The sequence below is a fragment of the Eumetopias jubatus genome, unplaced genomic scaffold (assembly GCF_037043125.1).
Source record: "Eumetopias jubatus isolate StellerSeaLion01/CBP00866 unplaced genomic scaffold, mEumJub1_p1.0 scaffold_4, whole genome shotgun sequence".
Taxonomy (NCBI): domain Eukaryota; kingdom Metazoa; phylum Chordata; class Mammalia; order Carnivora; family Otariidae; genus Eumetopias; species Eumetopias jubatus.
In genome coordinates, this window is record NW_028274810.1 from 24249308 (window position 1) to 24393486 (window position 144179).

Sequence of the window (144179 nt, forward strand, 5' to 3'; positions counted from 1 at the left end):
GAACACATCATTAAGATTCAAGCATATACTATGATCTAACATGACTCTTCTCTATTTTATCACAAAGGATGGTCCAGAATGAGCTAATCTACACTTTTACATTTTATTTTCAACTTATTTTAGAACACTGTTGTTTAAAATAATGCTAATTAAAACAAACACCTCATTTTATTTCAGCTTCCTCTTCATTTTCACTATAAGGCTTTATAACATAGTAATTGAGAGTGCTCTGAGTGAGATTGTCTGGCTTTGTTACTTCCTAATTCTGGGACCTTAGTCAAATTACTTGATCTCTTTGTGCCCCTGGTTTCTTATATAGATAAAAAAGGAACAAATAATATGATTTATTTCTTAGGGCTGTGCTTTATGAAATAAAATATGTTAGGGGTTATAAAATTGACTGACACAAAAGTAATACCTAATGAAATTTGGAACTCATTATTACTCCGAATTTATACAAAATGTTCAGTTATACATTGTTGTCATATTTGACAAAGAAAAAAAAAACACTGTTAGGAAGATAATTCTTTCATTCACTCAGTACGGATAAATTGAGAACTTACTCTCTGAGAGCACAAGGGCAGTGTGCAAAGTGTTGGAGGAAGGATCAAACACTGTTTCTGACTTAAAGGAGGTCACTGGTGTGGGAAGACACGTGAGCAGACAATATAGGATGGTCACTGCTAGGATAAGATAGAGCAGGGATCGGCAAACTCTTTTCTGAAAAGAGTCAGAGAGCTAATATTTTTGGCTTTGTGGGTCACACAGTTTCTGTTGCAAGTGGTCAAGCAGCCATAGACCATTTGTAAGCAAACGGGCATGGCCATATTCCCCTAAAATTTTATGGATACTGAGATTTAAATTTTGTATGATTTCCACGTATCTTCTTTCGATTTCTTTTTAAACCATTTAAAAATATAAAAAACATCCTTTGCCCAGGGACTATATAAAAAGTAGTAGGTCAGATTTGGTCCGTAGGCCATAGTTGGGTGACCCCTGAGACAGAAGATTAAGGTTCTTGTGAAAAGTGATTGTAAGGGAAGACTTCCTGGAGAAAAGTATGACTAGCTGAGATTTAAATATCATTTAGGGGATAATTCAGGTGAAAATGAGTGAAGGAATAACATTATAAGCAGAAAATAGCATGTGTAGCCTCCAGTAATAGTTGCCCAAACTGGGTATTTGTTTTGTGTTATGCACTTTAGATAAATTATGTAATTTACTCACACCAATATCCATATAAGGTAGTCATTATTACATCTATTTTGCAGAGAAGAACACAGACTTAAAAAATTAAGTATCTTGCTATGGACATGTAGATAGTAAGTACCAAAGTGGTATACTGAAACCAGAGCTAAATGATTCCATGCACGAGCCCTTAAATATTATATTAGATGATCCCATTAGATTTTCAGCTATTTAGAAACCAGCAAATACCATGGCCAAAGTATTGAATGGATTTGAGTTTGTAAAAACAAAAAAAAAATGGGGCAAGATCAATGACCTTTAATGAGTTTGGAGTTTATTCTGAGGGTGAAAAAAGAACTATTACAGGATTTTAAGCAACAAAACATCCTAAGACTGGTGTCTTAGAAAAATGATTCTAGCAACATGATGGAGAAAAACACCTTGCCAAGCAAGGCCTCCAATCAATATCTGTTAAATTAAAAAAAAAAAGCATATTAAAAGTGTTGAAACAGGATACATGAAAGGCAGTTGGAAACTACAGCAAATCATCTAGGCAAGAGGTGATAAGGTCCAAATGTAGACAGTGACTGGGGAAAGGGGAGACATATCATGGTTCTCAAACTTAATTCCTAGCATAATTACTGTGATGCTTTTAAAAATTACATCTAGTTAATCTCATCCCTGGAAATTCTGATTTAATAGATCTAGTTGAGTACTAAGCATCTGCATTTTGTAAAGCTTCCATGGATGACTCTGTCAGCCAGCACGGAGAAGCAGGTACATAGGAACTAGAATGAGGATCACATAAATAATGGCACATTTACTAAGATTAGGAATAAATGAAGGGGAAAAAGATAAGTTAACAGATTTATAACTGAGTCACTGGTTGCATTCAAATGGTGACATATGACAAACACTAGATAGAGTGGCCCAGAACTCTGGAAGAGAGCCCGACAGCGGATAGTGAGAGGGAAGTCAGTAATCATTCATAGAAAGGGGATGAAACACGTGTTCTTTGAGTTAAGTAATGTTACATGCTGAATTCAAGATCAGAATAGCTCAGAGGGTAATCAGACATTTGAACTTAACGCCTATTTGCTTCCTAGTATCTTTAAAACACTTCACATTTCAACTTTGGGTTTGTCCTTAATTAGGGTCAGCAAGGTTCTGCATGCCAGCATGGCACCATCAAATTTCCAGAAAAGAGGCATTTTCTAAGACTGTCGTCAAACACGAAGTATCAGCTGAGTTGGCCAAGAGGAGACAATCAGCAGCAGCAATAACACTCAGTGCATACCTGATAATCAGCAGCACCCTGGGGAAGGCAGTTGCCACTTAGTGAAACTTATTGCAAGGCCGAAGCAGAAGCTGGTATGAAAGAGAATGGGCTGCACACTTAGTCAACACCTACAGCAATTTCTAAAAATGTTTCATTTAGTAGAAATAGTCCATGCTGTCAGTATGAAGGAGAATATCTGTCTTTTGTTTGAGAGAAAACATACATCCAACTCTCATGAAGACAACTAAGACTGTTTTGATTAAAAAAATGAGAAGCCACAGCAGAGACAGGCCTGGACATTTCCACAGTTTGGACATCATCTGTCTTGAAATGCTTGATACTGAGACAGATTAACAATAAGCTTTTGATAATTCCTCTGAGGAAGCATTATCGAATTGCATTTCCATACATTGTGGCTCAAGGACAATTATCTAGTAAATCAGTGAGTGATGGTGGATAAACGAATGCACAAAAAGCCTTTATTTATTTATTTATTTATTTATTTATTTATTTATTTATTTATATTTTCCACTCATTTGATTCACAAAAGAATTTGAGGTGGCTTACACTAAACATGCTTATAAGCATATTTTAAAATAAATTTTTAATATGATCATAGTTAAAATGACAAAGTCAGTGTTAAAGGGTCCTCTCTGCCTTATCCTTCAGTTCTTCTCTTCAGGAACAATCATTTTTCAATATTTCCCATTTGTTCCCCCAGTATCTGTATCTAATACACTTCTGTTGCTATTACTTGGCTTGATTTTTAATATATCATTAACTTCATCTTATATTTGTTCTTCTATCCACATTGATTCTCCTCTGCATCCTTTTTAAAAATAGCTATATCACAACATTTGATTAAGTCAGGAGGCCGTGCCGACCTCATGTTGATATGCAATTCTTTTTCATTTCATTTACTTTAAGTGTGTGTTGCTAATTCTTCCCAATAGCACCAATACGTTCATATGGCTTTCCAAATACTTATACAACTAATCTCTCTCTCTCTTTCTGTGTCTGAGTGTGTGTGTGTGTGTGTGTGTGTGTGTGTGCGTGTGTGTGTGTGTGTGCCCTTTCTTTCCAGAGAATGTCCTCTAGACCTTTCCATTTATCCTCTATTCTGGACAGGTTTAATCTATTGCACCAATGCCCCTCTGGGGACTTCTTTTTCTACTCTCCTGCTTTAGGTCCCTGTTTTCTGGATCCCACAGTTTCCTCTTTGTGGATTAGTGCCTTCTTTTTCTAGATGACATCCTTCACTAGCTTTCAGAGAAACAGTGCATGACAAAGTAAATTTCTTAGTCTTACTTTTTTGAAGGTGTTTTTTGCCATTCCATGGAATTTAAAAATTCTGGTTATATTTTTAATTTCCAAGTGCTTTGTGTGTGTGCGTGTCCCTGTATCATAGCATCTTTTCTGTGCTAGAAATGAGATAAATCTTATCTTTTTTTGGTGATATTAATTGTAGTGATTTGCTAAAGTTTTCTTATTTCTTATCCCCATGGAAATGCTGCAGTGTAAGCCCAGAAGGTAACAGGTGGTGGCTAGAGGGTGGGAAGGTTTAAATTGGCCTTACAGAAGGAGTACGGTTATTAGTAAAGCCAAGAGAACAGTTAGCTGAGACTGGGTTGAGGGCAAGGCAGTGTGACAACTGTGCATTGTTCCCTTTGTTCTTTTCCCAGATGATTCTGTCTCCAGCCTTGGGTAATTTCCTCACGTTGATCTATAGTCCTACAGAATTCTGTGGGAACTTCTGTGGATTTCCCATGTTCTTTACCTGTGCAGTTCTCACTTTTCTGTCCTTCTGCCCCACAGCTCCAGCTGCCTTAGTGTTTCCAGGCTTCAGTACTGCCTTCTCAGCTCAGGGAATCAATAGGAGTCTGCCTCAGTTCCCCCTTCAAGCACGGCCTCCCAAAAATTCAAAGCAGTAAGCTATAGCAATTGCAGGGCTCATCTCTCGTTTCCCACCCCTTTGAGATCACTAGCCTTTGTTGTCTGGTGTAAACATACATTTTGTCTGTTATTTGTTTCAAATGGGGGGAAATATGGTCCCTGTTACTCCATCTTGACTGAGAGTAGAGGTCGCTTGAGGATATTGGATTGCACAATATTTTGAAAATTGAAAACAGAACAATATTATTAGGTGACTGCTTAAGAATCAGAGGACATTCTGCTGAGAGTGCTCAAAGGAGTCTTGAAACATGGCCTGATTTTTATCCACAATGTATAGAAAAGCGAGTCCTATTTGTTCAATGTAAAAGTGAGCACAAGTAATGTAGCAGGGGGCATCTGGATTATGTTGCTTGAGCCTGGGTGCACAATTTGAGAAGTGGTTTTATTTTGGATGGTATATGTAATTTAAGTCTACTGGATGTAGAAAAGATAGAGAGAAGGTGGTTAACTGAATTCTAATCAGAATTCTTAAAGAAATATCATCTATCTTTCATCTATCTATCAATCTATCATCTATTTATCATCATCATCATCACCATCATCACCACCTATATAATCTATGTATATCATACCTGACCTATATTTTTGGTAAATGAGTTGGGATATTTCCCCCTTCTGCCCTTTATAAAATATTACTATGCCTATGTTCTACACACACAAAAATAATTTGTATGTCAAATTTAACAAATTCTTCTTCTATAACTTAGTTTTTCCTACTTTAGTTAAGGAAGGCTTCCTATTTTATGTGCATAAAATTAATCTCATATTTTTTCAATTATTAAAAATTTCTTTGGCTAACTGAAAATAATAAAAAAATTTCTTATATTTAGGTTCTTAATCCAGCTGGAGATTACTTCTCTCTATAGTGTGAGGTAATGCTGTGATTTCACTGTTTTTTTCTGTAGAAAAAGCCAACTGGGTCAATGCTTTTAATGGAATATAGTCTATTCTTAATTAATTTGAAATGTCCCATTTATCTCAGAGCAGGTTTTACAAGAGTTTTTTCTCTTTCCGGGTTCTCTATTCTCTTCTATTGATCTACCTACGTACCCCTGTGCCAAAAATACAGTTTTAATGCTTGTATTTTGTAACATATCCTGATATATGGTAAGTTCCTTTTCCCCATTCCTTTCAGAACTTTCTTACTTTGTGTGAATTTTAGAATGATTTTTGTCAAGTTCCCTCAGAATTATTCTTTGAATTTCTAACAAAATGGCACTGAATTTATGAATTAATTTGAGTGAACTGACATCTTTACAGTATTGAATCTTAACATTCATGAAAAATGTTTCTTTCAAGTTACTTAGATCTTTTTATATTACTTAATAAAATTTTGTAACTTTCTTTATAATGTTATTATTAGTTTATAGTTTTTATTGCTAGTGAGTACATAATCTTTATTTCTATTACATTTTCTATGTGGTTATTGCTGGTATATAGGAGAGGTATGCTTTCACATCCTGATCTATGCTCAAAAATCATGCTGAACTCTCTTATTATTCCATAGTTTATGACTTTACCAGCATTTTCTATTTGGAAATATATGTATATTACCTGCAAATAATGGTGATCTCGTCTTTTCCTTCCCAGTCCTTTTGACACTTATCTCTTTATCCAGTTTTTATTGCATCAGTGAGGTCTGCCAATATACTACGGCCTTGCATCAGTGTTAGTAGATATTTTTGTCTTATTTCTCATTTTAAGGAAACTGCTTCTAGAATTTCACCAATAGGAATGATATTGTCTATATGTTTTTCAAGTTGTAGAAATGCTCTCTTCTCCTAGTTCGTTCAGTGTAGTAGACCTGTCCTATTTCCTTGGGTGTTACAATTTCTAGTCACATCAGCAATACATCAGACTTCCAGCATATACTCCGTTTGTTCAAGGACTTTCCCTCTTTTTCCAGTGTTTATGGCAAATTGGGAGCACTAGACATTGCTAATATCGGGTGGCAACCTTCTACCAATGACTGATAGGAATTGATAAATAACTATCCACATCTCTTCTCCCGTAAGTAGGCTGACTTTGAGATAGGTGTTCTGTCACACCTCCCAGAATTTCGTTGTGAAATGCAGTTCAAGATGCCCACAGCAGTAACTTTTTTGATTATACAGAATTTATTGGCTTGCTTCATTTTCTGTCACACTTCTCCATTCCTCTACTGGTGTTTTCTGAGATCCTCTAAGATTTCTACTTAAATATTTGGCTCAGGGTTCTTCAAAGGGAATCTAAACTAAGATGCAGTAAATATCTTTATATGTCTAATAACTAAAAGGGATTTGAGTTTTAGTAAATACTCCTTCTGATTTTAATGAGATGATAATGTCAATATACTGAATTATTTTGGTATATTTATGTCTTAAATCTCCTTTTAGGGACTAGAATTTCTTTTTTTATAATAAGATTTATTGAAGTTGAATATACACTTGATAAGATTCACTCTTGTTGGATGTAAAAAAATTCACTCTTGTTAGTTGTATACTTCAATGAATATTGAAGAATACAGTTATGGTACTATTATTGTCATAACCAAGAAATAGAACATTATATTGTCCCAAAAATTTCACTTGTGACCCTTTGTTGTCAATTCCTTCCCTGCTTTTTAGTCCTTAACAATGACTGATTTGTTTTCTGCCCCAACAGATATTCCTTTTCCAAGATGTCATATAAATAGAATAATAAAATATACAGAATATTTGAGTATAGTTTTTTTTATTATGTCATGTTAATCACCATACATTACATCGTTAGTTTTTGATGTGGTGGTCCATGATTCATTGTTTGCATATAACACCCAGTGCTCCATTCAGTACGTACCCTCTTTAATACCCATCACCAGGCTAACCCATCCCACTAACCCCCTCCCCTCTAGAACCCTCAGTTTGTTTCTCAGAGTTCATAGTTTCTCATGGTTCATCTCTCCCTCTAATTCCCCCCCTTCATTTTTCCCTTCCTACTATCTTCTTCCTCTTCTTTTTTTTAACATATACTGTATTATTTGTTTCAGAGGTACAGGTCTGTGATTCAACAGTCTTAACACAGTTAACAATGCTCACCATAGCACATACCCTTCCCAATGTCTATCACCTAGCCACCCCATCCCTCCCACCCTGCCACCACTCCAGTAATCCTCAGTTTGTTTCCTGCAATTAAGAATTCCTCATATCAGTGAGATCATATGATACATGTCTTTCTCTGATTGACTTATTTCGCTCAGCATAATACCCTCTAGTTCATCCACCTTGTTGCAAATGGCAAGATTTCATTCTTTTTGATGGCTGCATAATATTCCATTGTATATATACATACCACATCTTCTTTAAACATTCATCTGTCGATGGACATCTTGGCTCTTTCCATAGTTTGGCTACTGTGTACATCGCTGCTATAAACATCAGGGTGCATGTACCCCTTTGGATCCCTACATTTGTATCTTTGGGGTAAATATCCAGCAGTGCAATGGCTGTGTCATAGGGCAGCTCTATTTTCAACTTTTTGAGGAACCTCCATACTGTTTTCCAGAGTGGCTGCACCAGCTTGCATTCCCACCAACAGTGTAGGAGGGTTCCCCTTTCTCTGCATCCCCCCCAACATCTGTCATTTCCTGACGTTAATTTTAGCCATTCTGACTGGTGTGAGGTGGTATCTCATTGAGGTTTTGATTTGGATTTCCCTGATGCTGAGCAATGTTGAGCACTTTTTCATGTGTTTGTTGGCCATTTGGATGTCTTCTTTGGAAAAATGTCTGTTCATGTCTTCTGCTCATTTCTTGATTGGATCATTTGTTCTTTGGGTGTTGACTTTGCTAAGTTCTTTTTTTTATTTTTATAAAGATTTTATTTATTTATTCATGAGAGACAGAGGGGGCGAGAGAGAGAGAGAGAGAAGCAGAGGGAGAAGCAGCTCCCAAGGAGCAGGGAGCCCGATGCGGGACTCGATCCCAAGACCCTGGGATCATGACCTGAGCCGAAGGCAGACGCTTAACCATCTGAGCCACCCAGGTGCCCGATAAGTTCTTTATAGATTTTGGACACTAACCCTTTATCTGATATGTCATTTGCAAATACCTTCTCCCATTCTGTCGGTTGTCTTTTGGTTTTGTTGTGCAAAAGCTTTTTATCTTCATGAAGTCCCAATAGTTCATTTTGCCCTTGCTTCCCTTGCCTTTGGTGGTGTTTCTAGGAAAAAGTTGCTGTGGCTGAGGTCGAAGAAGTTGCTGCCTGTGTTCTCCTTTAGGATTTTGATGGATGCCTATCTCATATTTAGGTCTTTCAACCATTTTGAGTCTATTTCTGTGTGTGTTCTTTTATAGAACATAATGCTTTGAGACTTATTCATGTTGTTGCATGTTATCCATAGTTTATTTCTTTTTATTACTCAATAGGCTTCCATTGTATGAATTTACATATGTTTATTCTGCAGCTGATGGACAATTTAGGTTGTTTCAAGTTTTTAATGCCTGTGAGTAAAGCCACCATAATTATGATCATACAAGTTTTTATGTGAAAATATGTTTTCATTTGACTTGGGTTAACACATCTTTTGGGGATTGCTAAATCAAATGGCTTTTAACTTCGTAAGAAATCTACAAACTGGACTGAGGAGAAAAAGATGGTGGAAGAGTAGGGGACCCTATTCCAACTGGTCCCCAGAATTGAGTTGGATATCTACCAGACCACTCTGAACACCCACGAAATCAGCCTAAGATGTAAGAAGATATATTTGGATCTCTACAAACAGAATACCCCAGGCAGTTGGTTTTGAGGTATGAAGAAGGGAGCCGTGATTCTGTGGGCAGATATCAGAAGATAAATGGAAGGGGGAGGGAGCCGAGGGGATCCTACACCACCAGTGAGTGACAGTCTCCTATGCTGGGGACAGGGCACAGACTCGCAGACCGCTAGTGGTGGGGAAAGGACTTTAGGGCAGCCCCCCCAGAATGAAACCTGGAGGGGTGGGACCCTGTGTGCAAACTGGGCACAGTTGGTGGTTTTAGAAGGACAAAGGACAGAGATGTGCCCCAGGCTCCAACCTGGAGGTGAGGACTGGGAGCCCTGCTGAGGGGCACACAACCCAGGATGCTGCCGTTTATAGCAGCACAGACAGAAACGGAGATGGTGTGGCTTGGAGAGCTTACTGAAAAACAGACTGCGATCTCTCTGCTCTGAGGCAGAGGGTTGGAAATGATCTCTTCTGCTCTGAACCTCGGAAGAGATGCAGAAAGCAGCCAGAGAACAAAAGCCCCCCCATAAATGGTTTTCACTGAGCCCATACCCCCCCACAGGGCAACTCCGCCCAAACAGGGTTTCCCAAGTAACAGTGTGGCAGGGCCCTCCCCCAGAAGACAGGCTGGGAGAACAAAAGGCCAACAACCCCAAGGTCCCTATAAAACAGGTGCATCTTGCTTGGGTTCTGGTCAATAATTTGGACTCTGTACATTCCCTCAGCCACCCATCAATAGAATGACTAGGAAGAGGAACCCCCAAAATAGGAAAGACTTAGAGACTGTGACTTCTGCCACAGATTTATTAATGGATACAGAAATAACCAAGATGTCGGAAATGGAATTAAGGGTATCAGTTGTGAAGACAATAGCTAGAATGGAGAAATCAATTAATGGCAACATAGAGTCTCTAAAGGCAGAAATGAAAGCTGAACAGGCAGAACTTAAAAACGGTATCAATGAGATCCAATCTAATCTAGATAATCTAACAGCTAGGGTAAGCGAGGCAGAAGAACAAATTAGCGATCTGGAAGACCAATTCAAAGAAAAGAGGGATAAAGAGGAGGCCAGAGAGAACAACTCAAAATTCATGAAAACAGAATCAGAGAAATAAGTAACACCATGAAACGTTTGAATGTCAGAATTATTGGGATCCCTGAGGGGGTGGAGAGAGAGAGGGAGGACTAGAAGACGTATTTGAGCAAATCGTACCTGAGAACTTCCCTAATCTGGGGAATGAAACAAACATTCATGTCTTAGAGGCAGAGAAGACCCCTCCCAATATCAAGGAAAACAGGCCAATGCCCCAGCATGTAATAGTAAAACTCGCAAATCTTAGAACCAAGGAAACCATCTTAAGGGCAGTTGGGGGAAGAGATTCCTTACATACACAGGGAGGAACATCAGAATAATGTCAGACCTATCCACAGAGACCTGGCAAGCCAGAAAGGCCTGGCAAGACTTATTCAGGGTACAAAATGAGAAGAACATGCAGCCAAGAACACTTTATCCAGCAAAACTGTCATTTAGAATGGATGGAGAGATGCAGAGTTTCCATGACCAGCAGAAACTGAAAGAACATGTGACCACTAAGCTGACCCTGCAAGAAATATTAAGGGGAGTTCTATAAAAGAAGACCCCGAGTGATATAGAACAGAAATTTACAGAGACAATCTATAGAAACAAGAACTTCACAGGCAACATGATGACAATAAATTCATATCTTTCAATAATCACTCTCAACGTGAATGGACTAAATGCTCCCATAAAACAGCACAGGGTTGCAGATTGGATAAGAAGACAGGACCCATCCATATACTATCTACAAGAGACTCGTTTTGAACCTAACGATACGTCCAGACTGAAAGTGAAGGGATGGAGATCCATCTTCCATACCAACAGACCTCAAAAGAAAGCTGGGGCAGCAATTCTTATATCAGACAAATTAGATTTTAAGCTAAAGACTATAGTTAGAGACACAGAAGGACACTATATCATTCTTAAAGGGTCTATCCAACAAGAATATCTAACAATTGTAAATATCTATGCGCCCAACATGGGAATAGCCAAATATATAAGCCAACTGTTAACCAAAATAAAGAGTCATATTGATAATAATATGTTAATTGTAAGAGACCTCAATACTCCACTCTCAGCAATAGACAAATCATTTAAGCAGAAAATCAACAAGGAAACAAGAGCTTTGAATGACACACTGGACCACATGGATGTCATAGATATATACAGAACATTCCACCCTAAAACAATGGAGTACTCATTCTTCTCGAGCGCACATGAAACTTTCTCCAGAATAGACCACATACTGGGTCACAAATCAGGTCTCAACCAATACCAAAAGACTGAGATTATTCCCTGCATATTCTCAGACCACAATGCTTTAAAAGTGGAACTCAATCACAAGAAAAAATTTGGCAGAAATTCAAACACTTGGAAGCTAAAGACCACTCTGCTCAAGCATGTTTGGGTCAACCAGGAAATCAAAGAAGAACTTAAACAGTTCATGGAAATCAATGAGAACGAAAACACATTGGTCCAAAACCTATGGGATACTGCAAAGGCGGTCCTAAGGGAGAAATACATAGCCATCCACGTCTCATTCAAAAAAATAGAAAAATCCCGAATTCACCAACTAACTCTACACCTTAAATAACGAGAGAAAAAGTAACAAACGATGCCTAAGCCACGCATTAGAAGAGAAATAATTAAAATTAGAGCAGAGATCAATGAATTAGGAACCAGAAACACAGTAGATCAGATCAACGAAACTAAGAGCTAGTTCTTTGAAAGAATTAATAAGATTGATAAACCACTGCCCAGACTTATCCAAAAGAAAAGAGAACAGACCCAAATTAATAAAATTATAAATGAAAGGGGAGAGATCACGACTAACACGAAGGAAATAGAAACAATTATTAGAAAGTATTATCAACAACTATATGCCAATAAATTAAGCAGCCTGGAAGAAATGGATACCTTCTTGGAAATGTATAACCTCCCAAGCCTGAAACAGGAAGAAACTGACAACATGAATGGGCCAATAACCAGTAATGAGATTGAGGTAGTGATCAAAAACCTCCCCAAAAACAAGAGTCCAGGGCTTGATGGATTCCCTGGGGAATTCTACCAAACATTCAAAGAAGAAATAATATCTATTCTCCTGAAGCTGTTTCAAAAAATAGAAACAGAAAGAAAGTTTCCAGACTCATTCTATGAGGCCAGCATTACTTCAATCCCCAAACCAGGCAAAGACCCCATCAAGAAGGAGAATTTCAGACAGATATCCCTGACGCATATGGATTCCAAAATCCTCAACAAAATCCTAGCGAATAGGATCCAACAATACATTAAAAGGATCATCCACCACGACCAAGTGGGATTAATCCCCGGGATGCAAGGGTGGTTCAACATTTGCAAATCAATCAGTGTGATAGAACACATTAATAAGAGGAGAGAGAAGAACCATATGGTCCTCTCAATTGATGCAGAAAAAGCATTTGACAAAATAGAGCATCCTTTTCTGATTAAAACTCTTCAGATTATAGGGATAGAGGGAACATTCCTCAAGTTCATAAAATCCAGCTATGAAAAACCCACAGAGAATATCATCCTCAATGGGGAAAAATGAGAGCACTTCCCTTAAGATCAGGAACACGTCAAGGATGCCCACTCTTGCCACTATTGTTCAACATAGTATTAGCAACAGCAATCAGACAACAAAAAGAAATAAAAGGTGTTCAAATTGGCAAAGAAGAAGTCAAACTCTCTCTTTTCGCAGACGACATGATACTTTATGTGGAAAACTCAAAAGACTCCACCCCCAAATTACTAGGACTCATACAGCAATTCAGTAATGTGGCAGGACACAAAATCAATGCACAGAAATCAGTTGCTTTCTTATACACTAACAACGCAACTGTAGAAAGAGAAATTAGAGAAACGATTCCATTTACAATAGCACCAAAAACCATAAGATACCTCGGAATAAACCTAACCAAAGAGGTAAAGGATCTATACTCTAGCAACTACAGAACACTCATGAAAGAAATTGAAGAAGACACAAAAAGATGGAAAAATATTCCATGCTCATGGATCGGAAGAATAAACATTGTTAAAATGTCTATGCTATCCAGAGCAATCTATACCTTCAATGCCATCCCGATCAAAATTCCAATGACAGTTTTCAACGTGCTGGGACAAACAATCTTAAAATTTCTATGGAATCAGAGAAGACCTTGAATCACCAAGGAAATGTTGAAAGAGAAAAACAAAGCTGGGGGCATCACGTTGCCTGATTCCAAGCTATATTACAAAGCAGTGATCACCAAGACAGCATGGTACTGGCACAAAAACAGACATATAGACCAGTGGAACAGAATAGAGAACCCAAATATGGACCCTCAACTCTATGGTCAAATAATCTTCAACAAAACAGGAAAAATATGCAATGGAAAAAAGACAGTCTCTTCAATAAATGGTGCTGGGAAAATTGGACAGCTATATAGAAGAATAAAATTCTACCATTCTCTAGCACCATACCCAAAGATAAAGTCAAAATGGATGAAAGACCTCAATGTGAGACAGGAATCCATGAAAATCCTAGAGGAGAACATAGGCAGCAACCTCTTCGACATCGGCCACAGCAACTTCTTTCAAGGTAGATCTCCAAAGGCTAGTGAAGCAAAAGCAAAAATGAACTTTTGGGACTTCATCAAGATAAAAAGCTTCTGCGCAGCAAAGGAAACAGTCAACAAAACAAAGAGGCAACCCACAGAATGGGAGAAGATATTTGCAAATGACACTACCGACAAAGCGCTGATTTCCAAGATCTATAAAGAACTTCTCAAACTCAACAACCAAAAATCAAATATTCAAGTCAACAAATGGCCAGAAGACAGGAACAGATACTTCTCCAAAAAAGACATACAAATGTCTAACAGACACATGAAAAAATGTTCACCATCATTAGCCATCAGGGAAATTCAAATCAAAACCACACTGAGATACCACCTTACACCAGTTAGAATGGCAAAAATAGACAAGGCAAGAAACAACAAATGTTGGAGAGGTTGTGGAGAAAGGGGAACCCTCTTACACTATTAGTGGGAATGCAAGTTGGTACAGCCACTTTGGAAAACAGTGTGGAGGTGCCTCAAAAAATTGAAAACAGAGCTACCCTATGATCCAGCAATTGTACTCCTGGGTATTTACCCCAAAGACACAGATGTAGTGAAAAGAAGGGCCATATGCACCACAATGTTCATAGCAGCAATATCCGCAATAGCCAAACTGTGGAAAGAGCCGAGATGTCCTTCAACAGATGAATGGATAAAGAAGATGTAGTCCAGATATACAATGGAATATTACTCAGCCATCAGAAAGGATGAATACCCAACTTTTACATCAACATGGATGGGACTGGAGAAGATTATGCTAAGTGAAATAAGTCAAGCAGAGAAAGTCAATTATCATATGGTTTCACTTATTTGTGGAACATACGGAATAGCATGGAGGACATAAGGAGAAGGAAGGGAAAAATGAAGGGAGGGAAATCGGAGGGGGAGATGAACCATGAGAGACTATGGACTCGGAGAAACAAACAGAGGGTTTTAGAGCAGAGGGGGTGAGGGGATGGGTTAGCCCAGTGATGGGTATTAAGGAGGGCACGTACTGCATGGAGCACTGGGTGTTATACAAAAACAATGGATCGTGGATCACCACATCAAAAACTAATGATGTATTATATGGTGACTAACATAACATAATAAAATTTAATTAAATTAAAAAAAGAAATCTATGAACTGTTTTTAATTGTGAATTAAATTTCATATATATTCAATTATTCAACTTATCTAGTTCATCTTGAGTGAGTGTTTGTAGATTACGTCTCAGTGAACTTGTCCATTTCATTATTGTGGAATTTATCCAAAGACATCATTCATAATATTTCCTAATATTTGAATGTCTGCAGGATCTGTAGTGATGCTGTTATTTTATTCCTAATGTTTTTAACCTGTGTCTCCTCTTTTTAAAGGACAAATATGGCTCAAAGTCTGATAATTTTATCAATTTCTCAAAGAAACTGGTTTTGTTATATTGATTTTTCTCTACTATATTTCAACTTCATTGATTTCTGTTCTTGTCTTTACTATTTCCCACCTCTTCCTTGCTTTTAGTTTATTTTTTTCTTCCTAGTTTCCTAAGGTGGATCTTTAGATTATTGATTTTGATATCTTTTCCTTTCTTAATCATTTAATGCTATAAATTTTCCTTTAAGTACTTCTGATACATCCATCTTTTAATGTGATATGTTTTAATTTCATTCGATTAAAAATACTGATACCTATTTTGATTTTCTTGATGATCCAGCAATTATTTGGAAATACGTTGTTTAATTCCAATATTTGGATATTTTCCAAGTATCTTTTGATTGATTTCTAGTTAAATTCTATTGTGATTAGATAATATAACTAGGATGCTTTTAATTCTTTTACATTTTTGTTGAAATTTGCTTTATGGTCCAATATGCTGTTTTAGTAAATGCTTCCATATACTTGAAAAGCATATGTAATGAGTTTTTGTTCAATATAGTGTTCTATATATGTCAATTAGTTCAAGCTGGTTGATGGTGTTGTTCAATTCTATATCCTTGTTGATTTCCAGCATATATATTTTATCAGTTACTGAGAGAGATATGTGAAGTCTCCACCGTAACTGGAGATTTGTAGATTTCTACTTTCAGCTCTATCGGTTTTGACTCATGTAATTTCAGAAGCTCTGTTGTTAGATGCATATACATTTAGCATTACTGTACCTTCTTAATGAGTTAACACTTTTATTAGTGATGATAATAGTTAACATTATGTGATCTTTCTCTTTATTTCTGGTAATCTTTTTTGGATGTTCACTTTGATATTAATGTAACTGATCGATTTTTTGTTTGACTAAATTTTACATGACATGTCTTCTTTTTCCATTCTTTTATTCTTAACATCACTATTTTTATATTTCTTTATTTATTTTAAAGATTTTATTTATTTACTTGCTTACTTATTTATTTAGAGAGTGCACAGGAGGAGGGAAAGAGAGAATCTCAAGCAGACTCCATGCTGAGTGCAGAGCCTGATGTGAGACTTGATCTCACAACCCTGAGCTCATGACCTAAACAAAATCAAGAGGTGGGCACTTAACTGACTAAGCCACCCAGGTGCCTGGCTATTTTTTATATTTAAAACTGGGTTCTTACCATCTTTGCCTTTTAATTGGAGTGCTTAGGCCATTTACATTCAATGTAATTATTGTTATTGTTAGATTTAAATCAATACTCTTTTAGGTTTTTGTCTATTTTCATATCTGTTATTTGTTTCTTTCCCTTTATCTTTTGTATATCTACTATAGGTTTTCACTTTGTGGTTACCATGAGATTTACATAAAACAACATACTTATAACAGTCAATTTTAAGTTGGTAACAAGTTTGACCACATTCTAAAGCTCTACATTTTTACCCATGCCAACACACTTTATGTTTTAATGTCAAAATATACACCTTTTTATCTTGTGTATTCATTAACAAATTACTGGAGATATAGTTATATTTTACTACTTTTAACTTTTAACTTCATACTAGCTTTCTATGTAACTAACCCATAAACTTTGTAACATTAGATTATTCTGAATTTTACTATGTATCTACCTTTACTGGTGAAATTAATACTTCCGTATGTTTTCCTGTTACTAATTAGTGAATTTTTACTTCTGCTTAAAGAAGTCCTTTTATCATTTCTTAAAAGGCCTGTTATTTGTTTCTTTAGTTCTCTTTTTCTGTTTTTTGATTAGTTGAATATTTTCTATGATTATACTTTATCTCTACAATTGTCTTATTAAACTACTTCCTCTAATTTTCTTGTTAGTGGTTGCCTGAGTTTACAGTATACATCTTTAATTTATTGTAATGTAGCTTCAAATATTAAATATCACTGTTTATCTTGTAAGAAACTTCTTTTTTTAAAGATTTTATTTATTTATTTGACAGAGAGAGACACAGCGAGAGAAGGAACACAAGCAGGGGGTGTGGGAGAGGGAGAAGCAGGCTTCCCGTGGAGCAGGGAGCCCGATGCGGCACTCGATCCCAGAACCCTGGGATCATGACCTGGGCCGAAGGCAGATGCTTAACTGACTGAGCCACCCAGGTGCCCTTCTTGTACAAAACTTCTAGCAGTGCACTTTCAATTCCCCTTTCCCTTCCATTGTGTTATTATTGTCATACTTTTATTTTACCTGTTATAAATTCAAAAACATTGTTACTACTTTTTTGTTTTGTTTTTTGCTTTAGATAATTTTAGTTTACATTTAAAAATATTATTTTATATTGACTTTAATTTGTACTATTTCCAGGGCTATTAATTTTTTTATACATTTCCAAATTTCTGTCTGAAAGACTCCATTTAACATTCCCTAAAGTGTATGATTGCTGGTAATGAATTCTATTATCTTTTGTTTATAATACAAAGACCTTTATTTTTGTTGGGTATACAATTCTCGGTTGACAGGTTTCTTTTCTTCCTTTCTGTCTTTCTTTTAGTACTTTATTTTTTTTTAAAGATTTTATTTATTTATTTGACACAGAGAGAGCTCAAGTAGGCAGAGTGGCAGGCAGAGGGAGAGGGAGAAGAAGGCTTCCCGCTGAGTGGGAAGCCCAATTTTGGGCTCGATGCCAGGCCCCTGGGATCATGACCTGAACCAAAGGCAGACTCTTAACCAACTGAGCCACCCCGGCGCCCCTTTCTTTTAGTTCTTTAAAGATGACATTGTCTTGTGGCTTGTATAGTTTCTAACAAGGTCCACTGTAATCTTAATTTTTGTTCCTCTATGTAATGTTTCTTTTCCCCCCCATCAGTCTCAAATTTTCTCATTATCTTTATTGTTTTTTTTTTATTTTTAACAATTTGAATATGTACTGTCTTTGGGATTTAAAAAAATTATTTACACTGCTTAGATTTCTCTGAGATTCTTGGACATGCTGTTTGTAATGTTTACTATTTCAGGAAAGTCTGTTGCTGTTATCTCTTTACATATTTCTTCTGCCCTATGTTCTCTCTTCTTTTGGGACTGAAGTTACAAGTTTGTTAGATATTGTCCCACAATTCTTGAATGCTTTTTTCTGTTTTCTTTTTCCACACATTGAATAATTTCTACTGACCTTTTCTCAAGTTCTCTGATTCTTTCTTCAACCATTTCCAGTCTATTGAAGGATCTGTCAAAGAAGTTCTTCATCTCTAATGCTGTGTGTGTAATTTCTAGCATTTCCATTTTATCTGTTTTTTTATTTGTTTCTATTTTTGTGCTGAAATTCCATGCCTGTTTATACATATTACCACATTTCCACGAAATCTTTTTTTTTAAGATTTTATTTATTTTTCAACAGAGAGAGAGACAGTGAGAGAGGGAACACAAGCAGGGTGAGTGAGAGAGGGAGAAACAGGTTCCCGCTGATCAGGGAGCCCAATGTGGGACTCAATCCCAGGACCCTGGGATTATGACCTGAGCCAAAGGCAGATGCTTAATGACTGAGCCACCCAGGTGCCCTTCCACAAAATCTTTAATACACTAGTTACACTAACTTGAAGTCCCTGTTTCATAGTGCTAGCATGTGGCTTTCCTCTGAGTCTGGGTCTGTTGATTGCTTTGTCTCTTGACAATGAGTTGTTTTATCTTCTTTTTTAGTGTGTCTCAGTTTTAGTGTGTCTTATGTTTTAAAAGATTTATTTATTTTTTTAAAAGATTTTATTTATTTGAGAGAGAGAATGAGATAGAGAGAGAGCATGAGAGGGGAGAGGGTCAGAGGGAGAAGCAGACTCCCTGCTGAGCAGGGAGCCCGATGTGGGACTCGATCCCAGGACTCCAGGATCATGACCTGAGCCGAAGGCAGTCGCTTAACCAACTGAGCCACCCAGGCGCCCTAAAAGATTTAAATGATACATATCATAAGTAGAACAATAGAGACAGAAGTAAATAGTTTTTATGCTTATAATGGACACTCTTGTTCTGTCAGTGTGGGAGAATGAGTAAATGTAGTCAGGAAATGAGTTTGATTTTATTATTGCTATGGTCATCTACAGTGCACCCCAGACTTCATATTAGTCTAGCAATATCTTGTACATAGAGTGAAGGCTGGAGTGCTGCTGAATTTCTCTCAATGTTTGTGGTCTCTCTACCCTCAATATTCATGCATCCCTATATATCTGATCATGGGAAAGGGAGAGGAGGGAGGTTTTTTCACTGTCTTATCTCTGCCCAGTAGTAGACTACTACTGTCTTTTGTTACTCTGTATTTGATAGCCTAATTGTAGTCACAGGGAAGGTTTTCTGCTTTCCTGGTTTAACTTGAGTCTTAGTTTTGCCCTGTGCCTGGCCCATAGAGGCTCTATTGTCTGTGTTATTAACCATTTCATTTACTACTCCCTTGTTTATTTGTACTTAAAAAAAAAAAACTCTGTTCTTTATTTTAATCAAGATATTTCTGAGAGACATTTTGTTTCATAATTACATAATTGTCTATTTTACAAACTAGTAAAGTTTTTTATTGTTTCTATTTTGTTATTTTGGATTCAAAATGTTATCACTTCTTTTGTCTTTAGTTTTACTCTTTTTGTGACCCTAGTTTCCCAAATGGAATGCTCCACTCATTTTAAAAAAAATTCGTTTTTGTAATAAATGCATTTAATACTACTTCTTCTAGGAGATGCTTAGCTGTATCCCATAAGTTTTGATACATAATACTTTCATCAGTGTTCAGTTTTAACTATTTTCTCATTTCCATTATCATTTTTTAAGCTCCTTTTCATCATTATTTCTTCTTTAAATTGTAATCTTATAGTTGTAACACTCAAATCGGTTTTTTACATTATTGAGACTTAAAAAAGCAGGGCCCTGTCAGCAATGGAAATGAGACTTACACAGCATAATTGTTGAAAACTATAGCCAGTTTTATATATTTCATTTGTAGCAGACCTTGGCCTTATAATTCTAGTATTCTACTATAGGTGCACCAAATGTTCATATTCAAGCTAGTGAGAAGATATAAAATAAAATACAAGAGAGACCAGGAAATACAAAAATAGAATAAAAAATTTAGTCTGTCAGTGTTTTAGCTGTGGTTCTAAAGCTGAACTTCATGGTAGTCAAAACACAAATAGTGAACACTAACTTAAATTTCCCATGAGGAAAATATGAATATATTCTTTAGAAAAGGAGTTTTTTTTAAGATTTTATTTGAGAGAGAGAGAGAAAGAGAGAGAGCAAGCGTGAGTTGGGTGAAGGGCAGAGGGAGAAGCAGGCTCTCCACTGAGCAGGGAGCCCAAAGTGGGGCTCAATCCTGGAACTCCAGGATCATGACCTGAGCCAAAGCAGATGCTCAACCGACTAAGCCACCTAGGCACCCCTAGAAAAGAAGTTTTTGGGGGCACCTGGGTGACTCAGTTGGTTAAGTGTCCCACTCTTGATTTTGGCTCAGGTCATGATCTCAGGGTAGTGAGATCAAGCCCCATGTTGGGCTCCTTGCTGGACATGGAGCCTGCTGAAGATTCTCTCTCTCCTTCTCCCTCTGCCCCCTTCCCCTACGTCTAAAAAGAAAATAAGTTTTTCCTAGTATTCAGGAAATTACTTGTCTCAAAAAAATTTTCATAAAAGGAGCACTTCGTTCTTCTCTATAATAAGTGCAGTGATGGTATCATATAGCAGCTTCTATTTCTATGTCTCTATGCAAGGGCTTCTGTAGGAGGCATCATTGCAATGTCTTCTATGCTATGGCTCTCACTGACATTATACGGGACCTACATTGCCCAGCTGTAAACATAGGCCCTGTAATATGTAAGTCAAGGCCATAACACTGAATGCAACTTAGTTACTGGTGTCATTTCTCAAGAGATAAAATAATTGTGATTCCTGAACAATGGTCCCAAAACTAAAGGCCATGGAAACACGCTAACTATTATGCAGAACAACCTAATTTCTGCCTCTTCTAACTGGCTCCACGATTTTACTAGCTGTGTGGTCTTGGGCAAGTTAGTTAACTTTTTTATACCTCAATTTGCTCTCATATAATATAGGGATACTATTTATACCCTGCTCATAGGGTATTTTGAGGTCTAAATGAGAACAGTTATATAAAACACTGAGCATATTATTATTATTTTAAAATTGAGATAGTCCTTAGACTTGAATACATAGGGGTTCCAGATGCTAGTGGAAATACAAATATTTAATTCTCTATACTTTTAATAAATGAAGAACTACTCAATTAAAAGCAAATGAGTGATTAACTCATATAAAGAAGGCATAATAGATTACTAACACATGCCCATATTTGGTGTAGGCAAGGTCATCTGTGGTATTCCTCCCTGGAGAAGAAATCATAAAGCCCAATTTCAAGGGCTACCATTGCTACTTAGTAAATGTGCATTCTTAGGTGCATAACTTAATGTTTCTTGGGTCACTTCTTCATCTGTAGAACTGAGGGATTTGAGTGGATGATTTCTGAGGTCCCATCTGTGCATTTACCCTATAAGACTCTTTGCCTCTTGCTTGTGCTACTTTTTGAATAGTTCAAGACAATGTTATCATCAAATTTGGAATCCATCATAGCCCAGAAGTCTGAGATTAGTGGGAAATGTGTTAGTAAAGTTCCAGTGTATCAACAAATCAATATCTAACTGCCATTTTGCTGTCTTCAAAATGCAGCCCTTTATATCAACAGAATGATACAGAGCTCTGTTTATTGGAAAGCAATCTAAAAAAGAGTGATTTAGAGAGAAAAGCTCAAGGAAAGATAAGCAAAGTCAAGGAGAAATACAAAGGTGACTTACAAAATTGACCCAAATCAGGAATCAAATTGATGTTAGGATTTGAGCTAATATTTACTAGTTGCTTAGAAAAAAATTCCCCTGCAAGAAGAAAACATGTTTGAAAGGATATAAATTTGTTAGATGTCTATAAGTATTTATAAAAGGATATGGGAAAAGAAAAAGAAAAAAGAATTGAAAGCCCTGAATCTCTTAGGTTATTTTAGAGTAGAAATTAAGTGCACAGATTGAATGAGGCTTTTTGCATGCGACTGAAACAGCCACACCTACCCAGCATTTTCCTTTGTTCTTCTTAGCCAGTCTGTTTCATATAATAAAAACATCAGAGTTACTTTCAGTTTTTTTTAACTTACAAGCAAAAGATATCATTAGTGTTGCTAATAATCCCTTTCATATTTCATTAACAAATAAATTGTGCAGGTGTCCAATCAGAATGAAATAATCCTGCACCATAGGGGAAATTCCATGTAATTCCCTCACACTATTTTGCCTCTGTGACTCACCTTTTCTAAGCAGAGTTCACATATGTGTTCTATTCGGTTTTTATTTCCTATAACTCATAAAATAGGGAGATGGGAGAATGTGGCAGGTTCCCTTCTATTTTATTGTGAGGGATAGATCTGTTGCTGTATGGTGGGCTGAGGAGGGGGACACATTTAACTGATTCCAAATATGTTATTTTCATTGATGATTCCCTGGTTTTAAAGTTGGGATATTTTGATTGAGTCTTAGAAGAATTGGACTTTTCATTCTTTAGCTTACCATGGAATTATCCCAGCTGGAGATCCAAAATAAAATTTGCTGCTTGTTCTTGGCTCAGCTTTCTGTAGATTTCAAATAGAAACATTGAAGCCCTGTGGGGAATGATGAACTGTCATTGATTTTGAACTGAATTATCAAATATGCCACTGGGATGATAGATAAACCTCTAGCAGTTGAATATTACCCTCAAAAATGGCAAGACATTTTTCCAAATCCCCTCACAAAAAACCCAAAAACATAAAATTTGTGCCAATCACCTTTAAGAACTCATTCAACTTGTATTACTGGGGAAACTAAGTTCATGTTTTCTCATTTAGTCTTTAGTATAAGAAGAAAAAAGTACATTAGTAAACAATATGCATCCTCCCTTCTGACAGGCAATTCTATCATGGGTATGATTGTACAGCTTGTTTCTATAGATACTGCTTTTATGATATTTTGATTCTGCAAAGCCTTTGTCCATCAATACTGAGAGGTTTTTTTTTTTTCTTAAGTTTAAAAGTCTGACAAATCTTAAGCTTAAAATGTTTGCCAGGTGAAATACTCCCAAGTCCTTAATTTTTTTGGCAGGATCTGAAAACATTTGCTCTGCCCCCCTAGAGCTAGAAGTATTGATTTTTTAATGGGTACACTTTTCTCAAATGGAGTCCATTGCTTAAATCCAACATCCGCTCCTTTGTTGAAGGAGCAGTTTCATGTTTCCAAGTAATTACTGTTTCCCTTTTTGCCATTGATATTGCTGTGTTTAAGAATCTATATATTCTCTCAAGGAAATTTAAAGTTGGTCTTCCATGCCAGAAGGCAAAGAGGCAATTGGATGTTAATAATTAATGTTATCATAAAAGTTATAACACAGAATTTTAAAATACAGAATTTTGTAACAGAATTTTGAATTTTATTCTATAACAAACATACCTTATATCTTTTGAGATCAGCTGCGTATTTCTCTCCAGATTGGGATACATAGGGCAGTTTCTTTTTTTTTTTTTCATTTTGTACAGATTCTTTCAAGAAATTAGGAATTGCAGAGACTGCCAGAAATGAAGATTTCTTATTCTATCTTTATAAAAAAATAAGAAAAGCATCTTGAGAGTAAAGAAGTCATGGTACCCATTTGACCCGAAGTTCCAATCACTTACATTGTTGTTCACACAACACTAGGCCATCTGCCAATAATCTAAGATGTATTATGGTAGATGGTGATAGAAGAAGAAAGTATCCTTTTATGAATTTGCAATATACTCTTGCCTTAGTCAAGGTGGAGTTGAGACTTGCCTGTTCTCTCTTAGTTCTTTTAGCAACCCTGGACCAAGTGTAGCTCATCCATCCATTTTGTTATCTACTTCCTAAGATGACCTTACCCATAGACCTGGGCTACTGGCCAATATTCATTAATTTAAAAATAGCCATCTGATACTTTGTTAATTCAAGGACAGTTTGTTCCAGCCCTGCACAATTCTGAAAGAGTATTTTAACCAGAGAAAGTTGAGAGTACATGGTATGGTAGAAAATCACAAATAGCTCAGTGGATCTAAAACATAGCATTCAAGAGGCTCATTATGACAAATAAGGCTGGAGAAGTTTGAAGGAGGGGTCAGCAAAAGATGGAAGGCATATTGTTAGGTGTCTTATATGCTGTAGGGAAGAGTTTGGACTTGATTCTGAAAGTTGGAGAGGCACTGAGTGACACTGAGCAGGAGAGAAGCATATTAATGAATTGTTGTTTTTGTTTTGTTATTTTGTGAAAGTTCATTCTGGAAACTCTATGAAGAAAAGCTTAGAGCAGGAGAAACTGAAGGCCATCTGACCAGTTAGATGGCTCTGTATCAATTTATTTAAGAAATCTGAATCCATAACGAAAGCAGCAACTCTGAATTGATGTAAAAAGATTGAAAAGATGTTGAGAACAGAATATGTAACATTTATTACTTGATTAGATATGGGGATATAGAAAAAAGTTGATACCAAAACTGACTACAGACTCTGATTTGGGTAACTGAGTGGAATTTGAAGACTGTTTCTTTATCTTATATACCAACACACAATCTTTCAAAAATGTTTAAGGTGGCTTACAAGAATTGTAATTAAGATGATTAAATATCAATGGTAAAATTTTTTAAAAGATCAAAGGAAAAAGAAAAAGAGGTACATAGGAAAGTATAGCCTTATAGCAAAATAAAAACCAGAAGTGGCATGAGTGCATGAACAAATTTAATGAAGGCTTGAAAACTTGTTAGAGATGGGTCACAAATCGATTTAGCACAAGATGTTTAGTAGGTCATTCAGTAAGAGGAACATGATCAGTTACAACATCCAGGCAGCTGCCTGGAAGGTAGCAACAAATCCACTGGCACAGAAACTCATAACCATTAGTCCTGCAACCAGAGAAATTCATAACTAGGAAGTAGCGCATTCCCCAAAAGAGGGAAGAGGGAAGGAACAGACTTTAGAGGGAAATAATGCTAATTCAGTCTTAAAAAATGTTAACTCACACCCTCTTTATTAAATGGATTTCTTACTTCTTCCAAATACTCTTTCCTTACTATCTAACACTTGTGCTCTTTTGACTCCTGACTCAGTGCACCAGGAAACAAACATTTTTTTGAGCATCTACAATATATTTTACCAAAGCAATTCCCCTTGTATGAACTGCTTCCCTCTTTGTCTTAACAGCTCTGCTTCTCCTTTAAGCCCTGACTCATTTCCTAATTTTTTTATGGTGTAAGTAATCTATACTACATTTTAACAATTGTGTAGGCTGGGCCCCTTAGGCCTTAAATATTTGAAGTCTTTCCTGTCTATTTGTTATCATCTCCACGACCAAAATTCTGTAAACCAGCTTTTCTTAGGTGTGAAATGTGTCCCTTGGTAGTACTTGAAATGATTTTGGGAAATAAACAAACGTGGTCTTATATAAGATGGAACCACATAGCAAGAAAACATTATTCTTTCAATTCTCATTCATATATTCAGACTACATCAAGAGGAAAGGCTCATTTTTGTTTTTAGTACTAATTTCCTTTAAAACAAAAGCTAATAGATCTCTTCTTACAGCCATTTAACAGTCAATGTTATATAGCTAGAATTAAATTATTTATTTTAGTTTTATTGTATTACTTTTTATTATCATTTTTTTTACATTTAGGACAGAAATAGAACTTCCTTTTAAAATAAATTTATTTTATTTAAGAAGTGAATTGAGTGGTTTAATGACTATACTAAATATAAATGATGTGCAAATATGGGAAAAAGTCTTTTGAAAGAATTATACTTGTTTCATGGATATGGCAAAAATCAGAAACCTAAGATGCAGATCACTAAGTTTGGAAAATATAACTAGGATCCCCACCAAGCCAGACTACTTGCCTTCCTACAAATATACTTTGCTGTTTCAGACTTTTATACCTTTGTTGTGCTGGTACCTTAGCTAGGATATCTCCTCCAGCCTTTTCCACTTAACTTAGCTTCTGCATCTACTCTGATATGAAGCCTTTACTTATCTTCTTCTATTCACCTTGTATAAACTGTCCTTTATTAAGCTCTAGTGCAAGTATTTGTCCAAATTCAAACTCCCTAACTGATTATAAATTCTTTGCAGGCAGGGACAAGGTGTTACGCATCTTCAAATCTCTAATTTCCAGCAAAGTGACAGATAAAAAGTAAGCAAACGGTTGAACGAATTAATAAAAATTTTGCTTATCTCTTTCAGAATAATAACATTGTTACTAACATTGTTAATTTTTAAAATATTCAACGAAAACAGTAATAATAATTCTAGTCTGTGTGCAAGTGGTGTGTATGTGGGTGTGATTTTTAGCAGAACAATGTGAATGTACTTAATGAACCAAACTGTATACTAAAAAATGGTACAATGGTAAATTTCATGTTTATGGATACTTACCCCAAATTAAAAAAAAAAAACTTTACAGAAGATAAAAACAAAACAAAACAAAAAAGAAGATAAAAACAATATTTCAGATTTTAATGTTATTAATTGGGTAACAATTTTCCCTGTGCACACATTCCCTTTAAAGATGGACTAACTACAGATCAATTTAGGAATTCACCAGAAATTATTACATTAAACATCAGAATCAAGCTGGGCTTGTTCTGGGGGATACAAATAAAATCAAATAATGAAAGGTTAATCACATGCAGTAGAGTCATTTTATAAGTAGTATTCATAATTCTTTAGCGAGTGGTGAGTGAGTTAAATGTTACTCAGTTATGACTTGCATGCCTATGTTAAAATTAGTTATGTTCTCAATATTCAGATAAAATATGCATTGTCATTAATATATTTTCTAAGCATAGGCTCTTTGATAATAGAAACCAGTGGGAACTAAATTTTTTTAAGTGTTCTTTTCTGATAAGAATTGGGGGTTAGAATGTGGCTACAGTGGCTAAGAAGGCCTGAATTTGAGCACCTGAAGGCAGTTGGGACCAGTAACTGACTGAGAACTCTGTCCCCTGTGGATGCTTCTCTTAGCATATCTGCTTCATCTTTCTTACTCAATTGGCTTCACAAGGCAAGTCAAAGTTGGCGGCTCATAGCTCCTATTCCATTTCCAACCACATTGAGGGTTGAGTCACTAACTTGGTCTTGGTCCTGACCTAGTCTAATCAACCAGGCCCAGAGCAGGAGGGTCTTGTTTTACAAATATGACTCTAGAAGCCAAATCCTAGGGGTTGGGGAAGGAACAACACAAGGGTCATTTAAACAGACAGACATCCCAGGAGTTGTCTACTATCTGTGTCGGGGCTTCCATCAAGTGCTGACCACCCTGGCCATGCCCGAAGGGTCACATGTGTCTAGCCACATGCCTCAATAATATTGAGATTATTACTTCAATAATTTGAAAGAAAGGATGAAACAACAGTGGGTCCAACACCCTCCCCTCAAAACCTGAAGAGATGGAGAAATGTCACCCACCTGAAAAGTAATGCTTCCTACTCCATAAGCCAGATATTCTCTATCATACCCTTTTATTTCTTTCCTTTATGTGTTTTTATTAAAATTATCTCATCCTTGGGGTGCCTGGGTGGCTCAGTTGGTTAAGCGACTGCCTTCGGCTCAGGTCATGATCCTGGAGTCCTGGGATTGAGTCCCGCACTGGGCTCCCTGCTCAGCAGGGAGTCTGCTTCTCCCTCTGACCCTCCCCCCTCTCATGTGCTCTCTCTCTCTATCTCATTCTCTCTCTCAAATAAATAAATAAATAAATCTTAAAAAAAGTAAAAAAATAAAAATAAATTAAGAAAATAAAATTATCCCATCCATATATGTGAGTTTACTGTTATCTCTACTTCCCACCCCAAGAATATAAGCTTCATGAAAGACTTTACCTGCTTTCTTCACTATTGGTGCCTAGAAGAGTTTCTGGCATATAATTACTGTTTAGCAAACACAGTCCCCAACTTACAATGGTTCAGTGTAGGAATTTTTGGTTTTATTTTGGGTTTATTGGGTTTATTGAGACATTACCTCATCATAAGTGAAGGAAGATCTGTACTTGTTAAATCAAATAATTTAAATATACCTTACATTCAGAATGCACTTTAAGAAATAAGTGAATGTTAAAATATAATTTACAAATAATAGAACAATTAAAGTTTCACCAACATCAGAAAGGGCTACAGGGGATCTCACTCAGCACTTTATAAAATTTATTAAATCACAAATGCTTCTCAGAGTAAAATTTATTATGTGATGCTTTAAGAACTCTTATTTAAAAAATGTGCATGGCATATGATGAAGTTATTTGAAATAAAATGTTTTAGAACAATTTATTATTAAAAATTTTTATATAATGAGTTTTAATGCAGACTTTTTAGTATTCATAACACATAAAGAAACTTTTGCATCTGGTCCATTAAAATTTTTCCCATGCTTACTTTAAAATAATTGTAACAGAAAGTATATAATATAAATATGCATTTCAAAATAAAATAAACTTGTTCAATTTTTATCATTATAGATGTATTCATAATTTAACTATTTGCTATAGTATCAAGATAAACAGAAACAGCTTTCATGACCTAATACTTGGAATTCTTATAGTTTTCATTCTTGCAAAAATGGTTTTTTTGGGGGGGTTTGTATTTTGTTTCTAAATAATAAGTAAAAGGGGAAGTTTTTTCAGGTAGCCATGTGTAAGTACTTCTGAAAAAATTAGATATTGGGGGTTTTCTGGCTAACTAAGGTAAATTGGTTATGTGCATTTCCTCCTTTCCTCTTCCTTTCCCACTAACAGGAGGATTAAAGAACAAAAGTGTGCAAAGTCATGAAGACAAAGAATAAGAGAAGACACTTTAATGGACCAGTGATTTCAACAAAAGTTTGTTGGCTTAAAGCAGGTGGATGGTACCTGAATGAGCTGGACAGAAGGAGCTTCAATCTTGTGTTCCTGCTGATTGGATAAGGACTTATCCACAAGCGCTTCCTGACTTGCCACAAAGAACAGCTGAGGGGATTGAGGCTTGGAATGAGTTGGTATAGCAGATCTGTGAGGGCGGTACATGGCTGAACATAAGCAGATTGCTTAAGAATCTGTAAATGGAATAGTACCTGAGGTGCCTTCTTCTCCTCCTATAGCCAGTCAAATTCCAAATCTCTCCGGCATAGTCTGGAGGTGTGTTCTCAGGATAATTTAAGCAGAAGATCCCTGGATTATAGAATGCTAAGCATTCCAGAGGGATGGGGTAATATATACGGACTGAGTAAAAAGTCTGCATACTGAAAGACAACTTTGCTCTATTTCCAGAAAAACAATGTGGGTATTTAATCTCTTCTGAAGAAACTAAAAGGTCTAATAGAAAGGCTCTTCCAATTCTAACAAATTGTAAAGTGGGACTAGCACTAAATTAAATGGTCAGTTTGCTGCCTAATTGGTCATGCTAGGGTGAGATCCAGCAGCCTTGATGTAATCACCTTTTTAAGAGCTACACTTTAAAATATGAATGAGCAGCCAGGGAACATCAGATATTTGAGGAAACCTCCAAATGAACGAGGGATACTAAAAAACAAAATAAAACAAAACAAACCCATACAATAAAAGGAATTCTAAGAAAATAGAGATGAGACAGGAAAAGCTAAAATTTCCAAACAAACATTATAAGTACACTATGATATCAGATAGGTAAAATATTGTTTCCATCAAAGAACATGATACTATGAAAAATAATCAGACAACATGAGAGAGATAGACAAACCAAAATTTTAAAAGGACAGTGGAAGATAAAGCTGAGTAAATTTCTCAGGAAGAAGATAGAAAATGACAAATAAATGGACTATAGAAGAAAAAAATGTCTGTTAACGCTTTGACCAAGAGGTCTCCAGAGAAGCAGACAAGAGAAAATGGGGAATGGTGTTGGGGACTATCAAATTAATAATAGAGGAAAATTCTCCAGAGGTGAAGATCAAAAATCATCAGGTTGAAAGCTATCATCGAATACCACCTCCAATCCCCGCCCCCCCCCCAAAGCTACAGCATCAGCGAAGTTTGGAACACAAAAATTAAAGAAATTCCAACAGCCTTCACAGTGAACATACATGCACAAGGATGGGAGCTGCATTCACTAGAAATCAAACAATAAAATAAACATTTCTACCTTCATGAAGCTTATACTTTAGATATGGGAGACAGAAGATAAACAAAATGAGTAACTAATGCTAGATGATGAGAGCTATAGATAAAAATGAAGCAGCAATGGAGTGGAGGGCACTTAGGAAACAGGCATATCACAAATAGTATGGTTTAGGCAGGATCCCAGTGGACTTGTTCATTTCTCATATCTTACTTGAGATAAATGTACTAAATACAAATCTGAATTCTTAAGAAAAAAATTTTTAAATATAAGCAATGTGCTTACCATTTATTTGGTGTGCAGCAAATCAACACTTAATAAAAGTTAGCTGAAATAGTGGTATTCTAATTCCTTCCTCCAAATTTGCTCTCTTAGAGGTAACATTTTTTATGGAGGAATAAGAATAAACCTTGGAGACTGAGACACTGGATTCAAATCTGAATTCTACGTTGCATAGCCAGGTAGGTTTGGGTGAATTACATAACCTCCTAAGGCTGCATTCTCAGTTGTAAGATAAAAACACTGATTATCTGATAGCATTCTGGGAAAGATGTATAAGGACCGCATATACCATCTGTCTAGCACATTGATGGGTTTATAGTTGGAACTCAATAAATATGAGATTTTGCCCCTCCTTCTGTGTTTTTTTCCTTCACAGTTGTATTGGTATGTCTTATAATCCTAGTTCAAGCTTATTCCATACCTCTAAAAACAATAAAGAGTACACTTATCATGATGAATACTGAGTGATGTATAGAATTGCTGAATCACCATATTGTACACCTGAAACTAATATAACTATGTTAACTATACTGGAATTAAAATTAAAAACTTAATAAAAAATAAAAATTAAAAAAATAGAAACAATTATTGTTGTCTTTCCCATTAACTAGAGAAGAACTTATTGGTGATTAATTTATATACTCTTCCATCAGATATTTTATTTCTTTTCCTTACATTTTCTGTCTTTAACAAAAGTTTTATTATACGTATATATGAACCAAAATGTGATAAAAGTAGAAAGCTATACATAGGAATCTCTAGCTTAACATTACTAATCCATTCAGACATTCTTTGCAAAGAAAAGGGGGGAGGAGGGAAGGAGGAGGAAGGGGGAGAGAGAGAAAGAGAGAAAGAGAAACCAAGAAACACTCTTAACTAAACAGAACAAACTGATGGTTACTAGAGGGCAAGTGGGGGTATCGGTGAAATAGGTGAGTTCACTTATCACAGTGAGCACTGAGTAATGCACAGAATTGTTGAATCACTATATTGTGCACCTGAAGCTAATATAACACTGTATGTTAACTATATTGGAATTAAAATTAAAAACTTAAAATTATCTAGCCAGGAGGCATTTCCTAGTACTTTAAAAGGGAAAATTTATGCTGGCCAACTCCAAACTCCTAATTAAAGCTAGGGGGGGAAAGGCTTATATATAATAACAAATTATTACATTAGGAACATGGAAACCATCACTTTAAAACCATCAAACAACATGTTGGTAACAAAACAAAACAAAACAATCTCTGTGTATATAATACCACGACCTCTCTTAATACCAGCAACATTTAAGATGCATAATCAATTTATTGACATTTTGTTGATACTTTTCAAATAATCTGTATTTACTACTAATTATAGCTGGATTGTATTTCAAGACTTTTCCCATAAAAAAAACTTTTTTTTTTTAATGTTGTATTGAGTTCCAAGAATGTCAATACAAAATTTCCATATGTAAACTTAGGTTAAAAAAATTACTGAAGGATATTTACATTCTGGAAAGTTTGGGTGTTGAAATTTAGAAGGGTTTTTACTGGGAAAATATTACTGTGGAGACATTCTGCCAGTGTGCAACTACACAGGCTCCAATAGAGTTCCAATTTAAAGGGAAAAGTTTGAATGCTTACTTTACTGATGTTCTCAAACATAAAAATTGAAATAGATACCTTTATTGTTCTAGACAACCTGACCTTACTAGAAGACCAATTACTGTTTCAGAATCACAATTTAGGATACACTGTTCTAAGGCAACCCCTTTATTTTATAGGATAAAATTTAGGTCCAGTGAAGTAAACTGATATATAAAAGACATGTATTATAAATTAGTGGCAGAGCTGAATATTGCAATGGAAATCCTTGTTCTGTGCTCTTTCTCATAAAACATTATTGAATTATGTTAAATTTTACGGGAAGGCTTTCTTTGGAACCAGAGCCTTTGGATTAAGATCATTTTCTTTGATAATTTTCTCCTCTTACTCAAGAATTGCCAAAAATTGCAAAGAACATATTTACATTCATTTTTAGATTTTATTTCAACTTTAAAAAGTAATATAGTTAGGACAGATATCTCAACAATCCTGAAAATTCAAGTGATTTTTATAAAGATAAGTGGCATTTCAATTTCACAAACTTATAAAAATAATTTCCAACTTTACAAATTAACTAGGTTTTCAAGTTTCAGCTTGAGTACATTTTAAAAGTTGAGGGATTTATTTGTGATCTTTGGCACTTAAACTCAGGCAATAGACTATTTTCTCCTAGTAGAGGGAACTTGTGCTTGATTTAATTTCCTTATCAATATCAATATCAAAATTCATCCTAAATTCTTATATATCACCAAAGGCACTTTATCAACTGAATTTCTATCAATTTCAAAGCTGTATGCAGTCAATCCTAAGAATTTTTAAAATCATAAATGCTAGTTTGAATGACTAATTAAAAAAACAATTTGTTGCATAAAAAAATCCTTGAATAATATATACAAGGCATGATTGCCACTGCAACACATTTCAACATATCCAACATACCAATGTGTTTGAAATCATACATCTGAGGTATTTGGGGGGAAATCCTTCTTTATAATCCTGCTGTCCATTTCCTGTGTTTTACATGAAGAAACTGAGCAATACAGACATCATATGGCTCATAGAACGCCACAGCATGATGGAATCATTTTAAAGGACGGCTATACTTGAGAGTCTGTAAAAATCCTAAAATTGATTTGAGACTATTCTGTTCTTTCTTTTTAGCCATGAGAAAGGAGAAAAGTCACTCAGCGCATCAAGCAACTTCTTTTTTCTAAATTTTTAAAATGTTTTAAATATGACCAAATTTACTTTTCATGGGGCTATTTGATTCCTGAAATGTCAAAAGTGGCAATCATAATAGCAATAACAAATACTCATTGAACACTTACTGTTGAGATCTTTCGTTTTGGGGACAGTGGGTTTTATTTTGATATTAACATCATTCTCTCTCTTTCTCTTTTTAATTCTAAGCAGACTAAACCAGTTTAATCATCCCAAGCTCAATTTAGCTTATTTTGCAAGGCTAACTTGACCTGGATCATTTCTTGCTTGTGCCTCTGGAAATGATACGCAAAACCTGAACCCTTTCCCAAGGTTGATATGAAGTAATCACTGAAAATTCTAATATTGTAGCCAATCGCCATGAAGAATAAACAGCCACTGCTTTCTCATGATATAAGCTGCTTTCTTTTTTGTTTTTTAAAGCTCTTATTTATTTATTTGAGAGAGAGAGAGAGAGAGAGTGAGCAGGGGGTAGGAGCAGAGGGAGAAGCACAAGCAGACTCTGTACTGAGTGTAGAGCCTGACACAGGGCTCGATCCCATGACCCTGAGATCCTGACATGAGCTGAAATCAAAACTCAGATGCCCAACTGATTGAGCCCCCCAGGCACCCCTAAGCTGCTTTATAACTATATACCCCTGATCACTATCACATGTTCTGGTTTGAGTACTCTCCATTTGTAAACTTTTTGGTGTGTGCACAGTACATTTTTACTAATTACCACTTCAGTGATTCACTGGTATTTTGTGATTCATTGGTACTTCAGTGATTCTTTGGCTATTCTGAAACTTTGATCTTAACACTTTAAAGCAAGAACAAATTCAGGTTGGAAGGGGGTGTTGGAGGGAAGGTAGACCTTTACTGTAAACCAACCAATCAACAACCAACAACTTTCTGGGATTTCTATCTACATGCATGCTACTCAATTCCTTCAACCCTTTTAAGTTCCCAATACTATTTTGTTTTAAATACATGTAGTCAAAGGAAAATACAATGTAGAAACAAACTCTGATCCAATCATCCTGCTGGATCCGCTCCTTTGAACTTCGGCAAAGCCTAAAAACATGTGGACTAACAAGACTGAGAACAGGTGGTGGAAATGCTACCAGACATTTCAGAGCACACAGAAACCAAAGCTGTTAGGGAAATCTAGAAGCGATTGAGATGGTACGGAAGGACAGAGCAAGAGCTTATCAGTGTCAAGTGGATGGACACCGGGAATTAGAGTCAGGAATGGTTCAACAACTGAGGCAGACGAGATAAAACCTGAAAGGACAAACACTCACCCGATGTCAAGGCTGGCAGACAGGCATGTCCATAAGAAGCAGGAGGGCATTGAGATAATGTTGAAAAGGACGCAGGTAAGGCCCTGTTCTGTACCAAATAGGAAGTTCATATATGCTCACTATTTGCAAAGAAATTTAAATAAATGTCCGTCCGTGAATCAGTCAATTCCAGGTGTTGGACAGGCTTGTGACAGAGCCCGCAGGTGAGAGCAAGTAATAGAATTAACCTGGATGAAAGAGGGCTGATAAGGGATCCCATGAGAAGCTGATAGTCCCTGCTTCACGTAGGATGGGGTGGTTGGCTCTCCTTGTATGTATGGTGTGTTGCTCTCTTATTATCGGTCAATATTTGTGCAGCAGCCTCTGTAAATTCTTCTACCAGAGGACAACTTTCTCAGACATAGTTTATGTGGTCAAGTCTCCTGGCCTTGATATTATTTCTATTTGTAAGTACACAGATAAAAAGTTGGTGTTGCAGACTTCAAAGACCTCTACATTTTAGTAGCTAGATGTTCAGCAAAATTACATTAGGATTGTCAGAGTGCCAAGATAACGTTCTATTAAATATTGTAACATAACAAGCACTTGGTTTGTCATTTGATGTCTTAATTTTTGCACCTCTGAAAAGATTTTTTTAATACATGAAAAATTATCTCTATTATTTTCCATCCAACACCTTACACTGGCCATCAGAGGAAAAGTACAATAATTTATATTCCTCCAAAAATTACACTCATGAGCTTTATTCAAGTTTAGAAATGGAGTAAAGTTAGATGTATGATTAATTCAGCCTCTTAGGAATACATCCTTTTCTCCTCTCATGCTAACGTTTCTATTTTGAGAGTGTAGAAATGTACCCTACATTGTGTTCATAAAGCCAAGTGTGTATTTGCAGCCCAGGGACACTGACCTGTTCACCTAATCCTTCTTTAGAAGACTGATTTTTCTCAATGCAATATTTTGTTGCGACTGCTATGGGACCAGGGTCTTGGACATTTTTTAAATTGGTGGTAAATGTGACATCATAATTTCTAATTAATGCCTTGTAGCATCCACAAATTAATAGGTGAATTGGAAGGAGGTATTTATGTCAAAAATGGATTTTTATAATCTATATAAGGGTTTGATGTTAATCTGCCGTGAAAGCATTTTTACTTTCCACAAAGAGGTTACTGTTTAAAGAACATCATTTATTAGCAGAACAAATATTCAAATTTTCCTGATAGAGAAGAGTGAAAGTATAAATGCAGGATAACTATGTAATGTTGCTATTTGCCTTTTAAGAGTTTTCCTGAGGTAGCATACGATTAAACATAATACAAGTGACCTGGCTCTGTGGAGACTACAGGACTGGGAGGTGATCCAGTAGTGCTGAAGTTAATCAATATCCAGCTTTAGCAGTTACATATACCTAACAATAATTAAAAAAAAAAAAGTCAAGTCAGAGAAGGAAAGTTTTTACCAAGGTCACTAAACAGAATAATTAAAAGGAAGACTTTATTTTAGGCCTTCGTGGCATTTTGCCAGGCAAGATTTTTAGCTCTGCTTCCCTTCAAGGATTAATTCAGATAACTCATAAACCACAGAGCCTTGGAATAAAGAATAGGACTTTAGTTAGTAACAGAAGACCTCTAAGAAAGGCTAAAAGAGAGGAAGTTACCAGCACTTAGAACGTTGGGTGAAGGCACACAGGAGACACAATAAAGACTTGAGTTTGAGTGAATAAATACACGAATGGGAGAATAAATAGTGGAGGGAGAAGGAAAAGGAAAGGGTTATGGACAGGGAGTAGCCGTGAGGACTGATGGAAAATGTGTTCTGAGATGTAGTAGGAAGGGAAGTCTGACCACCATACTGGGGGCAGGGACTCTACAGACATTAAGTGAAGTACTTTCAGGCTAGCAAGAAGGAGCCTTTAGAGCATGGGGGGAAAACCTCAAAATGAAGGGGTCTTAAAAGTTTACACAGGAGTAACTACTTGTGAACAAACAGCCTGTCCTTACTTTCTGGAGATTTGCTGCGGTGTCAAAGAGCCTCCAGGGGCACTTGGGTGGCTCAGTCCATTAAGTGTCTGACTTCTGCTCAGGTCATGATCTCAGCGTCCTGAGGATGGCTCTGCGCTCAGTGGAGAGTCTGCTTCTCCCTTTCCCTCTCTCTCTGCTCCTTGCCCTGCTCAGGCACATGCTCTCTCTCTCTCTCAAATAAATGAATAAAATCTTAAAAAAAGAAAAAAAGAAAAAGAAGAGCCTCCAAATTCCCCAGGAGAAAAAAATGCACATAGGATACGAAGTCAAACAGATTTGAGTTAAAAACTGGCCTCTGTTACTTCATAGCTGTATGATTTCTCTCTAGCAAATGACTTAGCCATTCAGAGTTCAAGGGAGGAGAATATATATCATATGCAATGGCCCAAGATATTTACTGGTAACATGGTAGGCATTCAATAAATATGTACTTCAGCTGTGTTTACATATAAATTTCCTCTGAAAATAGTATTTTTACATTCTATAGGTAGAACTTTCCCTTACGTATTCTGATTTAGTTTTGTTTTACTTCAGGTGGTTCTGGGCTGTTTTCTACATTGATGAAAAATTTTCCAATTTCTGCCGACCACATGTGCAATTAAAAATGTCATTCTTTGCTAGTTTTGTAATCAGGTAAGTCTATAGCCATAGGGGATTTATATGTAATGTTAATTATGATTGGTGAAATAAAAAAATATTAGTGTGAAAGAAAATCTGTTCCTATTACTGATATAAGAAAATTTTGATCATAGAAATGTATTTACTTGTGAATTATTTTACAAAGAGGAGTTATCTACCCAAATTAAAATGCTGCTGATCATGCCTCTAAGCATCCAGACCCAACAAAGGCATTGAACATATTTGTTTTCATGTTTATCAAAACCATTGTTATTAGAGGCTACAAATAAAACTTTTCTAAGCTGAAGTTTTATTTCTCAGTTTTAAAAATGGAAATCTTTTCATGATAAAGACTCTTCCATGATTACTTAGCAACTTTAGAGCTTGAATTATTTATAAGTTACTGAGATTTCAGTGTCTGTTCAAATAAACAGAAATATCTTGTTCCACAATTTAAAGGCTTAATATTATAATGATAAAACTCCAGGCAAATTAATTTTAATTATTATGTAATCCTGATCAATCCTCAATATTCCTAGAACTTGGTAAATGATCTGAAAGACTAAACAGGCTTTATCAGCCAAGATATTTTGAAAATGAAGATTAATGAAGGAAGCTGTGTCCTACCAGATATTAAAAGTGTATCTTTGGGGCGCCTGGGTGGCTCAGTCGTTAGGCGTCTGCCTTCGGCTCAGGTCGTGATCCCAGGGTCTTGGGATCGAGCCCCACATCTGGCTCCCTGCTCCACGGGAAGCCTGCTTCTCCCTCTCCCACTCCCTCTGCTTGTGTTCCCTCTCTCGCTGTGTCTCTCTCTGTCAAATAAATAAATAAAATCTTTAAAAAAAAAAAAAGTGTATCTTAATGTTATAATTATTAAAACAGCTTGGGACTGTTACAGATACAGAAAGATACATGGGAAAGAATGGCAAATATAGAATCACACTCCAATATACCGCTTGCACAAACATACAGCACTAACCCTGTTCAAGGCATGTTTTTAAGCCTCTGACAACATTAATTCCTTTCCTTCTCATCGCAAATGTGTGGGTGGGTGGGGTAGGCACTGTTAGATCCTCCTTTGCAGATATAGCTTGGTAGGGTGTAAATAACTCTTCTGAAGCTACCCAACTCATTGTGGAGACTGGATTTGTATCTAGGCAGTCTGGCTCCTGGAGTCCACGTTCCTAAACACAGCATTAAACCACTTTTACTGTAGGCTAAGGCAGAGGTCCTTATAAAGTGTGCGCTGAGGACCCCTCAGGTCCCTTAGACTTTTCCAAACATAAGATCAAAGGTATTTTTATAATAATACTAAAATATTCTCTCTCACTCTCCTACAAGCATATAGTAGAGTTCTCCAGAGGCTACATGGCATGTGTTTTTGCAACAGATTCAATACAGATGCAGATAAGGGAATCCAGCTTCTGTTACGTTAGACAGGAAAGGTATTTGCAAAAATATAAGACAAAGTCACTCATCTCACTAAATGCTTTTCTTTCGGAAATATTATTTTTATAAGGTGTTATTTGTATTAGCATATAATGGATCTATTATTGTTTTCAATAAATATTATACAAATTCCTGAGTTTTCATCTCTAACACAGTCAGTATTGAGAGATGTAACCTGTTTTTGTTATTTATATTCCCCACACAGGTGTTTGAGATCATCAAAAATACTTGAGTGTAATGCGGTTCTGAGACCACAATGTTTGAGAATTGCTGGCTGAATTAAGCATTTCAAATCACATGGCAGAGAAAGTTTGACTGAAGAGTTTATTGAACACATGGTTCAACCATTTTGAAAACTAAAAGTTATATTCTTCCAGTCTACAGACTTCTGATAGGAGTAAAAATTGGTAACAATCTTTCTCTGGAGCATTCTGGCAATAAAGAACAAAAGCCTAAAAATATGACTCTATTTAACTTATTAGTTTCAAGATTAGCAGTATATCTTAAAGAAATAATGACTAATGTGCTAAAATAATTTAATTAAAAATACTAATTATTGTTTTCTTAAAATACTGCAATTTTAATTATACAAAAATAGTAGATTGATTAAATAACTGTGAAATAGTAAAGAAGTTCTAAGCAGCCATTAGAATGATATAATTAAAGACTATTTATTGATACAGAAATACCCCCTACATACTGTTAAAAAATACATGTGTGTACATACATGTGTGTAATATACCTATGTAAAATATACATTTATTATGATCATGTTCTTGTAAACACATTTATATAAATCTCTACCATGCACAGAAAGAATATACATCAACATATAAGCAGAGCTATTCTTCATCTTTTTGTCTATATTTTCTGATTTCTATATTATGAAATATATTAATTTTATGGTAAAATATTTGAATTTAAAATTTTACTTATGACAGCATAATTATTCAGCAATGAGGAAATGTTAAATTGAGGCACTACAAGATCTATTACACAGCAACCAAAATGTTCAGGAAAAAGATGAAACTAAATCCCATGAATGATGTTTGACTGAATTTTGCAACATCAAAACAAAAAATAACAAGAATAGCTATAAAGGACATAGTTTGCATAGCAGGGAAAATGTGGATATAAACTCTATCCATATTAGATACCATTATTACATGCATATTATATTTCTTAGGTATAAAATAGTTTGCAGTTATGTAGGAAAATGCTCTTATTCTTTGGAGTTTTGTGCAAACGTATTTAAGAGCAAAGCATCAAGAAGTTTCTAACTTGCTTTCAAATGGTTAAATAAAAAGTGTGTATAGATTTTTTAAAAAAAGAGCAAATGTGGTAGAAGGTAAGAATGAGTGCACATAGGTAAAGGGTGCATGGGTGTTGACTGCACTATTGCTCAAAATAGTAGGTTTATAATCTGTTCAAAATAAACTCTTGCAGGGGGAAGAGCATAAATGATGCTAAAGGCTGCAATGAGGAGTGGCAATTAAAAATGAAGAGATACAGCAGATAATTAGCAGTAAGAAGGTCTGGGTAGTGGATCTTTTTAACATTCATTGGGCACCCACTACATGCTCAATAAATGTACAAGTGCTATGGAAAAATAATCAAGAGAAAGTTTTAGTGACAGGAGGAAATGTTTAGGCAGCACATAAAATAATTTATAGTATCATCACAGTTATTATAAAAATCAACAACCACATATGCATAGAAAAAGACTGTTAAGAAATGTTCCAAGCTGTTAGGAGGGATTATCTTTGGGAGTTAGATGCATGGGTGATTTTTATTTATTTTCTATATAGTTCTTTATATTCCAAAATTCTCACAATGATATTGTGAGATCACAAGTAATATTTATTACTTTTCTAATGAAAAAAACATAGGTCTGAAATTAAATGCACCATGCCATCTGGAGTCTTTGCACTCATGATTCATACCTATTACATTTTGTTGAAACAGGATGGTGATAAACCATTTTCCACTCTCTAGCCTGTGAAAGCCTAATGGCCATAGCTGAGAAGGCACATTTCCATGAACTTATCCATCAGTTTGTGAAAGTTTATGTATGATAAAAGCCAGCAAGTGCTGTGAGTAGGCTGTATGGAGAGATGTCTGGCACTTGGATATTAGGTTAAATAATATTTTACTTTGAGAATTAAATCAATTAGATAATAATAATCTATTGGAAATAAGCAACTCTCTTCACTTGACTGTAACTAACAATAGCCATTAATGTAATCAAAGAAAGAATATCAGTATGTGACAGTGGCCAGTTTACAAAGGCAGTTGTAAGAAGTCGATTAGCAGATTTTCCTTCATAATCCAGTGAAATCTCTGTGGTCATCAAGTTTTCCCTCTTAACTGGAGCAATGAGTCTGAAATCAATTACAGTGATCATTTTTATCTTGATATACTTGCTGATAGAATAAGTTCAACTTCGCATGTGTGGTCAGAGATAAAGGATGGATTGTAGTTCGTGAATAAAAGATGGTCATTACTGAAATGGGAGCATAGTGTTCAGGTACTTAGTTGAAAAATTCTATGTATCTATGGGCTAGAGATTCTGATTCAAGATGAAAATTCTTGTTTAGATAAAACAAGTGAAATTCCATTTTTAGGAACAAACTTTAAAGTTGATGTTTATATGTGTCTTAGTCTGTCTCTTTGTGCTGTTATAACAAAATACCACAGACTTGGTAGTTATAAACAACAAAAATTTATTTCTCAGAGTTCTGGAAGCCGGAAGTCCAAGATCAAGGCACCAACATACTTAACTGCGTTCTCTGGTGAGAGACCTCTTTCTACTTTAAAGCTGGCATTTTCTTACTTTGTTGTTTGGTGGAAGGAGCTAGGATCTCTCTGGAGCCTCTTTCATAAGGCACTAATCTCACTCATGAAAGATTGGCCCTTATGACTTAAGCACCTCCCAAAGGCCCTACCTCTTACCATCAACTTTTGGGGTTAGGACTTCAACATATTAATTTTGGGGAGACACAAACATTTAGACCATGAACATGATAAAGGAAACTACATTCTCTTTTATAAATAACCATAGCCATTATCCACAAACAATCCCATTTATTAGCAGATTTTAAACATAGCTCAACACTGGATAATAATAAAGGTTTGAGTCACCTCATATTTCTCCAAATTGCAAGATACTCACTTTTAAAACTCATTGTGCATATCTTTGTTTTAATATGGTAGGTCAGCCCAGATCCAGATGAATCTTAGTAAGCTTATGTTTTAGTATGTCAAATTTCATCAAAATTTCATCAAAATTTTTGATATTATCCAAAATTATACTGAAAGAATCAAACTACCAAAGACACCATGCTAAATGTGGAAGAAGCAAATCTTAAAATTGAAACAGTAATTTTACATTTTATTTTTTGGTTAGTAATTACTACAAAAAAAGAGCTCATACTTAGTGTCATTATTTTTCTCTACAATTTTCCAATGAAATAAATGAATGTAGATTAATTACATTTAGGCATTTTTGTTTCATTTTGACCAACAGATCTCATATTTATCTGTTCTAATGAGGTGATATTCTGAATAAATGGGGAGTACAACCGAAAGGCATTGAAGATATACTTCAACACATTTCTTGGTAAGAAATGGATGACAATCTACTATCTAAAAAGTGAGCATACTGACTACAGCATTTATATTATTTATGAACTCAAAACATCAAGTTTTAAATTTCACCCAGAAATTTTAACTCTTATAATCTATTCTAGAAGCAATCAGGAAAATTAATGAAATGCATGCACAGATATTTATTCCAGCATTGTTAGTAATATTTTAAGAAATGGAAACAACGTTGACATAGAAATTGACTTAATCAATTTTGATATTCCACACATATAAAGAAAAAGTGTGTTTATATTTATACTTTTGGTATAAATAAAAGTCCATTAGGAGTTTTAGAATACACGTAGAACATTATTACAGTATAAATTTATCTGAGATGTTTATGTGTGTTCATAATATTTGATAGAAAGAAATTCTGTCAGACACACTAAACTGTTAGAAGCAGTCATAGAGATTATAGGGACACTGTACTTTATATTTTGTATCTCCTGTACTGTTTGCATTTTAAACCAAAACAAAATCATTTTATAATTATTTTACAATTATAAAAAAGTAAAATTCCAGTGCACCTGGGTGGCTCCGTTGGTTAAGCATCTGCCTTCAGCTCAGGTCATGATCCTGGAGTCTGTGTCTGTGTTGATCATTGCTATATCCCTAGTACCTAGCCCAGTGCCAGGCTCATGGGAAGGCTCAGTAACTATCTATTATATGTATTAATGAATGAATTTAAAAATGTGATGTATTATCTGAGAAAGGATAATTTTCTTGATTTCTAAGTTTTACATAAAACATTATAAGAATATATGCATTAAATTCATATTTAATAATTTGACTTAATTATAAGAACTTGTTCCATATAGTTATCTTAAAATATTGAGTATATACAATATCTCTTTATATATTATATATAATGTCTCTTTATGTATATACATATAACATACATATATATATATATAATGTCTCTAAACATAGCACTGAATTTTGTTTGACTGAATAAGATTATTAGACCATCGAACCCACAGAATAAAGCTCAAGAACATTTAAAGAAATACAAAAATATCTGGTACCTTACAAAGTAAAACATATAATGTTAATATTGAACCAAAAATGACTAGATATTCAAAGAGACAAAAATAAAGGTCATAATGGGAAGGAGAAAAAAAATCAATTAATAGAAACTAACCTTGAAATGAAACAGACGATAGAATTAGTAGATAAATACTTTAAAACAGTTTTTAAAACTGAATCTTATATGTCAAAAAATGGTAAAGGAAATGATATATGGAAGATACATTAACTGATACATATAAGATATTTAAAAAAGGCCCAAATCAACATCCTAGAGATGAAGAAGACAATTTCTTTAGTGAAAAAAATGGAGGGGATTATCAGAAGATGAGAAACTGTGGAATAAAAGATTAGCTAAGTTGAATACATAGCAATAGAAACTATCCACAATAAAAAACAGAGAAAAAAAGACTGAAAAAATGAACAGAACATGAGTGAAGTATAAGACAATTTCAAGCAGGCCAATGTACATGTAATTAGAGCTACTGATGGCAGAAGAGAAAGAGAAGATAGAAAAATATTTTTAAAAGTTATGGCTGAAAAGTTCCAAATTGATGAAAACTATAAACCTAAAGCTGCAAGAAACAAAAATACCAAGCACATGAAACATAAAGATGACTACTACAAGGTACTTTGTGATCAAATTATAAAAAGCAAAACAGCTAAAGAACGACATACATAATAAATATAAATCAGTGGTTCAGTTAAACTGGAGACAATTTCACTCTCCTTAGAGGAAACTGGGCAATGTCCAGATACTTTTTTGGTTGTCACAACAGAGGGAACAAATACACTACTGGTATCTACTGAGAAGAGGCCAGAGATGCTGAATGACAACAAGACCCCTTGTCAAAAATAGTGCAAGCCAGAGGACAGCAGAGCAACGACATTAAAGAACAGGTAGGAAGACCCTGTCAACCTAGAATTCTACACTAAGCAAAAATTTCTTTCAAAACAATGGTAAAATACAGACCTCATCAGACATGAAAATGTTGAAAGAATTTATCACCATGAATAAGCACTACAAGAAATGTGAAAGAAGTCCTTAAGGCAGAAAAAAATTAATACCAGAGAGAAAACTGGACCTATAAAAAGAAATGAAGAGCAATGGAAATGCAAGGTATAAGGATAAATATAAAATACATATTTTATTACTTTCTAAGATAGCTGCTTAAAGCAAAAATAATAACAATGTATTATGATGTATATATAAGTAAAATATATGACAACAATAGTACAAAGTCTGAGATGGGAGGAGAAAAGAAAAGTACTGTTGTAAAATTCTTATATGAAAATGATAGACTACTACTTGAAGGGAGGATACAGTAAGTTAAACATGTGTACCATATGCCTTTAACAAAAGAAAAAAGAATTTTTTTTCCAAAAAAAGAATTACAGCTAATAACAAACAAATAAAACAAAATGAAATCATAAAAAATATAGTATTAGCCTAAAGAAGGCATGAAAGGAGATAAAAATGGAATAAAGCACAGATTACATATGAGAGGCAAGAACTAGCTCCTGGTTTCAATCCTTGACCAATGGGAAGCAGGAACTGATAAGTATATTCTTCTCTCCTTCTCTATGAAATGCAGGGATGTCCTAAAGGATGGGATAATTAGTCAAACTTGAAAGTAGTCAGGTCCGTGACGGATCCTTATTTTGACTCCTTAATGTCTTGCTTCACCTCCATATCTCTCATTCTTTATCCCTAAGATGGTATTCCATAATAAAATAATGGGAAACAAGCTCCCTGACTCAGGCTAAGACAATCACAGTAGAAGTGTCCATGTCATGAGCTTCAGAAAGAGGTCTAGAAATAGAAATTTGGGAGTTGTTAGCATATTAATGGAATTTAAAGCCCCAAGACTAGATAAGAACCCAGAGAATGAGAGTAGATAAAGAGGTATGAGGAGTGAGAGTTGGGACCCTATATTATTCAAAACTTACAAGATGAGAAAATATAGCAAAGGAGGCTAAGAGGGAGTAGTTAGTAAGTCAAGACAAAACCAAGAGAAGGTATGGTATCTTGAAACCCAAGGGAAGAAAGTATTTCAAGGAGAGCACGATGAAGTGTGCCAAACGTTGCTGAGAGGCTGAGTATGATGAAGACTGAGTTTTGATCATTTTGTCAACGTGGAGGTCATTGTGTTCATAGTAAGAGTTCATTTGCTAGGGTGCTGGTATAAAATTCTGACTGAAGTGTGGGTTCAGGAGAGAATGAGAATGTAATCTCTCTGCAATCATTCCCTTGGTGACTATAAGCAGTCTAAATGCATTAAATACCATCTACATATTGAAAATGACCAAACGAAGAAGGGCCATATGCACCCCAATGTTCATAGCAGCAATGTCCGCAATAGCCGAACTGTGGAAAGAGCCGAGATGCCTTTCAACGGATGAATGGATAAAGAAGATGTGGTCCAGATATACAATGGAATATTACTCAGCCATCAGAAAGGATGAACACCCAACTTTTACATCACCATGGATGGGACTGGAGGAGATTATGCTAAGTGAAATAAGTCAAGCAGAGAAAGTCAATTATCATATGGTTTCACTTATTTGTGAACATAAGGAATAGCATGGAGGACATTAGGAGAAGGAAGGGAAAAATGAAGGGGGGGAAATCGGAGGGAGAGATGAACCATGAGAGACTATGGACTCGGAGAAACAAACTGAGGGTTCTAGAGGGGAGGGGGTGGGGGGATGGGTTAGTCTGGTGATGGGTATTAAAGAGGGCATGTTCTGCGTGGAGCACTGTGTGTTATATGCAAACAATGAATCATGGAACACTACATCAAAAACAAATGATGTAATGTATGGTGACTAACATAACATAATAAAATTAAAATAAATAAATTAATGAATTAAAAAAAAGAAAATGACCAAATGCCTATATCCAGCCCAGACCTCTCACCTTATCTCTAAAATTATATGTTTAAATACTACCTTGATATATCAACTGGGATTTCTAATAGATAATGTAAATCTAACATATCTAAAACAGATTCCTGAACTCATCATCTTCTCTCAAAAAACCTTATTCTCCTTTAGTCTTCCACATCTCAGCTAATGGGCATTGTATTCTTTCAGGTTTTATGTTCTAAAATCTCGGAGTCATCCATGACTCCTTTCTACATATATGACATTCAGTTTGTCAGTAAACTGTGGATTCACTTTTTAAATATTTCTAAAACCCTACCAGTTTTTCACTTCTTCCATGGTCACTATCCTGGTCTAGACTCAACATCATTATCTTTTAGTAAGATTATTGCAAAAGCTTTCTCTCTGACCTCCCTGCTTCATTCCTTTCCTCCATCCCCTTTTCCCATTTATATTCAATAGAGCAGCTAAGGATAATCTTTTGGAAAAGTAATCATACTCAATTCTCTCCTCTGCTCAGAACCTACTAATAATGACTTTCCCTGTCAGAGTAACAAGTCAAGGTCAGTTCAATAGCCTACAAGGCCATATTCCTTCAGGCCCCTCTTCTCTAATTTTATCTCCTGCTGCTTTCTTCCTTACTATACGTAAGTATCCTGGCTGCTTCTCCAAAAATCTGGGCACATTCGGGCCTAGGGGGCCTTTGCCTTGACTGTTCCTTCTGTCTGGAAGGCTCTTCCACCAGATAACTGAAAGAATCATTTCCTTACTTCTATCAGGTCTTTGTCCAAATGTGACCTTCTCACATTTATAAATATTAAATACTGTAACCCCAACCTTGGCTCTCTATTCTTCTTATCCTGGTTTATTTTTTTCTACAGTACTTAACATTTTTCTAACATATTTATAATTTATTTATTATGTTAAATGATTGTCCTCTTCAAGTAGAATGCAAGTTCTTTTGACAGAAATTTTTATCTGATTTATCCATCATTGTATTCTTAAAACCTAGAATACTGCCTGGCATGGATAGGTACACAAAACATAGTTGTTGAATTAATAAAAATTATTACTGATACATCTACATATATATGTAGGTGTATATATCTATGTATACATATATGTATATTTCTCAGGTAGAAATGTTGATAAAAATTTTTAAAGAAGCTTGATATCATCCACATTTGAATCCAACTCCCTTGATTCACTAGCTTGCTTTAATGTGATCTTTGGATTGATGACACAGAATTTTTGATGTAAACGTTCAAAGGTGTGCACAAGTTCTGTTCCAGCATGCTAAAATGTTCTTATTGATGTAGAGAGCCAAAGATAAGGCAACACCAAGAACAAGATGAAAAGAAAGGTTTAAGATGGGGATATTTTGGAACATTTGCTGATAGAGCACAGAATATGGGTATGTGGATATAAATTTCTTATTCAGAGCCAGGTTGAGGAACATGACCCTGTGCCAAAGCTTCTTACACTTCCCTTAGATTATTGATGTGAAGCTTCTGTTTTATTGAAGCTTATGTGATAAGAATGTTGGGCCCAGATTAATCTAACATCTCTTTTTTCCTTGAAATCCAATGAAAGCATTTTATCACTTAGAGGGATACTTTTGCATTCAGATGAAAAAAAGAGAGGGAAAAAAAAGCTTTTTACTATGGGCATTCTGAACTATGTATCAACCTATCATTGTCTTCCCATTTTCTTCCATTTTTTTAAACAAAATATGTTATTTCCAAAGACATGCTTTATTTCTCCTTAGAGATGTTCTGAAACTGAGCAGAGAAAAACAGATTGTGAGCACATGACTTAAAAATAAAACAACAAAGATTCTCTAACACAACGTCAAAAGAAAACCTAAGAAAATGTGCTGCCTTGGATTTTTAGTTTGCTTAGATGAACAAGCAATGACTTTAAAACCTAAGAAATCCTCCTTCTAAAAAAAAAATTGTTGTTTGCACATTTAGAGAATATTTTAAAATGTTACATAAAAAATAATATAAAACTGTAGGTGGATGATTGGCAAAAACAACCTAGAATTTGAGATCAATGAACTCTATTGTTATTCTAGAATAAACATCAAAAGGAAAATAACCATTCATTAGACACAACAATAGGCAGAAACCACAGCTGGCATGAAGGTTGTATTTCCCTTACGCGGAATCTTTAAGTAGTGCTTTAGATTTGCTTAACAAGACAGACTGATTTGCATTTCCTTATATTTCTTTTTCTTTCTTGGCTTTCACCAGAGTGTACTGTTGGGGCCATTTTTCCTTAAATTTTAATTTGTTTCCTGATATATGAGCTCGTTTTCTGAGTTGAAGGAATGGAACAATGCCCACAACACAGTGAAAAATGAAGCTTTCAATTAAGAATCCCAGTTATTGAGGAAAACAAATGGCAATATGCTTAATAGACTGCCATATCCAAATATGTTGAATGGCCAAATTATTGAACATTTTACTCCCTATTACCATTTTACTATTTTTTCCCTGTAATTCTTTTTTCTCATTTTTTTCTGTTCTGTACTTCTGTAATTTTATCAAATATTTTTATTTGTCTTTTGGGGAATATAAATTTGACATTTAACAAATATAAATGCCTGTAACATTTATAAACTTGAAATCTATCACACAAAAATGGTTGGTTTAATTAAAAATATGATTATTTAAACATATAAAGATCTTATTATTCAAAATGACTACATTATTAGATACTGCTTTTATGAATGATTCTCTATTATATCAAATATATTCAAAATATTTTATATGTTCATTTAGTAGTAAGAATTATTTTTAGACTTGACTATAGCATATAAAAAGTGATTTCTATATTACATAAATATTTGCTCAAGTAATTTGTATAGTGAATCCAGTTCTAGGCAAGATGAAGTAAGCACACTCCGCACTGTCTCTCCAACTGAATGCGAATATAAACTCTGAACGGAAGGTAGAGATAGATAGCTCTGAGGACTTAAATGGTAGCAAGCAGATTTGGGAAGAAGTCCGGAATTGGATGTACCACTAAATCACAGGTGAATATCTCTCCCCCACCATCCATTTATTATCACCTGCCATGGACTCAAAAGCAACCTGCAACCTAGAAAATGCCACCTGGATTGAACAGAGAAGGCCTTATCCTCCATACTAAGAAGCCAGAAAGAAGACACCAAAGTCCAGAAAGAATAGAGGTAAATCCCCTCTTTCTTTCTCTTCCTGCCCCCTTCCCCCTCCCTTCCCCTTCCCTTCCCCTTCCCCTCCCCTGCCCTCCCCTCCCTTCTCTTCCCCTCCACTCCTCTCCTCTTCTCTTCAGTGGCACAGAGACAGGGCAGGCACCTAAAATACTGAAGGAGGAAATACTGACAAAAGGAACTATGATTCAAAAAGCAAGGGATGAATTTACTTTGCTTTTTATTCCCCTCTGTCCTCCTACTACTTGGCTCCAGATAGAGTATCAATTGCAGAAAGCGGGAAAATAGAAAAACTAAAGGCCTGGCTTTCTGATTTGAGGACCATAAAATGAGGACCCAGAGAACCAGAAGGTATTGAGGAGATTACAAAAGAGAAGGAAACTCTAGAGAGCTATTGAATAAACTGGTGTATAAACTGCTGGGCTCACCTCCCCAGGCTGCACATGCAAAGATCTGGCCCACAAAAGCACAGCAAACAGTTTGGGAACTATGGCCCTAGACTGGCCACTAAATTAGTTGTGCAAAAGATTTTCATTGGAACCAAAGACCACAGGAAGTGGGATGGAAATTATAGCCTGAAACTAAGTAGGTTGATCGCCTAGTAAAACAAAACCAAACACAAAAGCAACTATCACATAGGATTTAAACAAGATGCAGGGTCTTATAATCTAACTTTCAAAATGTCCAGGGATATAATCCAAATGAAGAACCAGGCATATAAAGAACCAGGAAAACATCAGCCCCCGAGGGAAAAGACAATCAACAGATGTCAATGCTAAAAAAAAACATATACTGGACTTTCAGACAAAATCTTCAAAGAAGCTATTACAACTATGTCCCAAGAGGTGAAGACGAACACTTGAAACAGATGGAAAGGACAGGAAGTCTCAGCAAAAACATGGTCAAATAAGGTTTTCTCTATATGTAGATGTAATACATATGGAAACCACAACATAAAGGAAAGGTTAAAGGGTCTTACATGGTGGTAAGTTTTCCATATTCCACTTAAAGTGATAAATATTACTATAAATAGCCTGTAGAAAGCTAAATATGAAAAATAAATAAATAAATAAATAAATGGGCGCCTGATTGGCTCAGATGGTTAAGCATCTGCCTGCGGCTCAGGTCATGATCCCAGGGTCCTGGGATCGAGTCCTGCATCGGGCTCCCTGCTCCTTGGGAACCAGCTTCTCCCTCTGCTTCTCTCTCTCTCTCTCTCTCCCTCTGTCTCTCATGAATAAATAAATAAAATCTTTTAAAAAAAAAAAGCTAAATATGTATATTATAATCCTAAGGAAATCACTGAAAAAAAAGTCAACAAAGAGATAGAGTAAAAAACCCAATCAGTAAATTAAAAATTGAAATAAAAAGAATTAAATAATCTCCAAAAAAAGTAAAGAAGGAGAAACAGAGAAAGGAAAAGACAATTAAAAAAGAAGAAAACAAATACTAACATGGTACACCTAAATTCTAACATATCAAAGCACATATCAATAAATATATGTAAATGGTTTAAACATACCAATGAAAAAGACAGATTGCTGGATGAATGGAGTCATTTTCAAAAGGTTATATGCTGTATAATTCCATTTATATGACATTTTAGGAAAAGCAAAACTATATGATAAAAAACAGATAGGTGGTTGCAAGGGATAGGCATTGGGGGGAGGATGTGACTATAAAGCAATGACACTAAGGAGTTTTGGGGAGTGCTGGATCTGTTCTGTATCTCAGTTGTGGTGGAGGTTACATCAATCTATACATGTGTTAGCATTCATAGAATTTTCACCAAAAAAGCTAATTTTTAACATCATACCCAGTGGTGAAAAACAGAGCTTTTCCTCTAAGGTCTGGAACAAGACAGGATGTCCACTATCGCCACTTTTATTCAACACAGTTGCAGAACTCCTCACCACAGTAATCAGACAAGAAAAAGAAATAAAAGAACTCATATTGGTAAGGAAGAAGTTAAACTGCCACTATTTGCAGATATCATGATACTATACATAGAAAACCCTAAAAGATTCCACCAAAAAACTATTAGAAGTCATAAATGAATTCAGTAAAGTTGCAGGATACAGAATAAGTACAGGAATCAATTGTGTTTCTACACACTAATAATGAAGTAGCAGAAAAAGAAATCAAGAAAACAATTCGATTTACATCTTCTTGCATCAAAAAGAATAAAATACCTAGGAATAAACTTAACCGAAGAGGTGAAAGACCTATGCTCTGAAAACTATAAAATGTTATTGAAAAAATTTGAAAATGACACAAATAAATGAAAAAATATTCTATGCTCATGAATTGGAAAAATTAATATTGCTAAAATGTCTATATTACCCAAAGAAATCTACAGATTCAATGCAATCCCTATTAAAATTCCAACAGCATTTTTCACAGAACTAGAACAAATAATCCTAAAATTTGTATGGAAACACAAAAGCTCCTGGATAGCCAAAGCAATCTAGAGAAAGAAGAAGAGAGCTGGAGGTATCACAATTAGAGATTTCAAGATATACTACAAAGCTGTAGTAACCAAACAGTATGGTACTGGCAAAAATATAGACACATAGATCAATAGAACAGAATAGAAAACACAGAAATAAGCCCAGGTTTACATGATCAACAAGTAATCTATAACAAAGGAGACAAGAACATACAATCAAGAAAAGACAGTCTCTTCAGTAAATTATGCTGAGAAAACTAGAAAGCTTCATGCAAAAGAATGAAACTGGACCACTTTCTTACACTCAAGATGGATTAAAGACCTAAATGTGAGACCTGAAACCATAAAAATCCTAGAAGAGAACATATCCAGTAATTTCTTTGGCATTGGTCCCAGCAATATTTTTCTAGATATGTCTCCTAAGGCAAAGGAAACAAAAGCAAAAATAAAATACCGGGACTACATCAAAATAAAAAGCTTTTGCACAGTCAAGGATCAATGAAACAAAAAGGCTACTTACTGAATGGGAGAAGATATCTGCAAATGATATATACAGTGAGGGGTTAATATCCAGAATATATAAAAAACTTACATAAATCAACACCAAAAAAAAAAAAAACCAAATAAAAAAATTAGGGCAGAGGGCCTGAATAGACTTTTCCAAAAGAGATATACAAATGGTTAAGAGAAACATGAAAAGATTCTCAACATCACTGATCATCAGGAAAGTGCAAATCAAAACCACAAAGAGACATCACCTAATACCTGTAAGAATGGCCAGAATTAAAAAGACAAGAAATAACAAGTGTTGGCAAGGATGTAAAGAAAAAGGAATCCTCATGCACTACTGATGGGAATGTAAATTGGTATAGCCACTGTGCAAAATAGTATAGAGATTCCTCAAAAAATTAAAAATAGAAATACCATAGGATTCAATAATGCCACCACTGGATATTTACCCAAAGAAAACAAAAACACTAATTCAACAAGATATATGCACCCCTATATTTATTTCAGAATTATTTACAATAGCCAAGAAATGGAAGCAACAAAAATGACTATTGATAGATGAATGAATAAAGCAGAGGTGGTATATATAGACAATGGAATATTACCAGGCTATAAAAAATATGAGATCTTGCCATTTGAGACAACATAGATGGACCCTGAGGGTATTATGGTAGGTGAAATAAGTCACACAGAGAAAGACAAATACCTTATGATCTCACTTATATGTGGAATCTAAAAAACAAAACAAATGAATAAACAACAACAAGAACAAAGTAGAATCAGACCCATAAATACAGAGAACAAACTGATGGTTGTCAGGGGCGGGGAGGGGATGGGCAAAATGGGTGAAGGGGAGTGGGAGACACAGGCTTCCAGTTATGGAATGATAAGTCATGGGAATAAAAGGTACAGCACAGGGAATATGGCCAATGGTATTGTTATAGTGTTGTATGGTGACAGGTGGGAGCTACACTTGGGGTGAACACAGCATAACACATAGAGTTGTGTAATCACTATGCTATAACACCTAAAACTAATGCAACATTGTGCATCACCTATACTAAAAATTAAAAAAAAAAACAATTTTACTATATGCAAGTTAAAAGACAAAATTAAAAATAATAACCATATATTTAATGCTTGCTGTATGCCAAGCACTGTCTTTTAAGACATAGTTGTGTATAATCTTTAGAACAACCTAATGGATTAGATCATTCGTCTCTATTTCACAGGTAATAAAGATTCTATAGCTGAATGCCTTACTAAAGTTTAGTAAATGTTTTACTAAAGTTCACAACAGAATATAACCAAGATCTTTCTGATTCCAAAATCTTATTTTCTATGTGATGGTATTTATTTACTCAGAAGCAGTGGTCCACATCTAAAATAGGGGAAAAAATTAAGCTTACACAAATTAGAAAACACAGTGCAACAAAGACATTTTACATAACAGGTATGTTTTCTACTAAATTATTTTTATTTATTTTGCTGTCCTTTGTTTAAATACTAAGTTTCTATGGAATACCAGCCATGTATCTATTTATTCACTTAACAAATATTTACTGAATTCATATGCAAAACATACTGTGCACTATGGTAGATTAAAAAATGAATCAGATACAGATCATGTTCTCAAGCTGTTTATGATCTACAGTGGGAATTAGAACATATCTATAGAAAATGTTGTGTCTATTCTGATTATATTCCCATGTGTAACCCACCACACCAAACGTGGACATTTTTAGTGAATTAAAACAAAAATGTATAATTCTTCCTGACAGTGATGATTATGAACTAAGATCAGCTGGGTGGTTCTGACTTGGGATCTGTGATGTCATTTGCAATCTGTCATCAGCTGGGCTGGAGATATCTGAAGGTTACAGTCAATTGGATTTTCAAGATGCATCACCCACATGGTTACCAACTGATTCTGGCTGTTGGCAGGGAGTGCAGCAGGGCTATCAACAGAAATGCCTACACATGGCCTCTCCATGTTTCTTAAGCCTCTCCAGCATGGCAGCTGGATTCCAAGTGGGAGTATCCAAGAGTGAATGTTCCAAGAGGCCTGGGTGTAGCTACAAGATTCCTTAAGACCCACCTTTGGAAATAACAAAGAAACATTTCTTGTACATTCTATTGGTCAAAATTCTGAGCCAGCCCAGATTCAAGTGGAGGGGACTGAATGGGGTCGTGAATATAGAGAGGTATGGCTCATTTTCAGACTATTTTTATAAACTACTACTGTCTGGTCTTTGGTTCCCAGCAATTTACATCCTTTATACACGCTAAATCTACTCAGACCCCACATAAGACCTGCAAAGTCTCATCCAATCCTGCATTGGTTCAAGCTTGAAGTTGAGGAGTTTATCTTTTAAATTAGGTCCAGGTACAACATATTCTGTTTGATTGTAAGTCCTGTGAACTAAAGACACAAGTTATCTGTCCCCCCAACCAATAACTTCATTTGACATAAAATGGTGACAAGTACGAGATACCCATAGTAGAAACTTGCATTCAAAAAAGGGTGGAAGACAGCAGTATTTATCACTGGTGTACAACAATTCTGGGATCCTGATAAGCACACATCACCAATTCCTTGTTTAGGACACGGTCATGCTCCCTGTGAGTGATCCTCTACTCTTATGAATCACCCTTCATTCTTTTTTATAAATGGCCTGTCTTTGCCGCTGAATAACTTTCTCAGCAGGTTTCTGCCTTTAAGCTGGAGCCTTACAGGCTGTTTTCATTTTAAACTGTCTGTCCCTTCCAAGCAGGTGGTGCTTCTGCCAATACAGTTTTCTTAAAACTTTGTGAGTTTTTTATGAATCTTACTGGAATTCAGTCTAGGGGGGAAACACTACCTACAAAATTTCTTCAAAATAGTTTGTTTTCTACCTTTGGCTGAGAATCACTGTAATAAGGGGCAATGCCCTTAAGATTCTTTTAAGGCGTGCATTAAACCCTTTTGATGTGTTCTAAAGGAACTTGTAGCCATACCCTTGGGGTTAGAATTTACTGGCAATGCCCTGGATTTGATATATGCCCTAAGGCATTTCTTACTTTGAGAATCTTCTTTACAACCAGAAAGACAAGATGAAAAATAATTCTACTTTTAACCCAGCAAGTCCTAAATCCTTTATATTTTCTACAAAGTGTGTTAGAAAACTGAGTAGAATTCATTTTAGCTCATCTCTTCTATATTCATACCTTATCATCTCTGGCTAAAAGAAACCAGTTGGCATTTTCAACATATGCTGGAAATTCTCCTTACCCAAAACTACCAACTGTTAGGTATATTTTCCATTTGCAATGCTACTGAAGTGTTTGCCACTGAATAAAAAAGATCTCCCCATTGCCTCCAATAACATTTTTCTCACTGTCTTTCAAGAGTTCACTGTCTCCTGAAGGCCTTTGTAATTTCCACCTACCACTAAGATTTTGGGTTGTTTGTTGCTACAGCACAGTCTAGACTCTCCTGGATGCTACACCCACATCATCTCATTTGATTTTCACAAGAAGCCTATCAACAAAGATGTGTCTTATTTATTTATTTATTTATTTAAGAGAGAGAGAGCAAGAACAAGAGGAAGGGCAGAGGGAGGGGGAGAAACAGACTTCTCACTGAGCAGGGAGCTTGATGTGACCTTGATCCCAGGACCCTGAGATCATGACCTGAGCCAAAGGGAGATGATTAACCGACTGAGCCACCCAGATGCCCCCAAAGATGTGTCTCTTATCATAGTATATATCTAATCAAGAGGTGGTTGGGGCTCTGCCAACATCACTGTGGTCCTCTCTATCTGGAAGAGCCAGTATCTGGAATATTGCTGGCATGTGGCAGAAGGAAAAGAAATTCTACAGGATTGTACACAGGCAGTTAATGCTCAGCACAGAAGAGACACAGGTCACTTCCACTCACAAGTCGTTAACTAAAGAAAGTGAGTTGTGCATATTGAGTTCAACAAGGTAGGAAAGTACAATCCTATCTCATACTCAGAGGGAGAAAGAGAAATATTTGTGACCAACCCAAAGGACTACCACCTCATGGAAAAGCTCCCAATATAGTTCTTGTCATAAAGTGGATACTCAACTAATAATAACTATTACAGCCATTATCGTTATGGTTATTGCATCTGCTATGGTCTACTCTTAGGCATGGGTAGTGCTGGCCATGTGTCCACCTGTAGCCTTGTGATACAACATAAAATAAATGGAACTGGTGTCTGAGTCTGAAGTTGGTCATTTACCAGCTACATAAAAGTGGGCAAATCATTTGATTTCTATGTACCTTCATTTAAAATTTATTTTGCTGATCTGAAAACATGGTACAAAGGTAGGTCAATCCATAACAGACTGAGTCAGGCATCAAGCTTGAAACTCTGCCTAATTTTTGATCTTCTTCTCCCCACTGTAACTATTGCCTCCATTGGAATTCTGTGGCAAATTAATTCTTAGCCCTTTCAAAAAACAAAAACTGCTCCCTGGAATGCCTCTTTCCATAAATCTCTGAACAATTTCCCAAATACCACCCAGTGCAAATTACCTCTTTCCACGCTCTCTTCCACTGTGCTCTCAAGGTTAGTCCTTTCTACTGTTCCTGAAATGATTCTCTAAAATGTATCCTTTCGTTGTGAGTAAATTTCTCAATAATCTTGACATGGTACAGGTTCCTAGCTGATGCACTTTAGGTCCTTCTTGACTTTGGCACCCGATACAGTTTTCCTGTCCAAGGCACCTCAGGCATCATCCTTTTTCACATCAAAGTTCTTATCATTTCTACTAGTACCGTGACAATACAGCTCCTTGCAAAACTCCATCTTCTTCGATTTAACTTATTTACTTTCATCTTCATTCAATTCAAGACCATGTCATCAACCTTCCTGTCAGAGTACCAACAAAGCCACTTAAAATTACAACTCTGTTATGAAAGATAAATGTATTCTGCTGTAATTGTGTATAATAAAGGAATTGACCTAGTTAGAGAGGTCAAAGGAGTGTTTCCTGGTGAAAGCATGATTAAGCAAAAATCAGAAGAAAAAGTGAGATAAAAGCATGCCTTGCTATTACTTAGTGTTGTTCCAATTCCCTTATCTCAATTCCTTGTTTCCATTTGTTCACAGTCACATATTACCTTCTAATAAAATCCGTGTTTTTATTTCAAATTCCAAACTCTAAACTTCTCTATATACCTGCCATTTGCTTCCCCACCAAAAATTGGCTTCGACTGTTAACGATGTCGTGTTACATGCTACAATGTCCCAACAGGTTGATTTCCCTGCCAATCTCCAAATTCTTCAACCTGTCTAATGTGCCCAATTACTCTCTATTATGCCAGCCTATCTCTTCACAGTAAGTCAGTCTAAAATTACCTTTTTAAAAATCTGTTTATCCTATTTAATATGGAATCAATAGCATCTAGAATACTTCCTGGCATTAAGTATGTAATCAATAAATACCTGGCAAATGAATGAATTAATGAATGCATGAATGTTCTTTCCCTATTTCTTTTGCAGAGGAAGTGGAGACACCATGATGTAAGCCATCTCCTCTCAACCAGGTAACTTAGTTCTTTTTTTAATCACTTGTTATGTCTCCTTTGCATTTCCTACAGCATTTGTGCCTAGAAATATTCATGCCACTCTCTCTTTCACTAGATGACTTCTTAATTTGCTAAGATCCAAATGAGCTCCTTCAAATTCCTTTCAGTTTTGCTTTCCTCATTTTTCCAGAGTCAGTCTTGTTTGAGCCATTCTCTTTAGTGGAATCCAATTTGATATAATGACCTCAACTTTCACTCATTCATTTATTAGCTCAATTATCAAAAATGTTTTGGGATGCCTGGGTGGCTCAGTTGGTTAAGCAACTGCCTTCGGCTCAGGTCGTGATCCTGGAGTCCTGGGATCGAGTCCCACATCGGGCTCCCTGCTCAGCGGGGGGGGAGGGGGGGTCTGCTTCTCCCTCTGACCCTCTTCCCTCTCCTGCTCTCTGTCTCTCATTCTCTCTCTCAAATAAATAAATAAAATCTTAAAAAAAAATGTTTTGATGTTCCTTTGTCTGAAACAACAGGGATTACGCCTGCCATGAAGAGGCTCATGGAAGGATCATGTTCTGTGGTAACTGCATGTCCAATGCCCTGCATGGTCTGTCTGGTGTCTCTTTCTCTAGATGCACAGCTCCCGTTTTTGTCCTATGGCCTACTCCATGTGGTGGTATCCATGCACTGTCCAACAGAGTTTTCTAAGAGGATGAAAATATTTTCTTCTGGCACTATCCACTACAAAAGCCACTACCGTTCCCTGGCCATAGAGCACTTGAAGCATGGCTAGTGACACTGAGAACTGAACTTTAAATTTTATTTAATATTAATTTAAATTTAGATTTAAATTTAAATATACATGTGAATCACTACTCTATTCGATAGCACATCTCTAGCCATGCTGGTGTTTTGTCCGTTCTATTAGCAAGTTATTTTCCTTCTCAGGATCTTTACAACATGCCATTTTCTCTGCCTCGGAGGGCCTCCTGTTTGCCCCAGCACTCTCTTATGAAACTGTTCACGTGGTACTCATTTCTCTTCCATTAGAGTTTGGTTTAAGGGCGCTCTTCTCTTCTTCCTGACATTCCCATCTGAGGCAGAAATCTCTTCATTCCCTGACCCCTTAGACTGTCTATCTCTTCCTCTGCTTGCTGTTTCCTGCAGAGCACTTACTAAAATTGAAAGTATTTCACTGATTCATCTGCTTTCTTGTTTATGTCTCCCCTATCAGAATGTAAGCTTAATGAAGGCAGAGATTATGCAAATCCTGAAAATCCTTGGGATTCCACAGACTTAAACAGTGTCTGTTTTATAGTAGACATTTCTAAGTAATTTTGGATAATTGAGCGAGCAAATGATGGCTATACTTTTAGCATGTATCAAGGATGTGGGAGTACTGAAGTAGTGAAAAAAAAAAATCTCCTGAAGACAGAAGTAGGGATGGAGTTCAGTGAAGATTTTTATGAGCTAAGTGGAAAAAGCAGTGAAGAAAATTCTAAGCAGGAGAAGCATTCTGTGTAAAAGCACAGAGGCATGAAAAGCATGACCTGTGTGGGAACGGTGAGAAATCCCATATGACTGAAGTGTTTCACTGTTTCTTCACTTGAGACAGTCCTCTCCTTCTCAGGAAAAAGAATTATTCTTTTCCAAGAGAAATTCCTCCACCAGTGTTCTTGGTCTGGTAGTTTTGCCATTGCCTTGGGGAGCACATCTCATCAATTATCCTTTTATATTTGCTCAATTTCTTTATTTCCACTGACTTTCTGGGCTGCCTAACACATATGCTTGGGTAACATTCATGGTAGGGGGGGAAATGGCGCCTTTCCATTCAATCCATAGAGTGCCTTAAAACTTCTACATTCTTTTCCACTATGCCTGCTGCCTCGACTTGATCACCCCTTGGTCATGTCTTTTGTCCCACCACTTGATTAAACTGCTTTTCTGAAGGCAGTACATCTCTGATCATTTTTCTTCCTTGACAAAAACTTTGAATAGCCTTTTAGAGTCAGATGGATAAAGGGTGAACTTTTAAGCTGCGAATGTAAATCACCCTCCACTCTCTCTCCTCGCTTCGTCTTTCAAAATATTTTTGAAACTATTACACCATAATGTAGTTGAAATGGACTGTTTAGTAATATCCTTTCTATAACTGGCAAGCTTGGCTGTCACCACATTTGAGAAGTCATTACTGACCTTCCTGGACCAAGCTTTTTGATGGCAGGAACTATCTCCCTGCTTGTCATTTTATCTCCAGCACCTAGTATGAGGTCAGCCGTATGGCATGGTGAATGAGTAGATGATGCACTGGATTTAGAGCTTGATTTTTGGTTCTCAGGGAAATTTCCCCTGTGCATGCCTAAATCTCCGAGTCTGGGTGCCCTCAGTAATATTACAGGGGGAAATGTATCATTTATTACATTCTCTAAATGAGAAGCAGCACATAGTTTTGAATAAATGAGTGAATAAATGAGAAATGAGTGAGAAAATAAAGGTATAACCACCCTAAAATATGCTTTGTTCATATTAATAGGCAGTTTGTATTTGATTGTCGTGAACATCAGTAGAGAAAATTAAAAAAAATAAAGAAAAACATGGCAGCCTCCATATTTGTAATTTAAAATTTATTTCAGATTCTCTCCTACCTTAATTAAATAAGTATGCATGGCTTAAGGACTCGATTTAGGCTGACTCCTGTGTTAGGTACCACGGATAACAAAAGAAAAAGGGAACATTAATTTAATGACGGTTGTAGCTTTTGATCTAAACTCGAATGAAACTGAATGAATGTAAAGGGCCATCTCATGGACATCTGAGTTTTAACAACACTCCCCACTGCAATTTCTCATGATATCATTTGGTACCTTTAATTAATAAGTTATCGCAATTGCTTTTTTTTCCCAATTAAAGATACTTTCAACTTCACTGGCATAAAAATCTATCATACAGGTTACTGCTACTCCCTTTTCTCGTGTTTTTTAAAAAAACTAATGGCCCAATTTATTACAGTTTTCTTGTATGAAAAGTATTGTCCTGGGCTGCAGGTTTGCCTTCTCCATCTTTTTTTGTAAAAATTTGTGTAGAAGTTCCTCCTTTCCCTACTGCTTATTTCAAATGTTTCCTCTGAAACACACTATCATTTGCTTATAATTATCATTCATCCATCTTCCTCAGTGTACTGAAAGGAGAAGCCAGAGAATTCTGCGTAGAGCAGACATTCTCTTTTTTGGCCTTTTCATACGGGAAAGCCATAAATGGAATCAGAGAATTTATGAGATTTTTTTCTAATCAACTCAAGAATGCCCTTTGAATACAGTTTTGCAGCAAAATAATAAAAATAATAATAATAACGGTAGATCCATAAAAATTTGGTATAAAACTCCATAGCAAATATTTACAGAACAGTAATTCTACGGTTAAAGAGTACCAATGGATACCATTTGGTATTTATATCATGGGTACTTTTATATCATGGGTATTGCCGACCTGGCAAAAAACAGAACTTACTAACTTGTTCACTCTTTCTCTGGGCAATTAAACACCATGACTGTTACGTTTAAGGAGCTGAAACTGTCCTCAATAGTCAAATATTCTGTAAATGGCCACTGGGTCTCGAAAGCAGCCACATTTGATCAGCTGTCTGTTCCTAAGTGTTTCTATAATTTTGGAAGCAATGCATAAGAAGTCCTGATGGCAATCTAGGCTGGGATCTTACACCTTTCATTTATTTCCTCAAGTCTAGGAGAGAGATGGGTAGGGATTTAAGACTAGGATGATATGATTAACACCTCATCTTCAATACACCTGCTATTTTTTCCAAAAGGCTGCTGTGTCTGTAGTGAAGACGGAGGTGGGGGTGGGGGTTCGAAGGGAGTGGGGAGGTTACAAATGCTACTGAAGGAATGCAAAGAGAAGGAAGGAATTTGTCCTTTAGGATTCCAAATATATCACGTAATAAATCAATTTTCTTATAAGCCAGGTTAGTACCCTGAGGGAATATTTTCTAAATTTCTTTAATCTTCTTTAAGTAATCACGGAAACCTGGAGGGTTTCTCTCAGTGTGTAGGGAAAACTCTAATACGACCCGCATTCTACTGTTTGGCAAAAGTATTCGGTGATAGGAGGAGGGAGTGGTCAGACTTGTGACTGCTAATTCCCTCCAAGGACTTCAGCTCAGAGTTATTGTGCCTGTGTGTGTGTGTGTGTGTGTGTGTGTGTGCACGTGTGCGTGTCAAGTTGGGAGGAGAGCAAAAGGGGATGATAACTCAGTGGGAGAGGAGAATGGAAAGCTCTTGTCCTGACTCCCCATCTGGGACTCTGGCTAGCTTGAAGCTGACCTAATATGAATATGGTCTTTCGCTTTCACGAGGTGCCTGTGTTTCTTGTGTGGAACCCGATATGAGAGAGTCTACCCGGAGTGCTTGCCAGGGGGCATGTGAGGAAGAGATGAAATGGCTCTTCAGAGAGGCGACAGGGCATTCAGTCCAAAAAGAGGCTGAATTGTGTACTACAGAGTCCCTGAGATGAGCTAAACTCAGGCCAAGCCAGCCAGTGAGGGCCAGCTTCAACCAAGCTGAAAGAGGCCATTACCTTAGATTACTTCAGGCAACAATTAAGAGACACACATGCTGGTTGGTAGACAGTGCACAGACGGAGAGGGATGCCTGTGTGGGACTAAAGGAGCCTGCAAACATCCCATCCAAGAACTTTTTCACCTCTACCATCAGACTGCGCTTAAATACCATTTTGAAGAACTTCTGGGTCTGGGGGTAGAGTGTTTCAGAGGTAAGAGATACCAAGTAATATGCAATCAAAGGAACGTTTTCCATAAGACTAGGCTAAGGTTAAGGTGCTACATATGTTTTGCATTGTAGAATCACTCACATTCGTTACCCCATTACACATGTATGATTCAATATATATGAATACATGTTATTACATGTGTTTTAAGATTTTTCTCCTAAAAGATTATACGACAATTTTGCCAAGTGCGTAGGTAAAACACAATCATCAAAACTGGAGGACTTCTGAGAGAAAAGGGTACTATTAATAATTACTCCAGCACAACAGGCAAAAACCAAACCATCCCATGCATTTTGGGACACATCCTACAGAAAAAGTTGAATTTTGTTTAGGATGAGAATTTTTTTCTTTGGCCTGGGGAGAGAAGATAGAGAAAACTTTTACTTAATATATACATTTGTTTATAAAATTGATATTTCCTTGGGCCTAACTTAGCTAAGACAGTTTACACACATCAGAATTAAATCGTTCCGTTTAAGAAATAAACATAAGTTCAGTGGATGTAAGTTGGTTAAAAGTGGAGATGAAGAAGAATTCTTTGATGGAAAGAGATCCTTGAGAAAATAGCAGTAATTTAGGCACCTTAAAAACTAGATTTGAGTGGGGAGGGACACAGTTGACCAGAGATTTACATTGGAAGGATAGTTATAGCTGATAGGGATTTTAAACTTCGCCTGAACTTTGTCATGCTACTATATCTATCCATATTCAGCATTCCCCAACCTCTGTAAAATCTGGACTGTCCTTAGGTTATTGTTCTGGTGGGTGTAAGAGAGGGAATGAAGACACAGGAGCTGTCTACATTAAGGGGTGAAGCTGATGCAGCATGAAAATCATTCATGAAACCTAAGAACTAAGACTCAGTGAAAACTGAAAACCCACCAGAAGCAAGACATTAGAGAAAGAGGCATGAAGAACGTAAACTCCTTCTGAATTTAGGAGCTATCTATGGGGACAATGGGTGGATATGGGTTTCTACTAGTAAAATTAGGGTACCAGCAAACCTACCAAAATACTCAAGAAAAAGTTGTTCTCCTAAGCCTGGGAACCTAGAAATTACTAGCCTGTAGAAATCTAGGTTAAACACATTTTACCCAATTTTATACAATTAAAATATAATTTTAGTGATCAGCCAGTAACATTTGTTAAGTAAGTCATTCCAAACAGACCGTTACACTCTAGGCAATGAATGCCTTGAACTCACAAACTTAGTTAATCCCATGGTATAAAATAAAATGAGGAAAGACCTTCACAACGGCATTTTTCTATGGCTGTTGAAATGGTCTTTCCTTCTCATGTGTTAACTATAAATAAATAATACCAATTCTCCACTCTCAAATTGTTTTTATTATTATTAAAGTAACTATAACTGAGAGACAGTGGCAGAGATTTATGCACACTTGTTATTTAAAGTTCATGAAATGCCTTCAGCTCCCTGGAGAACATGCACCAAATATGTATAAAATAATAATAAAATAATAATATGCCCAAGGATAAACTGTGTTCTTATGTTTTCATACTGTGAGCATCATGGGCATTTTACAGCACAGGTTGTTTATAAATGAGGCCCCCAGCTGCTACTGAGAGACTCCGGCAGAAAATGGGAGTAAACGGAGGATAATAATCCTGATTATAATAGGAAGCTGTTTCTATAGTGACCCAGGGTGAGTTGCATTCTCCCTAGGAGTAAACTGCTCAGTCAGTAGCTCCTGTGAAGTACCATGTGGTAAATTACCTCCTTCCAGGTACTAAATGATACCTTGATGCCTGGGAAAAATTAATGGGTGAGTGGTTTACTTTGAGCGCATTTTATTCCCTCTGAGTCAACATAGGATTCTGCCCAATTAAGTTTTGGAGGGCAGAATTTGCCCTAGAAAGAGCAGTTTAAAGGTTTAAAGTTATCGAAGCAATATAAAAACGAGTCCCCGATGTATAGTAAAGATAGGACTTCTCACCAAGGGTAAGACTTTCATTATCAGCAGAGTTAGTACATTTCCCTCAGTGGCCAAATGAAGGGGAAAGAAGGGCTGGGAGTTACCATTAAAATATGAAATACAGTAACTTTCTCTTTTTACAATTTATTTATAGTCAACTATCTCAGGGTCACTTCTGCAACATGCCAAGGATTGGGCTGATTATAGAGTCTCGTACAATTCAGACTGTTGCCACATTAGGTAAATAAAAGTTACTGTTTTCTTTAGAAATATATTTTCTACATTTAATGGATTATAGAGTCACTGAGACAACAGAAAACTCAAATAGGCTGGAGGCATTATTGGATTTTGAACTATATTTTTTTTAAATAGAGAAGGCCAAAATGCCATTTTGTTCAGCTTTATCTAATTATTTCTCAAGCTCTGTTCTACAGTCAGTTAAATTAAATTAACAAAATTAAATTAATGAATTTTTGAGAAGGGTTTTCTTTAAAGAATCAGATATTATTGTGGTTATTTAAACAAAATACCTTTTTTATATAGCAAAACTGCTTAAAGTGTCTTTGAATCTAGTATAAGGATAAATTATCAAGTAAGTATTCTAGCAGCAATTATTTTTGGTTGACTTACTAGGTGATACTAACATTATCACATTTATAAAGCACTTTTATTTTCTGAGAAGTTATGAATCTTTTTCTCCAACTGTTATCAAAAGGCATCTATGAACTAGGGAAAAGTGATGGAAATTCACATTTTTACAAAGTGAGGTTCTAGGGGTGGAAGCCCAACAAGAACTTTCTCTGACTTCCTACTCCTCCAACGAAGCCTTTCTTCACAACTGTCAAAGTGCACTAAAAAGATGAAAATCTCATCATGAAACCTGTAGACATGGAAATGGATGGAAATAAATATAAGCACACACATTTGTTTTTATTAAAATGAGGATTGAGGGCGCCTGGTGGCCTAGTCGGTTAAGCGTCTGCCTTCGGCTCAGGTCATGATCCCAGGACCCTGGGATCGAGCCCCACACTGGGCTCCCTGTTCAGCGGGGAGTCTGCTTCTCCCTCTCCTCTGCCTGCCACACCCCCTGCTTGTGCTCTCTCTCTCGCTATCTCTCAAATAAATAAATAAAATCTTTAAAAAATTAAAAAAATAAAATGAGGATTGAGAAATGACACAATGGGTAATTTTAATATTCAGAGTCAGATTGCTTGGATCTAGCTCCTGTCGCAGCCACTGAAGAGCCATGGAGCAACCCCTGTGAACCTCAGATTCTTGTCTGTAAAATGAGAATCATCATCATACCTACCTGGTGCAGCTATCCCAGTCATTAGGATATTTTAGCTAATTTAAGCACTTCTCACATTGCCTAGTGATGACAACCCTCAAAAAATGTTAGATATTATTATCATATTGTTATCGTCACTATCATTATTATTTTAGTTTTGTGGCCAGCCCTGGTCAATGTTGTGCAGGGTATAAACAAACGACATAGAATACATGGGTTTTGCTACTTTAGGAGATTCCCTGGAAATGTGGGAGAACATATTAACAAAATAAGCAGGAAATGATGATATGTTGTCAAATATAAGATAATGTAGCATAGACAATAAGTGCTATAGACAATACATTTGAGGTCTATCAGTGTCAGAATCCAGTTTTCATTTTTGTCACTGAGCACATCTTATCTAAACATATTACTTTGTTCAATAAGCACACCCTTATGGACCAGACACTTCCGTTCAGAAGTGGACAAAACTGATAGAGTTCTTCCCCTCCTGGAAGGGGAACACCAAACTGTGTTAGAGAAGGACATCTAGCAAATAACTACAAATTAATAAATGAATAAATAAATAGACCTTGATAACTGTGTTGTGGGAAATGGACAGCGGGGCTCATTTAGATTGGAGGAGCGAGCAAGGCCTCTTAAAAGAAGTGACATAAAGGGATACCTGAAGAATAAGCTAAACTTGCCCACAGGAAGTATCTACGGAGGGGAGGCTCCAAGGTAGTAATGGGTCTGGTGGGTTTAAAGAATGAAGAGAAGGGAACTGAACCTAAGATTCTGCTTCAAATTGCTTATCATGGCTTAGGGAGAAAGAATTTATAATAAACAGAGGCAGCCCCAGGTAGTGCGTGATGGAGTTGGGGTTGGAAAGATGGCTACATCAACAGCACTCCCACTGGTTAAAGCAAAGCACTGCTGAGTGTTGGGAAATGTATGCCTAGCAAGTGATAGAATAGGAACATTCCGGGTACAGGGCGTAGCAGCAGCGAAGTCAAGGGCATAAGACACAGACTGATGTCTCAGGAGCTTGGGCTGGGAGTAGGGGAGATGGAGAATGCCAAGGCAATAAAACTGAGAATATGGGCAGGACAGAATTTTGAAGCCACACTGTGGCGTTGGTAGTTTTTCCAGAGGCAAGGGAGAACCACTGCATTGTTTTAAGCAGTGAAGCACCATCATCAGATTCTGGTTTCTGAAAGTTTGTAACACATCAAATTTCTGGGCATGAGATTCAGGGATCTGCAGTTTTATTAAGCATGCCAAGTGAATCTTGTGGACTACTAAATGTTAAGAGTTGCTGTTGTTCAAATTAGTCTTAAGAATTTCGATAATTGGGGCGCCTGGGTGGCTCAGTCGTTAAGCGTCTGCCTTCGGCTCAGGACATGATCCCGGGGTCCTGGGATCGAGCCCCGCATCGGGCTCCCTGCTCGGCGGGAAGCCTGCTTCTCCCTCTCCCACTCCCGCTGCTTGTGTTCCCTCTCCTGCTGTGTCTCTCTCTCTCTCTGTCAAATAAATAAAATCTTTAAAAAAAAAAAGAATTTCGATAATTAAAAATAAAAAAGGAGAGTTCCTCATGCAGAGGAACACAAAGGAACTTTTCGGGGCGTCAGGAATGTTCGACATGGTGATCGTGGTTGGAATTATACAACTGTATACATTTGTTAAAAATGCATCAAAATGTACACTTGTAATTGGAAAATTTTATTGCTTATAAATGATATCTTGATAAAGCTGTTTTGTTTTCAAAGGACAGTAGACTTGGCGAATAGCAAGATATGTTACCATTCAAAAGAGCAATGTCATTGGTATAAGAGTCACAAAACTGCAAAGGGATGAACAAGGAAGGCAGTAGTAGAAACACCGAATACTTACTTGAGGAATAGGATGATAATGAGAAGGAAAGAGACGGGGATGCGAAGGCAGAACAGTAGCTTGATAGAGTAAGATGACTGAAGAAAAATTCTCCAGATCACATACGGATGATCTGGTGAAACCAGAGGAGGTGAAACCAGCAGAGAAGAGGAGAACTATGAAGTAAAGAAGAGAAGTAATTACTAGGGGAGTTAGAGTGAATAGGATTAAGAGAAAAACTGGCAGAATTAGTCTAATCAATGAGAATCAATTGAAGAAGTCTAATTACTTTTCTCATCAATAATTGAAACAAAGAAAGCAATAATGTCATCTGCTTGTAAATTTTTCCAAAGTGCTGCTTTTCTCAATAATGTAGGAGACCAAGTTTACAGTTACCCTGCATTCATGTGGACTAGTTCTTCTTTGCCTCTAATATTATGACATGATTAAGTCTCTTTACTTGTTTCTGCAAAGAATCCACTTTCAATAAGCTCATGGGAGTTAGAGTTTTACTGAATGCCTTGTCTTTGATACGGTGATCATGAGCAATGTTCAAATCTATTCATAATGAAATTCCCCAGACAACGTTGTGTTGCTTTCCCAAATCTGGGAAAACGGGGGCTACTATCTTGCAGTAGACAGACCTGGATTTGAATCCAGACTCCGCTTCTTACCAGTTACAGGCCTTTTTGAATTTTTGTTTGTGGGATTTTATCTTATTTATTCATCTTAAAAATTTATTTATTTATTTTAGAGCGAGAAAGAGAGCGAGCACGCACACAGGGAGGGCCAGAGGGAGACAGAGAGAAGCAGACTCCCCACTGCGCTGGGAGCTTGCCGCGGGGCTAGATCTCAGGATCCTGAGATCATGACCTGAGACGAAATCAAGAGTCCGACGCTCAGCTGAGTGCGACACTGAGGTGCCCCTGCTTATGGGATTTTAAATAGATAGCATACTAAATAGTGGACTACATTCCCAGATAAACATTCAATAAACAATACCTGTAATGATGATGATGAAGAGGCAGCTGCAGCAGCCTCCGCCTAGCCCAGTAGCTGACAGGTTGTAGATTCTCAAGTTATAGCACATTAATTACTTGCATCAGTACAGCATAGTATTACTTAAATATAAAGCAAAGGTTTTTATGCTAAAATATGTTCATACAAAGAAAAAGATAAAAAGTGAGTATGTAGAGGAAAGTTAAGAGAGTGAATTCTATGAGTTCACATTGTAAGAATTTTTTTCCTTTTTTTTTTTTTTAAGATTTATTTACTTGAGGGAGAGAGAAAGAGCAGGTGTGTGAGCCCAGGGGGAGGGGGGAGGGAGAGGGAGAGAGAAACAGGCTCCCCGCTGAGCTCATAGCCCCACACAGGGATGGATCTCAGGACCCTGAGATCATGACCTGAGCCGAAATCAAAAGTCAGACACTTAACTGACTGAGTCACCCAGATGCCCCTCCTTTTTTCTTTTTATTGTATCTATATGAGACTATGGATGTTAGCAAACTTCTTGTGTTAATCATTTCACAATATATGTGGATCAGACCAGCATACTGTATGCCTTAAACTTATACAGTGATATATGTCAGTTACTTCCCAATAAAACTGTAAAAAAAAAAAACAGTATGAGAGAACAAAGATGTGTTTTTCCATCTCTTTAAATTAGCAAACTTAATGGCACTAGGGATAAAAGTCACATTAGAAACAGGGCCATAATCACAGTACTCTGTCCGTTTCCAGAAAGATATACTGGAGTCATTAGGAAACTGAGATCAGAAGATAATGTGCCATGCTAATTCCATGACTAGGACATTAAAGGTAAACCTTCCACAAGGACTCTTGACCCTGTAGAAAAGTATAAATGTGGATTGTTCTCTGGATTGGTACAAATATAAAACCCCAGGATTCTCTGGGAGGGGGCGTGTTTCTTATAAAATAATAGCAGAGAAGAGAAGTTTTGGTATTTAAAGAACACTTCATAACAGAATCCATACTTTAAGGAATCGACAGCCAAGAGAGTGCACAGTAAAGGCCCACGATGCTGTTTAACACGAGCAGCAGTTTACCTATAAATACCACTTAGGACAGAGGCCAGCACATCTTTGCAAGAAGTACTTTTTGTCAAAATCTCAATTAGTCACTGCCACTGGTCAAAGAATTAAATGTCTTAAATGTCTCACTGATAAGGTGGATGTGCCATGCTTTTATTTCTAACACTAAGCGATGGCCAGCTAAAGGCAGGTTAGCATCATCTAGCATAGAGAAGCATGCATATGGTCGTTTCTACCTTCCCTTGTTTTTCTTCATGGTTGAAACCAACTCTTAACTGTTTTATTAAGGCACTAATTGATTCAAAGATGTTATGCAGTATTCCCTAAATAATCACTGGTTTGATATTATATTTTAAAAAATTTTCCTTCCGGGCGCCTGAGTGCTCAGTTGGTTAAGTAACTGCCTTCGGCTCAGGTCATGATCCTAGAGTCCCAGGATGGAGTCCCACATCGGGCTTCCTGCTCAGCAGGGAGTCTGCTTCTCCCTCTGACCCTCTTCCCTCTCATGCTCTCTATCTCTCATTCTCTCTCTCTCAAATAAATAAATAAAATCTTTAAAAATTTTTCCTTCCATTTTTGATGCATGCTTCAGAAATATGAATTCATCACATTTTAGGTGTACTGTGAAAATAAAGTTGCAAATTCTTATTTTCTTGTCAAATGCGATTTCTAGTATATTCAGATTTCTACTGTATTTTTTTTGTTTTTTGTTTTTTTATATTCTAGCTTTCCCCTCTATTTTTGTTTAAAAATTCTAACACAGAATTTCATGCCAGAAAATTTTTTTTTCTCCTGAAGCTGGAAGAAATCATTTCAAGTTTCAAGACTGTGAAAATTGACTATGCCTGACTTTTTCCAAATTGTCTCGTAATGCATTTTGCCAGGCAGATTCTAGGACCAGTTAGTTTATGATCAAAACTTACAGATGGTACTTACAGAACACTAGCCAGTAGGGCATTTTTCAAGAATGTCAAGATCAAAAACTATAATTAAAGGTTATTTTGGGAAAAGCCAGCGTCCCCATCACTAACTCCGCAGGGGGAAAAAAAAAGAAGAAGAAACGATTTTGTGACAAAGTAATTGCTGACAAAAATACTGTAACCCAATATGTCATTTGAAAACAATTGAATTTCTGGTCTTTTCATTGGGGAACTTTAGCTTTCAAAGTGATAGTTAGGGTTATAGTGTATAATGCTGACTTTTCCTTAAGATCATAGGTTATTTCACAGCTGTCATAGTTACACAGCCATCTCCCCTGTCACCAGTTCCTGTAGCTCATCCTTGCTGGCGGATATCTTTATGCCAAACCCTTATAACGTTTAATCACCACCAGGTCAAGGTCACTTGATAGTAAGCCTGTGATGAAATTTTTACCTCTTAACGTGCAAGGGAAAATTTTATGCACTGAGGCAAAAGCAGGATAATAATGAATATCTATAGTTTAATTTCCATGCATCACTGCTTGTGGCAGTGAAATAAATACCAGGGTGAAGTATAGCGTAGTTAGAAGGGTGGGCTAGAGGTTTAAAGAGGAAAATTAATATCCATGATTAAAATTGCATGTATCATTGCCAAAGGCTGTGAAAATATGTCAATTGCATGACTATGTCTGTTTCAGTGCCAGAGAAGGAACATTTAAAATTTAATAATAATTGCTCTGTTTTCTTGCATATAACAAAGCGAAATCTTTACTCCAAAGTCTTACTGTTACTAAATGAATGCCATGGATACGTGTTTTTGAAAATGATCAACTTTAACGTACATATATTTTTAGGTCCTGATAAGTAGTTTTTCCATCTCTTTTTTATTGAAAAAAAACCTAATGTTGCATATCTACAGGTTCATTTTTTAACTAGGTAACAATCCCTATAATTATAATTTAATTAGTCCTTGAATTAATATTTGTAGCTCATTTATATTCCTTGATAATGATGATGACTTTATAATATCATATTGCTACAAAAAATGGCAAAGCGTATTTTCAATATTATTTATTTTAAGTTTAGGTTTTTTGTAACTAATAACCGTGTATACCCTTATATTGCAACATGTGAAATGTTCACATGACAGAAAACTTATTGGGGTAAATTAAGAATATGTGATTCCTTTGTATGTAGAGTATGTCTGATTTTTATGGTAACTACTACAGAGGACACTGAAAAAGTATTGCTAATATTCATATTCCCTACATTTCAGAGGTCCTGCTTTTCACCAGGCATTTGAAGTGAAAAATTAGGCTAGTTTGCAACCCTCGAAGAACATTTTTAAAAACCACTTAATGTAGACAGTTACTTTTCCGAGAATTCTTACTTGGTTGTTGTTTTTAAGTCTGTGAATTCACCACAAAGCAGAACTCTCACATGCAAAGGTTTTAAAATATAATGCTTTTTTGGCTAGAGCAGACCTAAGATACACTAATTTTCTAGCTATTAAACAACCAAATCTCTCTCAATTTCTCTCTCTCTTTCTCTCTCTCTCTCACACGCATACACACACACACACCCTTTGTACAGATTCTTACTCAGTGTTATGCCTTTGTATTTTGTCCCCTTGAAGGAGATGAGTACTGCACCCTTTGTTTTGCCCAGAATTGAGGAACTAAGTACTTGGTCAGCACTCAACAAATAATAAGTCATAATGGCAAGTACTGAATCCAATTTGAAACTGTAGGGGAAAATTTAAGTGGCCCCAAATGTCTCTGTTCTAGGACTTAATTCCATTTACGGAGGAGCTGCAATTCCAGATTTTTATGTTCATGCAATAATTCAAATTATTCTCTTTTATTTTTAACGTCTGGATGGGCCAAAGAGATTTTCACACTGAAGATTACAGCCATGGCTTTCACCAAGCTGAAAAACAAGCTTTAATGTGATGATCCACACCAGACCAAACCTGATGAGAAATGTAGGGTGTTGCTATGGCAATTCCATTCGTTGGAACTTTTCTCTGTTGGCTTCACTCTGACATTACATTCTAAAAAGAATCCTATGAAAAGGTGCAGTGGCTGTGAAGACAAACGCGAAGCCAAGGAGATGGAACTTTCTCATCTGTCCTTCTCTAAAAGAGAGAATGTCGTCATATTGTAATGCCACCCTAATGTAGTCAGAGGGCTGGCTTAGGAGGTGTCATTCTGAGATTTCATTGAAACCCTGGAGTTTTTCATTTAAGTGGAAAATTGACAATGTCAGGGTTATGAGCAGAATTACAAGGTGGAAGAAGGATGCTTAGATTAAATTGAAAGATGACGAGGGCTTGGCTCTTGAAAGAAGGAAGACCTACTTTGCTGTTGGGGGTGGAGGTTGTATTTTTTTTTTTTTTTACTAGAGGTTTAATATATTAAAATGTCACTTAAATCTAAGCATCGACAGTGAATGAATCCCAGGTATATCTCTTATGGAGAGGGAAATTTATTAATTTACCTAATGTCATTTCTTTCCAGATAGACCTTCCTTTCAGGGGTTATAATCAATTCAACTGTTTATAACAACAACCTCAGTTAGAATTTCACTACAGACATTGTGTCAAGCACTTTTTTCCTGATTAATATCACTTAAACTCTTCACAAACAACCCTCTGAGATAGATATTATTAGCAACTCCATTTTGCACATGAAGAAAGGGAGATTCAGAGACAAAATGTGACTGGGCTTAGGTCAATCACTTAGAAAGAAAAAAATCAAGAATTTGAATGCAGAACCAAGATATTAATCAGTGTATTATTAAACAGAACTAACTGTGCCAAAATTTGATGGGGGAGGGGATTCCTAAGCAATTTACTAGTCAGTAGGAGAAACTGTTTCTTTGACATAACTGTGAATGTCATCCTTTCTCAAGCTAGAAATACAACCAATCAAGTGAGGCTAAGGAGGTGATGTGTCAGGTGATGATGTATCTTGTGCCTTAATCCACTTTGCAATTTTAACTCAGCAATAATAATTTATGGAGATTTAACCATAGGCTGTAAAAACAAAAGGACTAAGACACAAGTTCGTGACTCAGAAGAATTTATCAGTTACTGGGAGAACATAGTCAACACGTAAAGTGGGGATTCACCGATTTAGGCGTGAGTATAAGTATATTTACCAGTAAGACAGAGGTTAGGAATTAGTGATCTGATGGCTGATAAGTCCCTCAGACATGTTTAATTTGACCCACGCAGTGTGGTTTTGAACATTTTCACTCAATGTCCACATTTAAAAATTGAAAGATTTCACACAAAATCTGGATTTTCTCGTTAAAATTTCAAGTATCTGTGAACACAGAATTCATATCCCTATTTGACAATAATTGGCTGGAGCTAGTGGAAACTGTCCACATTAGTAGTGGTGTGCACTCTCCAGTTTTCAAGATTCCCCACCCCTACTTCTCCCGCACACTGAAGTTCAGTGACAGTTGTCATTCATCATAAAGTTTTTGTTCTTATCTTTCTTATGCCTTTATATATGCTACTTTCCTGGCCCGTATAGACTTTTGAGGTTGTGACTTTCGCTGTAAGGACACCAAAAGGTATTTAAGATACATATTAGTAATAGGTAACAAAAGGCAATCATTCAGGTAGTAGCAGAGTATCTGCTCTTTCTATGTGCCTCTGTGATATTCTGTGGATATACACTAAAATAGCTAAAGATGAGATCTGGGATATGAATTGAAGTTGCCACGACTGCTGATTGCTTCAGAGGTATGATTTACTGCAAAACTATTTTGGTTCACCTAAATCTGGATAAGATGTAGGTCATTAAGATGCCCAGTATGCGTATCTTAATCAGATAAACAGGCACAATTTATTTGCAAAGAAGATTCCAGTTGGAGAGTCAAAATTAAGTAGAGGAAACAAAATGGAGTAGAGAGCTAGAATGAGGAAATGAGGGAGAGAGAGAGGAGGTAGGGATGAGTGGAGAGACTTTATGAGTTGTGAGGTTATAGCTCCTCAATTCCTCAAGCATTGCCCAGAGTCTTGGCCCTTTCCAGCAATCATCCAGTAGCCTCTGATAAAATGGACTACAAGATTTTTTCTCTTGGCTTTTGCTTTTATCTCTCCCTGGGATGACTTCTTTCTCTGCAAACCTTTAATTCATCTGATATTCTCTTACATTTCAACACTTGGTTCAGGAGGCTCATTTTCTACTAAACTTTTCTGTTGCCCTTTAGAGAAAGGAAATAATGTCTTCCTTTACACTACGAACACCTTGTATAGGCTTCATTTATTAGACTTAATTATATCCCATTGAAATTATGTATGTACATGCTTGTCTTCCCTAGCAGACTTTGAATTCTTGGGAAGGTGTCCATGTTTTACTTATCTTTGTATCTCTATTTCTCAGCATGGTATAATAGATATTTGTTGAATAAGTGAATGAATACATTCTCAAAAAGGAGTCAAATTAAAGTATTTTTTAAAAATTTCCTTGACCTACTGACTAATCACATAATCTTAAAGAGCCAACATTTCACTCAAAATAGCTATTTAACATATGTAATTATTAATCCAATTGACAAAAACTGTGATAACATTTTGAAGTTACATGTATGTGTGTATACCAACACACACATCGATATCTATACATCTGTATCTATAATTAGTTGAACATGTTCTTCATCTGGGGTGCTAAATTAAGACACTCTGGAGAGCATCTGAGTGAAATTTAATTACATAACTAAATAAGCATTTAATTTCATTATAAAATTTCCCAAATATACCCCCTCTATCCAGTCACCCACCAAAGCTACCATGTTCTTTTGAAAAATATCATCATTAAAATATTAACTAAAGCAAGGAAGAACAACTGTAATATATTTTTTCACTTTATTGAAATATAATTAAAAAGTGCACATAAGTGTATAGCTCAACTGAGCACATCTGTATAAGTAGTTCCCAGGTAAAAAATAAGATTACTGCCAGCTCCCCAAAGCACCTTATTTCCTCTCCTGTCCATGGCCCTCTTGTTAACCACATTCCAGACTTCTAAAAGCATAGATTAGTGTTTGCCTGTTTTTAATAATTAGAATGTTTGCTACATTTAAAACTCACGCTCACATAATGCACACATTATGACTACATTAAAAAAAAAGCATCTATTCTTAACTCTGTGGAGTTACAAAGGTGGAAAAGACATTCCAGAAACTTTATCTGGTAGAGGAGGTTAACACATAACAAAATACCTACGGACACACAGTACATAGTAAATGAGTTCTGAGGGATAGCAGAGTCTTAAAAAAGGAATCTCTCATCTGGCTTCATACAAAGTGTGGAATCACTATTGAGGTTCTGAAAAAGGCATGATTTTAATAATCGGTTTCTTTCAGGTTGGCAGAAAAAAAGCTACTTTACATCTGTTGTGACAAATTTATCTCATGGATTAATAATAATGCGGAGCTACATAATCTTCTCTCTGATGGAAGCCTCTGAGATCATATTAAAGATGGGTTGAAGGAGCAAAGCTGGGCAGTGGCCAGGATGACAAAGCACACTTGGGTTACTCTTTGGAGTAAGAGCTATTAACTGCAATGGTAGTTGGTGGCCAGAAAAGTGCACTGGAGGGCTGAATTTTAAAGCTACTCTTACATATGGATGAGAAGCTACACAATGCTAGAACAATGTTGCTAGGGAGCAATTTTCTGTAGGTTACTGATTGCCTGGTGTTGAGCTTCCAAGTAAAAAGGCTTCTAGGTTACAGAGATATTAAGCAAGGTGGGTCAGTAGTCTCTGAGGCTAAATAGCCAGTGGAGACTAGGAGTGTCAACTGATGACTATGATAAACACTATTTTTCAGGAATGCCTTCTTTATGCTTCAATGAAAAAATAATGCCCTTTGTCAAATACTCTTTCTTGGAAACAGAGTGGTCCTCACTCTATTAAACAGTCGTCTGCCCTAGAATCAGCTTAATCTCCTAAACTACTGGGGCTCATCACTCAGAGACTAGTATAGTACTTCAGCCTTGGTCTCATTAGGCAATGCTTTCCATTTTAGGCTACTTGCTTCAATGGTTTGCCATTCCTGTTTTACTCTGGTATCAGCTCAGGAAACCATTTGTTTATCTTTCCTTTCACCATAACCAAAACAATTCCCTAACAAAAATTCTCTTCCCAAGAAACTCCAACTAGTATTGGAGAAAAACTGCTCCCTCACATACAGTGGAATGCTCAGAGGTTATACTGTTATTGCACAATGTTCCGAGAACAGTAGAATTTGGCCGTAACTGTGCACTTCCTTTGGTTTCAAAAAATCAACAGTCTGAATCACGTCAAAACTCCAAAGGACCCATGTTTCCAGAATCATGGTAGAGAAGAGGTTTGGTTGGGATGGGGACTGTACGCCTTAGGAAGAGCCTCCCTAGGGTATAATAAGGAAAGAGCCATATGCAGTTGAGCTCAAGCACTCAAGTAACATAATATGATAACATTAACATAATGGCACAAAGTGAACAAACCTCTTTTCCCTTGAGTCCTGGAAATGGATGCTCCCTCAGCATATAAGAGAAAGTGCTTCCCTGTGCCTTTTTGGATAGTCTGTCCCAGGGAGGGTTGCTTTCTCTAAGCCCCCAAATCATGTAAACACTAGTTCTTAGATTCATTTGAAGAATGTGTTAAAAATAAACTTACTTCACAGTATAGTCTCAATTATGGAAAAACAAAACAAAAACTATATAGTTTTAGAGAAAGGAATACACACACACGTAATAGAGAAAAGAAATAAAATAAAATGAAAGATAACCAGTGATTCTTCTTTCTGGTTTGTTAGTGTATCAACACGAATTCTGTTCTTAAACTCATCTGTAATTTTCTAATTTTATACATTAATATTACTTCTACAAACAGAAGTAAAACCAAAACTGTTATTTAAAAAATATGAACCGGGGCGCCTGGGTGGCTCAGTCATTAAGCGTCTGCCTTCGGCTCAGGTCATGATCCCAGCGTCCTGGGATCGAGCCCCGCATCGGGCTCCCTGCTTGGCGGGAAGCCTGCTTCTCCCTCTCCCACTCGCCCTGCTTGTGTTCCCTCTTTCGCTGTGTCTCTCTCTGTCAGATAAATAAATAAAATCTTTAAAAAAATAAAATAAATAAAAAATATGAACCAATGAATTATTAGAAATTCCAATTTGAACTCTGGAGAATGGTCAGTAGTGTGGATGCTTCTTGGCTCACAGCCACATTATTAAAGTAGGTCAAGACTGAGGTGTTCCAGAGGGGCAGGAAGAGGTGAGAGAATCCTTGCTCTGTACCCTACTTCGGCTGTACAAAAGTTTTGCACACTGAGGTTACATAAGTCTAAATATTGACATATATGTGTTTCTTCTTAGTCTTTCATCTCCTTGAGTTAAAACTTGTAACCCTAGTAAAGATCTAGTACTAATCAATACATATTCATTGAATACATGATTGAAGGAATGAATGAATTGAAAGCGTAAATGAATGACTGAATGTCCAAACAACCACTTGTGAGGTTTTCTAAACGTTCTACAACCTGTCCTCTAACAATTTTAGTTACCACCACTCTAAATTCAAAATTTGACTTAGAATCATGCAGAGTTGAAATGCGGATGTTTTTTGGTTTCTTTATTCCTTCCCAGATACACACATTATCTATTTTTAATTTCTATTACATCCACCTAAAACAGAAGTTTCTGGTAAAATATGTAGTAAATTTACTGTAGGAAAATGTGGACTATTTGAAAGTATAGATTAGATGAGAGAAATTATGGGAAAATGTATTTATAAAATCAAATCAGTCTGTCTTGAGAATGAAAACAGTCATGGTCAGTGTAGATGAAAAAAGAAATGATATCACACATCTTGAACCAAGAACCAATGATGTAATGATATAAAAATTGGCCAACTTTTTTTTTTTTTTAAGTAGGCTCCACACCCAGCATGGAACCCAATATGGGACTTGAATTCACAACCCTGAGATCAAGGCCTGAGTTGAGATCAAGAGTAGGACATTGAACTGACTGAACCGCCCAACTTTTTAATAAAATATTATGTTAGTGTTTTACTTATATAATTTAATTATGAGGTCCTCAAGGAATAGAAAAGAACAGATGAATTACTAAAAATAATATGAAAATCTACATGATATTAGGCAATTGGCATAGAATAATACATAGAGTTGTTCACATTTTAAAATTTATTTATCCATTACTCATTTGTAGTAGAAGAAAGCATTACCAGGTATATATTAGTATTTCACAAATAAAACAACACCAAGAAGAAGTAATTTGAGCAGCATAACCATATTTTATGACAATGTCACTTTTTATCAGAAAGTGTTCACGGTATTGATCTGATTTTCCAAGGAGTCTATGACTGAAAAATGGATCAGGATGACTGCCTTCAAGTTCATTAGATTTCCTGTTCACCAGTAGTCAATGTCTTGTTAAGGTGTCAGGAGTGTAATTTGCCTCTTTCGAATGCAAGCCAATAGATGGTGCTCCTTATCTGCTGAGTAGTAGTATTTACAGAGGGATAGATAGTGAGACTGATTTTCCTGAGAAGGTTGGTATTTTCATAGAAATTGAGTAAATTCCATTCACCTACAGTGAAAAGTTGTCTTCCACAGCGTTGGTTTCTACTCATCACTAAAATTACCACAGAAGGGGTGCCTGGGTGGCTCAGTCATTAAGCGTCTGCCTTCCGCTCAGCTCGAGAACCCAGGGTCCTGGGATCAAGTCCTCCATTAGGCTCCCTGCTCAGTGGGGGGCCTGCTTCTCCCTCTCCCACTCCCCCTGCTTGTGTTGCCTCTCTCGCTATGTCTCTTTCTGTCAAACAAATAAATAAAACTTCAAAAAAATAAAAATAATAAAAATAATAAAATTCCCACAGAAAACAAAAGGAGGAATGGATGATGACGTCACAGGTACCTTTTACTTTCTCTTAATTGTACATCTGCCCTACAAAGACCTTTATTGGTAATCTGTTCTTCAGGATTTATCACACAATCTCCTTCTTCTGTAAGTGGGGGATTCTCTCAATTCCTGGACTATTTCTAGGATAAATGAGCATGAACCTCTCGATGACACATCTATTATCGAATTGAACTGTTATTTAAATCTTGCATTGCCATTTAATTTCTCACTTATGTATGTTTTATCTCTTCAGCTGGACTGTAAGCCTTGGGAAGGTCATAGAACATATATCCTATTTTCTATCCTACCCACTTGCCTTTCATAGTCTTTGGTAGGTACTCAATAAATATTGATGGGTAGGATAAGATTCAGCTGGAAATACCAAACCTAGGCCTTGCCTGTCAGCTCCCAGTTCAGTTCTATGACTTGCAAATTTAATTTTGAGTGAGTACAAAGTACTCACTTATTCTGCAAAATGAAGAACTGTACATACTTAGAAAGAATCTATCTTCGGCTGGTGACATCAAAATTCTAGATTTTCTTTCTCTCTGAAAGGCCCAAATAAATTGCACATTACTACTACGTTGATTTACAGTACTGTAATTTTATTTTATGATTTTTTTATAAGTACTGTAATTTTAAAGCAACATTTCAAATAAACACACCCTGCAAATATATTTTAAAATATACATCTCTACTTTGTTAGGATAGGTTTTATACTACAGAGAATTAGTGAATTTTACATGTGAATTATGAACCCATCAATGTAAATATTATATCTTGAAATACCAACAACTTCTTAATTTGAATTAATATTCAACAAAAATTACATCCAGAAGGCAGATGGAATTTTTAATTAATTTGTTTGTATTATATGGGTAAAAGCTAAAGGCAAAATCACATGGTATTAGGGCAGGGCCGAGTCTTTTCTGTTTACTGAAGAAAAAACAGTCTATTTTAAATAAATAGTCAAATTTGCTAATCCTTACATTACTTCCAACTGGAAAATTACCTTAACAGCTAAATATTTTCTTAATAATGCAGAGGAGCATTCAGGCAAGAACTTTCAAGTATAATATACTGATATAGCCCTGTGTCATAGTTCTCTAAGTCAGGTGTCATCCTGTATCAGGTGAGGCATTTAATCCCAGCAGATAGGAAAAAATACATGTGTCCAATCAAAGAGTGAAAAATTTAGTAGCATCTGTTTTTACAGTATCACTTTAACATTTTCAAACCAAATTAATTCTATACTATTGAAGAGATCAAACTGGCATAAAACATTCATTTAGAGGAAATGAAATAGGAAACTAGAACTGGAGACCTGAAAAATAGAAACTTTATACTTACCAACATCCTTAACATGCCTTTTTCTTCTCTTTCTCTGAAACAAAAAAGGTTTAAAACAGTATCCCACACCTTTGCGTGGTTTCAAAACACAGGGCAAGGGAATGGGTATGAGGGTGCTAACAGCTGCTTAACTAATAAAAAAAATTCACATGAGATTGTATTGTGGTTTAAAAAAATGACTGTCCCTATTTATGTTGATGAAATGCTGAAAAGCCTAACTTTGGGATCTTTTTTAGAAAATGCAGTTTTTCCATATTTTTCAATCAAAAATGCAGGGAATCAGCAAAATTATGGAGTGTATTGCAGTGCCCATTATGTACTTCCGGGATTTGATTTAGAGAAAAATTAAAGCTAAGTGGCTTTGATAAAACAGAAATTTAACTCAAAATGAATGGCATTTTAGGTTTTTTTCTTCTTTTTTTTAAATAATGGGCTTTTGAAAAACTCTGTTTTAAAAGAGATATATTTTCTATACCAATGTACAAAAAAGATAGTAGGAAAATGGCAAGACTTTGGAAACAGGACAACAGAACCCCCATATATTGCCTTTGTTTCATCGTTTTGTTGATGTAGCCACTATTCATTTACATTTAAAGACTGAAATCCTGCTCAATAATCTTTCAGCTTCAGCTTCTTCTTCCTAATTGCTATACATATACTGACATCTACCTTTTATTGTAATTGGGTTCTTTTCTTCTGTTATTTTGCTATCTTAGGAAAAGAAAAATTATCTTAAAATTATTTTTCTTTCTGTAGGCATAAAAAAGTTCTCAGTTCCTTTGACTATCCTGGAAAAAAAAATGAATCGAAATGATAGCCTGGGTTAGAAATAATTATTTAAATTGCTTTAGTTTCAGGAAATTGAAAAAGACAAAGCATATTTTCATTTAATACTATCTCATTTTAAATAAGCTCCTTCAGGGATCTTGGCTACAACTTGCCTGACCAGTGTCCACTAGATGACACTGTTGTATAAGCACATAATGAGAGGCCATGGCTTTGACAATAATTTATCACATACATATATTTAGATATTGTCAGTGTCTCTTTCTCAAGATGAAACTGGCTTAGCATTTTTAATTGGATATGGTTGATAACTACAACTTCATATAACTTAGAGTAAAGCTACCCTCAAAAATTAAAATGTAGGAAGAAAAGAAATATCTACTTCCCAGCGTTCATATTTTTGCAATAGAAAAATCTTTCAAAATCTGTGTATTTCATAGTTAAGACAGACTTCATTATGAATTTTAAATTGTGCCATTTTAAATCGAGTGACGATGATTGTACAAATAATGTTGGTTTTCTAGTAGTATCTTGTCAGTAATCTATTTTTTTCCCCTCTCTCTCTCCCTTCCCTCTTGTCTTTTCAATTCTCTTTTTCTTCCCTTCTTGATTCTGGGTTGGGAGTGCACTGCCAAAAGCAGGGGAAGAATCAATAGTCTTAAGCTAACAGCCTCTATGCCACATTGTTGCCAAGCCAGGAAACTTTAGGCTGGGAAAAAAACACAGGTTTTTAAGAGACAATCTTGATGCTCTTGTGTAGATAGAGCCATTGAAAGAAACGGACTACCTGGAATTGTACGTGTATTTCCGGACATAGAGATTTTCCTGTAAAATCCACTATTTGAAGATAAAATACAGATTATTGAGATTTCCCCTGATATTAGGATTCCTTTGTCATAACTCATTTTTATAGGGATGTTCAAAATCACTGTGACATTAAGCTCATTTTCTGTGGCTTTAACTTAATAAGAATGTTGAGGTAAAAGCATTCATGCTCTCTACTATACATCCCATATACTCATCTCATGCTGTTTACCTGAAAATCTCGGAGGAAGGGCCAGGCCTAAAAGGAAATTACTCCAAGTGTGAGTGGCGATAGAAGTGTTTTATGGCATGTAGCATGTCTCCGAGGGAAGTGACAGACACGTCACCTTGTTTTTTCCCTTGTCGTAAGCCAGGCCTGCTGGAGCTAGGAAAGCTGAGTGGGTGATGCCCTGTAGTTCTGTGAGAAGCCCACAGCCCGCTGCAATTTCTGCACCCAGCAAAATGGGCTACATACCCCGAGTGCTGGAGTTTTCACTAGACCACGTTTTGTCAACATGATTTGTGAACAAAACTACCAGATGATGCCATTACATCTATGATGAGGTGTAGAAAAGAGACCCATATACTAATATTTGTTTGCAAAGACATGGCCATCATGCTTAAATACCTGGGCATCCTCTGAATAGGTGGATGGTGGGAATATGCATCAGGGGAACCTCATGTTAATTCACCCGCCTTTTCTTTCTCTTTTTTCACCTCTCGGAGTCTATAATTTATTTTCTGTTTTTTGTTTTTAGTTTTTTGTGTTTTTTTTTCCCCTCTGCTTACTCCAAAAGAAAAACTGTTCTCTCTAGCCTTAACTGAAAGCTATATGCAAACAATGAATCATGGAACACTACATCAAAAACTAATGAGGTAATGTATGGTGATTAACATAACATAATTAAATTAAATTAAATTTAAAACAAAAAAAGCTATAATATAACAGAAGGACTTTTATATACCAGCTCTTCCACCAGGAGCACATTATACAATCTCACCAAGCCTTTGATTTTCCAGTACATAATTCTGCACAGGTTATTATGAAGGTGAAATGAGATTGTAACATTTGTGAATTACATGGCAAATTTTGACATAGAGTAGGAGTGCTGACCTATAGAAATCTTTCAAAAAAAAAAAAGATAAAGACAAAGTGCTTTCAGGGGAAGCGGATGTTAGGTAAGAATCCAAATCAGTGGTTGACCATAAGGTAACATTGCTTCAGGACTAGACAGAAAGCAAGGGTGTAGAGACAGATGTAGTAGAAACTAGAAAGTATCATCAAACTGGAGAGAAGAGAATCTGGAAATGGTGTCACAGGAAAACTGAGAATAAAAAAGGAGTAATGCCTATGACAAGAGGTATTACCATTTCTTGAGTACCTGTGGGATGCTAAGACACTTTCTATAATTTTCTCATTTAATTCTCACCCAACTTACAAAGAGTTTTTATTAGCATCTACTTTTTCTAGTGGACGAAACTGAGGCTCATAGACTTCAAGTATCAAGTCCAAGGTACCCCTGGGCTTCTAAACAGTAAAGCCCGTGAAATTTCCAAAGTACCTTCCACTGCCATTAGGCCACTCCCCTCTCTCAAAACTTTATTATAGATGGAGCAAACAGGACTCCGATTTCCACATTTCTGCAATCCCACACTGATAAATGTGGTGTTGGAAATTTTATTTAGCACTCGTAATGTATTTTCCTCAAGGAATAAGGCTTGTAATGCTAGGTGGTCATTCAACCTTTTTAATCAAAAGTTTATTTATTTCAAAATGTAGCTGATCTATAGATTTAGAACCTGTATTCCGAAGTACCATGAGATAGTCTACAGAAAACTACCCTTCTTAATTCCAAATGAGGAATTTAAAAGCATGCCACTCTTTACCACTTTAACCACAGTAGAGAGAAGCCTCTTGAATCCTCTTGAATCCTCACTCCATGGATCATGGACCCCATGGATTTAGTACATGTGAAGATGAAGATGAGGGATGGATTTCTCAAAATATTTAGGGAATGTCGCAGCACTCAACACCATACACAGCTAATTGTGAGCTATTTGTTAGGTGGGTGACCTTGTGTAATGGGAAATGAATGCACATTTTGGCAGATGTATATATTTATAAGACTCAGAATTTCAACTAAATGCGTAGATACAATAAATTTAGTCACCATAATAGTGTAATGTTCCCTCTGAGATCTGAGATGTACCTGGCTTGGCATTTTCCCCTTTCCTAGCATGCATGAACAGTCTCAAATAGGAAATCTGGATTTCTTACCATTGAATTACTGTAACACATTTAGCAAAAGGCAACATGAATTCAGTAGTTGTTTATAAAACTGAACATATTGTCCTCCTCTTCCCCACACATATATTTTGGTGCCAAGTTTTAGATCTTAAATGTGTCCACCAGCTTAGTGTACAGGCTGGAAATGGGACAAGTATTTTCATTAAGACATCCTCCATTTCGGTGGCTTTTAGAGTGATGCCCTGCCATATTCTCCCTCTTATGAGAAATCTGCATAATGGTGGGGACTGCACCTGTGGTGTGGACTCATCATTTATTCTCAATCCACTGTTCACTAACAAGAGAGGAAAGCTAATTGATATTTGCTACTTACATTTTTTCTATCTCTGGCTAAATATCTTTGGTAATCCATCTCCCTGCCTCCAGTCTCTAGCCTCTGCTAACTTTTTTCATTGATTCTGCAGTATCTTTTCCTTCTGTTATTACCTACAGTCTATGATCACTTATTTTTCTGATTAAAATTTTCACTTATCTCCTTGTCTAGTAGGCCACGAAGCACAGTAAAATGTTGGGTACTTAAAATGATAAGGCTAGCTATGAAATCCTAAAAGATGTGGATCTGATATGATTTTCTGATTAGGTTCCCTTAAGCCTTAAAAATTATAATTTAGTACAGGCAACAGGATTTCTGGGCTGCTGGACCTAGACATGAGATGTTGTTTAGGACCTAGAAAGGGCTTAACTATAGTTGCTCCATTGTAAATGTGGACTTTTAGCTACCTTCTCTATTGAACAAGCCATTTCATAGGGCTGGATTCCATGCCTTTGCCTTTGATTAAGAAAGAATGCTCTGTGTTTAGAGAGACACTTTTCTAGGGCCCAATTATATCTTAGGACATTGAATGGGTTCTTCCATCTCTTTGTTCAGATTGACATTATTCTGTGATTTTTGCAGAGAATTCAGATTTCACATGAAAGAGAAATTATTTTTAGCAAAAATGCTAAAGATTTTAAAGCAGCACAAGTGTCCAAATGAGTAAATAATCCCACTTAAATACAGAGAGATGAGCATCTAGAGGTCTTTGTCTCCAAAACATATGGGTGACAGGCTTTTTTAAAAGTTAAAACATTTTTTTCAAGATTTTATTTACTTATTTATTTGAGAGAGAGAGAGCATTAAATGGGGCGTGAGGAGAGGCAGAGAGCGAGGGAGAAGCAGGCTCCCCGCTGAGCAGGGAGCCTGATGCAGGGCTCGATCCCAGGACCCTGGGATCGTGACCTGAGGCGAAGGCAGGCGCTTAACTGACTGAACCACCCAGGCGTCCCTAAAGTTAAAACGTTTTAGAAACTAAAGCTTTTTCTTTCTCTTTCATACACGTATTGCTAATTTCTTGGTAATAGTTTATTTGAACAGGAAGGAAATGATTAGGAAGCTTTTTCTCAATTATCAGAAGATGTACAGGACTATAAATTGCTCTTATTAAACTAGCACTGTAGAAAGACAAGGTCAAATGTTGATCATAAGGGCCAAATCATCATAAAAATAGATACAGCAACCTGTTCTTTACTCGGCCTGGAGAGCCTGATTTTTCAAGCAAACACATTGGTATATATCCAGATTTTTCACGTCTCCTCACTTTATATTTCAAACATCTGCCAAACTACTCATTCAACATCTGAAGCTTGGTCAACTCATCTGGAAAATGGAGATGCTATTATTTTGAAATTACACTGAGGAATAAAAGGCGATATAAAGCATATGAACATGTTTTTTAAAGGATAAAGCAGTAACAAGTGTAGGATATTATTGTCTTTTTCATAGGTTTGCATACATCCAGGTTGAACTATGTTTGAAAGACCAAGCCAAAACTAATCTTTGAGATATCCTTGGAAATCACGACCAGTGAAACTCAACAGTTTATTTTCTAATCCAAAGGGCTGACACTAAGCTGACATTTTCTTGTTTGACATGGACAATTAAGATTTGATTTCCATGTATGAAAAGATCTGGCGATTAGAGGAATTCACTCAAGCAAGTAGCTAGCTTCTAAGGTAAAACATTTCTCTCATTAAGAGGTTCTAATACCACCAACAGAATGGCAGAGCCAACATCATTCTGTGAAGGGTATGGTGGTGGAACTTCAGATCTAAAAGATGTAACCCCTTGATATTTCTTAGTCCTTCCCTTAATAATTATTTCTAATTAACCCACTCCACACTTTACCTATTTGTCTGGTTTATTGTTTGTCTCTCTCGTTAACACATAAACTTCAAGAGTGCCGAGATTTTATTTTAGTTTATGTTGTTCATAAGTGTTATTTTCTGTGAAAATGTGCCAGGTACCTAGCAGGTGTACGATAAATATTTTTAACATATGAAAGACTGGATGAGATACTAAGATTCCTATTTCCAAGTTCTCAGAAACCATGAAAAAAAAATGTAGTAGTCCTATACGTTAATAAAAAGGTTACTGACTTTATTTAAAAATATGCAAATCTTACACAGAAAAGGAATCTTTACTTTATGACTATCTTTGCTGGATTTCTTTTATTTAACTTTTGAGCATTTGGGAATCAACAGTGCCATTACACTCTAGTTTCCAGATTGAAGGTATAAAGAAAAATATCAATTGCTAAAAAAAAGGAAAACAAAAGAGCATGTCGTATTTACTTTGTTTCTTTCCTGACTATTTGGATTCCACATAGAAAGAAAACAGATCCATTCATCTGTTCGACATTTACTGAGCGCTTGCTCTCTGTCAGGCACTTATAAGCACTGGGGGGAAAACCTACTCTGGCAGAATTCAGTTGCGAATGAGAGATATAGACACTATTAAGCCTCTCTAGATGTTCTTTTCTCAGAGCTCAGGATGGAAATGACATGTGCATTTAGACGTAGTTCTGTTAGGAAGCTCCGCTCCCTCAAAGCCTTGCTAGCATGTTAGTAGGTTGATGGAATAAGCAGTCTCTGGACTGCCTTCACAGACTTTAACTAAGTCCCTATAATATGCCAAACACTGAAAGGATTCAAGGGTGTCTTCGAATTCTGGGAAGGAAAAAGATTTATAAACAGATGATTGTAACAGTGTAAGTGGCTGCTATCCACAAGTTGTAGTGGAGGTGGGATGGAAACAGAGGTCCACTCTGATTCAGAGTGGGGTCAGGGAAAGCGTCCCAGTTAGGACCCTAAGAAACCACAGGTACCCTCAAATTGAGCAACTGTAGAAAAGGGTTTTAAAGTGACTCTTTACCATAAGGTGAGCAAGTGTAGGGAAACAAGATAGGGCAATATGTTGGAGGTCATTATACTCCCAAGCCTTCAGGGAGTAAAGGGAGATAGAAATTCCTGGATCCTGGAATAGAAAGAGTTGATTAGAAAAGATCTGCTGAACAGGAGCTGTGGTCTTTCATTCAGGGATGAAGCTAGTCCATGCAAGCTCAGCGAGGAAGCTGATGAGAGAAAAACCCTCCTTCACTCTCCTCCTTTCCTCTGATCTTCTGCCAGGACTCACACTGGCTGAACCCAAGCAGAAGGCAAAGTGCAGACAAGTTCATTGATGAAGTCAATACAGGTTAGTTTTCTGGGTCACAGATCAAAGAGGAGAAGAACCACAAGTCAGTATGGTGGAGTAAACAAAAATAACCAATGGAGAAGGCTTGGGTGGTAGGACACACTTGACCTAGGACTTGAAGGCTGAGGAGGAGTACCTTAGCTAGACGAACTGGTTCACTCCAGAGAAGAAATAATGTTTGAAGAATGTCTGACTGGAGGGGGAGGGGGAGTTCTGGGAGGATTGGAAAATGCAGACTTTGTGTAATTTTTGGGGAGATTCCCTGAACATAAAGTTTTACTGCCACGAGCTGATAGCAGAGAAACGTAACAGAATCAAAGGGGGTCTCAAAATCTGGGAACTAACTAAAGCCTCTTGTAAATACCAGCAGAAGCATTTCTGCAATCTTGAGATTTTAGGAGACTATTTGAATACCTTTAGTCAGATCCAGGGTAAAACTAATAGCTGGAAATAATGTTATGTTTATGGTATGACATGAAATCAGAAAGTGATGGACACTTAAAATATTAATGTGCTATGGTTTGAAACTTTCTGTGCCTGGTTGGTCAATAAAAGTCAAGAGTAGATGGTCAAAAAAAGGCTTCAATCTCAAATTATTTTAGAATATAGTGGACTGTACTGTTATACAATTAGCTTAGATCTTTAGTTCTTCTGATTCTTATGCATGTAACATGACTAAAGAGTTGATCTGTAGTACTGTACCGTAACCCACTTTGGGCAACAGCATAACCTAATACAGTGGTTTTCAAACTTTTACAAAATGGATCCTTACCCAGAACTTCAGTACATAAATGAAGTAAAAGTCAGAGTTCTCTAGCAGTTTCATTGTTCAGCAGAAAATATTTTATTACTTTCCCAAAACTCTATAGCACCATTGTGGACCCTTGAGTTTCACAATAGGGCAATAGTTTTAAAATCCCTGACCTCAAGAATAGGGAATTACATACAGAGAACAAACTGATGGTGGTCAGAGGGGTGGGGGTGTGGGGATGGGTAAAATGGATGAAAGGGAGTAGAAGGTACAGGCTTCCAATTGTGGAATGAAGAAGCCAAGGAGATGAAAGTTACAGCATGAAGAATATAGCCAATGGTATTGTAATAGCATTGTATGGTGACAGATGGGAGCTACAGTTATGGTGAACACAACACAACACAACATATAGAATTGTTGAATCAGTATGTTGTACACTCAAAACTAATGTAACATTGTGTGTCAACTATAATTCAACAACAAATTTTTTAAAAAAGAATAGGTAATTATAAGAAGTGGCATGACACCCAGGGTTCAAATCTCAGTTTTAAATTAAATTTTCCTCTGGGAAAGCAAGGACACTTCTTAAGGATAACAGACATGTTTGTATTGACCACCCTGCCCCGTCACCCCCAGAGGACTGATTCACAGTGGGGCTCTGGGCACGTCACTAAACCTCTTCCTGCTTTAGAATTCTTTTCTGCAAAATGGGGTTGTTAATGGTGACCACGTGCCCTTTCATCACAGGATGCTGGGAAGATTAATGAGTGGTTGTTACTAAAGGTTTTAAAAGATCCTTTGAAGAAAGGCCATAGATAAGACAAAAAAAAAAAACAACAACAACAACAAACCCACACACACTATATTTTATTCGATCCTACCCAGTAAATGCTCTGAGAGAGTCCAGAAACAAATACCTAAAACTCTAAGTAGATATTGTCAGTTCCAATTTACTTCTTTGCTTGGACTGAGGTGGTGCTATTAGCGCCAACCAGGGATATAGACTATTGCTTCCCTGCACCTGGATGTGCTCAGAGAAACTTCGGGGACGAGAGCAATGAAGTTAGGAGGCATGTCTAGGCATCTGGGAGCTAGTGAGATGAGGTGGAACAGATGAAGTGGGGAGGGCAGAAGAAGAAAACAACAGTAGCAGGAGCTATTTGAGCACTGCTGGGAAGCAGAGCTATTGATGTGTGTGTAAACCAAGAAGGAGCTGGCCACGATCCACAAACAGAGGCTCCACAAGAACAGCAGCGGCTCCTCCCAGTGTGCTGTGTGGGGAGGGAGGCATCACTCGTCCCATTTTACAGATGTTGAAACTAGCCAGGGAGTCTCTCGGATCCATTTGCTGCATATCCCGCACGTTAGCTATCTTGCCGACACTGAATTTCATCGTCATGCACAGATAGGACTATTTTCAGAAGAGAAGGAGAACACCCCTGTGGCAAGTCCCTGGTGTGCACCTGCTTCTTTCCACATCCCAACCTCGAGGTTGGGTTTTCTTAACTTCTAGCCTGAAATATTTCAGTGGTGTTCTAAGCACAGAAGTCTTTGTCTCCTACGCCTTCCTTTCTTCAGCTTCAAACTGGGGCTGGAAAATCATCCTAAAGCAAATCTGACCTCACCTGCCTATGCTCAGAAGCATTTCATTATGTCCTGTGCTGATACCATGCATGTCAAGCTTTTTGTGTGGTTTTCAAGGCCCTTCATCATCTGAACCCAACTCACACATCCAAGTCCCCCATCTTACCACATCGCCCTCATTCTGAACACACCTTTCTCAGTGCTCTCAGAACTCAGTCCACATTCTTCTAGTTCAACGCCTTCTCACCTACCCATGTTAACTGCCCTCTCGTTTTGGACGTACAAGGACCCACTGATTATCTTTCAAACCCTATTTCAGCTGACTATCTACAGATTCTTCTCAGACTTCCTGGCCCTCTTACCCCTTAACCCTCTCCCACCCCTCTGCTTCCACAGCAGTTTGTCCCTGTATTTATTTTCATCTGAGGCACGTGCAGTGGGCTGGGGGTCCAAAGTCCTGGGTTCATGACTAGCCCTCCTCTATTAGCTGTGATTTGGGACAAGTAAGTTAATTTCTTTGAGTCTCAATTTCTTAGACTGCATATGGAAATAAAATACTTTTAAATGAAATAAAATATGTGAAAGCCCTCAGCACTATACTTGACACAGATGAGGTACTCGACAAACATCAAGAAGGTGAATGAACGAAGAACAAAACGAACTGATGGATTCTGTAATGATACAGCATACTGACTGTTTTCTGGGAAAAGTGGAATCCCTCATTCTTGCTTTTCAGATAATGGAATGAGAAAACGTTCTAACAAGGTGTCTCTTAGGAGATCAGTGTCAGTCTGCAAGTTGAATGACAGGCCTGTGAAACTTACAAGTTGCACAGAGGAGGAGCCACATAGTTCGAGGGTCCCTGTCAGCTTTCTCCTGTGATGATGCAACTTTCTATTTCTGCGTAAAGTCTTTCGGGTTTGTTTACCTCAAGAGCCAGTTTCCGGCATTATGTCTGCTTCATTGTTGTCCTTCTTTAAATTCCCTTTCACCAGACAAAGCGAAAAGTTTGGCTTTGAAGTCGCAGGAAGCCACGTTGTCAGTTACCACGAGAACCCACGGAAGTACACGTGAAAGCAGGCATTAGAGGTGGTGGAGATCAGAGGGCATTTCAAAAGCTGCAGGAGCTATTCAGATTCTCTTCTTTAAAGGGGCTCTGATGCCAGAAGATGGTGTGTTGGACTCTTCTGTGCTACCAGTTTGAAATGTATTTGTAGTTTAATCATAGAGAATCCTGATTTAAAATTCCCAGTTTCGCGGGGAGGGGTGCGATGGGGGGGCGGGGGTGGGGGGAGGGTGTTTTCTGTTCTCGGGCTCTTATATAGCAGCCCTTCCTGAGGAGCCATATGCCATGCTGTTCTACCAGGTCTGCAAATCCTGGGGAGGATTTAGGAGGCAGGAGATAAAAGGAAAATGAGAAGACGTTTGCTTTATGTATTTTTCTTGCTCCCAGGATCAAGTCATTGCCTCATTGTTGAGCTCTGACACCAAAGTGTGCTGAAGGTCTAGCAGATATTAAGCAAATATTTGCAGACTGATCTGCTGATTTAAACAATTGCTTCTTCTCCCTGTGAGGCAGTGATATTCTTTTTCCAAGTTATAAATTTAAAGAAAGAAGTGAGGTTAGCTATGGGCAAACCTGTGCCGGAGTTTCTCTGACAACCGAGTCTGACAACTGAGAAAGCAAGGAAGAGGAGAGGTGAACCTCCTGGTTTATGTTTCACTCTGTGCAAAGTGATAAAGTTGAGGCTGAGCAGACTTATTGAACTAAAACATTAAGTTGCATGCACAGGAAAATTGAAGAAAGCAAAATGTACAGTTGCCTCTCCCTAAAAGCCTTTTATGGGCAGGGAAAAAAAAAATATGTCCCTGTTGGTCAATTTCCCTTCCCTCTTAGAAGCAGAATTCCCTCCTGCTGCACCTCACATGACTTTCTGTGTTGTTATTTCAATCATCACAAGCACTTTGCTAGATGACAGTGATTACTGGGTTAAAAAAATGAAAATTGGTATTAGATTTTATCACTTTTGGATAGAATACATCGAGGAAATAATTCCATAGATCTTTCACATTTGAACCAAGTTTCTCAGCTGGAGAAACAACAACAAAAACAACATTTTGTCCTTTATTTGCATCACTGTACTATATTCTATTTTAGGAATTAGGGAGAACATGTGTCTCCGAAAAGAAATCAAAACACACACTGGGTGGAAGGGAAACAATGATATGATTCGACTCCAACTTCTTATGTAAACTTATATCATATGATAATGTAGTTGTACTGCATATTCAATTTTGATATGTAACCTTTGAAATAAATTGGAATATTCTTTCCTGATACTCTTGGCACACACCGAGTGATCATAAACAATAATCTTATAAAGGTCACTTGCTCAATAAGCAGTGCTCACGGCAAGAAGTGTTCAGGACTACTCAGAGAAATTTTTCCCTTTCTCTGAGACTCTTAATTTATTCTTTTTCCTTCTTCAAAGCTCCAAACAACACAAATTTTCTTGTACCACATAGACTTACAAAATTTCTGGAATGATAACTGTTTTTCTCTTTTTCTTACACTTTACTCTTTTTTAAGACTTAAATTGGCTGATAGAAAGTAGGCAAAGCTGTTTGGGGTGGGGGTGAGCGAGGAAGTTAAGTTATTCAACCAAAAACTAATTGGCTATTTTAAAGGAAATTATTTGATTTCAATTTCTCTCTACTCAAATTAATCTATGTGAATAGACATGCTAAGCAGGCATAGATATACGTGTGATGTTTGCTTTTGCACAACCTGTTCATTTATAAAATGTATTTCAGAAACCCTATAACAAATCCCAAACAAGCTTAATAGTTCTTTATCAAGTAACTTCAGCTCCTCACACAAAAGCTAAATACCGTATTTTGTTAAATCTGAGCTCCAACCATGTCAGTTGTGTCTTTTACCAGCGAAACAGCCCCAATCAATATTATTCTACTTGCAGATAATAACTTCTCTTAATATATGCCAATTCCGTCTGCTGCCAAATAATACAGGTCACTATCCCGCTTATAAGATAATGACACAGGAAAGGATTTCCTTGCTACAAACCTATCTGAAGATATTTACATGGGTCATACCCATGATATTTGGTTATCAGCAAAGGACTCTGGGAGTTGTATGGAAAGAGTAGTCAAGATAGGTCACACAAAACCTTCTGTAGGGAGAATTTACCTGCACCCCATTAAAGCCCATTCATTTCAAGTCTCTTTACAAATTTTAATCAAATAACAAGAGTAGGACATTTTCAGGATGAAATTAGTAAAATAAAACATTTCATTATTTTTTGTTCACCTTGTTCTAGTAAGAAGATTTGAAGTTGAAGAAGCTTAATTGTTATTCCAATTTACTATATGCCAATGTCCTTTTTTTTTTTTTAAATCTATACATTTGAGGTCTCTCTTGGATGCTCTAGAGTCATGTAAGCAATGATTCTTAATCTCTCTCAATCTTTTAATCTCTCTCCTCTCGCTCTCTTTTAGGATATGAATTTAATAACATAGTTTTCAAATAAGGATGAACTGACTTGATTCCTAGACAGAGTCATGATGAGAGGAATTATGGTGTTGGTGTCATCTGAAGTGCGCCGTGAAGGAAAAGCAGACATCGGGGGGGCACTGCTGCAGAAATACCAGCCAGGCTTGGGGATGTTGGGAAAGGCAGTGATGAAAAGCTTCTTTTTATCTTATGTTAAGCCTTGTTTGCATCATTATAACACCTGAAATTTATTACTACTGATGCTATTATGGTGGACTTTTGGGAAACTGTAGAATCTTAGGAGAGGTTTCTTTACGGTCTCTGTTCTTCTTTGATAATTAAAAATGCAAGTTTATATAAAGGAGACACTGACTTTAGCTAGAGCTCACAGTGTTTAGAATTCTTAAAAAATATCAGTGTTGAATTTGGGTAAATCCAGCAAATGTTTTTGAAATGTAGATTTTACTGTCCATTGAATCTTTTTCTCAGCCCTACTGAAGTAATAGAAGAACACAAATCTAACAGGAGCCCAGCTGGAGTTGGCTTTGGGATGGAGGTGAGAAATTGTGGCCTCCGGTAAGGGAGAGACTGCTGTGGTTGTGGCTGTTTCCCACAGACCTTCCTCCTTTGTTAATGAATGAAAGAGAATTTAATATATGGTCATATTTGTAGTTCATTTTTATGAACTAAAGGGTACAGTTATTCCTTTCTCTGGATAATTTTAATTTAAACTTAAATAGGCACAAATACCCACTCAAAACATAATAATCCAAGGTTAATTCACTTTGATGTTAAATATTTATATATAGGAATGCATATCTTTGAGACAAGTTATGATGTTAATATACAGTAGGGCAGATGGACCAAATATAAATTCAGAACTGAACAAATTACAGGAGCTGTGAATACATTTTACAGCATGTCTTCTATTTGTTCATTTTTTATAGCTGTTTCCCTTTTTATTATGCTACTTTAGTTGTCTAGCACCTATAGGAATGTATCTAGAAAATGTGACTTGAGTTTATAAATCCTGTAAGAATTTGCATTTATCTTTGTCAAGAGGATAACTGAAGGCAGTGAGGTTTCTATGAAATATTCTAATTAATCCAACTCACCATATTTTTGTATTCTGAAAATCCCATCAACTAAAAATCAGTCCTCGTCTTAAGAAGGAGGAAAAGAGCAGAGGTGTCCCAGAGGAGGAAAAAGGGAGGAATTAAATTTTTTTTAAAAAGTGAATAGAACTAAATGAAGGAACCAAAATAGGAAATTTTTGCATAAACATTATTCATCTCTCTGCTTTTCTTCCAACAACCCTTGACCTCTACCTTCCTGGAGATCCAATCCCATTGTCGGGCAACACTTTACTCTTCCAGAAAACCTGGAAACTTTTACCAAGTTGTCTTAAACTCAGCCAGCTTGTTAGTCCTTGTCTGCATTCTGGCTGCCTCATCTGCCATACATAGAAGCCGTCCCTAATGGCTGGAGAATGTGAGTTTTTCTTCATGCAAAATATGCCTCACAGTACTAAGTAAAGCAAAAGAGGCCTGTTTTCTAAGACTCTGCACTTGAGAATGTGTTCGGACAATCTCTGCCCAGATGCCAGTGTGCAGATGCATATTTCAAACGTTCCTCTTCCTGATTAGCATGCAGCCAGAACACCTGTTTTGCTGTCTGGAGGAATCATATTCGAAATGAAGATACACCTGCACACTCAAATATTTTCATTGCATTTATAAACAGAGCTCTTAGTGTTGGGGTGAATATGTTCCCATCAGTCCGAAGGTGTGGGACTCTACCCTCTGAAATGACCTCAGTCCCATTTTGTCGAGTCTCATGGCCATTTTTTAAAAATTGCATTTGCAAGCAGGTCTGAAGTGTTATGCTTTCCATAGGGATTACTCAGTGTGTGTGTGTGTGTGTGTGTGTGTGTGTGTGTGTGTGTGCGCGCGCGCGTGCACACATGCATGTGGATTGAAAGGGTGACTATCCAAATCCGGAAGCAAATACCCTGCTTTGGCAATAGGATAGGACAGATACCATACATGATATTTTTGAATGTTGAAAAGGACACACAGGCCATGGTCCAAATGTACACCTTTCTTTGAACATCTAAAAATATTTAAAAGACTTATTTCTGAAAATTAAGTTTAAACTTATAACTATGAATATGAAATAATCATCTCTAAGAGCAAAGTAAAAAAAAAAGGGAACTGTTTCAAATTACAACTGACTATTCAAAATACAATGACAACTATACTTTACTTTTTAAAATTATTATTCACAATGACTTTTCTAATAGCATTATGTATACATTTGTAAGTGCACATAGGATGTATTTTATGTACATGGATTAGGTGGTTGTTTAAGGACAATAGTGCCTACTAGAAAATTATTTTCCACAAGAGTAAAGTGTGGAAGATTTAAGGTCCTATTAAAAAAATCTTTGAGAATGTATCAAACCTATGTAACTATACAGTTAGGGGAAAAAATGAAAACATGGCTATTTTGCAGCTTGATTTAAATGATAGAATTTGGGTAGCATAATTCAGTATCTGTGATTGATATGCTTCTAGGAACTGAGCTTTTGAACCTTTTCAAGTTCATCAAACACTGCTTTCATAGGAATTGCATGGATAAATTATATTCTTTTAAATTCCCTAGAATTGAGAACAGTGGAATTAAACTCTATCAGTTTAGTAATAATTCTACATGAACCAGATCCCAGTCATTCATAACTAAAATAGTGAATGTATCAGCCCAGAATAAGAATGGAAACACTCAAATAAGACATTTGGGCCGCTATGAAGAACAAAAATATAGATTGGCCCTATATTTTTTACTTAATTTGTCTAAATCAATTAGACATTTGAATTGTGGTATTGTATTTCCAGAAGCTTCATTGCTTTCTATTATCCTCATGACAAAAATAAACAATTCCTTTTGAAATCGTAGAGAAAAAATGCCTCCCACTGAGTTGATGTTGTGTGCTGTTATATGCAAGAACATATGTGTAATAAAAAATGAGAAATTATGGATCAAATAATGATGTTGGAGCCACTTACATAAACAATAGAGAGCATTTTGGATGAGCTCCAAATATCATCACTATTGTTTAATTTCAGCCCCAGTTATGCATCTGCCTAGGCTAGTGTCAAAGATAATAATCTCACCAGATAGATATAAAATGAACAACTAAAATTACATAGCTCCATTATTCTGTTTACACATAGTACTAAGCCACTCTGTTCCAGCTGACTGACCCAATAGAGCATTTTGTCCATTGAGTTCCCTTGCAAATTTGGTGGGCTGATGCCCATTTCTTTGTATATATTAGGTCATTTTGTACCAATGTAAGAATAAAGTAACTAAGAAGAGGCATGAATATGTTTGCTCTCTAATGAATCTGTTCTTTACATCTTGCTCTCTGCCTTTCACACACAATTATGGGCTTTCAAAGCAAGGGAGAGCCTTAGTGGAAGTCACAAAATGCCAATTAAAAGAAATGGACAGAAGCTGAGTGCCTAATCACTCATTCTGGGAAAAAGAGGAAGACAAAGAGCTGCACATTTTCGCCTTCTTCACTGACATGTCTTCCGCCAGTCAACACACGAGAGAATCCTCAACTAGAAGGAGATTTAGAAACTTACTCAGTCCAGCACTCAGTCTTTAGTTCCAAATCACTTATCAGAGTAAGTTTTCATGTACAATACCAGTCCAAAACAAAACAAAACAAAAAAAGAAATTAGAAAAGAAAATGCTAGCCAGAAATGTTCATTGTCTAATTTATACCTTAAAGTAAAGGTAATTTTGAAAACCATCATTTACTGATGGAGAGACATATCATATTCTTTCATTAAGTCATGGACTGAAAGACAAAACTTTCGTCATTTATTTTCTTTGAATGCAAAGCATTGCACCCTAAGTAGGGCTGAACAGGATCTGCCTCTCCATCACTGACAGTTAATAATTAAATCAAACATTATATTCAGCAATAGAACATATGCATCAGCTTCTTTCAAATTGCATTTCCTTCCTGTTAGGTCCATTAGTGTAAACCAGACTGCCTTTAGAAACCCCCTTATTGCTGCTGTCTTTCAGCACAGTTCCTGAAATGGATAATGTGGTACATATTATGGGCAATTACACAGAACTCCCCAGCGATAGGGTTTTAGAGTTACAGAATGAAACAGCTGGAACTACAGAGCTATAAGCTAATCATAAAAAAAGGAAATAGTTAAAAAAATAAATAATCTGGACAAAGGAAAAAAATGGAAAGCATGAGAGGTTCTATGAAATCATTGTTCTTAGAGAAGCTCTCTGAACCTAGAAGAATCTCTAGAGTCCACAGTGTAAAACTACCGAAATCTAAACACGTTATTTTTTAAAACATATTTTGCTATGTCTTTTACACTCCTGGTGTAAAAAGCATATAACAAACAGCTAGCAAATATGAGGTACTGGAAACAATCACATTCTTCTCCCCAGCTTTATCAATGCTGTATTTCCATATTAGTAACATTGTGAGAGGTCTAGTCTTCTTTTTCAATTTTATTTCCATGAAAACATACATGGTACTAGAAGATGGGTTTTCTATTCACTAAATGAGCCACACAGATAATATTTTCATCTTGTTATTTTATGCTTGGTTTGGGTGTATAGTGCTCATGCCATAGAGATAAGAAATTACATAATCTATCTCTCCACTTGGTTTGGGGACTGCAATTGGAGTGTTCTGCTTGAAAAATCAGACACAAACATTAGATGTATACCTAAGGGAAAAGTTTCCTATTCCAAAAGGAAAATATATATTCTATTCTGATTTCTTTCACAGTTTTAGGAAAGAAAGTAATAATGGGTTTTGATGGCAAAAAAATGTTGCTTCATTTGGTTGTAAGCAAAATGCAGTTTTAGCTTGCGCCAATGAAGTGTTTTTGAAAATTTTCGGTAAAATTACTTTATAACTTGAGAAATAATGGAACAATCTGCACAGTAACTACTGTGAAATGAAACAAAAGTGGGTGCAATTTCAAACTTTAAATATAGCCACAAAACTATTTTCAAATTTGTTGCTAAAGTATTCTACAAAAATCTGAAGATACTAAAGGCAGAATATTTGTACAACTCTTGGAGAACTATTCTTTTTCTCTATAAGAGATGGATTACGTAGTCATAGCCAGATTTATGTGGCTACTTATATACTTTCATAAGCCTTCAGTAGCCAATATTTATTTCAGCAACAATAAAATGCAGCAGGAAGAAGCTGGATATAAAACATGCTATCCAGTTTGATATCCTTAACAGTCATTGTCTCTTACTTCCCTTAAGAGCAGTGATTCTTTGTTGTTGTTGTTTTTTTTTTCCCCTTTCCAGTAAAAGCTTTATTATGATAGAGTGGAAGGAGGGGAAACAGAGATGTTAACAAGACAAAATGTTAAAGTCAAAGGAAGACTATGTCTCCTCATTATAAAAAGTAATGTTCACTTTAACAGTAAAACCCTCATTTGTTTTTATTATTGAAGCTATATTGGTGACTGTACAATATAATAAGTGAATATGTTCTGAATACCCAAACCTATTTGTTATGTAACAAACAAAGTTCAGGAGATTTAATTGGAGGTTATGTTTTTGAATGTCCCTGTTTTTCATAAGGAGGAACACTGAACAGAGGAAGAAAAGACCTAATACAAATGGCATGTGTACTGGGGAGAGGGATAAAGAAACCAGCAACTGATACTTCAAGAAATTCCTCACATCTTCTTATTTCTATATGAATTTACCCCAAAAGAAAAAAAAACCCGTTACCTACTACTTTCTAATACAGAAAATATCTAGAACGATACCCCTCTTCTTCGTATTAAATAACTATTTTTGTCTCCATATGGTTTGCATTTCTATTTAGACAAAATAATAGCCCTTAGCGTATATTCATGCTAGTTATTGACCAAAGCACTTTATAAACATTAGCTGACTTAATCATCCTAACCACACTGTGGTGTAGGTGTTATTATCTTCAATTCTCAGATGAAGAAACCAAACCAGAAAACTCACATAACTGGCCAGTCACACAGCTTTTTTAAATGGGGAAGCTGAGATTTGAATCCAAGCAAATGGAGTCCAGAATCTGAGCTCTTCAATATTATAATATACTGCCTTTGAAGATAGACATATTGTACACCTTTCTGGTACATTAAGTATCAGGTCTCAGAACACTCTTCTCAATTTGTACAAGGATGATGTAATAGCAGTGAATCATGCAGCCATGTCTGGAACATGCAAATCATGATTCTACAATATTATTTTGGTTACTATTGGAAAAACTACAAAATTCTCACACTTACCTTGGGCCTAATTCCAAAAAAAAAAAAAAAAAGTGATGGAGCCCATCCTGCTAATATCATGCTACATTTATAGCTCATTGATCTGTTAATTTAAAATATTTTGCTTCATTCTCTTATCTTCTCTAGAAGGCTTCAGATTCTTGGCTGGAATGGCCTTGAAAGCATCTGGAAAACTACCCTCCAATAATCCAGTGAACATGAGCTATAAAAAAGTTCCCTCATTATAAAACAGCCTATCATGTATAATAAATTAAATCCACATTCAGATACCTTAAAAGTTCTTACATTTTGCTTCTTATAAAAAAGTTAATCACAAGTTGAAGTAGTTTTTTTTAAATGAAAACAGCAAAAGAAAATATAGCAAAATATTTTTATGATTTTGAGTTAGGTAAGCTTCTTCTAAGGGAGCCAAGACTCAGATATGTAAAGAAAAGGGTAAGCATTCTTAAATACCTAATTTTTTTAAATGTATGACAAAGATACTATGAACTTTAAAAATAGACCCAGATTATAGACTAGGAAAACATTTGCCACCCATATGTCACAGAAAGAGCTAATATATATTAGCAGATATAGGGTACTTATTACATTGAGATTTTATCTAAATGCATTATCTATATTAGTATTTCTCAACTTACATATAAGTCATCTGAGATATTGTTAAAATGAAGATTGTATTTCAACAGGGACTGGGCCCAAGATTGTACATTTCCAATAAGCACCATGTGATGCTGATGCTGCTGGTTTACATATCACACTTGGAGTAGCATTGATCTAGACTATTCCAGTTCATGTAACAATATAAATAACCTAACTGATTTCAAACAAAAATTTGAGAACAATTGTCATATTTTTATTCATGGAAATTGTTTGGAATGATGGTCATCTAAAAAGAATACATTTATTTAACCTTGGATTAGAGAAAGGATTTCATATCCATATGACCTAAGTGTGAGGTGAGAACTATTTGTTTTCTTCATACCCTCTAATTCTAATTTTTAAAGGAGAGAAAAAAAATAGAAGACACAACTCAATAGAAAATTGAGCAAGTGACAGTAAAAGATAATTGACATGAAAGGAAGTCAAAATGACAATAAATTTAAGAAAGCATTCTTCATCTCACTGTTAGTCATACAATACAAATTACGGGAGCAAGAAAATACTTCTTTTTACTTCTTATTTTGGCAAAAATTTAAAGAGTGAAAAAAAAATGTTTCCTTTTGTGGAAGATGTACTAGATCATGGCAGGTCAATGTTCCTGTGATTAAAAAGAAAAGCCTATACAAATCACATATAACATGAGCAAATAGACACCCAGAGAAGGTAAGTAAAGCTATCCAACATCAAGGGATTGAGCTGGACTTTGAACTCAGATATTCCCACACCTAGACCTTAAGATTACTATTGCAGTCTACTAACTCTCAGCAAGGTACTGATTATTTAAGGGATCTAAGTAATTTAATTTATTACTATAGCAAATGCTGCTTTATACAACTTTTACCATAAGATTTAAGCAGAATGCTTAAGGCCTAGGATTACAATGCAGATACTAAAATAAATTCAGAGAGCATTGACTTTCATATACCTGCTTTAATTTATATGCTATTTGATAGCAAAGCACATTGATAATGTCATTGTAAATAAGAAAAAAAAGAGCTCCCACCCATATAATTTATAAAATCCCACACCTTAATTTATATGCTAGAAAAAAATTAATTCCATTCAGATTAAAGGGTTAGTGAAAAAAGTTAAAGCATAAAATATTAGGATCAAATATAGATATAGTATACAACTTCAGGATGGTGAAGACTGAAAGTAAAAGAAGAAAACACAAAAAGAATTAAAGATGCATAGATATGTGAGAAAGAATGAAAGAAAAATTTCTGTCTCAATAGTATTTCCCTGATAAACATTTTATGAATGTTCATTTGCAAATTGTATTTATTCTTCTGAAAATAGACTGTTTATGTCCTTGATGATTTTTCTCCATTAATTTGTGCACCGTTTTCTTGTTAACTGATAGGAATATTTTATATTAGTGACATTAACCCTTTGTCAAGTATATTGTAAATACGGTTTCTCTGTTCATCCTTGGCCTTTTAATTTTGTTCTTAATATTTTGGCATTATTTTAACAAATCTGATAAAAACATATAAATGAGTCCTCTATCAAAGAAGAAATATAAATGTATAACAAGGAAAAGGTTCAACGTGATTGCTAAGAAAAGAAGTTTTTTAAATGAAATGTTAAGGAGCAGAAATGATTTCCAAATAATAATAATGTCCAGTGCTAAAGCAAATGCAGTTACAGGTTAACTTTTACAGACTTCTAGTTGAAAGGTAAATTTCTACAGTATTTATGGAAGATAATTAAATAATTTGTAACAAGAATATTGAAGAATTCAGTCCTGTCAACCTCTTCATTCAATGTGTTCAGGACACTGTGTTAGTTCTAGGGTTTACAATAAACATGACATAGTGTCTGCCTTTCTTGAGTTTAGGATTCCACAACAGAACAGTCAAGAGCTCAAGCAGATGTGGCAGCTGTTCATGGCAGAATTTGAGTAATTCTCCTACAAAGACCCAACAACAAATTCTGGATGGCATATAATTTAAATATATATAATATAATAATATAAATCTAACATATATTATAAATATAATAATATATAATATAATATAATATATAAATAATATAATATAAATAACATATATACATACAAAGAAGATTTTACAATTTATTACTATACACTTGCACATAGTACTTTTAATACTTATATATTTTGTATATGGGTTTGCAAAACATCTATTTAATATTGAGAAATAATTTCTAAAAACTCTAGATCTAAGAAAAAGTTGAACCTAGATAGATAAACGAGCATTACAAGCCATGCCTTTCTGGAATGTATTTGCATTCTGAACGAAATTCTTTGAAACGGAGCTGGTAGTCTGTGTTTTTCAGTGAATTGGTCCATTTCATCTAAGTTGTTGAATTAATGTGTGCAGAGTTGTTCATTGTACTCCCTGATTATTCTTTTAATTTCTGTGGGGTCTATAATGACACCTCCTCTTTCTGATATTGATGATTTATATCTTCTCTCATTTTTTGTCACTCTATGAGTTTATTATTTCACTGATCTTAAAAAAAAACCAGCAAGTGGTTTCATTGATTTTTTTCTCTTGTTTTTGTTTCCAATTTCATTGATTTCTGATCTATATTTTAATTTTGTCCCTCTGCTTGCTTTAGGTTTATTTTCTTTATTGAGGTGGAAGCTTAGATGATTGATTTAAATCTTTCTTCTTTAATATAAGCATTTAACACAATCAATTTCCTTCTAAGCACTGCTTTAACTACTTCCCACAGATTTTGATATGTCATGTTTTCATTTTCCTTTACCTCAATCTTTTTGGACTTTTTTTTGAATGACATGTACCCATCATGATTATATCATTCAGAATAGTTTACTGCCATAAAAATCCTCTGTGCTCTACCTACTCATCCTTTCTCCCCTCTAACCTCTGGTACCGCTGATTTTTTTTAAATCTAATTTTCTTTTTTTATTCAGGTTTTATCAAGTTTTTGGAAGTTTCATAAAGTGAAATTAGGAGCTTTCCTTCTTATGTACAGGTTTTTTGAATAATATTAGAATTCTTTATTCTTTAAAGGTGATGTAGAATTTGGCTGTGAACCTATCCCATCCTACTATCTTATATAATGACTAACTTTTAATTACCTTTCCAATTTCTTCAATAGTAAATAATTGATTCAAGTTTTTTAAAATATTTTCTCTTTAAGTTTTAGTAATTTACATTTTACTAAGGGACCATCTATTCCATCTAGATTTTAAAATTTATTACTATAAAGGCATACACTACTAAGTTTTTTGTAATTCCTTTACTTCTTGTAATCTGTGATTACATTTCCTTTCTCCTTCCTGATTATGCATCTTTTTACTTAAAAAAAAATCAAATGCATAAGGAAGTTACTTAAAATTTTTTTAACTAAGGTATAACTGACATACAATATTATATTAGTTTCAGGTGTACAACATAATGATTTTATATCTATATATATTGCAAGATGATCACAAAATGAGTTAACATCCACCTTACATAATAACAATTTTTTTCTTTTGATGAGAACTTTTAAGATCTATTCTCTTAGCAACTTTCAAATATGCAATACAGTATTATTAACCATACCATGCTGTACATTATATCTTCATGACTTATTCATTTTATAATTAAGTTTGTACCTTTTGACCCCCTTCACCCAATTTTTCCATCCCCCATCCCCACCTCTGACAACCACCAACCTGTTCTCTGTATCTGTTTAGTTGCTTTCTTTGCTGTTTTGTTTTGGTTTGGTTTTTTAGGTTCCACATATAAGTGAAATCATATGGCATTTTTCTTTCTCTGTCTGACATATTTCACTTAGCATAATGCCCTCAAGGTCCATCCATGTTGTTACAGATGGCAAGATGTCAATCTTTTTTTATTGATAAATAATATTCCTCTGTGTGTGTGTGTGTGTGTGTGTGTGTACATGCGTGTACATGCCACATTTTCTTTATCCATTTATGCATCGATGGACACCTAGATTATTTCCATGTCTTAGCTATTGTAAATAGTGCTGCAATGAACATGGGGGTGCATTTATCTTTTCAAGATAAGTGTTTTTGTTTTCTGATAAATATCCAGAAGTGAAATTGCTGGATTATATTATAGTTCTATCTTTAATTTTTTGAGGAAACTTCATTTAAAATCTTATTGCTATTTTTAGGGGACCAGTTAGAGGATTTATTTATTCTTTCTAATTATTTTTTCTTTTATTAATTTCAGCTTTTATTTTTATTACCTATATGTTCCACCTTTGGGTTGGTTCTTTTGATTCTTTTTCTTTTTTACAGAGAGAGGTGGGGGGAGGGAGGCAGAGGGAGAGAGAGGATCTTAAGCAGGCTCCACACCCAGTGCGGAGTCCAGCTCAGGGCTCCATCTCAGACCCGGAGATCATGACCCGCTTAACCAACTGAGCCACCCAGGCGCCCCTGATTCTTTCTCAAATTTCTTAGGAAATTACCTTTAAATACCAAGTTGTTTTCTTTCTTTACTTAATATATATTTTTTAGAGTCGTTTTGGGTCCCAGCAAAACTGAGGGGAAGTACAGAGATTTCCCATCCCCCCATGTATGCACACTCTCCCCCCACTATCAACATTCTGTGTCAGAAGGGTATATTTGTTACAATCAATGAACCTACATTGACAAATCACTATCCCCCAACGTCTACAGTTTATATTAGGGTTCATTCTTTGGGTTTTGAAAAAGGCATAATGATGTATAATCATTGTTACAGTATCATACAGAGTGTTTTTAAAGATCTAAAAATCCTCTATGCTTAGCCTATTCATCCTTCCCCTCCCCCATAGTTTATCCATTCACCTGTTGAAGGACATCTTGGTTACTTCCAAGTTTTGGCAATTATGAATAAAAGTGCTATAAACATCTGTGTGTAGGTGTGGACATAAGTTTTCAATTCCTTTGGGTAAATATCAAAGAGTGTGATTGCTGGATTGTATGGTAGGAATATGTTTGGTTTTGTAAGAAACTGCCAAACCTACTTTCAAAGTGGAAATTGTATTTGTATTCATTTGTAGTCCCACAAACAAAGAATTAGCGTTCCCTGTTGTTCTACATCCTCATGAGCATTTAGCTTCCTGTTTTGGATTTTTGTCATTCTAATAGGTGTGTAGTAGTATTTCATTATTGTTTTAATTTATAATTCCCTAATGACATACGAAGTTGAGCATCTTTTCACATGCTTCTTTCAACCCATTTTAAAATTTCACTTGAAACTTGTTTTTTGACTCGTGGATTATTTTGGTGAGTGCTGTCTAGTTTCCAAATATAGAGAAATGGCCCTTGTATTTTTGTTTTGTTTTGTTTTTGATATCTAGTTTAATTCCATTGTGGTTAGAGATCATATTTCATATGATCTTAATTTTATAAAATTATCATTGATTATACTTTTATACCTTATTCAGATTCTAGTGTTTAATCCTCAATAAAATTAAGACGTGTATTAAATGTCTTACAGAGACTTGACAAAGTGCTCTGGGGTAGGTATAGAGAAAAGAATGAAATATAAGCCCTTTACTCAAGAAGATGATAATCTACAAATAAGGAAACAGATATGTAAGCAAGAGCTACAAACATTGGAATTTGTAAAAAGTTTGAGGAAACAGGAAACAGAAAACAGAAGACAATCAATTGTACCACAGGAACTGTAGGGAGCTGGGAATCTGAGAAGATTTCATGGTGAAGAGAACAGGATTGCAGAGTGCTGAGAGTAACAGAGGAAGGAAAGGCATGTTGCTACTTGACTTCAAATTCTCATTATTTTTTTTACCTCTTGGAAGTGTTAGGGGAGATAGAGAAGAGGGTTTTGGTATGGGATATGTCAAGGATACAAAGGCAAGACAAGTTCAGATTAATGTATGATTATATTCCACACATTAATATATGCTTACATACAAGTTCACATTAATGTACGAGCAAGAAAGTATCAAAAATGTTTCTTAGGTATGCATTATCTATCCTTCCCTGGTAATACTGTTCCCCAAGATAAAAAATTATGTAAACCAGAGCAGATTGTTAAGGGAAAGAAGACAGAGTCCATTTTGAATAAGTTGTTCTGAGATGCCCATTGTGCATCCTTGTGGATATATCCAGTGTCCAGAGCTCAAGAGAGGAGTCCAGTCTTAAGATATAAATTTGGGACTCATTGGGCTGAAGTAACCCAGGGGAAGTGTGTAGAGTGAAAAGAGAAAAAGTTAAGGACATCATCTTGGGAAATACCATGGTTTAGGGGAGATAAGAGTAAAGGAACAAGAAGGAAACCAAAAAGAGGGATCAAAGAGGTGGGAGGAGAGCCATTTCTAAGCGGTGTCACTGAAACCAAGGGTGTGAAATGTTAAAGAAAAACAGGAACTGTCAAAAGGGTCAAAGGCAATAGGGCAATCAAGTGGGATAAGGATTGCCAAAGTCCATTGGCTTTATCAACAGACTGTGTAAATAAACTCAGATTGCAGCTGCGTTAGTTTGCAGGGGAGGTGAGAGGTGGGCACAAGATTCTTTACCAAGAATCCTGGCTAAGATAAAAAAAAAGGGGGGGGAGATAAAGAGAGAGTCCATGGGTATGGAGCCAGCTAAAAACTCAAGAGAAAGAATTGCTGAGGAAGCAACATCCTAGCAGAGATAAAAACACATAAAGAGTGACTAGCTTTGAATAGGATCACATGAGCCTCTGAAACCAGAAGAAAGAAAAAAAAATCAGAAGTTGTACATAAAATTAAGTATTGTCTTTTTCAACACTGTCTCTTCAAATTGTTATAAAATTATTATGATTATGGCTTAGTTGCTTAAAATGTTTTATGAATGTCCCTCTCTTAAGTTTATCCTCAGAGACAGGTGGATTTACCACACACACACACACACACACACACACACACACACACAAGTTTTCTTGTTTAAATGTAGGTATGATGGACTCTGAAAAACAAACTGAGGGTTCTAGAGGGGAGGGGGTGGGGGGACGGGTTAGCCTGGTGATGGGTATTAAAGAGGGCACGTATTGAATGGAGCACTGGGTGTTATAGGCAAACAATGAATCATGGAACACTACATCAAAAACTAATGATGTAATGTATGGTGATTAACATAACAATAAAAAAATTTTTTTTAAATGTAGGTAATTGATGTTCAGAAATTGAGAAAAGTTATTCTGAATTGTATGATGAAAAAAGGCAAGCTGGTAGATATTCCTTGGTATAAACCAATGTTTTCTAGAGTAGACTTATTAACTGGAATGAAAATAAATTCCAAAAAGGGAGTCCCCAAATGTTTCTTGATTTAAAAATATTGGCATAAGTGCATGACCTTTTTGATTCAATACTTGTATGTATTCATTTGACAAAAGCGTACAGAAATTCCACTGTATGTCAGGCATTAATCTAGAGAGTAATCTGATGAATAGGACTCAAGTGGACATGTTCTGGTAAATTTATAGTAAACTTGGTTTTATAACAATATATACTAACTTGATATGACCACATATACTCTCACTAAAATCAGTTAAAGGCAATAATAGCTCAAATATTTAATTCTTCCAACAACTGTATTTATTTCAATTCTGAAGCATTTGGGCATGACTCTCACTGACTTAATCTGCAATTATATATACTAACAAAAGACCAGCTGAATAGAGGAAGTTCTAAAATCTGATAATGTACTGCTAAAGAATGAATTCTAGGTTCACTGAACTCAACACAGCTTGTATATCTCACTAGATGTTTGGAAACATTAACTACCCACATAGAAAAGGGGCTGCCATTAATATTCACAGAAGACTTTCTCATTGCTTCATCATGTCTATGAGGATGCTTCACTCTACTATATCTTCAACTTCTATATTGCAGTTTCTCCAAGTGTGGTCAGGTGATTGAATCTGCATTTTTCATGCATTTCCCAGGTGATATTTATGCAGCATATAATTTGAGAACCACTGCTAATGTCTGAAATTGCTAAGCAAGTGTTATAAAAGAAAAAAATAAAAGCCCAACTACTGTATCCACCAGAGACCATATGCTTTGATTTTGAAGTGTTATGCCCAAGAGGTCAGGTATGAAAGGGAGGTATATCATCAAGAATATGGATTTCAGATGAAGTAGACTTGTGTTGAACTTCTGTCCGCTTCTTTCTAGCCTGTGTGTTCAAAAACAATTTTATTTCTTATTTATTTACTTGTTTGTTTATGAGAGAGACAGCACACACGTGTGTGCAGAGGGAGAGGAGGTAGGGGGTGGAGGGGCAGAGGGAGAGAGACAATCTTAAGCAGGCTCCAAGCCTCACACAGAGCCTGACTCAGGGCTTGATCTGATGACCCTGAGATCAGGACCTGAATAGAGATCAAGAGTCTGATGTTGAACTGACTGAGCTACCCAGGCACCCCCTTTTTAAAATTTTTAAAAAAAAATTTTTATATATGCTTTTTAAAATTTTTTATCTTTTTAACAATTTTATTTCTTTGATCCTCAGTTTTCGTCTATGTAAAATAGTGGTAGTCATACCCTTATAAATTTACTTGACAGGATTAAATGGCCCTAGAAGTACAAGCAAGGGTCCTTCTTCTCTCCATCTCTTTATTGATCCTATAATCATTTTCCTACTGAGTCTCCATTCCAGAAGTGCAATATCAAATGCCTTTAAGATCAGGCCCGTGGACAGTATAAATGACCTGAACAGTCAGGGCAAGGCAACAGAAAATTACAGAAATTGTGGTGAGCTGGAGAATGTATACCTTACCTAAAGACATTTTAATAAAAAATAAGTCACTGTGGGCCAAACAAAACCATCTTCTGGTCATATGAGACATAGACAATTTGTATCCTTTAGCTTAAACTAATAAATTCAGATTCTTTTTTATAAACCAATGACTTTGATGGTAATGACTATTCTCGGTCATTTTGATACACATCCTCAACTCCCTGAACTAAGTAACTAAACTTTATTTAACTCAATAACCATAGATTTTATTCCCCTTCTCCCTGTATCCTCTTTAGGTATACTATAGAATAGGGCTCAGTTAGCATGAGAACACTACTTCCTTTCTATACAGTTCTTTCCCCAGGCTTTACTTAAGTATAATTGACAAAACAAAATGTGTATATCTTTCAGATTTACAATGTAATGACCTATGTATACACTGTTAAATGATTACCATAATCAAGCTAATTAACAAATCCATCACCTTATATGGTAACCTTTTGTGTGTGTGTGTTAAGAACACTTAAGATCTAGACTTTTAGCTACCTTCTTGTTTACAATTATTAACCATAGCCACCATGCTTTACATCAGATCTCCAGAACTTAGTCATCTTATAATTGAAACTTTGAACTCTATGACCAACATCTCACTATTTTCCCCACCCCCCAGCCCCTGGTAATCATCATTCTACTCTCTGCCTCTATAGTTTGACTTTTTTAGATTCCACATGTAAGTGACATCATGCAGTATTTGCTTTCTGTGTCTCGCTTATTTCTTTAGCATAATGTCCTCCAGTTTCATCCATGTTGTTCCAAAAGACAGGAGTTCCTTATTTTTAATGACTGAATACTATTCCATTGTGTGTATATGTATGGATATAGAGAATAAAGAAGACAGGAACTATACATATATATATGTGTATATATATATATGTGTGTATATATATATATATACACACACACACATATATATATATATCCATTGAAGGACACTTAGGTTGTTTCCATGTCTTGGCTATTGTGAGTAATGCTGCAGTGAACATGGGGTATAGCTACTATTTTTGAGATACTGATTTTATTCCCTTTAGATATATATCCAAAGTGGGAGTGCTGGTTTTAAGACCTCTTAGTTCTGCTTAAACTTCCCACTTGCCTGGAGTCAGAGAACAGAGAATAGAGGAGACATGATAAAGGATTAGGGCATGTCAGATCATCCCTCTGTCCTAGTCTAGGGAAATATATTTAATTGTTTACCAGATTCAAAGGCCTAATGGGAGAAATCTCTTCTCCACAGTGAAGTAGAAAGAAAATGATTGCTGATTATAGCAAATAACCCTGGATTTTATACCCAGCTTCACAACCTACATTCAAATACTTACTTTCTCTGAGCTTAAATTTTCACACTTGCAAAACAGACAAAATAAGTCCTGTGGTACTATTTTAAGGATTAAATTAAATAATGTGTATAAAGCTTTTTGTACCATAAAAATTCTCATCCTTTCCTTTTGAAGTTTTTCTTGGTATTTAGCTGATGCATTTACACTTTTGGTTCAATCTTAACTAGGCCAGTTCTAACCAAGTTAGCAAATCCATCATCAATTTCTTTTCTCAAATAAAAAGCTAGGCTGATTATTTATAATAGCCAAGATGTGGAAGCAACCTAAGTGTCCATCAATAGAAGAATGGATAAGGAAGATGTGGTATGTATATACAATTTAATATTACTCTGCCATAAAAAAGAATGAGATTTTGCCATTTGTGACAACATGGATGGACTTAGAGGGTATTATGCTAAATGAAATAAGTCAGACAAAGAAAGACAAACACCATTATGATTTCACTTATATGTGGAATCTAAAAAATGAAACAAATAAACACATTTTTTTAAAAAAAGCAGAAACAGACCCATAAATACAAAAAGCAAAATGATGGTTGCCAGAGGGAAGGGAGATGAGGGTATGGGCAAAATGGGTGAAAGACAGTGGGAGGTACAGGATTCCAGTTATGGAATGTATGAGTTACAGGGATAAAAGGCACAGCACGAGAAATATAGTCAATGGTTTTATAATAGCGTTGTGTGGTGACAGATGGGAGCTGCACTTGGGTGAGCAGAGCATAACATATAGAGTTGTCAAATCACCATGTTGTACACCTGAAACTAATACAACATTGTGTGTCAGCTATAGTTCAACAACAACAAAAAATCCTGCGTGGACTGGTGGTATTCAGTACTAGATCTGAGCATCGATGTGTAATACTTTGATTGCAGTTTCTTGGCATAGAGTTAGGGACAAGAGAAAGCACCCTCTAGGAATTCTGAGTCAGTCATGAAATAGACAGGCTGGAGCTGAGTAACTAAATCTAAATTAAAGCACAGCAAAGGAGCAAAATCAAAGGACAAAGCCAAGTTCTGATAGCACAGAGTGGGTGTATGGAAAGTTAAGGCAGAGATAAATGCCAAAGCTAGAGAAATACTCTTGGATGAACAAGGGCAACTTTTTACAGGAATCTTGAGGTGAAGGAAACTAGCCTGGAAGTAGGGTCAAAGATAGCTGACTTATAGCCTGATTGGTACATAATTCAGGCCCAGTATCCTTCATGGCTTTACCCCAGAGACTGGCCAGCCAGCCTACTTGGAAATCCACCTGTTGTCTCAGGCTCCACTCATGGGAAGATAAGTACTAGTTGGAATAGCTCAAGCTTCCTGATAATCCATTGTGTTTTTATCTGTATTTGCTTCTGTTAATTCCTGTTGACAACCCTGGTGAGTATCTGCCCCAGTGGATCTGTCTTTTAAGAAACCTTGACTTGATTCTCTTTCTTCTAACCACGGGCTACTGTCCCAGGCCCTCTGCATTGCTTCCAGCCTCATCGCCTTCAGTCTATATACACATCTGTTAATTAAGATGCGGGTGTTAATTACTCCTTTTATATATTTCTGTTCCTCACTTGGGTCAGCAAACACCTCCAAGTGGATAGACTGACATAGCCTAAGCCATCTCCAGGATATTTGTATTTCTTAATAGTAATATCTTTCCCATCTCCCCAGCCTATCCCATAAATTACCTCCTTTTCCTCTCCCTTGAGTTCCTGAGAATATTCCTATTAAAGGGGATTCAGTGAAAATCGTGGAGGCTTCCTTTTGCTTCTTACTCCTAATTTTCTAATTCTGGGCTACATTTGGAAGTTGAGGATCCAATCTGACTAAATTTTCAAAATTTTATTTCCTGTATATTATGAAACATATCAATAAGATTAAGCATGGCTTAAGCAAATATAATTTTCCTCCAAACGTATGCTAATTATACTACTCTGGCCCTTCCTCTCTGCATACAACAAACAAATCCAATTTTTGAGGAATAGGAATGAATATATACAGTAGCTAATGAATATTACTTATTACTGGGGTAATATAGAAAACTACACAGTGTTGCATACTACAATAATACATACAAATCATAGCTCATTGGGCACCATGGAGGAGGGAAGATCTAGAGTTAGCACTTACATTATAAGAATTTTGTAAGAACTCGTTTCTAAACTTGATAATTTAGGGAGAAATAATTTAGATGATAAAAGATTGACAAGATTTATGACAGAGTTCACTAGAGTACTTTAAAACAGTAAACCATCCAATGAATGTAAAATATGGATTTGATTTCCAAATGTCAGTATGTATCTTTTTCAGCAATACAACAACTGCATGAAGAACACCTAAAACATTATATAAACCATGAACAGATCTCCTTGAATATCAGATACACAATGAAAATTCAAACTTATCATTAAATGACATCAATTTCTTAGTCATAATGCATTTACTTTCAGAACAGAGAAAATTACTTGATTTTTTTCTTTCCAATTTTCTTTTAGTTCTTTATAATAGGTGAAAATACACACACACACACACACACACACAATTTTGTTTTATTTGCAGACTTATAGATAAGTTTTTGCTAGAAGATGATTTCTTAGAGTAGAAAAAAATGAAAGCAGAAACATCTAGAGACATATCTTAAAGAAACAGAACTTATGCACCTGGGTGGTGCAGTTAGTTAAGCATCCAACTCTTGGTTTCAGCTCAGGTGCTGATCTCAGGGTCCTGAGATAGAGCCTCGCATAGAGCCCCATGCTCAGCATGGAGTCTGCGTGAGATTCTCTCTCCCTCTCTCTCTGCCCCTCCCACCTGTGCTCTCTCTCTCTCTCTAATAAATAAATAAATCTTAAAAAAAAGAAATAGAAATTATGACAGAGTAAATTTTAACTTTTTACATAGATGTGTGTATATAATATAAATATTTAAATTCTGATTATAATATAATTAAATCATTTTTGCTATGCTTTTTGTTATTTATAGAAACAAAAAAATCTGAAAAAACAAATTTTACCCTCTCCCACCCACACAAAAACAATATATAGTTCAGAACTGCATCTTAATACATTTATTCAAAGGAGAAATTTTCGTAATTTAAAAGTGAACATTGGTGGTAATTTTAAAATGATCAAAATGTTAAATCAAGGTTGTGATTGATATATATCTGCCTTCAGTAAATAAATCATAAACATTTTGTCTTCTCGTTGTATTCTTAGTTTGTTATGTAAGTATAGGAGAAGTCTTTAGACAAGAATTATAAGAAGAGGCTTTATTTTAAGACTGATGCTGAAATGTGGATTTATGCTTTGCAACAATATGCCTTGTGGAAATTAATTAGAATCAACACATTTTTCCAACCTGTGATGCAAGTTTGTGTCACTTTCAGGAAAAGCTTTTTTTTTTTTTTTTTGCTTTTAAATGTTGATTCAAGACGGTGTTACTATTCATATAAAAACAAAACTTGAATCAGTGACTACAATTATAGTAGGTGTATTTTTGTATTACTTATGTTTGTTTGGAGGGGCTTCATTATATATAAGGTTTGTGTACTAATTACTACATGTTTTCTATAGGCTTTGTTAGTTTTAGAAATGTTTGCTTTAATTAAATAGCCCTGTTTCACTCACCCTGTTTCAAAACCCTGTACCTGAAGACCTAAAGTAATCTTATTATCAGTAGTAAATAATCTTCACAGTCTGTTTTTAAAAAAGATGACACCAAATGAGACATGTTAGGTAATTTTAGAGTCCCTCAGTCTTTTAGCTGTTCAGGGACCTGTAGTCAGATGAACATGGGCATTCTTTATATATTTTGTGTCTCAGGACAATACCTTCCACCTAAGCAAGCAGAGCTCCTAGCAAATTGCAGAGCTTGGGCTTGGATTTAGATCTTTCACAGTGAAGTTCATTCTCTTTCTCTTCTACTCTGTGTTGAATATCTAGCATTGACTCTCCCATTGCCCCACTCAGGGGTTTTGCTATGAGTCATAAATATGGACTTCTTTGTGCCATATATTACTTGTACCAATCAAGATACTGAGTAAACCCATTTTGACAGGGCAAGAATGGCAGAAAACATACCTACTGCTAAACTCACTCATAAATATGTCTCAGTTTCTATATTGATAAATATTGAACCAAATAAATTTCAAAATCATATTGTTCTGAAAATACTAGAAGAATTTTCTATTTAATTCAATGAACATTTATTGAATACCTCCTGTGTGCTAGAGATACTAAAATGATTTCTTACAGAAGTCTTTTTAAAAAGTAACTCTACAGGGGCACCTGGGTGGCTCAGTCATTAAGTGTCTGCCTTCAGCTCAGGTCATGATCCCAGGGTTCTGGGATTGATCCCCGCATGGGGTTCCGTGACCCGCAGGAAGCCTGCTTCTCCCTCTCCCACTCCCCCTGCTTGTGTTCCCTCTCTCACTGTGTCTCTCTCTCTCTGTCAAATAAATAAATAAAATCTTAAAAAAAAAACTCTACAGTAGAAAGAATGTATATGAATGGCCAAATAAAAACATAAAAACATATTCAACATCATTACCTGTCAGAAAAATGCATTTTAAAACCATAAGGAGATACATTTCACACTTGCTGGAATTGCTAGAACTGACACTGGAAATATTGGTGAGATTATGGATGAACATGAACTCTGACACATCCAACTACTTTGGAAAACTATTTGGCAGTTTCTTTGAAAGTTAAACACACAACTACACTCTTAGGCAGAAATTCCACTTCTTGGTTTTTATCTGAGAGAAATAAAAACATATGTTCACAAGACGATTTGTACAATGTTTTAAAAAGTTCTCATCACAAGAAAAAAATTGTGTGGTGATGGATGTTAACTAAACTTATGTGGTGGGGCTCCTGGGTGGCTCAGTCAATAGGCATCTGCCTTCCTCTCAGGTCGTGATCCCAGGGTCCTTGGATTGAGTCCCGTATCGGACTCCCTGCTCGGGAGCCTTCTTCTCCCTCCCCTACTCCCCCTGCTTGTGTTCCCTCTCTCACTGTCCCTCTCTGTCAAATAAATAAATAAAATCTTAAAAAAATATAAAATAAACTTATGTGGTGATCATTTCACAATAGAGACACATATCAAATTATGTTGTACACCTGAAACTAATATAATATTATATGCCAATTATGTCTTAACAAAAAATAAATAATGTTTTAACTAATTTATTTATAATAAACCAAACCAGGAAAGAAGTCGTGTGTCCATCAATGGAAGCTATGTTTATACAATGGAATTCTACACAATAAGAAAGAATGAAATACCGATAACACTTAATGACATGAACGAATCTCACAAAACTGAAGAACTAAAGAAGCTAGATATGAGAGAGTACATGCTCTATGCTTCTAATACATGAAGCTCAGAAGAGACAAAACTAATATACAAGGATAGAAAACAGAACGGCAACTGCCAGTGGTAGGTGGGGGTGAAGCGACTGTTAAAGGGACGTGAGGAAACTTCCTGGGATGATGGAAATGGCTATACAGTAATTCCCCCTTTATCCGTGGCTTCGCTTTGTGCAGTTTCAGTTACCCATGGTCTGGAAACAGATGATCCCTTCTGATGAATCATCAGAAGGTCAATAGTAGCCCTAATGGTATATCACAGTGCCTACATCATTCACCTCACTTCATCTCATCATTTAGGCATTTTATCATGTCACACCATTACAATAGGAAGAGCACAATAAGATATTTTGAGAAGAGAGGGAAACCACATTCACATCACTTTTATTACAGTATAATTGTTCTATTTTATTATTAGTTACTATTGCTAATCTCTTATAGTGCCTAATTTATAAATTAAACTTTATCAGAAGTATGTATGCATAGAAAAAAACAGTATGTATAGGGTTTGGTGCTATCTGGAGTTTCAGGCATCCACTTGGGGTCTTGGAACATATCCCCCAAGGATAAGGAGTAATTACTGTATCCTGGTTTGGGCACTGACTACATACATTATATATATACTTGTCAAAACTCATCAAATTGGTCACTTAAGATCTGTATGTTTGCTCTACATAAATTGTACCCTCAATTTTTACAAGGTAATTTTGTAGTAAATCCTTTGTAAAGAAAACAATCTATAAGCAACTTCCTTTTCTTGGTATGTTAATAATTAATTTTAAAGATTTATTTACTTCTTTGACATTTTAAATGTGGGGGAAGGGGCAGAGGGAGTGAATCCTCAAACAGACTCCCTGCTGACAGGAAGCCTGCCACAGGGCTTGATCCCAGGATGCTGAGATCATGATCTGAGCCAAAATCAAGAGTCGGACGCTTAACAGACACTCAGACACTCAGAAGCCCCAATAATTAATTTTAAAATTTAATGTTTGCTTAAAGAAAGGGGTACCAACCAGACAAGTCTAATGGACACAGATTTTCAGTCTATCTCTATACTCTAAAGTTCAGGTTCACAATAGATTTCAATCATTCATTTACAATATGCATTTATACATTTATTCTGACAAATGAGAAATAACCTGTGTACAAGAGGAGACTGCCATTTTCCAGCAAATTGAAAATAACATGTGTTAAAGACTAGCACTGGCTATAAGCTATGATTTCTAACTACTGCTTCAAGATATTAAACAGCTATTTGCCAACTCTTTCCAGGCATAAGTTTGAAAAGAACCCTAGGCCTTTGTGTTTATGTAAGCGCTGGACTGGGACAAATACATAGCTCCCAAACACTACGCAACATACACCTCAGTCATCCAGAGGGGCAAAGCAAGCTTCCCTGTGTGGACCCCCAGCATAGCCCTGCAGGTGACTTAAGAGAGCCTCACCCACACTGTGGAGAGTGCTGTGCTAGTTTCCAGGAATATTCAATCTGTGGCCTCTGTGCGGAGACTGCCAAAAGACTGCAATTGGTTGTGCCAATTGTGTTGGTGTTTTATGGCTCTGTTCATCTTTAATGATCTGTAGCTTCTCTCACCATGAAAGCTTCTGAATCTTGGCTCCTTCCCAACTGCTCTATTGATCTGAAATTTGGCCAGCAAGCAAAATCTTTTGTTTGTTTTTGGGATTATTTTTATTATCTGGCTCCAGACAGGGAGCACAGAATGGGGTGGAGACTTCACAGAAATGAGGACATCTACTCCTTTGGTAGTGCTCCTGAGGGCCTAAGACCAGTCCTCTGGTGCTATAAAAGAACACTGTTCAAAGCTGTAAAGAGAATTCACATTTGCATTGTACTGATGGCAACAACAGCTTGTTAGGCCCCCATCTGTCAGAGCAGAAGGTATTCTGCAGTTCAGAGAGTCAGGGCTCTGGGGCACTTCTTTCCAGAGTGATCTAGTGGAAAACAACAGACACAAGTTTAGAGAGGACTAGTTTACACGTAGGTGGAGAAATAACTCCCTCTATGTTATGATTTTAGGGCTGGGAACCAACACAGACCCGGATTTATTCAAACTCACTAGAGTTTTAAATTCTGCTACACCCATGTTTCCCAAACGCGGTGATCCTAGGTACCCTAGTAACTCTAAATGACAAAAGCAAGTCTTCAAAAAGTTTTGTGGTCAATTATTTTGGGGAAAACCTACATATAATATTCATTCCTTAAAGATTGTAATTCATATTAACACATTTAAAAGCTGTGAAAAAATCCTCTGACGGGAAAAAAAAAAACACTTTCCAACTTTCTTGACCATGGGACCCCATTTAAAAGAGGTTTTACAAAATATAGCTAAGATGGAAATATAAGAATTTTCCATGGAAAACCTTTCAGAAGAAGTGTTGAATGAAATGTACGTTAAGGTATAAATGATTACTCTCAGGCCTTCCCTGGAGGTAGATTTTGAGGGGACAGAATGTCTGGGTATATATGTGTGTCTTTATATGTGTGTGTATTTCTGTGTGTGCATGACTGTTAGAGTTAGCGGTCTAAAAAATCCATTATCCTTTTCTACAGTTATAGAGTTATAGTTAAGAAGTAGCTGCATAGCTAAGGACTACCTTTGCTAGCTTCTCCTACAGCTGGATATGGCCATATGATTAATATTTGCAACCGAAAATGAACAGAATTGAGGTATATAACTTCTGACTGAGGCTTCTACCACAGAATACAGATGACACCAAGTCCTCCAGGGCCACAATATGTTAGTTTGACTCCTAAACCAAATCTAGAGGACAACCATTTTGATACACAGGAACAAAGACCCTGCACTATTACATGAATGAGAAATGAACTATTAGATTGAGAAATATTTTAGGATCCATTTGTTGCAGTACTTTAGTCTAACCTCATTAATATTGTATTGGGAGAGGAGATGGTGAGCAATAACATTTGGGAAGATATTTGGAAAAGACTGCAGAGAATCATTTAAGAGCATAAAACACCTGGGGGAGTTAAGCAGTACGTATCTCCAGAGAAAAGAGCCAGGGTCTGATGGTCTTACATTTAATTTTGCCTTTCTCACTCTATATAAGTGACTTAGAGCACCTGCATGGGAAATAATCAAACCCAGTTTCATTGTTTGGCTCAGCCACTTACTAGTATGTCTTTCTCCTTTGCCAAGTCTCAGTTTCCACATGGTAAAAAAAAAATGGAAAATGATTTTCAACTTGCACAATTATTTTAAGAACTAAACCAGAAGATATATGCAGTGTTTAGCACACATATACACATGTGTATTTAGAAACACGCAAACAGAGTGGTAGTAGTCATTAAATGCTAGTCACAAATATTTGAGTGTCCTCCTTCTGGGTACATATTATGATTTCATTTCTCCTTTGAAATTAAGAGCTGTCATGTGACCTTCTAGGCCAGAGTTTTAAGAGCCAGTACACAATTTTCATGTTCCCCCTTTCCTACCTCAGCAATTATGAAATGCAGAGATGGACTGATCCCCTTTTGCCTGGTATTTGAAAGACAACAACTGGAGCAGAGTCCCCAGCTGACGTGCATGAACATGTAGCATGAGTAAAATATAAACCATTGTGGCTTAAGCCCCTGTAGCCTAATGTGGCCTTCACTGAATGACTCTGAAATTGGTTACCAGCATTAGAGTTGTGTTGTAACATGAACTTAAACTGTACTCAAATACAAAGCATTTGCTTACTCTTCAGATGACAGTCAGTAAAGAAATTATTATTGCAGAGTGGAAAGCTGGTGACCTTTGTTATGAAGTCACAATTTATTAAACCTGTTGTTGCAATGATTTAAAAGGCAAACAAATATGTAATGAATTTGGGAGTTCTAGGAGAAGAAATTAGAAAACAGAGTGTCAGCATGTTGTTAGAGTTAATCATGGTTGCATTTGACAAGGCATTACAAAAATGAGATAAACACAACAAAGCATTGGCTGACTTGCAAGCAGGAATCAAAAGGGTTAGAGAGAGCCCAAACTTCAGCATTTTTGTAAGGTTAGAAAGATAAGTGCATTTCAACCCCCATGGTAACAGATAAAACTGAGGAAGCTTTTGGGTAACAAAGGCCTGTTAAAATTAAGCCTTGTGAGGAGGATCAAATCAAGGATACGGTTCTCACACCCATGAATTAAGTTAATCTCAAAGCAAAGACCCAATTACAATACTGGCAACTGGTAAATCCTTTTAATTGGAGGGAAAAAAAACATTGATTAGAGAAAAGAGATTAAAAATCACTATGTGTTTAAACAGAGTGAGACATATGGTGTGGGGACAGGGAGAAAGTAAAAAAAAAAAAATACATAGAAATAATGATAATTACGTTAAAAAAACAAAACAATGGATGTGATGATTTGCACATACATCTAGTATAATAAATAAGGTGTGTTTTTTTGAGGAATTCATACTATCAAAAAGATTATCAGCCTATACTAAAAGAGAATTTGACATATAATGGCCACTGACTTTCCAACCTCCATGCTATCATCTTCAACACTTATTTCAGAGGTGACCAAGAGGGTTAACAGAGAAGACAAAGCATTGAAGGCAGGGTCAGAGGCCACTGAGAACACTCAGCATCGCCTTGATAGCCTGGTCTTTAAGTTTGATGTCTTGATTAGATGGAAGAGATACATTGAACTGAGTATCTGGGCTCAGTACCTAGTTACCACAAGGCTTGCAATAGTCATCAGTACTGTTCATGATTATTCTATTTCCCTTCCATTTGGACATATGGTAAGTTAAACTATTTCCCACCTCTTCAATCTGAGGGTGTCCACATGATTTGCTTTGGCAAATAAAATGGGAGTGGACATGACTGCAGTGCCAGCTCCCAATGGAAACGTAGAGAACTGGCTGATGATTTGCCATATTTCTTTTTCCTACTTGGCAATAGTGGTAACACAGAGATAAAACCTCCCTCCATTTGGGCCCTTACCAGAGGATGATTTAGAAGCCTGCCATACACATGAAGATTGTTAAATAAGCCATTGTAGTTTTGAGCCAGTGAGATTTTGGAGTTGTTTGTTCCTGCAGCACAGTATATCCAACTTTGATGGAGAGAAATTGAAGCCAGTTTTATAGGGCTAGTTAATGTTATATTAGGTTCAGTCAGAAAAAGATGCAAAAATGATATTTAGGAACAGTGTTTTTCTAACCATGGATAGTGGTTTAGGGTATAGCTTCTTCTAGAACAAAACAGAAAATATCATATAGTAAGATTAAAGAATGTTCTGTGTGTGTGTTGTGTGTGTGTGTGTGTGTGTGTGTACAAAAGAGAATATGAGGTCGATAGAAAGTGTATTTCTTAGTGTGACTCACCATCAGAAAGTTTGAAAAAACCTAATTAATTGGAACACTTGAGTGATTGAATTTAGATATGAAAAGCCATCTCCAAAGGGTTTGTGGTCTGTTGATGTCAAAGCGTTCTGTTCTCAAACCTTTCCTGTTCAAACATTTGTTCATAGAAGTCAATGAAGAGCTTATCAATTTTTGTATTGAGTTCAGATGAAATTGATAAGCCAATATTGATGATGTACAAAAAGCTATATCAAATAGCAGCTATAAAAAACCCCAAATAGCAGCTATAAGGAATAATAAAGATTAGCATATATTGTCCCGATTAAAAAAAAAAAAAGGATAAAGTCAGTGACACTTGTGAACCAGTGAGCTTGATGTTGTGACAGAGAATATTATAAAATGATAAAATGGTATATCTATGAAGATTTAAAGAAGTGACAGCATAAATTTTTTTGATTAACTGACGCCAGATGAATACATTATTTTTAATAGTATTCCTAGATATTGGTTCAGAGTTATGTTAAAGACTATGTCAGGATTTCAGAAACTCATTTGACAGAATTTCTTATAATATACTTGAAAAAAATGAAGAAATTTGGGCTGGGTAATTGTACTACTGGGTAGATTCATCATTTCTATAATGACTGTTTACAAAGGGTATTGCTAATAAATCTGTTAATCTGGAGGTTGATGCCTAAAGACATGTTAAAGGCCTCTGTTCTCATCTCTTTCCTATTCAAATATATGTTCACTGTCTTCTCTCATTTCTGGGTGACATAAAAGCGAGATGGATATTAAATAAAGTAGGTTAGAGGCTCAAAGTTAAGAATGTCCCCAAAAGGGTAGAATTATGATTCAAACCTAAGAAGTAAAAGTAAAAGTAAAATCTAATAAGGATACTTATAAATTTAAAAACTTAGAGGAGCCTGGGTGGCTCAGTCGGTTAAGCAACTGCCTTCGGCTCAGGTCATGATCCTTAACCAAGTGAGCCACCCAGGCGCCCAAAGATTTTATTTATTTATTTATTTGAGAGAGCGAGAGTCAGGTCATGATCCTGGAGTCCCAGGATCGAGTCCCGCATCGGGCTCCCTGCTCAGCAGGGAGTCTGCTTCTCCCTCTGACCCTCTCATGTGTTCTCTATCTCATTCTCACTTTCTCAAATAAATAAAATCTTCAAAAAAATTAATTATAAATTTAAAAACTTAGGACTTAGAGGCACAAACAAACCCCAAATAGACAAAATTATAGATACAAAGGTATGTTTCAAGACAACAGCAAATAGTATGAGAAAACCCTTCTACAGCACTTTGTGAAAAATACTTTTGTAACTAGTTTACTTATATTTACTCATCAAAACCATCCTATAATGTAGATGTCATTTTTGTTCCCAATTACTGATGGAAAAACTGAAGCATCTAAATTTTAAATAACTGATCAGTGTCACAGAGCTGATAAACCACAGAGCCTGGATAAGAAGATAAGTAGTCTGGCTCCAGAATCTATCTTATCCATCTATTGGATTCAACAGTGTGGTAAAACCGCTTAGACCATTTAATGTGCTTTTGGGTTGAGGCAATAAATGAATGCTACAGATCCAAACAAGCCAGAGGCTATGCAATGATTAGTCCCTGTCTGAAACACTGTTCTCAATTATGGCCCACACTCCTTAAGAGAACAGTGACAAACAAGTATGTTTAGAGAAGGATTGGGATTGGATAGAGCGTGTAATCCACAGAAATAATCAGTAGTCAAAGGAACTGTTGATATACTGATGATATTGAATCTGAAATGAGAAAACATGGGGACTGAAATAGCTATCTTAAAAGACTGAAATCTATGTCACATAGAAAAGAGATCGGTCTCATTGTGCATGAGTTAAGAGAGCAAAGCCTTGGTAGGTAAATTGTGGTTCAATATAAGTAATAATTTCCTAATAATTATAGTTATTTATATAATAATAAACAAAGGGGATCCCTTGTTGGGTAAATATGTTAATAGCAGAGGTGTTTATTTTTAATAGCAGAGGATACATAATAATATATCAAGGATATTGTAAAATTTTTATACATATAATTGTGTTCAGACTATATGGTCTCAAATATTTATAGGTCTAAGTGTCTAAGATTCTGTGAATTAAAAAAAAAAAGAGGCAAAGTCATGCCATTTCCCTTTCGCCAGACACCACCAGGAACACACTTAAACATTTGACCTGAGTAGCGTTTATTGACTTGTTGCATTATTGACTCAATAAGAGGGTGCTAGAAATGACTCGTTTTAAGATTTGTCTGAAGTTAGGTGATTTAGGGGAGGCTAAGAGGAAGTGGGGCTTTATTCTGCATCAGATGCCAAGAGGAGGCAGAAGGAATTCTCCGATTAAGTATCTTAACACTTCTTATTTAGAAGGTGAGAAGAATGGAGTGAAGCTCAAGTTTTGATTGGTAGTAAAGCTATAGATGCTCATGTTAGCCAAGATAGAAGGAGAGTTGGTGTATTTTTGTGGTGGAGATGATATTTTGCTTTGTCTGTGTATATACAAGATTAGGCAGTTGTCTTGTTTTTGTCTTGATTTATTACAATCACAGAATGGTCTGATTCTGGTACTACGTAAAATTGTTTAGGTTGAGCAGAAGAACAGAAGCTGAACTATGAGCACTAAGACATATCTTCCCTAGCTGCCGCACTGCCCGTAGCAGCATGTGCTTCCAAACTTCAGCTCCTATGCGACAGGCCCCCTTGGGTTCCAACTTCCATTGCGTAACGTTTTCTCCAATAACATTCTCAAGAGCAGAAGCTATGCCTTATTTACCTGTGTATACCCAGAATAGAGCCTTGTGTCTTAAAAATAGAGTAGGCACTATTACTATGATGATATTATACAAAATATATTATGTACCTTACAGTATATATATTATAGAATATATTACATTCTACGTATTTTATTTTATATATTATTATATTATATTGTTACAGTCATATGTGGAAGTAATCTGAAGTCAATGTTTGCATCTTGTTAGTTTCCTTGACTGAATTAAGTAGACGGCTACTCCATTTTGGTAGAACCAATGCAAATTTGAGATGCTGAAATAGCTCTTTTTTTTGGTCAAATGATTTCCCAGAACTGTAGACCTTAGATAAGCCTGTATGTATAAGATTCTCGACGTCAAATTCAGATTACTCCACTGACACATATGCAAAACATGAATGAGAAAAACATAGAAGATATTGGGCCACTTAATGTACAGACTGCCCAATCAAACTTGTAGCAGCCCAGCAGTAATGTGAAAATCTGAGCTATTAACTGTGCCCACCTTCCTTTAATGAGAAACCCTTAGATGGACTTTTCATATTGGCTGGTTGCTCTCTCACTTTTTTAAATATATTAGTGTCCCCATATGATGTGAGAACTGCGGATGAGGCTTCTCGTGCTATGTCCAAAATTTATTACACATGTATGGAAACCCTTTTATGTCTATTTGTTTTAATACTGTTCACTTACTCTTTGGCAATCTAGGAAAGAACACACAAAGAGGACAGGAATTTTCAATACCCCTACAGAGATAAGTAGTTGGGAACATCAAGAATGATATTTGAAAGTCTTCATGGATTGGTTAGGTATTTGTCTGGCTTCCTGAGAGTTCCTTAGCTCATCTGGTTAATACCTGGTGCTAAGGAGACCAGGTTTATGGCTTTGATCCATTTTGAACTAGAAAGCTTTTTTGAGATTGTTGAGACTAAAATCTATCCTATTTCCAAAGGCTATGAAAGACCAGATTCTAAACATGTGGTGGACACCAGAGTGAGAGAGAGGATTCTCAATGCAAACCAATCACTACCTCTTTGAATATTAGTGTACTCAGAGGTGGTCTGGTTAAAGGGTGTTGGGGGTGTTAATAATCCTAGTTAGAGTAGTGGGGATAATAATAATAATAATAATAATAATAATAATAATGGAATGGGATCAGATATTTCCTTACACTACAACCTGGAAGTATAGAGGAAAAAATGCATCTTTGTTTTATGACTAATTAATCTGAACTGCTTTCTGAGCCCCAACATATTGGATATTGAAGGAGAAAAAAAAAACATTTGGTTATATCAGTTTTAAAAACTTAGCTGATCTGGCAAATTAAGAGGTTCCTTAGATAATACTCAGTTTAACTTCAAAAAAAAAAAAAAAGCTGTTGCTTCTCATGTTTCTAATGTCCTCTGCCCTTCTCTTCCTTTTCCAGAAGGCATCGAGGTACCAAGCAGGGAGTGTTGAGGCTTAGGCTACATAGGGCAGAGGAAGAGCAAGAGACCTCAAAAGCAGTATCACTGGCTCCTCAGGTCTCAGGTATGATGTGTCTGGTCTACCTGGTGGCTGGGTATTTTATGGATACTACTGACAGAAGTCTGTCATTTCTGATGCTGGGGTGCCTCTTGTCTCAGCTGGGAGCGCTAACTCAGCCCCTCTGCAGCTCTTGGACCACCCCAATCTTTATGTTTCATCTCCCAGTTAGCCCCCTAACCAGGCACAATAATCTCTGCTTCAGGGTCACCTGGCCTCTTCCTATGGTATGCTCCCTGGCTTTCAACTTAGAAGAGGCAGCGGCAACCTTCTAAGTCTTACCTATACCGCAGAGTCCAGGTCAGCTCAAAAAAGCTGAGTTGGAAGCTCTTTCTCAGGCTAATTGCTTTGTACCAGATTTGTTCAGGTGTGTCTGCACCTGGGCCTTCTCAGAGTCCTGACTGGGGGTAAAAGGAAAACAATCTCCACCCACACTCCTACTATTTCTTCTCTCATCACTTCCCCCGTCCCAAATGAGTAGATTATCTCTTACTCTTTTTTTTTTTAATACCTGGACTTCCTTTATGTTAAATTCAATAATCTGCACAACAAGAATGTTATGTTAAATAGGAGTTGAAAAATTAGTAAGAAATCACTTCTGGGTGGGTGTCTGGGTGACTCAGTCGGTTAAGCGTCTGCCTTCTGCTTGGGTCATGATCTTGGGGTCCTGGGATTGAGCCCCATGTCGGGCTCCCTGCTCAGCGGGGAGTCTGCTTCTCCCTCTGCCTCTCCCCCCTGCTTGTGCTCTCTCTCTCTCTCTCTCAAATAAATAAAATCTTAAAAATAAAAAAAAATCACTTCTCTGTAATTCCTGACTTCCACATCCATTTTTTTTCCCTTTGAGAAAAATGGGTTGATCTTAAAGGTGAGTAGTTTAAGGATAATATAGTCTGCAGAAAAATTAAAATTAAATTAAAATTTTGTCTAACATTTGCAAAATTACTATGCTGGTTTCCTAACAACACCAATCATTTATTAATCACTTACTATGTGCTCAGAACTAGGCCCTTGACATAATTCTTCTACAACCTGGAGAAGTAGTATTCTTCCTATTTCTCAGATGAGAAAACTGAGGCTCAGAGAAGTTATGTGATTTGCTCAAAGTCACACAACTAATAAGTAGAAATCTAGGACTGTCAGCGGATATACCTGACACCTATGCTGAAAATTCTAACCATAAAGATACACTGATGATCATTATACTCTATTATTATATTTTTCAAAGGGCATCATATTATTCATAATATGTAAGAGTACATTTTTTATTTGAAATAGACACAACATAACATCTTTACAGATGGTGACCTAAAATTTGTAAATATGTTCAGCCATGCTAAAGCAGTAATGAGTGTATGGAGGGAGCCATCAGTCGTGTGGGAACATTTTCAGGACATCTGGGGCCCATCAGCATCAAATCATTTAACAGAGTGCAAACAATTTAACACCGAGAGCCTCTCAATTATCTACTTGCAAATAAATAAATGATAAAGTATAAATCTTTATCCTGTAAGCAAGTGAGTACACTTCTGGGTTGCCTTCTCCAATTTGGCATAATTAGTTGAAGAATCTTCAAAAAATGCACACAAAACTTAACATTTAGCTGTATAAAATATAAATTAGATAAATATGCCACAAATATGGATACCCTAAAAACACTGCATTGCCGGTCAAAGAGAAATGTATTGTAGATGATCCAACAGACTAGATTACTCACACCATTGCTCTGTGAACATTGACATCATGCACCTGACTCATATCTGGGGCCCTAATACTTTACATTTTTATGGACTTTCTAGTATCATGAAAAGTGCTCAGCTTTGGAAGCCAGACAGATCTTATTTGGCTCTGCATTTGTTAACTGCGTGACTTTGGTATTTTCTAAACAAGTTTTCCCATCAAAACACGGGAACGTAATACCTACTATTCTCACAAGGAAACTTATGAGAATAAAAGGAAGGAATACGTGTAACAAGCCAGCATATAATATGTATTTATATAATAGTTGTTGTTCCTGCTAATGTTATAATCATTACTATTAGCAGTATTTCATCTGACTTACCCATTTGTCCTTTAATATAAAGATTATGGTGCCAAGAAATCTCAGGTCCATGAAGTGACATTTCTTGTACTAAGTCATAGATGTAATCTTTGATACAGACAGATCACAAATTCCGAACTCCAGTCAGTAAAGTTTTCACTATTCTATTTCTCATTTCTTAAACTTTATCTTGATATTCTCTCACTTTCTTTCCTTAGGCTTCATTACATCCTGCAGCTACCCTTCTCTCCCCTTTGTATACCACACCATGAATACCTAGAAAACTTCAGCTACCTACTATAGACCTTTTATTACAGGTAAACCACAGTTCTGAAAAATATTTTTCCTTTTTCCCTTTTTCCTTTTTCCTGTAAAAAAAAAAAAAGACAACCCTAAACTATTAAATTTTTCTTTTTTAGAATTTTGATCATTCTAGGCTTCAAAACAGTAAATGAGTTAAAAATTCCAGAAATATTGGTTAATTTTTAAATAAAATTTTTTGTTTTAGAACACTTTAAAGAATTATGGCAAGAATACTATGGAGAGATCCCCTAGACCCCACACTCAGTTTTCCCTATTGTGAATCCTTAAATTTGTATGGTTTCTTTATCATAGTTAATGAACCAATACTGGTAAATTTCATTAATTAAAGTCAATATTTCATTCAGTTTCCTTGGTTTTTCTCTAAACTTCTTTTTCTGTCCCAGAATCCCATCCAGGATAACACGTTGCACTTAGTAGTCATGTCTACTTACACAACTCTTGGTTGTGACAGTTTCTTGGACATTCCTTATTTTTTATGACTTTGACAGTTTTGAAGATTTCCTGTTAAGTATTTTGTAGAATGTCCCTTAATTGTGATTTGTCTGATGTTTTTCTCATTATTAGAATGGGAATGTGTTTTGGGGAAGAAGACCACAGAGGTGAAGTGCCATTCTTATCATGTCGTATCAAGGGTACATCCTATCAACTTGACTTATCACTGTTGATATTAACCTTGATCACTTGGCCTAAGTCAGTGTTTGTCAGGTTTTTCCACTGCCAAGACACCTTTTTTTTCTCCTTTTCCATACTGGCTTTTTTGGAAGCAAGTGACAGTGTGAAGCACACATTTAAGGAGTAGGGAGTTATGTTCTATTTTCTGTAGGGCAAAGTATCTACATACATTATTTGGGAGGTAAATAATCTCCTCTGTATGGGAGATGTCTATTTTGCCCTTATTTATTTATTCATCCAGCTGTTTATTTTTAATATATGAATTCATACATATTTACTTTATACTTTGGGACATAATACAATACTGTTTATTTATTCAATGGTTTATTTTTAGCACATAAACTCATGGGTATTTATTTTATACTTTGGGATATAATCCAATATATTTATTTACTTACTCAACTTTTTCCTGCTTTGGCCATTGAGAACTCTTTCATGGGGTCTTTTATCTCTTTGATACATCCTCATTGTTGTATATTTGTTTGTTCATTTGCTTTCAGTACTTTCGGGCACTGAAATATGAATTTCATATTTTCCTACTCTACCCTTAGAATCAACTGTTTTTCCAAGAAGCTCTGATTCCTTTTCTTGGAAATTAATATTAGAAACTAAGAGTTGAGCATTAGGTATTTTTACTGCTACTGGGATGTCATTACTTCTATGTCCTGTCAGCTGAAAAAAAAAAGAGATATATTTGCTTATACATGTGTAGAAACCATGTATATATGCACATATCTGTAAATAGTTCTATATGTAACCATCTGTATCTACAGTAAGCTAAGTGTGAATTCACACTGATGTCTACAACTCTAATCCATAACCACATAGAATATCCACCTTCAAATAACACTGTTTCACTTTATGTGTAGTGTATATTTTGACAGAGTATACCCAATCTGTCCCTCCATTTCTTATAACATTGTTGTCATTCATTTAATTAATCTATATCCTATAGTTATCCAACATATTGTTACTATTACTAGTTTAAACAGTTATCTTTAGATCAGTTAAAAATAAGAATACTGGGGGTGCCTGGGTGGCTCAGTCGTTAAGCATCTGCCTTCGGCTCAGGTCATGATCCCAGGTCCTGGGAGAGAGCCCGGCATCAGTTCCCTGCTCTGTGGGAAGCCTGCTTCTCCCTCTCCCACTCCCCCTACTTGTGTTCCCCCTCTCGCTGTGTGTCTCTCTGTCAAATAAATAAATAAAATCTAAAAAAAAAAAAAAAGAAGAAGAAGAATTCTGTGCCCTCTTGCTGACTTGTCAAAACCAGCGAGCACATGTGGCCAAGCGCTCCACCACTGCCTCCCTAAGCTGGAAGGGGCACACTGGTCCTGCACTCTCCCATTCCTCCTCTAAAATTTGCAGGTGTGCCCTGACCCTGCATTCTGACACATACCTAGAAGCTAAGGAAGAGCTCTCAGGGAATATAGGCTGGGGTATGTCATTTTAGCCCTCTCCTTTGTCTTCACTACAGTTTGATAAGACTTCCCAGAAAGGAAGTTATACACTTGTCTGGAGCCCCAATATTTGCAACTGTTACCGATGTGATATCTCCAGATCACTTGGTCTGGAGTCAGAAGGGTTCACACTTAGGATGCCATAGGACAGTGCAGTTATATGTACTTTAAAAACTGCTGCCTAAGGGTCTGGCTTCCAATCACCTTGAAACAAGGTGCTGACTGAGATCCCTCCCTTTGGATCACTGACAGGTCTTGGCACACAACCACTTGGATCTATCAAGAATAAATCAGGCTGCTCAGGCAATTACAAAGGTTTGAGGGAAAACTAAGAGCTAGGGTAAGGTTGAAGGGTAAGTTTCATCTCCTACAAAAGGCCACTCCATCAAGACTGAGAGAGGTAGCTGTTTTACCTAAAACAGAAACAAACACCAGAAGTCAAGCAAAATGAGGAAACAAAGAAATCTGTTCCAAATGAAAGAACAAGACAAAAACCTCAGAAAAAGACCTTAATGGTATGAAGATAAATAATATACCTGATAAAGAGTACAAGGTAATGGTGATAAAGAAGCTCACCAAACTCAGGAGAGGCATGAATGAACTCAATGAGAACTTCAATAAAGACACAGAAAATATTTGGAAAGTTATAAACAGAAGTCACAGAGCTGAAGAATACAAATGAAGTGAAAAATGCACTAGAGAGGATCAACAGCAGACTTGATGAAGCAGAAGTGATTAGAAGACAGAGCAGTAGAACTTACCCAGAGCAGCAATAAGAAAAAATAATTTTAAAAAAATGAATATAGCTTAAGGGACTTAGGAGATAACACCTAGTGGATTAACATTTGCATTATAGGGGTCCCAGAAGGAGAAAAGAGAGAAAACAGTGCAAAAAAATTATTTGGAGACATAATGGCTGACAACTTCCCTAACCTGGGGGAGGAAACAAATATCCAGATCCAGGAAGCTCAGAGAGTTACAAAAAGGGTGAACCCAAAAGAGCCACACCAAACACATTATAATTAAAATACCAAAAGTTAGAGATAAAGAGAGAATCTTAGAAGCAGCCAGAGAAGAACAAGGGAAACCCCTAAGACTATAAGCAGACTTTTCAGCAGAAACTTTGCAGGCCAGAAGAAAGTAGTCATGATATTGTCAAAGTGCTAAAAGGAAAAACAAACAAATGAATAAACAAACAAACAAAACCTTCCAACCAAGAATACCCTACCTGATGTAAAACCTGACATTAAAAACATAAGATGTAGGACAGGGAGGAGTAAAAATGTAGTTTTAGAATGTCATTAAGCTTAACTTGCTTATCAACTGTACATACATATATATATATATATATATATATATATATATATATATATATACACAAACACACACATACAGGCTGTTATATGTGAGCCTCATGGCAACCATACACCCAAGATAATAAGTAAGGAATAAAAAAGTAACACTAAAGAAAGCCATCAAATCTCAAGAGAAGAGACCAAGAAAAAAGAAAGGAAAAGAGAAAAACTTTTATTTATTTATTTATTTATTTATTTATTTATTTATTTATTTATAAAGATTTTATTCATTTATTTGACAGAGAGAGACAGAGTGAGAGAGTAAACACAAGCAGGGGGAGTGGGAAAGGGAGAAGCAGGCTTCCCGCAGAGCAGGGAGCCCAATGTGGGGCTTGAATCCAGGACCCTGGGATCATGACCTTAGCTGAAGGCAGATGCTTAACGACTGAGCCAACTGGTGCCCCTAGAGAAAAACTTTTAAAACAGCCAGAAAACAATTAACAAAATGGCAATAAGTACATACCTATCAAGAATTACTTTCAATGTAAATGGCTTAAATTCTGCAATCAAAAGACATTAAGTGAGGGGCGCTTGGGTGGCTGAATTGGTTAAGTATCTGCCTTTGGCTCAGGTCATGATCTCAGCATCCTGGGACTGAGGTGCGAAGCAGGCTCCGTGCTCAATGAGGAGTCTGCTGCCCCGCTCCCTCTGCCCCTCCCCCTGCTCATGCTCTCCCGTGCACTCTCTCTCTCTCTCAAATAAATAAATAAAATCTTAAAAAAAAAACACTAAGTGGCTGAATGGATTAAAAAACCAAGACTCAGGGCACCTGGGTGGCTCAGTTGGTTGAGTAGCCGGATCTTGATTTCAGCTCAGGTAGAAATCTCATGGGTTGTGGGACTGAGCCCTGCCTCAGACTCCACACTCAGTGGGGAGACTGCTTAGGATTCTCTCCCTCCACTCCTTCCCCCACTTGCACGTGCATGTGCTCTCTCTCTCCAAAATAAACAAATAAATCTTTCCAAAAACAAACAAACAAGACTCCTCTATATGCTACCTAGAAAAAACTCACTTCAGATGTAAGGACACACACAGACTAAAAATGAAAGAATAAAAAAAATGTTTCATGAAAATAGAAATCAAAAGAAAGTGAGATTAGCTATACTTTAATCAGGCGAAATACACTTTTTTTTTTTTTAAGAGAGAGAGCATGAGCGGGGGTGGGCAGAAAGAGAGAATCTTAAGCAGACTCCACACTGAGTGTGGAGCCTGATGTGGGGCTCAATCTCACGACCCTGAGGCAAAACCAAGAGTTGGACACTTAACCAACAGTGCCACCCAAGTACCCCAGGCAAAATACACTTTAAAGCAGACTGTAATCAAAGACAACAATGGGCATTACATAATGATAAAAAAAAGTCAATCCAACAAGAAAGTAGAGCACTTGTATATATTTTATGCACCCAGCATAGGAGCACGTGGATATATTAAGCAGATATTAATAGACCTAAATGGAAAAATTGACAATAATGACTCATGTCAGTGGATAGATCATTCAGACAGAAAATCAAAAAGGAAACATAAGCTTTAAACAACTCTTTAGACAAGATGGACTTGTATCTACAGAACATACCATCCAAAAGCAGAAGAATACACACTCTTCTCAAGTACACATAGGACATCTTCAGGATACTCATATGTTAGGGCACAGAACAAGTCTCAACAAACTTAAAAATATTGAAATCATATCAAACATCTTCTCCAACCACAATGGTATGAAACTAGAAATCAATACAAGAAGAAAACTGAAGAAATCAAATGTATGTGGAGACTAAACCACTACAGAAAAACCAATAGATCAATGAAGAAATCAAAGAAGAACTCAAAAAAATACCATCAGAAAAATGAAAATGGTAATACAGCCTACTAAAATCTATATGATGCAGCAAAAGCAGTTCTAAGATGTAAGTCATAGAGATACAGGACTACCTCAAGAAACAAGACAAATCTCAAACCAGCAATCTAAGTTTACACTTAGATGAACTAGAAAAAGAAGAACAAATGGATCCCAAAGTTAGTAAAAGGAAGGAAATAATAAAAATCAAATCAGAAATAAATGAAACGGAGACCAAAAAAACAACAGAAAAGATCAATGAAACTAAGAGCTGTTTCCTTGAAAAAATAAAGAAAATTGACAAACCTTTAGTTAGATCCACTAAGAAAAAAAGAAAGGGGGCTCAAATACAGTCAGAAATGAAAAAGAAGTTACAACTGAAACCACAGAAATACAAAGGAACATAAGAACTACTATCAACAAATACATACCAACAAATTGGACAACACGTTACAAGGCTAACTCATTTTACAAGGCCAGCATTATTTTGATACCAAAATCAGACAAAGATACAAAAAAAAAGAAATAAAATTATGGACCAATATCCTTGAGGCACACTGATGAAAAATCCTCAACAAAATAATAGCAAATCAAATTTAACAACACATTAAAAGGATCATAGATCATATACCATGATACAGTGTAATTTATTCCAGGGATGCAAGGATCATTCAACATTTACAAAGCAATCAATGTGGTACATCATATTAACAAAATAAATAATAAAAATCATATAATCATTTCAATAGATGCAGAGAAAGCATTTTACAAAATTTAATATCCATTTATGATAAAAATTCTCAATTGAGTGCATATAGAAAGAATTTGCCTCAACATAGTAAAGACCATCTATGGCAGGTCCACAGCTAATACCATACTCAACAGTGAAAAGCTAAAATTCTTTCCTATAAGATCAGGAATAAGACAAGGATGCCCAATTTCTCCACTTTTATTCAACACAGTACTGGAAGTCCTAGCCAGAGCAATTAGAAGAAATAAAAGGCATACAACTGGAAAGGAAGAAGTAAACTGTCACTATTTGTAGATGGCATGAGTTTATATATAGAAAACCCTAAAGACTCCATCAAAAAACTGTTAAACTAATAAATGAATTCAGTGAAATTTCAGGGTACAAAATCAATATGCAAAAACTTATTTTTCTATACACTAAGGATGAACTATCAGAAAGAAAAATTAAGAAAACAATCTCATTTGCAAAAGCATCAAAAAGAATCAAATACCCACAAACAAGTTTAATCAAGGTGAAAGTTCTATACCCTGAAAACTATGGATATTAATTAAAAAATTAAAGACACAAATAAATATAAAGACATTTCATGTTCTGGGATTAAAAAATTAATAGTTAAAATGTCCATACTACCTAAAGCCACCTCCAGATTAGTGAAATCCCTACCAAAATTCCAATAGAATTTTTCACAATCCTAAAATTTGTATGGAACCACAAACACAATTGAGAAAGAAAAAAAAAAAAGCTGGATGCGTCATGTTCTCTAATTTTAAAGCTACAGTAACCAAAACAGTAGGGTATTAGCATGATGACAGACACACAGACCAATGGAACAGAATAGAGAGCCCAGAAATAAACCCATGCACATATGGTCAATTAATTTACAACAAATGAAGCAGAATATAAAATAGTGAAAGAACAGTCTCTTCAATAAATGGTGCTGGGAAAACTGCACAGCTACATGCAAGAGAATGAAATTAGACTAATATCTTCTACCATACACAGAAGTTAACTCAAAACTGATTAAAGACTTAAGGAATTTGAAATTGAAAGCATCAAACTCCTAGAAGAAAATATAGGCAGTAAACTCCTAGACATTACTCTTAGCAATGATTTTTTTGGATCTGACTCCTAAGGCAAGGGAAACAAAAACAAAAACAAACAAATGGGACTTCATCAAACTAAACAGCTTTTGCATAGTGAAGGAAACCATGAACAAAATGAAAAGGCAACCTAGTTGAGTGGGAAAAAATATTTACCAATCATGTCTGATAAGGGGTTTATATCCAAAATATATTAAGAACACACAAAATTCAAGAACAACAACTACTACCACAACAAACAATCCAATTAAAAAATGGTCAGAGAATCTGAATAGACATTTTTCCAAAAAAGATATTCAGATAACCAACAGGTACATAAAAAGATGCTCAACATCACCAATCATCATGGAAACACAAATCAAACATCATAATGAAATATCGCCTCACACCCGTCAGAATGGCTATTATCAAAGAGACAAGAGATAAATTTTGGTGAGGATGTTGGGAAAAGGGAAGCCTCATGCACTGCTGGCAGTAATGTAAATTGGTGCAGCCACTATGGAAAACAGTATGGAGATTCCTCAAAAAAATTAAAAACAGAACCAACGTATGATTCTGTAATTCCACTTTTGGGTATTTATCAAAAGAAAACTAAAACACTAATTTGAAAAGATATATGCACCCTTGTTTTAACTGCAGCATTATTTACAATAAACAAGATACATAAACTACCTAGGTGTCCATAGATGGATAGATGAATAAAGAAGAGGTGGTATATATATACCATGGAATACTACTCAGTTATAAAAAAAGAAGGAAATCTTGCCCTCTGCAACAACATGGATGAATCTTAATGGTATTATATTAAATGAGATAAGTCATACAGAGAAAGATAAATACCATATGATTTCACTTATATGTGGAATCTAAAAAACAAAACTCATAGATACAGAGCACAAATTGGATGGTTGCCAGAGGGGAGGGGGATTGGCAGTTTTTTTCATTTCTCTTATGTTAATTTTTTTTAATTTCTAGCATTTCCTTTTGATTATTTCTTATATTTTCCACTGCTATGCTTACATCACTGATCAGTTCTTGTATGATGTCTACTTTTTCCTTTAAAGTCTTTACTATTACTCACAATTATTTAAAATTCCCTGTTTGATAATTCCAAAATCTGTGTCATATGTGAATATAGTTGTAATATTTGATTGTTACTTCAGACCGTGTTTTTTCTTTTCTTTAGGTATGACTCATAGCTGTGGTGGTGGTTGTTGTTGCAAGATTCATATGTTGTATTGCATAGTAGGAACTGGGGTAAATAGGTTTCTAGTGTGAGAATTTATGTTACTCTAGCTAAAAGTTGGGCTTTGTTGAATGATTGCTATAACTACAGGTGTCAGAGTGTTCAAATTCTTGTATTATCTTTGATTTTATCTCCCCTCTTAGCTTTTGGTTTCTCTAAACACTCCCTCAAAGGGTTTTTCTTGCCTCTTCCAGGAATAATCCTTTATTACTATACTGGAGCCTTTTAATGTGATGGTAAGGTGTGGAGGCAAGGAATGATCTATAACCTTATAATTGATTAAATCTCAACCTTTTGTGTTTCTGGGTGGTGACCTTCACAGTGTGTCTACTTGTAGGGCTCTTCTCACCCCCTGAGAGGAGACAGGAAAGTTCCCCAGGGGAACTGAAATGAGAGGGATGCTCTTCCCTCATGGATACGGCTCAGATAAATTCCTTTCTCTTAGAGAATAAATCTTGTTATGGAGAAGGTCTAGACATATTTGACAAGGATTACTCTTTCCCTCCCTCTGACAGAGCCAAAAGGGGATCCTTTCTCAGATCTTCATTATGAGAATCTGGTATGGTGTCTGGAGGTAAAGCCCATGGAAGTGTGAGATTTTTATTTTTATTTTAAGGATTTTATTTATTTATTTGAGAGAGAGAGAGAGCGCAGGCACTTGCATGAGCAGGGAGGGGTAGAGGGAGAGAGAGAAGCAGGCTCCCCGCTGATCAGGGATCCCTATGGCGGCTCAAAGACAGGACCCTGACATCATGACCTGAGCTAGAGGCAGCCTCTTAACCGACTGAGCCACCCAAGTGCCCCGAAAGTGTGAGATTTTTAAAAAGAACGCTTGACCTCAAAGGAATACATGTTTTCATTTGTGAGTTTAGTATGCTAATTACAAAAAAGATTAGAAAGCAAACTAAAGACAAAAATAACTTATTCCTTAGCAATGTCTACAGCTAAGATTTTTATGAATTCCAGTATTTGTGCTTATACATTTATGCATATACTTAAATTATTTTGTGCTTGTGTATGGATGTGAGTGTGTTTGTGTGTGCATGTGTGTGTACATGAGCTTACGTGTGTGTGTGTTTCACTGAATCTCAGATAGCCAGTATCTATTTAATCATGCTCCTCAGTTTTTGCAAATTTTCCTACTGGTTACTGCAAGTCCTCTAACTTTTATTTTTTATCATCTTCCATGATTTACATTACCATTCTTATCAACTACAGGTCCAAGTATAATGTGTTTGATATATATCCTAAACATGCAGGTATCCTTTTAAAATACAAAGTATTTTATTTTTATATATCTTTCTAATTTTCTAATAAATAGTATAATGTTTTAGGTTTTACAACATTTTTAACCCAAAGACTTTCTTTTCTGAGGATTATGTGTTCTGTTGTATGAACATATAATTTGTTTCTTCTCATTGCTGTTCACAGTATACCACATTGAAACCTATTTTTACTTCCCACTCTCTATCAGCACAAATAACATTAGGTTAAACATCCTCATACATGTCCATTTCCATACCTTGTGAGAATTTCTCTGAAATACATAACCAGGAATGAGGTCTCCGGAATAAAGAGCACATGAGTTCTTCCAGAAATGTTACTTAATTATGACATTTTCCTTTCCAGAATACCTGAATTAGTTTACACACATTAGGTGTTTATGAGAATTCTTTTTGCCCACTTCCTTGTCAGCACTTAGTACCACCGGAGTTACTAATTTTTGCCATTCCAATGCATGTAAATGATATTTCTTTGTTTTAATTTGCATTCATCAGGTGATTAGTAAGTTCGATCACTTCTTCATACACCTCTAAGTCCACATGATTTTCCCTTCTGTGTACTGACTGCTCATTTTAACCTCCACAAATTATTATCTACTCATTCCCTAAAGGCGTGTTGCTTACTTCCCTTCTTGAGTGTGGGCTGGACTTCTAAAGAATAGAACAGCAGAAGTAATGGTGTGACACTTGATGTGGTCCAGTTGTTACAACCTGTATTGGAATGATTCTGTTCATAATACCCTGTCTTTCTGTCATGCCTTAATATCTAATAGAATGCGTGTCCAGGCTTTTAAAAGTTAACTGAATAAACTAAACTAACTTTTCAAAGTTAACCTGAGTATTTGTCTTAATCTTCCATATTTTAGAATGAGTTTGTTGACTCTTCCACTAATACCGGCTTAAATGGGATTTTCAAAAATGGAAATGCCATCATTCTCTTCTTACAATAAAATAAAAAACTGTATAAAAAATTCACATTCTTTTTATTCTGTAATATACACAATATTCAAACAACATTTAGCTATTACTTATAGCACTTTGAGCTCTCTGCCCATAGATAGGACCCTCTACTTTCCAAGAGGTTCATAGCCTTAAAGTGAATGAGCACAGACATCAAAATAAATGGCTGACACCTATAGCTGAGGTTCTTCCATAAATGTTCATACAATTGTTTCAGCAAACTGGAAAGAATACTTGATTTTTTTTTTCTACAAACTTTCTTGGAGCAACTGAATGGCAAAATCTATTCACAAAAATTCTAAGTCTTAATATCCATAAGCATTAATCCATTATTCTATTAGAATTAAACAATTTTAAAAAAGCAGGTATTTAAATTAAGAATGCTTTTACACCTGGACAGGATTCTGATAGGCATCTATTTTTGTTTTGCTCAGGGAACACCTGTCAATCTAATACAGGGAAGCCTCCAGTAAAAGACAGTGATTGTGATATTATAGTATCCTCTTCCTACTAGAAGAAAAAATATTATATAGTAGGATTAGAGGGATTATGGATCCCATTTGGTGATTTTTCTTAGAAATGATCTATCTAGGTGTTTATTATGGATCATTTGGTGTATTAAGATACATAAAACTATCTTTCAGGGTTTTTTTCCATGTATAATAGGACATAAAGGATTAAGCTGCCAGATCAAGACTCACCTGAAGTGAGTTATTTTAATACCTCCCAGTTACGAGAAGTAAAAAATTCCCTGTTTTGTTTGAGTCAGTTTAGGATGAATTTTATATTACTTGTAACTTTAAGCCTCTTAATTAATGCATGACACAAAGCTCAAGTTAGGCTGAGATTTAAATGGTAGGTCCTCCTAAATTATCTGGATTGTTTGTATAAGTAACAGAAGCTAAATTTCATTTGAAATACTTTGTGCTTCTAAACACACCTCAAGTATCCCAAATAAACACAAGAAAATGACCCCTCGCCTATGGCTGTCAAATGGTAGGATTAACCCATGGAGAGAAGCTAATAAATCACTGGAAAATCAGCACACACAGCTCTACAGGAAAACTAAGTGAGGAAATTATTTCTCCAGAATTTTCTAAGGTAATGGAGATATTTTGCTCCACTTCATGTAGAAAGGAGTATAGAACACTATAAACATTTTATTGCAATTCTTTGTATGATTATTATTTAAAATGCAGTTCAAGAAATCTTCCAGTAGCTGATAATGGTTTGAGATAAAGTGTTCTTTGTAAAGCAATTTCCATTATTTTCCATCTACACCAATTTAATGTATTCAGTTGTTTAAAACAGCTATTTTTATATTCAGTTAAATGTAATATTACAGTTCATATCATTTTCTTTTCACAGGAAAGTGACTCCATGAATCTAAATCTAAAAATTTAAATCAAGAGAAAACAAATAGAGTATTTTTACATGAAAAAAATGTGGAATAATAAGTCTGTTAAATGACTTAACTCGTTCAACTAATTGTTTCTGAAAAGCAACCAATTATTTAATTAAACTGGTTGGTCAATTTAGTAAAAATATTAACCCAGTTTGATTTGTAGAAATCTTTCTCTTGCCTGTCTTTTACTTACTTAAGATTCAACCAGCTAACAGGTGACATCACTCCTGAGGCCGTGGACAAATCCTTTTATCATTTTACTGCCAGTTTTCCCAAGGGTTCCAATAGCATCTTGTGTTTATCCCTACTATAGCTCTTGTAATAACAAGAACTAACATGTATTGAATCTCAGCTGTATGACAGGCACAGCTCTTGACGTACATTATCTCATTTAAACTTCAAAAAATCTATGAGACAATTTTGTTGGTGGTGGTGGTGTTTGTTAAACAAATGAAGACACTCAGGCTCAGTGAGTTAATTAACTTACACTCAACGTTAATTAACAAATAACAAAGAAAGAGAAGGTATGATCCATGAGACAAGAGAAAAACTATGAATGGTGTTTGGTCTCAGAAGTCCAAAGAAAAGGAGAATTACAAGAAGGAAAGTAAAGTCAAGAAAATCAAGGAAAGAGAAATGAGAGCTAAGACCAATAATTATCATTGTACAGTTTTAGTTTGGTGTATCTAAGTTGTATTATAAAATACAGAATCTAAGTTGTATTATAAAAAGGTAGTATATTCAGAGGAAGGAAAGATTCAAATCTGGATTTAACTGATTTGAAAAGCTCATAGTTTTTTCTCCACACAAGTAGTTCTCAAGTATCAGTATACATAAGAAGCATCTAAAGAAATTCTTGTGAATGTGGGTTCCTGTCCCAAACAGCACATCTATGGAGTGAGGCCTTGCATCTGTTTTCACTTTTATTATATTTAAAATTTTTAATTCCAGTAGAGTTAACATACTGAGGCCTCGCAGTTTTAAGAAGCACCACCCACGTGATTCTGATGAAGTTGGCAATGGAGCACACTTTCATTTTTTATTAAAGATTTTTATTTATTTATTTGACAGAGAGAGAGACAGTGAGGGAGGGAACACAAGCAGGGGTAGTGTGAGAGGGAGAAGCAGGCTTCCTGCTCTGAGCAGGGAGTTCCATGCGGGGATCGATCCCAGGACCCTGGGATCCATGACCTGAGCCAAAGGCAGATGCTTAACAACTGAGCCACCCCGGCACCCCGGACCATACTTTTAGAAACACTACACTCTCATGCCAACTCTAACAGGGAGTTTTTCTTTCTTTTTTTTTTTTTTTAAGATTTTATTTATTTGTCAGAGAAAGAGAGAAAGAGTGCAAGCAGGTGGAGTGGCAGGCAGAGGGAGAAGTGAGCCTGACGCAGGACTCAGTCCCAGGACCCTGCAATCATGATCTGAGCCAAAGGTGGGTGCTCAACTGACCGAACCACCCAGGTGTCCAAACAGGGGGTTTCTTGAAGGCAAGGATCTTGCAGGTTTCCAGTAGTGAGCATAACGCTTGACTTACCATGAGAATCTAATGTAGCTTTACAGAGCTAAGCTCCACAGTGGTTTGGAACAGAAAATTGACTATAATTTGAAAATATTCATGTTTTGGCCATGGACATGGCAATAATTTCTATAAACTCATGTACCCTGTTGTTTGTGTTTGGAATGTGCACACTTACTCTAAACAGTGTCACTTTTTGTTTCCCAATGACATTCTGAAAGGAGATGCAGTGATTTGGATCTTTGCTCTATGGATGGTCTCCTTACTTATTTCAACCTATTAACAGTTTTCATTGTCCATTATAACAATTCACTTCACAGGGCTTTATTCTTCCTTAAAACAAACTGGCTTATCTCAATCTTTCTTTCTTTCTTTTTTTTTTTTAAGATTTTATTTATTTGACAGAACACAAGCAGAGGGAGAGAGAGGGAGAAGCAGGCTCCCTGCTGAGGAAGGAGCCCAATGTGGGACTTGATCCCAGGACCCCGGGATCATGACCCAGGCCGAAGGCAGCTGCTTAACTGACTGAGCCACCCAGGCATCCCTCAATCTTTCTTTTTAACTCTTGTGATTTTTTTCCTTGTTCCAAAAATCATATATGCTTATTATTGAAAACCTCAAACTTTTAAATAAGCAATAAATTTCTCCCATTATTCCACAATAGATGACATATTCATAAACCTCTTTTCAGTCTTATATTTATAATTATTTACACATATTTATAAAAAATATTATAAAATATGTATGATTTTTAACTTTCCTTTGAACTTAATTTGAAATCATTAATAATTTTTGTACTATTAATTTTCTTTAAAACATTGAAATAAATTGAAATAGCATTGAAATAAATGTATATAATAATTTTTAGTCATTTGTAGCATATTTTTGAATTTTATGTTATTTTCAATGGTTTGTATTATACAATGTTGGGGAAAATTCTCACATTTAGATCTTTTATATATATATGTTATATATATAATATTTTGATCTTTACTCACATTTTTTATTATTCCCTTAGCATACATTTCTAGAAGTAGAATTAACAGCTCAAAATATAAATACATTCAAGCATTTATAAGATTCCCATCTAAAATGTTTTACAATTAAATGCCCTAAGCAGTGTAGGAAAATATCTGTTTCTAGGACCCTATCAACACTGGATTTTATTACTTTAAAAAATTTTGTCACTTTGATGGTGCCAAATAATTTTAATTAATATTTTAACTTGATTACCAGGCAGCTGGATTAATTTGTTAATATTCCTCTTTGCTAAATGGAACTATTAATTTCTCATCACTTATGACAGAGAAGAAGGATGACTCTCCCACCTTTGCTGGAAGATTCAACATTATTTTCTGATTTCATCATTGCTGAAAGTGTTTTATCAAGCTCTACTAATCCTCTGTTGTCAGGGCTGGCCCTGAGCTACGGTGAGGATTCAATGAGGTACAGAGGTAAATGAGATAAAGAAAGTAAAAGGCTAGTCTCAGTAACAGATGGCTTAATATTAGGCTCCTTAGTAATTTTTACTGGTAAGATTTTTATGAAATTCAGTATTTATGCACATACATGTTTTATTTGCATTTTCCCTCTAAGCCTATTAATTTTCTATTTTTTTTCATTTACCATCATAAAAATCCAAGACCAGATAGCTTCACTGATGAATTCTACCAAACATCCGAAGAAGACTTAATCCCTGTCCTTCTTAAACTCTT